This window comes from Pseudochaenichthys georgianus, chromosome 4 (genome assembly GCF_902827115.2).
Source record: "Pseudochaenichthys georgianus chromosome 4, fPseGeo1.2, whole genome shotgun sequence".
NCBI lineage: Eukaryota > Metazoa > Chordata > Actinopteri > Perciformes > Channichthyidae > Pseudochaenichthys > Pseudochaenichthys georgianus.
Window position 1 is genome coordinate 14,510,332 of NC_047506.1, and position 121,896 is coordinate 14,632,227.

At 41.7% G+C, this 121,896-nt stretch overlaps 3 protein-coding genes across 4 annotated transcripts; 2 read left to right on the forward strand and 1 right to left on the reverse strand.

Moving 5' to 3' along the window:
• The first annotated feature begins 58,424 nt into the window (after positions 1-58,424).
• On the forward strand, positions 58,425-61,375 carry LOC117446031 (uncharacterized protein C2orf72 homolog). The gene is made up of 3 exons (XM_034082058.2): positions 58,425-59,243; positions 59,894-59,998; positions 60,594-61,375. The coding sequence occupies exons 1-3, from the start codon at positions 58,490-58,492 to the stop codon at positions 60,683-60,685; spliced, it is 951 nt and encodes a 316-aa protein (XP_033937949.1). The 5' UTR covers positions 58,425-58,489; the 3' UTR covers positions 60,686-61,375.
• Positions 61,376-62,438: 1,063 nt separating this feature from the next.
• Positions 62,439-114,923, forward strand: psmd1 (proteasome 26S subunit, non-ATPase 1). The gene is made up of 25 exons (XM_034080818.2): positions 62,439-62,612; positions 63,395-63,438; positions 63,877-63,950; positions 64,300-64,469; positions 64,645-64,853; positions 65,131-65,274; positions 65,590-65,816; positions 65,965-66,025; positions 66,143-66,271; positions 66,393-66,481; positions 66,592-66,670; positions 66,753-66,926; positions 69,818-69,929; positions 70,148-70,344; positions 71,646-71,741; positions 72,343-72,407; positions 84,799-84,913; positions 88,403-88,519; positions 96,782-96,884; positions 99,968-100,137; positions 104,522-104,614; positions 104,929-105,021; positions 106,798-107,037; positions 113,202-113,367; positions 114,728-114,923. Exons 1-24 carry the CDS (start codon positions 62,597-62,599, stop codon positions 113,346-113,348), a joined length of 2,964 nt encoding a protein of 987 aa, XP_033936709.1. The 5' UTR covers positions 62,439-62,596; the 3' UTR covers positions 113,349-113,367; positions 114,728-114,923.
• Positions 75,822-82,709, reverse strand: htr2b (5-hydroxytryptamine (serotonin) receptor 2B, G protein-coupled). Of its 2 annotated transcripts, none has more exons than XM_034080821.1 (4): positions 82,236-82,709; positions 81,351-81,930; positions 78,061-78,261; positions 75,822-77,328 (listed from the first exon to the last, which is right to left on the reverse strand). In XM_034080821.1, the coding sequence occupies exons 2-4, from the start codon at positions 81,604-81,606 to the stop codon at positions 76,382-76,384; spliced, it is 1,404 nt and encodes a 467-aa protein (XP_033936712.1). In that variant the 5' UTR covers positions 81,607-81,930; positions 82,236-82,709; the 3' UTR covers positions 75,822-76,381. The 2 variants fall into 2 exon arrangements, with proteins under 2 accessions (XP_033936712.1, XP_033936711.1); XM_034080820.1 differs by having other exon boundaries at positions 81,351-81,952.
• Positions 114,924-121,896: the final 6,973 nt, after the last annotated feature.

Consider the following 121,896-nt stretch of genomic DNA (forward strand, 5'->3'; position numbering starts at 1 on the left):
AATGGTGCCGCTTGAATTGACAGAAGTTATGTGCCAAAAGCAATTTGTTCAAAGGAAAGTTTCCTTCATTTCAAATCCACTTTGGTGGATTGTTGTGTTGACAGTTTTTAACCACACAAATATGCAGACAGAATATGTTTGTGGAATTTGTTTACCTTAACATGATGAACTTTATGCGTTATTGCTGTTAGTTTGATTAATTTTTTTTTGACTATATTGAAGAACCTCTTTACCTCTTCACATGGATATCTTAAATCAAGGAGAAGTGAAAGAAATGAACAGAAGAAGAACCCTAAATAAATTAAATGAGGCCAATTTGTGTAGGAAAAACAGCTTTAAAAGTTGGTGCAAAATGTATCCCGCATTATTAAGAGAGTTAACAAATAAGTACAGCTGCGGAAATTGGCTTTTTTGGAAAGGTGTTGGTGAAGTTTTATTTAGGGGCATATTGTAATCTAAAGCCCGATGACTTATATTCATATTTTCTGCAAAAGTAGCTGCACAGAGTAATCTCTACATTTATTTTCTTACAGCTTGGGACGGACCTATCTGCAAAAAGAGGTTTTGGGTTGATGCAGGTGTCAAAAGTATTTGTCGGCCGATTGACTGGAAACAAGTTTTTTTTATGGCAAATACCTTGTTTCTCTCCTCCCATGAGTAACTAAACTGTAATCTCTGCTGGCCTGAGCATTACACTCTGGCTACCCAATAGACAGGGGCAAAACTGCAAGACAAAAATGGCCTTTCCCTGCGGAGACTTCTTGAGGGGCCCTCACAAAGCGTGATTATCTTTTACGAGTTCCTCTCTCATTCCCAGGTCTGGCTGGTTGTTGAGCTCAGTGAAGCCACTGGGCCTCCCTGCTTTATCAGACCTGCGGATAGGGAGGAGGGGGAGAGCGAGAGGTGAAGAGAGGTGAATGAGGTGATGGGAATTTTCCCCCCCTAAATCCTCTTTGTGTTTGTGCAGGCATTAGGTAGAAAGACATAACCTGAAACATATGTCACATGGGTTTTGGTTCAGTTTTCATCTTGTGGATTATGCCCACAGCACAGTTTTCTTCCTGAATTCGATTTTTTCTTTGCCAGTATGCTGAATTCTCTCGAACAGAACTCGACGCTAGCGGCCTCCTCTTCCTTCACTTCTTTGGCAGGGTAAACGTTGATTCATAATCTTGATGGGTACTTCAAATACAAAGCAATTGTTTTGTTGTTATTGTTGTAAATCTATGTGGTAAATAAGTAGTACTGGGATGGTCGTTTCTATGGGTTAACCTTCTAAAGTTAGCTTGGATCAAATACAATAAAGCAACTCTAAGAGGTGTTGAACAATCTTTTGTTATCCTCTAGGACTTTAACTTGTGTGTTTGGTGGCAGGAACGACCATAGGGCATACATGTGGCTCTGCTTGGACCATATCTAATTTCTAAACCTGTGAAAATCAACAGCATGTTTTCTTAAGAAGGCACCAAAATGTTTTATTTTCTTTAACAAAAGTGAAGAATCATCTGATGGGATGGTGGCAAAATGTGTCCCTTTCCTGGGAAGGTTTGCGGAGGCGTTCGGGTAGGCGTTTCTTGAAATCACCAACAAATGGAGTCAAGGCACAGCAGTAGCCTTTGGCTGGGGATGGTTATCACTTACATCGGCTGCCACTGCCTCTAAGACACGCTGACTGAAACACAAGCGCTCCTGGAATCTGTCAAACTGTCGCAACAGGAAAATAATAGGAGAGGGAGATAGAGTAAGGAACCTTGAAAGCACAATGACTAACTTAAAAAATCAGCCCTGCAGATGGTGATTGGTAGCTGGCCTAAGGTACACGTTTTTGGCAGACAGCACCAAGACAATGGCGCTTCTGAAATAAGATAGAGAGCCTGAGCGTTGATGAAATGGTGGCCGTTGGCATTGTCTTTGAAGCGATTCTTTGACTTCCCTATGACAAGTTCCAGTAACACAGAGACTTGGCAGACCAATGTGTGCCACTTTGTGCTATAGAGGGACATGAGAAGCCAAAAAGAACCTTTAAAAAACGAAGCAAGATGTAATGCAGCTTTTTATATGCTCATTCTGGGCCTGTGATAGCTGCAGTGGCATGGATTTGTATCCCAGCTACACTGAAAGGGCTGCTGAATTGGATGGAGCTTTAAAGTGAAGCAAGAAAGCTCTGGAAAATCGGCCCTCAAAGGCACATTTCAACTGGAAAGCGTTTCTTTTAAGCTGTCACTCCTTGGTAGTTGACAATCCTATTATGGCACCAACTCATTGTAATTAAGAGGGAGAAGAGATACATGGGCAAAAACACATTTACCGGACCATCAAAGATACAAAGAACGTGGTTGTTGTTCTGTGTTTGGAGGATAATGTAGTGCTGAGCAGTCAGATCGCCTTATTTGCATTGACATGTGAGTGATGTAAACTGTATCGAGAAGCCAATTTTTCTTTCTCTCTTCGTCCCTCCATCCCGTCACTTGAGGGCACTTCTTTAAACCGACGTAATGGAAAATAGGTTTTATGGCTTTTCTTCTCTCCCATTTTTTAGAGGTCAGAGAATTGGAGGCTTCAAAAGAAAATCCTCAGGAGGTAACGATCCCTCACCTCATCAACTCTTCTGCTAAAGTCTAAATGCGCTTTGCACTGAAATTGTGACCAAAGCCCAATATAAAGCGCATGGGAAAGGATTGTGAGCGGCAAGTCCATATGCTGCTATTTATTTGCCTGATAATAAGAGGATTGTGTCTCTTTCTTCCACACGTCCTTCACAATAGGCAGATTTTAAAGAAGGGAGAGATGATAGAGCGGCATCAGCTATCATTCTAGTAACTGAGAGACGTCTTATAATTTAGGAGCGATGACAAAACTACAAAGCTCCCTGTGTATTGTGGGTAGGAAGTGTGCACATGGTTATTTGGCAAGTGGCTTCATCTCCCTTGGGGCAATGAAGCCTGACCTATGAACTTTCTCTTACTCACACGCTTCTGCATAGCAATAATTGTGACCATAATATTTTGATGAACCGTGATCTTATTATTCAAACCTTTTAACTGAAAAAACAGGTGTTTTGCTCTTTATTTAACACATAAAGCATAGGGCAAGTAAGGTAAATGGTCATATTCTTAGTTTATGTGTCTTATCATCTGATACTCCCCTTTACCTCTCTGATCTCCATTCTCTGCTCCTTCTCTATGGACCTGTCTTGTGTTACAAATGAAGGTGCTGAGAGGGTCAAAATATCAAGGGCCAGACTGATGACATATAAATACATAGATATACTCCTTCAGTGCGTCTCCACACCTCCAGCAGCTGTGTTTTAGGGCCGTCACTCATCCTGCAAGAGCTCATCTATAGACTCTGCAGCTGTTTCACAAATCCCCTCAACATCATGATTGTTCAGTGGAGAATTGTCGGTATTATCTTTATTTCAGGGCTTTGACATATATTTAAATCACTTTTTGTGTTGTTTTTTGGCAATGACAAACATAGGCTTGTTGGATCGGATTCTGCTTTTGAATCCGTGAATGAATGTAAGTGGACAAAAACCTCATTATGTGACTGAATGTATACATTACATCTATGGGGCAGATGCTGCCTTTTCCTTTCTTCATAGAGCAGCCCTGGCTTATAATAATTATCTTTATATACAATTATGGGAATTTTGACAGGACTTTCATGCGTTATCTTCCGAAACAATGCAGGCTTTAGGGGAGTTATTTTAATCAGAAAATATTATTTGCCTAAAAATGTGTAACTTATCAAGAAAAATAAACACACCTAGAGGTGGTTGGTAGGTTTGTATCGCTTTGTTGTAAAAATAGAAGCAACACACTGTGTTTTGTGATTGTATGTTTTTATCATACTGTTGGTGATCTGTCAATGTTTTTGGTGTGATGCTCTGCACAGATCTGACACCTGCCTGATTGATCAGGAACTACACATACACAAAACCCTTGCCAATCCCCAAACATATAGTCTTCTACCTACATCTAACCATTTTCAGTCTTCTATACCTTAACCAACCTTCTGGGCCAATTACAGCTTTTTAGCCCTTAAGTGTCACAAGTGCGTTGCTTGTTTCTCGAGGCCCAGGATCTCAAACCCCTGCACGTGCCACAACGCACTTCAACAACTCAGGTGATATTTCTCACCGGAAGGCTGACTGGCTAAGCTCTCCCTCTGTGCCTGGGAGTTTGTCCTGAGTGATTTACATTGTGTATGAAAGAGGTCGGCTGGCTATGTCTTAATGCAGAGCACCGTGAGGGAGGGAGAAGTGGCCCATAATAAATTGGTGTTAATGAGCTGTTAACTCTGTTGCGGCCCAAAGCACCACAGTAACCCCTGCTGCTCGGCTTCCAACACAACACAAATATATACAATTCCACACCCACACACATCTAGACGCAGCGGAATGCATACGTTTGCTGTGAAAGAAATGTTTCAGCACAAGTCGTCCAAGTGCACACATAGACGTCACGTCACCCACAGACACACTCACTCCTACACATGTTCACTGTCACGGGCGTACATGTACGTGCACACATACTTCCACAAGCACCCGGGTGCACACACACCTCCATCCCAACACATACTCAGTCAATCAGCCTCTCACTCCCAGGCTAACGGACCCCTGGCTCAGAGGCAGTAAATCTTCCTCATGCTGACATGTACTTGTGGATGGCGTACACCCAGCCGAGCTGCTGAGCAGATCAGAGTCGAATAACATTTTCAAATGATTCTCAGTGTTTGCTTTTCCCTAATGGAGCGCCAGGTGGAAGGGGTTTACAACATTTCACATGGGGTCAAGTGTCAGACACCAGCAGAGAAGTGTTTCAACTGTATTTTTAAGTCCTTTTCACAGTCACACTAACATTTATAGCATTCACATTTTCCTACATTGAAACCTCATGTATTCAATTTAAAACTACTAAAATGCGACAGAATGTATACACTACTGTTTGTGAGGTCCTTATGTCACTTTAATGTGTTTCAGGATGTGCTGGATAAAACATTTTTGTTTTTGTTTTATGTAGAGCAATCACTCCCTCATGTTCTTTATGTGCTGATCATTTAAAACTCTCTCCAAAATGTCCCAATCACTAACGTCAAAATGTTGTTGACCTGAAATTCTTCAGCTCAGTGTGAGTCCTCAGCATCGGGGTAACACTTATTGCCACATTGATATTGATAGTATACTGTAAGGTATAGTAAGGTAAGGTAACACTGTGCTTTTTGTTGAAAACTGGTCCCTGCCTGCATAGCACAAAGCTATACTTATCAGTGTTCCACATTTTTATTTATTTCTATAAAAAGGTTGTTCTAATTGTTTTACAGTATGCTGATCTGCATCCAAAGGAATATATGTTTATATATAAGTTTTCCACTGAAATTCTGCCTTCCATAATTATAAATGGTGTGAAAATGGCAGGTTGGGGAAAGGGGCATATTGCTGTGAATGAATTATCTTCCTTAGTCAAATTGTGTTTCAATTGAGTTCTTATAACATTTTCATAAAGATAGCTTATGGTGACATGTCATCTTGTAAATTCTGAATGACTTTAGTCAACTAATAAAGGCAAATATAATAAAACACAAATCCGACAGAGTTTCCCATTCTTCTCTGTTGATGTGATCCCCCATAGTGGTGCATCTACTGCAGGGATGGGCAACTTTGATGGTGGTGGGGGCCACATCATTGATGTACTGGCCACCAGGGGGCCGCAGATTAACTTGGAACACACACACACACACACACAAATTCCATGTGTTGTATGTAATTATTAACAAATATACTAAGTCTGACATCTTCATTGACATTTTACATTCAAAGGGAACATCCCCAAAAAATGGGAACATCCTCTAATAAGCTCACAAAACAAATATCAGTTCACAGACATTTTATTTCATTTTTACAAGTGGCATGTTTGTATTGAACAGGTTATTAAACAACCCTGTTAAACCCCGAGCCTGTTTTTCAGGTTTCAGGCTCGAAAATGACATTCCCAGAACAAATGACTGTAACTTCACTTCTAAAAGGTTTATATGAATAATTTTTGTTATCAAAGCAAGGTTACATCTGTGAGTTGGATGTATAAGTGTCAGAATCAATATAGATGTTTCTGTGTCAGAGTAAATTCAGATGGAACATAGCAAAAAAATGTAAATTCCTGTCTCCGCCTAAAGAAAACCCATTACTTATAGTGAAGACCAACCTTGAATGATGGGTTAGTAGCCTAAAAGCTTTAGGAATCCAAATTATAACATATAATAAGTACCCTGTATCAAGATTGAGGCAAAACAAGTGACATTTGACCTTTTTAGAGAGGTTTATGAAAATAAAGTCCAGGCGGAATAAGCTTTGGGCACATTTGGGCCCATCAGTGCCATTTGACCTTTTTCAGATACCAGACTATAAAAATCATTGTATTACATTGAATAATCACTATAGGTATTCATTCCATTAAAAAAAATAAAATAAAAAAAATGTAAATAAAAAAAAAGATTCTTAAAAAAATATTAAAAATATTTGTGTGAGTGTGTATAAAAAAAATCAGGGTCCCCGTCGGCGGGGACCTTCGGGCTTAACAGGTTGGAAAGCACGGAAAATGTGTGTGTATTGAGATTAACCATTAGATGACATACACATGAAGTCATGAACACTAACCCAGACATTAGTTGTCAACTTGAACCTAAAACACTTGTAGCCAGTCTCTGCATTCCCCTTATTCCACAATAAGGGGAATGTCAACACGCCCGCACTCTGCTGTTCCTCAGCACCACTCCCCCTCCCTCCCGCTGAAATTATGAATGAAAAGCGTAGTAATCATAGATAACACGGCAGGGTCCGTGACAGTTTGTTTTCATCTGATTTCAAATAAACAAAGTCTTGGTTTTAAGAATATTAAACTTGTTTCGCCAAATTCAGATGATAAAAACAACTTTTAAGCTTGTAAAGGCATAATTACAAGAGGCAATTTAACGTCACAGCAGGCATAACACCAGCCGGTGTTTCTTGTGAGGGTTTCCCCGGGAAACAAACACAATCCACACAAATGCGTCACAGATTATTTCGCAGTATTTGAAATTATCTACGCAGCTCGCGACGTAACTAGGAGTCTAGTGGACGGTATCAGTACTACAAGTAACAACAACAACAACAACATTATTTATATTTATTAATTACGTTGTTTATAAATTAATCCGAGGGCCTCAAAAAGAGGAGGTGGGGGCCGCATGCAGCCCGCGGGCCACCATTTGCCCATCCCTGATCTACTGTCTGTTAATAGGACTTTATGAGTGATTTCACCACAATTGCAGTGCACCATTAGTTGCCTTTGTACAAACACAGTCAAGAGAAGGTCCTCCATGTTTTACTCTGTATATTAATCACAGGCAGGATCCCAGCTAGGAGGACAAAGGCGCTCTCTCTGTACCCGCACGATGCTGACTGAGGGCAAATAGACCCATAGCTGATTCTGAGGCAGATAAACCTGCACTACACTTCCTCACTCACACACACACACACACACACACACACACACACACACACACACACACACACACACGCACACACACACACACACACAGTTCTGCCGCCCGATGCTTCTACTATGAGAAACCAACTATGGAAAAAAGAGAGATCTGTGTTTTACTCACTGAGGGTGTGTGTGTGGTTTAATGTGTGTGTGAGATCATTCTGTTGGTCTAAATGTGCATGCCCCCACTTTAAGCCTGTTGGAGGGAAGAGGCCAATTAATGGAGGATGCTGTTAAGTGATTTTAGGGGCATCGCTAGAGATTGAGGGGAAGGAAGAAAGATGGCCGCCCGCAAGGTGCTTTGATAGTCCCTGACAGCGCTGGTGCTTTATAGCTAGCAGCTGGTCCAGGTGTTAGCCTCTGCCTGAGCACACTTACACACACATGCACGTACACACCGCCTGCCTCATTAAGGCTGGCCCTTACAGGAGGGCTCTTTGCGGTTTAGAACTGACTCACGCGCAGTGTGTATTTTCAGCATGTGTGAACACACGTTAAACGAGCTGCTTGCCTGGAAGGGGAGGGGAAGGAGAACTTGGGTTGGTTGTCATGCTTAGGCATTCAAATCGCCATTTGTTGTGACATATAAAATACCCCCAGAAACAACTGGCACGTTTATAGTTTATTTTCCCAACGCTAGCCGGAGTTTTACTGTCTGATGTTTACAGTCATCACGACCACCACATTTGTGTTGTTGTGAAGTGACCTTTTACCATGTTGTTATTTTATCTCTTTTCTTCACAAACCCAGGTGTATCACATTAGCATAAGCATCGACCATGTTTTTACTATGCAGTCTTTTAACGCATGCTGTGGTTCAAGGAAGTGCACACCCTCAAGTCCCTGGATAATTAAAGTGGGAGGAAATTGTTGCCATCTCATACAAAAAAAGGATTTATTCGTTTCCGTTTTGTAATCTCTTAATTCCCTGAACTAGACAACAAAATCCCAGAGAGTCACTATAATGAAACCCTGTTGAAGCAGTTCAATGAAACTCCGATTAGATTTGTACTAGGGGCACCTCATCAGCAAACCAGTTCCCTATGATGGAAAGAAGTGTGTGTGTGTGTGTGTGTGTGTGTGTGTGTGTGTGTGTGTGTGTGTGTGTGTGTGTGTGTGTGTGTGTGTGTGTGTGTGTGTGTGTGTGTGTGTGTGTGTGTGTGTGGTGTGTGTGTGTGTGTGTGTGTGTGTGTGTGTGTGTGTGTGTGTGTGTGTGTGTGTGTGTGTGTGTGTGTGTGCGCGCTCTGGGGGGGGAGACCTCCTCATGCAATAATTGTAATTTGGCAATAAGTAGCTTAACCAACGAGGGGAAGGAACGTGAGCAGGGGGGGTGGAAATAAGGAGCACCATGGGGGAAGGAATACAAGAGATTATCAGTTTGGAGGGTGCTATACTTCGCCTCCCCTCCTCACCCCCTGCAATGGCACTCTCTTTCCCTTAGTGAGGCCAACATTCACTTCAGGTCAGCCATATCTAATGTTACTGGACCTCTCCTGGCACAGGGTTACAGAACAAAGGTGTACCCTCCATTCATGACCGCGATTCTCTCCCCAAGTCTGCTAATGAACATTACAGACCGGTTCACTGAGAAGCTAAAGATGCTCGCTGCTGGTGTTCTCTCCCCCTGCCGTTTCCCAGGAGGATGACCATCCTCAAAGAAAGTGTTTTCTTTTACAGGCCTTTCACTTTTTGGAGTGTCCATCCTCTTAACGCCAATGTAACATGAACAGGAAATGGGATGTCCCGCCTTCACTGTGTGTGTGTGTGTGTGTGTGTGTGTGTGTGTGTGTGTGTGTGTGTGTGTGTGTGTGTGTGTGTGTGTGTGTGTGTGTGTGTGTGTGTGTGTGTGTGTGTGTGTGTGTGTGTGTGTGTGTGTGTGTGTGTGTGTGTGTGTGTGTGTGTGTGTGTGTGTGTGTGTGTGTGTGTGTGTGTGTGTGTGTGTGTGTGTGTGTGTGTGTGTGTGTGTGTGTGTGGTTGTTACTAACCTCATGATGCATTTTTACAGTGGGAACACATAAGCATTTTTGATTACTAGAATATGTTGCAATATCTGATACTTAGTCACTTTATTCACTTACCTTTGACATCGCTCTTTGTATAAGGTGACAGGAAAGAGGATGCTTTCAATTATGTTTTCAGTTTTTCATGCTGTTTTTGTCATTTGCTGATTAAGTCAACTAAAATATGCATTGTAGTTATAGTATTTACAGAGATAGAGCCTGTCACGGAGGTGATCTCTGGGCTCATAGATCTCGGCCTCCGTTACGGGTTGTTTCGTTTTTTGTTGTTGAAAAGTGTTCCCCTTTCCCCATGTCTGTCGTTGATTGTGTGCACCTGGTGCCCTGTGTTGTCTCCTCCCCCCTCACCTGTGTCCTGTTGGGTTAACTGGGTTGGGCATTTAGGCTCTGGGGTTTTGGAGGCAGGGTGTGTGTGAGATCCTGGTGGCTGCAGGCTGTGCCCACGTGAACAGCAGCAGCAGCAGGATTGAGGCTGTGTGTATTGTGTTCATGCGGCAATAAATGCCCACACCGGGTTATATTTGGGACGTGCTGCCTCTGCCTCCTTGCTTGGTCTGGGCCGCTCAATTGTCAGCTTCACAGAGCCCATATTGCATTTCAATTAAAGTTCATTTAGTGTACGCTACAATATATGTGTATATATTAAGACCCTGGGACACATGTATATATTGGAAGAAATCTGCAGCCCATGATTCAGTGCAAGAAGCAGTGTGCCATAGCTGATGAAAATGAATAGTATATGATACAATATAATTGCATTTAATACCATCGTAAAAGGACAAAAACAAGGCAATGAATGACACAATGTGAAATTAAAAACATAAGAGATGTCGGAGCTCTCATTCATTTTAAGAATCATATATTTGCAAGGGTTTGAATGCCTGTAGTGACACAGATTCAGTAATGGTATAAAGAACTGAGTTCACAACGCCCAGAGGCCAGTTGAGTCCAGCTGTCTACCTCTATTTTTAGTTGCATAATTTGCAACAATTACTCCTTTCATTCTTGACTTCTTGTCTTGTGTGAGGACAATAATGACTGAGACACAAACATCTGTGAAATCTGTCAGATGCGTAGGCAGGGAAAAGTCACCCGGCACCTCTGACAGGACAGATGCTGACTTTACAAACCAAACATAAGCTCTCTCTGTCTGCTCAGACAGCCACAAAATGTTTGCTTTGATCTCGGCATGAATGTGTCTATTTGTGTCATTTCTTAACCTTCTGACAGGAAGTCAAAGCAGGGTTATTCATTTGTTGAAGCAGTGAGTTTTTAGGATGTGGGTTTTCTGGAGGATTTAGATTTCAGATGATACAGTTATCCACAGACTGTCTTTGTTTGTCATTAGCCACTTTGATCTCTCATGAATGCTATGTGTATTTACATTCCGATGTGAAACTGTACACTCATCCTCGCCAAGTTGAAAGCAGTTAATTATATCACAATATTATGATATTATGACCAGAAACATATGTTATGGAGAGACAGCAGATGTATAAGACTGTTGTATACGTTTGTAGTAATATATAACTTTATGTGCCCTGATATGTTTAACTTTATGTGCTACTGTACATTTTGGCAGGACATAAGACATTCTGCGGAAGCTTCAACAGACATGTCTCCCTATATGTAACTGCATGTGTAGGCGTGTGTCTCTTGATATGGAATAGGAAGACATGGTTTGGCAAAACCCTCGCAGACATGCAGGAACATAACAAAGTCCCCCGGCGTATCCTCACAAACCACAATGAAGCAGCATTAATGATAAGCACCTGGATTCCCACAAGCTCCCAGTTAGGCCCAATTGGCGGTAACTGATAAATTGGAATGAGGGGGAGTCAGACTGTAGGACCCGTGAATAAACCCTTTTCACATGAGGATGCAAAAGAGAGCCAAACGAGAGAGATGAAGAGATCCTTTATACTGGCAGTGTGTTCACATGAGAGGAGACCACACGCTTTAGAAAGAATGAGATAGAGAGAGAGAGAGGGACAGTGCCTTCAAATATACTCCCACGCGTCTGGGCTTGTGTGGCCGCCACACACACACACATGCACACGCTACACGCCACATGTGTCCGTGTTCATCCCCCTCCTCATAACATCTACCCTTCGCTCTCTCAATCCGGGCCACACTCCCCGCCGACTTTGATGCATTTTTTACTCTATGTTGTACGACAATAATCTTTTTCACCCCTCCTAAAGAGCGGGCCATGGGAAGAAAGGCCCTGCTCTCGACGCTTTGCTTCATCTTTTGCCCCGGCTCTCTAGCGAGACAAAATAGCTTCGCCAGCACCACAGTGCAGTTCAACTGCATCTGAAAGGAGACGGGACCAAATCCCTCTCATACACAACAAAACAACACTGTAGCCTTTTCAGTGTGACTGCCCACAAGGAAAGGGCCTTTTCTGTCTGTGGCGGACACAGTGTCTCTCTATCCATCCGCTCCCCACAGATGTTGACACTGTTTGTTGCGGGTTAAGATGCACTCTAAAGAGCATTGTTCCCCTTGTATCTGTTCTGTTATTGAGTTTTTCCTCTCTTTCTGGGTGAGGGCCGGAGGTAGAGAGGGGAGAAAGCGGTGAAAGACCTCCGGATAGCAGTCAGCGCTCCAGGGGGCCTTTCTGCCCCGAGAGACCCCGGCAATGGGCTTTATTGTGGGTAGCAGCAGGCAGCCACCAAGAGCTGTATGCTGGAAGTATTGTGTTGCTGGAGGGACCGAGTCCCTCTCCAGAACAGGGTCAAAGGTGAGCCCCCCTGCGGGCTGCTCCATACCTGCCCTGCCCCGTCCCCCCCTCCACTCTCACAGGCCCACGGAGACACGGCTATATACAATAGAAACCAGTCAACACACTACTAAGGAGACTCTTAAGATTGAGAGGTAGCAAAGCGGAGAGACTAATTCAGTGCGCTCTCCACTTTTCGATGAATAGCTAATTCGATTAATGGGCCCATGAGAGGGAATAACGAGTAAGGCAGGTCAGAAGCTCCTCTGTGCAGTTTACAAGGCCATGTCTCAGCACTCCAGCATGATAAAAAACGTATCGCCGACACAAAACAAAAACCTTTTGATGGCATCTCAGTTATCAGTCTTGTTGATGCAGGCGTGAGTCACAAGGTGGTGTATGTACCTGTGTGTCTGCAGGTGACTATGTGGCTCTGCCAGTGTGGATACGTAGTTAAGACAACGGGATGGTGAAAGAGCGTGTCAAACATTTGGATCTATGCTGAGCCAGATCCCGCACAAATGGCCTTATCTCAACAACACCCCTGTGCACCTATGGAATGCTAGTTCTCATGCACCGTCAGCTTTTTGAACACAAACATACAGCTCTGCTAAATTGCTATAAAATATGAAATGGACCTTCTCAAAAAGTTATTATGATCTTGATTTTAACAGATTTTATTCAAATGTTCATAGCTAGGTGCACTTCCACTTGTGATGCAGGTCATGCTTTTATTTGGGTACGTTTTCAAATAAAATAAAGTTACGTTACTGCTTATATCAAGTATTATATCAATCTTTTATCTATTTCGTCCTAGGAGTTTTTCATTTGGTTGTATCAGTTTTTAGCACAAATGGCTCCACCCAATTGGGGGAAACAAGAGAGAAAGTGCTCTGTTCTGGACACAGAGAGTCATTTAGCTATGGCACCAATGTGCAGTGTTTATGACAGAGGATCCATGCCAGTAGTCATCAGTGATTGGCGCTGTCAGTGGTGATGTATGAGTGTGAAGTGGCATCTCTGACCTCAGATTAACAGTACATTAACCCTCTCCCTAGGCGAAGCCAGCGTGGCTCTTAAACCCTGAACCCCCCGTCCCCTCACACCACCACAGGGGGTCCACAGTCACCGCTCTCCCCTCCAAACTCTGCAAGATGCCACATTGTGTTCCCTCTGGACTATTGTGTGCAGCACTAAATTATGTGCCTTCTATGTCCCCCAGTTCTCATGCTTACTTCAAGGGAATGCCGATGGCTGCGGGGCTGGAGCTGGAGTGTCCACTTTGAGTGTCGTCCCAGAGGGGAGTGGGCCACGAGCTGCAGGTAGCTTTCATGACTGCCTGGCAGGCCGGCTCCTTCCCCCAGTGTCCTACTGATTTAAATGTGTTGTCCCCCTCTGTGTGTCTTTTTTAGAGTGTCAACCGCGGGGCCCCTGATGGGAGATTTGTTGATATGATAACTCGATTAGGGTTCCAGGATGGATGACAGTTTGGCAAAGAGCCAGACAGCAGCACCCAGGGAGGCACTGACTCGTCTCCTTAACCTCTCGTCAGGAGGCAACAATTAGTGGTAGTAATTGGTGAATTAGCGGTGTTGCTACATGTATTCTTTACTTCCTTCTCGCTCTCTTTGGGATATGGGTGGACTGTTGGCAGAGTAGCTGACGCTTTGTTCCATCGGCACCTTGTGCAGGTAAAAGTTCTATATTCTCCCACTATGTGCCCTTTGAAAACACTGGACAAATGTTTTGTTACTGAAGGGTAGGTTGGCCATGAGGACTCCCTTTTCTTGTTTTCCGTTGACACCCTTCTTTATGTGGCTTGCTGCCTGCAGTTCAGAAAAGTTAATTAAATTAATGCGGCCTTGGACTGCATTTCAAAACCTGGTCTTTTTGTCTGAGAGATTTGCATCATAAAAGTCCGCCGCACAGCTGAAGGTCTTTACGTTTTTATGCTTTTAAAAATGTTAAGATGGCCATAGAAATATACATGCACTCTCAAACAAGGCCGTTACCTCGACAACATGACGTCCCCATTGTAATTTTATGGAAATGAGTCATAACTCCACAATGTTGGTTAATTGTAAAATTCAAGTCTTGGGATTTTTTAGATGTGTATATGTGAAACCTCTACGTTTATTTTCCTGAATGGTAACGCAAGATTACATTTATTTTGAAAGTCTGGTGGGAACATCTATATTTATTTTTTAGTTATGCAGCTCATAGACATGCAAATCTGCCGAATTTTAACATGAAAGTCACTTTGGCCATAATCTTTGTGTGCCATGCATTCAGGTCTACAATCAGCGATAACAAATAATATTAGAGTAAGGATTCTTGATGAAAACTTGAGATAAACTACAATATATACGAAACTATATTGTTTTAAATGTGTCCTGGTTGGTAATTACATTTATTTCATTACTTAATTTTGGAGCAGAAAAGTAAGAACTACATTTTCAGGCAAGAGTACAGACTCAATTAATCGTAACTGAAAACTAGTCAGTCTTTACAGTGATCTACAACATTTGTGAGTATAGTTTTCCTCCTCTGATAAATTCCTTTAGTGTTTTGGTGTTCTCTGCCAGCCCAGAAAGATCCTACAGGCCCATTCCAGCTTAATTACATCGCCTCATCTTCCACTGTAGTCTGTAGAGCTTGTCGACTCTGGTGACCCCTGACCTGTCATGCACTGTGGGTTTAGCCTGACGTATTCAAGGTGTTACCATCTGTGCCCCCACCACTGGGCTCCTCCATCTCTCGTCTCTCTCTGTGGACAAGTCCTCTGTGTCCTCGACCACTGGGCTGGAAAAGTTGCTTACAGTGGACTGTTTGTTTCGCTTTGTAAACGTCTCTGGAGAAAGGATGGAGAGAGAAGTAGCAGGGCTCCTGAAGGACACTTGTGCTGTGTTTCATCTATTTTTCCTCCTTTTTGGTTAACAGTTCTACCCAGTGACCTCTGACTCTGACTGTGTATCAAAACAGAACAATAGATGTGTGCAAACTTTACGGCGTGTGTGTGTGTGTGTGTGTGTGTGTGTGTGTGTGTGTGTGTGTGTGTGTGTGTGTGTGTGTGTGTGTGTGTGTGTGTGTGTGTGTGTGTGTGTGTGTGTGTGTGTGTGTGTGTGTGTGTGTGTGTGTGTGTGTGTGTGTGTGTGTGTGTGTGTGTGTGTGTGTGTGTGTGTGTGTGGCCTAGCATTACTATACTTGTGGGGACCTAAATCTGTTTACACAGTCACGTGTGGGGACTCGCCTCCCTTATAGGGACAAATTGGAGGTCCCCATGAGGGGAATCATTAATTTTAGGGTAAGACTTGGTTAGGTTTAGGATTAGGGTTAGGTTAAGGGTAAGGTTAAGGGTTAGGGTTAGGCATGTGTTGGTTATGGTTAAGGTTAGGATAAGTCTCCAGGAAATGCATGTAAGTCAATGTAATGTCCCCTGAAGTGTGTGTGTGTGTGTGTGTGTGTGTGTGTGTGTGTGTGTGTGTGTGTGTGTGTGTGTGTGTGTGTGTGTGTGTGTGTGTGGTTGTTACTAACCTCATGATGCATTTTTACAGTGGGAACACATAAGCATTTTTGATTACTAGAATATGTTGCAATATCTGATACTTAGTCACTTTATTCACTTACCTTTGACATCGCTCTTTGTATAAGGTGACAGGAAAGAGGATGCTTTCAATTATGTTTTCAGTTTTTCATGCTGTTTTTGTCATTTGCTGATTAAGTCAACTAAAATATGCATTGTAGTTATAGTATTTACAGAGATAGAGCCTGTCACGGAGGTGATCTCTGGGCTCATAGATCTCACTGTGTGTGTGTGTGTGTGTGTGTGTGTGTGTGTGTGTGTGTGTGTGTGTGTGTGTGTGTGTGTGTGTGTGTGTGTGTGTGTGTGTGTGTGTGTGTGTGTGTGTGTGTGTGTGTGTGTGTGTGTGTGTGTGTGTGTGTGTGTGTGTGTGTGTGTGTGCGTGCGTGCGTGTGTGTGTGTGTGTGTGTGTGTGTGTGTGTGTGTGTGTGTGTGTGTGTGTGTGTGTGTGTGTGTGTGTGTCAGTACATGATGAAAAACCTTTAAAATATTAAATAAAACATTGGGGGCAGTTGAAGATCAGAGAAACAAGCTAACTTTTTGTAAAAATGTAAGTTAAATAATTGATGCTGCCTGTGAATAAAGCATTGTTTTAAAACTAAGAAATAAGAAAAATAACCTTGTTGTAAACTTGACAACTATGCATTTTAGAGGTGATGTAATGTGTTTAAAACATTGATCAAAATCTTTCTGTAGAAATGGAAATCATCAACATTTGTAATCAAGACGCTATAGGTTGCAAAACATATTGTCAATGATGAGGTAAAATCGGTCTGCACTATGAATGTTAAACTTGTTTTTTTAATATGTAAAGAGGGCTGAACAGGTGTAATTTATTTACAAAGATGTATCTAGTGAGCTCTACGTCAGCCAGTGTCAGTGGAAGACGAAGTGAAAAGATCTAATTAAAATTAATTAGATTAACTGATGAGATCATGTTTAAGAAGCATGATGGCGTGGCTTGTTGAATAGGAGCGTTTAAAGTAACATGAACTGTAAACTCAAATAAAGTAACAGTGACGTGTATATACAGTAAGTATAGCACTTAAGTAAAAGTAGGCAAACTTAGTAACTTCGTTAAAAGTGTTTCCAGTGTGCGTGCGTGCGTGCGTATTTGGACTGTCTAACGCAGGGCCCTCCTCCATAGTAAGGTGACTGTTCTCATCATTGGCCTAAATGCAACTAGTGATACAAAGATGATCCCTTCATAGGTCGCAGAATTTAGAGCAGCAGAGCCAGCAAAATGTTCAAGTGCAAATCCACCACTGTCATTACTTTTTCAGTCATTTGCATGCCTGAATGTTCCCAAAGCAGTTGTGGCATGCTGACGTGGGACTGACGCTCGAAGTCAACTCTTAAATTGAGAAACATCTCATGGAGGGAATTTCAGTGACCTCTGTGTGGTTTGAATGTGACGATCAGTATACAACATCTTAAGCAGCTAAACCATGTCACAAAGCTTTACAGATGGCGATGTGGTGTCCACACACACCCAGGACGTTCTCTTTGAGTGATGTGTCATGACACCGCAAACAAGATGAGTTGGCCCAGACACTGAGTGTGCATCCAATGTACTCATATTCATCATGTTCATCATTCCCTCCCCCAAAGGAACTTGTTTTATTTTGACATGTAGATGTTGAGGGAATATTGTGTTCCGTTCTGGCATCCACTGAGTCCTTCGGTGCACTTATGATGTATTTCATAACATGCAATACATGATGCGTCTTGGGTGGCAGTAACAGAGACTTGGCAGGGTCTTGCTCTGAGTATCAGAGGTGACATGTAAAACCGGTCACTCTCAGGAGGCAGACACTGACACCTAGTGGGAAAAGATCTGCACACACTTTCATTGCTGGAAAATAACTATTTTACATGATTTATTACACAACCCTGCCATCTAATGGTTGTTTAACTGCTTAAGACCTTATTGAAACTAGGACTAACATTTTTTTAATGGGAACTATTTGATTCAGTGATATTTAAATCCTTGCACATTGATCTACTTTCTGCAACTATTCACAGTAAAACCGTTTTTGTTAATGCTTTATTTAGTCAAGGATATAATCCTGTGTAATCATGTTTGGAATTCATGATGAATCAAACACACACACTTGCAAGGTTTCAAAAACAGTGATTTAAAGTATATGCAAATGACTGGGTTCACAAAAGTATACGGGTCATTTTTTTTATGTGGTGCCTTTGGTGTCCCCAGTACAAAATATGTTGTATTTTGTCTAAATTTGGACAAATACTAATTAAATTCTGGTTTTAATGTGTGTTCAATTGTTAATTTATTATTAATACAATGATATGCACATCTAAGTTTTTTTTTTCATTTTAAAAGCTTTGGTTAAAGGGATATCGAGGAGTTTTTCCATGTCCCCACTGCTGATCATTCAACTTAGATCTAAAATATAGCTATTAAAAACAAATTAATTTATAAATATGTTATTATTATTTTATTTAACTAATCAAATAATGTTTTTATTCAAATTGTAAAAAAATAAGGTTTAATGTTCGTCCCCGCGGGTCGCTGTCCACCCTGTTGAGCTGTGTATCTGTCCCTTTAAGAAAAATACATATTTCTCAGTGACATCACACCTATGAAATTAAATTACACCAGAGGCGGGAAATTCAACTGAGGTAAACTGTGTGGGTTTCTACTGCTCTTACAAGTGATTTTGATGTTTCTGTCAATTTAGTTTGATGTGTTTGAACATAACATGTCCACCCTGTTAGGCCTAAGTATGAAGGATATTAATCGAATTTTATTATTTTAAAAAGTGATTGATCCTCATAAAGTATCTAAGGTCATGCTAGCAAATATGCTAACACAGGCAGGGTAAAGGCTAACTTTTGCTCAAAATGTCATGTAAGTATTGTTTACTTATTACAACATTTGTTAATATTATATTAATATTATATTATTTATTGTTATATTATTATATTACTATTATAACATTATAATAATGTTTTTATAATATAATAAATTATCACCACCATTAGATCTATAGGCACAACACAAACTGCTGCAAAAAATCCTAGGGAAACACTGATGGGTATATTATCTAGTATATTATGTACACTAAGACTATAGGTATAGTACTTAAAGTAATGGCATGCATTTGTATAGGAATGGCACCCCCGATAAGTGCAGCTGAATCACAGCGGTGCTACAGAGCACGCCGTGATGCTGACCCAGAGAGAAGACAACAATACCTTGAAAAAGAGAGAGAGAAATGGAGGAGGGACAGAGAGAAAGGCATAAAGATGGGTATTAATGAGGTCTGTGAGAGGGAGAAAAGGGCAAAAAGGAAGAAATTGAGGAAGGCAAAGAAAGCCGCGAGGGCCAAAGTTTCCAGAGCCAGGGATTCCCTCAGCACTCCCCCTGCAACTCCAGAGAGTCTGTCAGAACCAGAACCAGGGCCTTCAAGGTTAGAGCAAGTTTATAGGAAATGTACTCGGTATATGGAACACAATACACAGTTTTGAACACTTTTTGAGCTGTTTATAAGGACTTATTATGTTTGCTTTCGCTGTGTGTGTGTGTGTGTGTGTGTGTGTGTGTGTGTGTGTGTGTGTGTGTGTGTGTGTGTGTGTGTGTGTGTGTGTGTGTGTGTGTGTGTGTGTGTGTGTGTGTGTGCGTGCGTGCGTGCGTGCGTGCGTGCGTGCGTGCGTGCGTGCGTGCGCGTGTGTGTGCGTGCGCGTGTGTGTGTGTGTGCGTGCGTGTGTGTGTTTAGGCAGTGCCTTCAAGGGGAAAAGAGGGCAAGAAATGGAAGGAGAAGACTCCAACAGGAGCTAGCCCTTTTAAAGGCCAAGCTGGATAGAGAGATAAGAAAGAAAGAAAAGTATAAAAAAAGATTTTTACGGTGTAAAAAAGCTCCTCATCCCCACGTGCATTGGTGAATAGGATGCTACATGATCAGAGGGTTAGAGCCTTATTTTTCAGTCTGCCCTAGTTTTCGGACATAGCTCAAACATACAAAGCCTCAAGAAGAGAAAGGGTGAAGCAAACAATAGCCAAAGTGGCATTTGGTAGGCTATTAAAAAAGTACGGACTGCAGTCATTTGCATTCCGTGCTTTTGGATTCTCCAAGAAGAGGGGGATGTTGGACAGGGATGCAGACCTTACTACTTTTCAGAGGAAGAAGAGTTCAAGGAGTCTTGAAAGTAAAGCCAGTATCCATACCTTCTTTCTTCGTGATGACCTGAGTCGTATGACAACTGGGCGCAAGCAGACCATCACAGTGAAGAAGAAGATGCAGAAGCGACTGCTTTCTGACACACTCAAGAACCTTCACAGGAAATTTGCATCCGAAAACTCAGACATTGTGTCATACTGTCTTTTCTGTGCATGTCGGCCATTTTGGGTCGTAGCCCCTACTGATGCTGATCGGGAAAAAAAAACATGAAAACCTCCAGACACCCTCTACAGCCATGGGATTGTCGTCTCCAAGAATATTGAGTAGATGGTTGACCGCACTGTCTGTGCCACAGAAATGAAAGCTCGCGCCTACGGTGATTGTGTAGAGTGCCGCCTCACCACTCACCCGACCCTGAAATCAGCCACAGAGGAAATTGTACAAGTTGTACAATGGTCTACTGAAAGGACAGGTGAGGAAGAGAGGAAGACCATTACGCTTAAAAAAGAGGTGCAGAGCACTGAATCAGAACTGGTCAGCCATTTTCAAGAGAATCTATTCAAATTCCGTAAGCACCTTTTTAACATCAGGTGGCAATACAGTGCTTACAGACAGCTACGGGAAAGCCTCCAAGCCAACGAGTGCTTAATCCACATCGATTTCAGCGAAAATTACTCTTGCAAATATCACAACGAGATCCAGTCTGTGCATTTTGGAGGATCCCATCAACAGGCAATGCTGCACACTCGTGTACTGTACACCACTGAACAGACACCACTGTCATTCTGTTCAATCTCATCCTCAAGACGACATGACCCACCATCAATCAATCAATCAATGTTTATTTATATAGCCCAATATCACAAATGTTACATTTGTCTCAGTGGTCTTCACAGTGTGTACAGAATATCAGTATGACAATACGACACCCTCTGTCCTTAGACCCTCACATCGTACAAGGAAAAACTTCCGAAGAAAACCCAGTTTAAAGGGAAAAATGAGAGAAACCTCAGGGAGAGCCACAGAGGAGGGATCCCTCTCCCAGGATGGACAGACGTGCAATAGATGCCGTTTGTAAATTGAAAAGATAATACATTTGCAACATAGGTAGTCCAAATGTTTGGAAATGCATGTGTGTATAATAGGAAGATGAATCCACGAGGATATCCATCCAGGACCGATGATCCAGGACCACAGCCACGACTCAAGATCCAGTGCTCGCGATCCAGGACCGCAGGATCATCCATGACTCCGGATCCCAGCGTATATAGACACCAAAAAGAAAGACATTTGGGGAAGCTGGGTTAATCGGAACATGAGAGTATACAGGTATAGACAGAGAGAAGGAAGAAGTAAGATGTCCCCTGACAAACTAAGCCTATATCAGCAAAACTAGGGGCTGAATCTAATCAGCCCTAACTATAAGCTTTATCAAAAAGGAAGGTCTTAAGCGCACTCTTAAAAACGGATAGGGTGTCTGCCGCCCGAACACAAACTGGAAGCTGATTCCACAAATGTGGAGCTTGATAGCTTGAGAGCTTGAAAAGGCTCTGGCTCCCATTGTACTTTTAGAGATTCTAGGAACAACCAACAACCCTGCAAGTAGTTATACAAATGCCACTTTCATCACATTAGTATGCATGGAATGTGACAGGTCGCCCCGCCCCTTTTTGGCATTTTGACCGGAAGTCCCGCCCTGCTTGACCGGAAGTCCCGCCTCTTTTGACCGGAAGTCCCGCCTCTTTTAACCGGAAGTCCCGCCCCGGTCGACCGGATGTCCCGCCCCCACTTCCGGCGGATGTCCCGTCCCGCTTCCGGTTTACAAAATTAAATTAAAATAAAAAAAATGAGAAAAATAAAATGCCGTTGTTTCAATCAATTAGTATGCATAGGATATATGTCCCGCCTCCTAACCACTTCCTGTGCCCCTAATCCTGTATACAGTATTGAATGTAACTTACAAATACTTGCAAATAACATGAAATTAGTCAAAGTAAAGCATCTAAAAAAACATATATTATTTTAAAAAAAGTCAGCCTCTCTGTTTTTGCGAACAGTTTGAGACACGTCAGGACATGAGGGGAGAGACCATATGGAGGCCGAGGGGAGGGGGGGAACACACACACACACTTTCCTCACCCCTCACCCCTCTCCCGTTAGAGGTTGGTTAAATAAAAAGCCAGCGTCTTTTGGTCACTCTTCAATATTTTTCAAGTCGAGAGAAAATGGCCAAGAGACGTCTTGATATGAGTTTAATCAGCGAGACACCGGTGACAACTTACAGCCATCCGTTGGGTGCTCCAGTCAAGAAACGAATGCAGTTTGTATGCCGGGTTCAGACGCCTACAGCCGAAGATATGCTTCAGTCTCCTCTGTCTTGAAGGCATTCTTAAGCACATAAATGTAACATTAGGCTATGCATAAAATAACCAAACGATTATTACATTAACTAATTTGAACAGTAATTCACATCATCATCTCATAACAAAATAAGCTAAGGCAACTATTTGCATTCAGTGACTTGATTTTTTAAATGAAAACCAGGGATATCTTTTGTTTTGCGGTCCATATCTCATTAAAAATATAAAATGTTAGTAACTATTAAAGAAAGAATGGGGACAATTCTGTTTTAATGTAGTTTGACCATTGTAACTGCTGTGCAGACATACTGATAAAATAGGGCTTCTAACTAATTACCTTAAATAAAATCACTAATTAATTAAACCAGTTCAATACGCATTATTCTTATTCTTATCATTCTTTATGAGCGCAGTAACGGTAAGGTATCTAATTACTTATTTATCTAGTATTCCATCACATAATAACAGAGATGGTCAAACTGAAGTAGAGACATGGCAGAAATCCTACAATGAAGCGGGAACAGTGAAGGGGAAGTCTCTTTGAAGAGGGTTTTAATAGTTTAAAGATCTTAATGCCCCCTTGATCATATCTTTTTTTTTTAAAAGACTGTTTCTCTAAAAGGCAAGTTTTGTGATTTTTAAGACTTTTTACAGACACTCGGCAGATTTGTGTGTAATTCTCTCACAAAGGAACAGTAAGTCTCTTACTTTTTTTGATAGCGTTTTCTATGTATGACAACTTTACAACTGGTAGAAAGTTAAGTACTTTTTCTGAGCAGATATTCTTTAAGACTGTGACTCTTAACACACCAACCCCCCGAGAGACAGACATACTCATCCCCTTTTCAACGTATTTTGTTTTTGTCTTTCTCGCCTTTTTTTTTTTCCATTATATTTTTGGAAAAAACTACATAGTGATTGCTAGCAAAAATACAACATGCAACTAATACATTATACAATATTCTATAACACATAGGTGTGAGCAAGCTCTCTGATTGGTCAATAGGCGTGTTTGATTCCACGATCAAACAACGGTCAAATAGAACGTGCCTTTTCACAACAAGTCAGTATCCCTCCGCGTCTGAGAAAAATACCGTTGGGCCGAAAAGCTTTTCGGACTGGAACAAGAAAGCAAATGCCCGAATCGGCAAAGGCTTTCTACCACCATCCAAGGAAGTCGGTGAAGCCAGGGGATGCGGTGTGGTATAGCATGGAGCCCTTGGGGGTAAACAGCCTGGGGTCCATGATGACCCGCATTAGTGAAGAGGCTGGCACTGCTACGCGTTACACAAACCATTGCGTCAGAAGCACCTGCATACAGCGGCTGGCGGAGGCAGGGTTGGAGGCCAGAGAAATCATGTCCGTTAGCGGGCATAAAAATGAGTCATCGCTTCGCAGCTACTGGGCTCCATCTCTGGACAACAGAAAGATGTGGAGCAACGCGCTTTTTGCCGGTCCGGGACACGCCATGAAACGGCCACTGGAGGAAAGCTCTTCCGATAACCTACCCGTGAACACCACGGCACCACCTGCAAAAAAGTCTGGCATGGAGTTCATGGAGAGCTGTTTCAAAAATTGCACTTTTAATGGCAGCATGAACATCCACCTTCATTCTGAAGCCAAAATGTTAAATATGTAAATAAATAGCCTAATTCAAGAATTGTTGTCAATAAATTGTTTTCAATAAATTGGTTAATAATATATTATTTACTATAATTATATCAATAACTGTAAGCGGGGAAGCAGGAGTGTTCGATTGATCGGCTAGCGTTACCAAGGGAACTACTTTATAGGAACTACTTTCTGACGGAGATTAACTCAAGCAGAAAGTGTAGGTTTGGGAGCAAATTAGCCCACATTATGAAATTATTTTACGATATTGTTGATTACAATGATAGTCTGTGTTATAGAATCGCAATCATACACTTGAGGCCGTTCTTGAACGTCATTATTGGTACGACAGTACTGCGGCAGGACCGAGGCGCTTGCGCCGAGGTCCGTACGCCTGTACTGGATGTGTATGATTGCTTAATTATGACTTTTTGCGATATTTTCAACACTGTCCGTTTTACAAACAAGTTATGTTTATGCTTCTTCATCCTCTGAATGCTCCTCCCCCGTCCCTCTTCCTTCAGCCATCACAACAACAATCAAGGTTGATCTGTGAAATGAAACACCTCTTCCCAAAGCGTGACTACCCTATTGAGGGCATGCGTCTAGGGCAGTAGGGTCTAAATCGATTGGCCAGATATACTAACATGCAGAACGTACGGTATGTTTGAAAAAGACTAACCATTTATCCAGTTCAAGCTGTCTTTAAGATGTGACATCGCGCTCTGACTATTTCCGTAAAATCGTGACAAACTATTACTTGTTCTTACATTTGACCTCTTGCTGCTTGGTTGAAAATGATAGATGAAAAAGAACTTTTTTAAAAAGAGTCAAACAGCGAGGGACATTATACTGGTGAAAAAACTCTCAATTCTACACTGACTCCCCCCACTCAACGCAATAAGTCCCACCCCACTCAGCAAATCATCTAAAACGAAGGACCCCACCAAGACGACCGTTGAAAACTAGCCATGGATCTGAGAAAAACCAAGTCTGATGTAGCCTACCCTTATTATCACCAGCATAACGGATATGGGCTTAATGACTGGATGGTACAAAGTAGGGGAGAGGATGTTCCCGAAGAAGAGCTCTCCTCTATATCATATCCATGTAAGGTCTTTAGGACAAAAGAGGACCATGATAATATGACATATGAATAATATCTTTCTTTAAAAGATGGTATTATAGATAACCTTTATAGAAACAGTATATCTCATGCCACTCGCCAAGATCGCAAACGACAATTAGCAGAAAAGAATAGAAAAAGTAAAGAAAAACGAAGAAAAAGCAACATGAAAAGGAGAAGAAAAATTAAAAACAAACGCAGAATGCGAATGAAAAGAAAAGGGACCATAGGACGGAAAACTAAAAAGAAGGAAGGTGAAAAGAAAAAGAAACAAAGTGAAGAAATGTAAACTAGAGGATGGTGTTGTAGAGCCATTACCGGATCATAATAATCTTATAGATCATCTCCCGCTAACCGACTGCTGCTAATGTGTTGAACAAATACCAAAAGCAATGTCAAAAAAACAGAGCATACAATGAAAGCACATGATACACTATAAATGTTTCGTTTACAATACTATTACTATATATGAAAGCAAAAAAAATAAAACACATTTTCATTGTATGCTCTGTTTTTTTTACATTGCTTTTGGTATTTGTTCAACACATTCGCAGCAGTCGGTTAGCGGGAGATGATCTATAAGATTATTATGATCCGGTAATGGCTCTACAACACCATCCTCTAGTTTAAATTTCTTCACTTTGTTTCTTTTTCTTTTCACCTTCCTTCTTTTTGTCTTTTTAGTTTTCCGTCCTATGGTCCCTTTTCTTTTCATTCGCATTCTGCGTTTGTTTTCATTTTTCTTCTCCTTTTCATGTTGCTTTTTCTTTTTCTTCATTTTTCTTTACTTTTTCTATTCTTTTCTGCTAATTGTCGTTTGCGATCTTGGCGAGTGGCATGAGATATACTGTTTCTATAAAGGTTATCTATAATACCATCTTTTAAAGAAAGATATTATTCATATGTCATGTTATCATGGTCCTCTTTTGTCCTAAAGACCTTACATGGATATGATATAGAGGAGAGCTCTTCTTCGGGAACATCCTCTCCCCTACTTTGTACCATCCAGTCATTAAGCCCATATCCGTTATGCTGGTGATAATAAGGCTAGGCTACATCAGACTTGGTTTTTCTCAGATCCATGGCTAGTTTTCAACGGTCGTCTTGGTGGGGTCCTTCGTTTTAGATGATTTGCTGAGTGGGGTGGGACTTATTGCGTTGAGTGGGGGGAGTCAGTGTAGAATTGAGAGTTTTTTCACCAGTATAATGTCCCTCTGTCACAATTCACATGTTATGTCACGCTTGTAGTTTTATCTGTGTTGGTGTTTTTCTTGTCTTTGGGTTTCCTGTCTTATTGTGTTAAGTGTTCACCCCCGTTTCCTGCCTGTCTGCTTTCTGTCTGTTTCCCTCCCTGATTACCCGATTGTGTTCACCTGTTGTCCTCGTGTTTCTCCTCCCCTGCCCGGCTGTTTCTCGTTGTCATGATTACCCCTTCTTGTATTTAGTCTTGTCTCTGTCTGTGTTCAGTGTTGGGTCATTGTTTGTTGGTGACGGAGTTCACCGGAGAGTGTTCTGTTCTGTATTTGTCATTTATCCTTTATCCTTTATCCTTGGAATAAAGGGTTTCTCAAAAGTTATCTGCATTTGGGTCCTGCTTCCTTCACTCATCCGTGACAGAATGACCCAACCAGAAATGGACCCAGCAGATGACCCTTTTGAGGTGGAGCTGCAACAGTTTTCTTTTCCTTTGGAATGTTGCCACGATTGGTGGAAGGAAGCGTCCAGTGTTCGGCTGAAGGAGGCCGCCCTGGTAGAGGCGCACCGGTTGGCGATGGAGAAGCCCGACTTGGTGGAATTCTTACCTGACTGGATGTTGGACTTCCTCTGGAGGTGTGAGTTCCAGCCTGCTGACTACAGACGTCTCGGAGTGTTCCGTCTGGAGTCAACCTCTGCTTCTTCCCCAGTTCCTGCTCCTATTCATGAGTCTTATGCTGGAACTCGTCAGGCTTATGGAGGCCCACGGAGCATTCAGGCGGCTGCTAAGAGGAGTCGTCGCAAGGCCAGACAAGGAGCCCGGGCCCCAGCAGCCATGGTCCCAGTACAGGCCCCAGCAGCCATGGTTCCAGCCTCAGTCCTGGCCCCAGCAGCCACGGTTCCGGCCCCAGCAGCCACGGTTTCGGCCCCAGCAGCCATGGTTCCTGCCCCAGTGCAGGCTCCCGCAGCCATGTTTCCGGCTCCGAGTCCGCCCCACACAGTCATGATTCGGGCTCCAGAGCTGGATCATACAGCCATGTTTCCGGCTCCAGGGCCGGCCCCAGCGGCTATGGTCCCGGCTCCGGGAGCGCCCTATACGGCCGTGTTTCCGGCGTCGAAGCTGGAGCTTATAGACAGGATTCTGGCTTCAGCAGCCATGTTTCTGGCTGCTATTCCGGTCCCTGCAGCCAGGGTTTCGGCCCCAGTTCTGGTCCCAGCTGCCATGGTCCCGACCCCAGCTGCCTTGATTCCAGACCCGGATCTGGTCCCGGCTGCCACGGTCCCATCTCGGGTTTCCTCCTCTGGTTCCTCCTCGAGTCCCCTCTCTAGTTTCCCTCTCGAGTTCCCTTCTCTAGTTACTCTTCTAGTCCCTCCTCTAGTCTCTCCTCTAGTCCCCTCTTTAGTCTCTGTTCGAGTCCCCTCTCTGTTTCCATCTCAAGTTCCCTCTCCAGTTCCCCCTCGAGTCCCCTCTCGAGTTCCCTCCTTTAGTCCCTCCTTTAGGCCCTCCTCTAGTCCCTCCTCGAGTCCCCTCTCTAGTTCCCCTCTCGAGTCCCCTCTCTAGTTCCCCTCTCGAGTTCCCTTCTCTAGTTACTCCTCTAGTCCCTCCTCTAGTTCCCTCTTTAGTCTCTGTTCGAGTCCCCTCTCTGTTTCCATCTCAAGTTCCCTCTCCAGTTCCCCCTCGAGTCCCCTCTCGAGTTCCCTCCTTTAGGCCCTCCTCTAGTCCCTCCTCGAGTCCCCTCTCTAGTTCCCCTCTCGAGTTCCCTTCTCTAGTTACTCCTCTAGTCCCTCCTCTAGTTCCCTCTTTAGTCTCTGTTCGAGTCCCCTCTCTGTTTCCATCTCAAGTTCCCTCTCCAGTTCCCCCTCGAGTCCCCTCTTGAGTTCCCTCCTTTAGGCCCTCCTCTAGTCCCTCCTCGAGTCCCCTCTCTAGTTCCCCTCTCAAGTTCCCTTCTTTAGTTACTCCTCTAGTCCCTCATCTAGTTTCTCCTCTAGTCCCCTCTGTAGTCCCTTCTCGGGTCCCCTCTCTGTTTCCATCTCCAGTTCCCTCTCGAGTTCCCTCCTTTAGTCCCTCCTCTAGTCCCTCCTCGAGTCCCCTCTCTAGTTTCCCTCTCGAGTTCCCTTCTCTAGTTACTCATCTAGTCCCTCCTCTAGTCTCTCCTCTAGTCCCCTCTTTAGTCTCTGTTCGAGTCCCCTCTCTGTTTCCATCTCAAGTTCCCTCTCCAGTTCCCCCTCGAGTCCCCTCTCGAGTTCCCTCCTTTAGTCCCTCCTTTAGGCCCTCTAGTCCCTCCTCGGGTCCCCTCTCTAGTTCCCCTCTCGAGTTCCCTTCCCTAGTTACTCCTCTAGTCCCCTCTGTAGTCCCTTCTCGAGTTCCCTCTCTGTTTCCATCTCGAGTCCCCTCTCCAGTTCCCCCTCGAGTCCCCTCTCCAGTTCCCTCTCGAGTTCCCTCCTCTGGTCCCTCCTCTGGTCCCTCCTCGAGTCCCCTCTTTAGTTCCCCTCTCAAATCCCCTCTCGTGTTCCCTTCTCTAGTCCCCTCTGGAGTCCCCTCTCCAGTCTCCTCTCGAGTCCCCTCTCAAGTCTCCGCTCGAGTTCCCTCTCCATTCCCTATTCAAGCCCCTACGCAAGTGTCGTTGGAGGTCCCGCCGCCTACTCCCCTGCCGGGGGTCCTGCCAACCCGGTGTCCTGTGCCGTTGGAGGTCCCGCAGAATACTCTTCTGCCGGGGGTCCTGCCAACCCTGTGCCCTGTGTCGTTGGAGGTCCCGCCGTCTACTCCCCTGCCGGGGGTCCTGCCAACCCTTTCTCCTGTCCCGTTGGAGGTCCCGCAGAATACTCTTCTGCCGGGGGTCCTGCCAACCCTTTCTCCTGTCCCGTTGGAGGTCCCGCCGTCTACTCCCCTGCCGGGGGTCCTGCCAGCTCTGTGTCCTGTGTCGTTGGAGGTCCCGCCGTCTACTCCCCTGCCGGGGGTCCTGCCAACCCTTTCTCCTGTCCCGTTGGAGGTCCCGCCGTCTACTCCCCTGCCGGGGGTCCTGCCAGCTCTGTGTCCTGTGTCGTTGGAGGTCCCGCCGTCTACTCCCCTGCCGGGGGCCCTGCCAACCCTGTGTCCTGTGTCGTTGGAGGTCCCGCCGTCTACTCCCCTGCCGGGGGCCCTGCCAACCCTGTGTCCTGTGCCGTTGGAGGTCCCGCCGTCTACTCCCCTGCCGGGGGTCCTGCCAACCCTGTGTCCTGTGTCGTTGGAGGTCCCGCCGTCTACTCCCCTGCCGGGGGTCCTGCCAACCCTTTCTCCTGTCCCGTTGGAGGTCCCGCAGAATACTCTTCTGCCGGGGGTCCTGCCAACCCTTTCTCCTGTCCCGTTGGAGGTCCCGCCGTCTACTCCCCTGCCGGGGGTCCTGCCAGCTCTGTGTCCTGTGCCGTTGGAGGTCCCGCCGTCTACTCCCCTGCCGGGGGTCCTGCCAGCTCTGTGTCCTGTGCCGTTGGAGGTCCCGCCGTCTACTCCCCTGCCGGGGGTCCTGCCAGCTCTGTGTCCTGTGCCGTTGGAGGTCCCGCCGTCTACTCCCCTGCCGGGGGTCCTGCCAACCCTGTGTCCTGTGCCGTTGGAGGTCCCGCAGAATACTCCCCTGCCGGGGGTCCTGCCAACCCTGTGTCCTGTGTCGTTGGAGGTCCCGCCGTCTACTCCCCTGCCGGGGGTCCTGCCAACCCTATATCCCGTGCCGTTGGAGGTTCTACCGGGGGCCCTGCCAGTCCCATGTCCATCACCGGTCTCGCCGGGGTTCCTGCCAACTCCTGGTCCTTTTCCGTGGGGGATCCTGCCGAAGCCTGTCCGACCGGCTCCGGTTTCTGTCCGGCCGACACCGGGTCCTGCCCGATCTCCGGAACTGGCCCATCAGCGCTTTCCTGCCCGGCCTCCTGATCCTGTCCGGTCGACACCGGCTCGAGCCCGGCCCCCTGAGAGCCGCGGTCTTCGCCCTCGAGCCCGGCCCCCTGAGAGCCGCGGTCTTCGCCCTCGAGCCCGGCCCCCTGAGAGCCGCGGTCTTCGCCCTCGAGCCCGGCCCCCTGAGAGCCGCGGTCTTCGCCCTCGAGCCCGGCCCCCTGAGAGCCGCGGTCTTCGCCCTCGTGCCCGGCCCCCTGAGAGCTGCGGTCTTCGCCCTCGGGCCCGACCCCCTGACTCTTCCTGCCGTTGCCTTCGCCCTCGGACCCGGGTCCCTGACTATTCCTACCGCTGCCTTCGGTCCTCCATGGTCCCCACCTTGGACTCTGTTTTGACCCCGGGCCGTCCGCCCGAGACCCCTTCCAGGTTCTCTGCCTTGTCCCCGGGCAGTCCGCCCGAATCCCCCTTTTTGGACTGTACCTTGCCCCTCGGGCCGTCCGCCCGTGACCCCTTCCTGGTCCTCCGCTGTGTTCCTGGGCTGTCAGCCCAAGACCCGTCCTCCGGACCCCCTCCGCCCAACCTGCTTGGGGTTTTGGACTTTTTTGTTTTGTCTTTTTTAGGGACGTCTGGAATCCGTCCCTTGAGGGGGGGGTTCTGTCACAATTCACATGTTATGTCACGCTTGTAGTTTTGTCTGTGTTGGTGTTTTTCTTGTCTTTGGGTTTCCTGTCTTATTGTGTTAAGTGTTCACCCCCGTTTCCTGCCTGTCTGCTTTCTGTCTGTTTCCCTCCCTGATTACCCGATTGTGTTCACCTGTTATCCTTGTGTTTCTCCTCCCCTGCCCGGCTGTTTCTCGTTGTCATGATTACCCCTTCTTGTATTTAGTCTTGTCTTTGTCTGTGTTCAGTGTTGGGTCATTGTTTGTTGGTGACGGAGTTCACCGGAGAGTGTTCTGTTCTGTATTTGTCATTTATCCTTTATCCTTTATCCTTGGAATAAAGGGTTTCTCAAAAGTTATCTGCATTTGGGTCCTGCTTCCTTCACTCATCCGTGACACCCTCGCTGTTTGCCTCTTTTTAAAAAAGTTATTTTTCATCTATCATTTTCAACCAAGCAGCAAGAGGTCAAATGTAAGAACAAGTAATAGTTTGTCACGATTTTACGGGAAATAGTCAGAGCGCGATGTCACATCTTAAAGACAGCTTGAACTGGATAAATGGTTAGTCTTTTTCAAACATACCGTACGTTCTGCATGTTAGTATATCTGGCCAATCGATTTAGACCCTACTGCCCTAGACGCATGCCCTCAATAGGGTAGTCTTTGGGAAGAGGTGTTTCATTTCACAGATCCACCTTGATTGTTGTTGTGATGGCTGAAGGAAGAGGGACGGGGGAGGAGCATTCAGAGGATGAAGAAGCATAAACATAACTTGTTTGTAAAACGGACAGCACGTCAGTTTCAAGAAAGATGACACCGTGTTTATGCATCACATGTAAAATATCTTGAAGTCCTACAAAAAAAAAAAAAGGGTACAAGTATATTGTGTTGAAAATATCGCAAAAACTCGTAATATTGTATAATGTATTAGTTGCATGTTGTATTTTTGCTAGCAATCACTATGTAGTTTTTTCCAAAAATATAATGGAAAAAAAATACGTTGAAAAGGGGGTGAGTATGTCTGTCTCTTGGGGGGTTGTTGTGTTAAGAGTCACAGTCTTAAAGAAAATCTGCTCAGAAAAAGTACTTAACTTTCTACCAGTTGTAAAGTTGTCATACATAGAAAACGCTATCAAAAAAAGTAAGAGACTTACTGTTCCTTTGTGAGAGAATTACACACAAATCTGCCGAGTGTCTGTAAAAAGTCTTAAAAATCACAAAACTTGCCTTTTTAGAGAAAGTCTTTTAAAAAAAAAAGATATGATCAAGGGGGCATTAAGATCTTTAAACTATTAAAACCCTCTTCAAAGAGACTTCCCCTTCACTGTTCCCGCTTCATTGTAGGATTTCTGCCATGTCTCTACTTCAGTTTGACCATCTGTTATTATGTGATGGAATACTAGATAAATAAGTAATTAGATACCTTACCGTTACTGCGCTCATAAAGAATGATAAGAATAAGAATAATGCGTATTGAACTGGTTTAATTAATTAGTGATTTTATTTAAGGTAATTAGTTAGAAGCCCTATTTTATCAGTATGTCTGCACAGCAGTTACAATGGTCAAACTACATTAAAACAGAATTGTCCCCATTCTTTCTTTAATAGTTACTAACATTTTATATTTTTAATGAGATATGGACCGCAAAACAAAAGATATCCCTGGTTTTCATTTAAAAAATCAAGTCACTGAATGCAAATAGTTGCCTTAGCTTATTTTGTTATGAGATGATGATGTGAATTACTGTTCAAATTAGTTAATGTAATAATCGTTTGGTTATTTTATGCATAGCCTAATGTTACATTTATGTGCTTAAGAATGCCTTCAAGACAGAGGAGACTGAAGCATATCTTCGGCTGTAGGCGTCTGAACCCGGCATACAAACTGCATTCGTTTCTTGACTGGAGCACCCAACGGATGGCTGTAAGTTGTCACCGGTGTCTCGCTGATTAAACTCATATCAAGACGTCTCTTGGCCATTTTCTCTCGACTTGAAAAATATTGAAGAGTGACCAAAAGACGCTGGCTTTTTATTTAACCAACCTCTAACGGGAGAGGGGTGAGGAATGTGTGTGTTCCCCCCCTCCCCTCGGCCTCCATATGGTCTCTCCCCTCATGTCCTGACGTGTCTCAAACTGTTCGCAAAAACAGAGAGGCTGACTTTTTTTAAAATAATATATGTTTTTTTAGATGCTTTACTTTGACTAATTTCATGTTATTTGCAAGTATTTGTAAGTTACATTCAATACTGTATACAGGATTAGGGGCACAGGAAGTGGTTAGGAGGCGGGACATATATCCTATGCATACTAATTGATTGAAACAACGGCATTTTATTTTTCTCATTTTTTTTATTTTAATTTAATTTTGTAAACCGGAAGCGGGACGGGACATCCGCCGGAAGTGGGGGCGGGACATCCGGTCGAACGGGGCGGGACTTTCGGTTAAAAGAGGTGGGACTTCCGGTCAAAATAGGCGGGACTTCCGGTCAAAAGAGGCGGGACTTCTGGCCAAGCAGGGCGGGACTTCCGGTCAAAAAGGGTGGGACTTCCGGTCAAAATGCCAAAAAGGGGCGGGGTGACCTGTCACATTCCATGCATACTAATGTGATGAAAGTGGCATTTGTATAACTACTCCTGCATTCTTGGAACGCAATGCCCTAGTAGGACAGTAGGGTATAATGAGTTCTTTAAGGTAAGCGATCTGGGCCCACCTGGAGCCTGTCCTGGAAATGGTGAAGACCAAGTGCCCAAAGGTGGAAAGGCTTCACTTCTACAGTGATGGCCCGGCAACCTAGTACAAGTAAAAGGGAAACTTTTACTTTCTCTCCACTGAGCCATTCCGGCTTGGTTTCAAAGAACTGACCTGGAATTTCTTTGAGGCCAGCCATGGCAAAGGAGCTCCAGGTGGCATCGGAGGGACATTGAAGCAGTCAGCGAACCGAATTGTGCGCTTGAGGGAAGATCCGGATGCCATCACTCTTTTTCTTCTTTGTCAGTGAAGAGGAAGTTGAAGCAAAAACAGAGGTAAAGATGCCCCGCACCCCTGCAAAAACATTCACAGTAGTCAAGTATTTTGAGGCTCTCTATACGTTGATAGTTATTGTTATTGGCCAAATATTTTGAATATTATATCGCATACTACTGTATATCCTCTCTTTTCACCTCAGGTCCCTGCTCTGACACCTATTAAGGGCACAATGAGGATGCACCAGGTGATCAGCGTCTTACCTGGGCATATCAAGTACAGGGACATCAGTTGTTTCTGTCAGAGGCAGGATGGTCCACTGGATTGTGCCTGCTTCGACCTGAAAGTAGCTACTCTGAATGGAGTTCCTGTGACCCCCCCAAAGCAGAATGAAGAGACCCCATGTCGACCAGCAGTTGACAGCACACACGTTGGAGGGTGTTGCGTCATTAAGTATGACGATGATGTGTACCCTGGCATCATCATGGACGTGGAGGAGGATAGCATTCAAGTGAAGTGCATGCATAGAAATGGAGTAAACAAATACTTCTGGCCAAGACCACGTGAAGATGTCAGCTGGTATGCAGAGGAACAACTTCTCTGTCTTATACCAGAGCCAAAGGCACTCAACAAGCGCTCAGTCCAACTTGAGAAGCTTACATGGAAGTACCTAGAAAATAACTTTATGTAAACAAAAAATGTACTTGAAGTTATGTACGATGATCAGAGCTCTGATCTTTGTTGGCTGTCTTGGTTAAGGTGTTCAGGCTACCAAACCCAGTGGTGTTCACGAGCCACTGGTGGTGGCAAAAACCAGAGATGTTCACAAGTCTTTTTTTGCAAGTCCAAGTCAAGTCTCAAGTCTTTGTGGGGTGAGACTTGATCAAGTCTCAAGTCTTTGGTCACGAGTCCAAGTCAAGTCTCAAATCTCTAAGAAAATAAAAGTCTCATGTCTCTTCTGGTTGTATTACATTACATTACATTGCATTTAGCTGACGCTTTTATCCAAAGCGACTTACAATAAGTACATTCGACCAGGAAGACACAACCTTGAAGAAAACAGAATCATATAAGAACATCAGGTTTCAAAGAGCCAATCGTAGGCCAGTCCTTTATTAGTATATAAGTGCTTTGTTAATAGTTCTATCGCTCGAGGTGGAGTCGAAAGAGATGAGTTTTCAGTCTGCGCCGGAAGGTGTGTAAGTTTTCTGCGCTCCTGATTTCAATGGGGAGCTCATTCCACCATTTTGGAGCCAGGATAGCAAACCCACGTGTTTTTGCTGATGGGAACTTGGATCCCCCTCGCAGCGAGGGTGCAGCGAGCCGTTTGGCTGATGCAGAGCGTAGAGCACGTGCTGGGGTGTACGGTTGTAATAAGCCTTCTATTGTCTGCTGCTATCCAGTCTGTTAAGAATACTGCACAGCTATATCTAAGAAATTCAAAGCATTTACTGTGTTATTATCACTCCTATATCTATTAGCATACAGTATCAGTACTGATTAGTTGTTTGTTATATGATCACTTTAAACAGGCTATTGCAATGCAATATGAGGAAAAACATCACACTTTAGCTAAATGCAAACAACTTATAAGCAAAACATTTCAGAATCAGAAATCAGTATCACAAATACTTTATTAATCCCCCGCAGGGAAACTGTTAAAAGTACTTAAAAGCGGGTAATGATTAACGTTACCGACCTTCTTTATGGCATGTCAATGGTTGGATGTCAACGCCACTCAACTCAAGTGTGACAAGCAATTCACTAATCTTTTCAAATATTCAGTTACAAAGCTAGTAGCAAGCTAAGTTAACATTACATAGCTGATGCTGAGCTAAACATGTTTGCTAACCGTCCATATGCGTTAATGTGACTGACCTCTCCGGGTGAGTTTTCAAGTGCCTGATGAAATTCGACGTTGTTGCGCCAGCATCCTTGATTTTGATATTGCAGACTTTGCAGTGTGCGCTCCTTTTGTTGGTGCCGCCGGCGTTTTGTTCGAAGTTCTTGTAGTTGAACCTAATTACAAGCGGTACAGCCGCAGGTGTGCCGCCGGTCGCTATTGTGTTACTACGAGGTAGTAACAGAGGCGCGCACGTCTGCGTAATGAGCCCGGCTAAAATAACTGGATGGCCTACCTGCCTGTCAGCCTTCCATCTGGGCACAAACTTATCTTGTGCCCTCATTGGTCATGTGCACGTTCGTGTCAGAGCCATATAATAGAAGAGTTACGACATCTCCGTTCACTCCAATGGACCACTTTTTTACAGCAATGGCGGATCGTGGAGCCTCTCAATCGTTCCCCGGAAGTTAGCGCCAAGGCTGCCAGAGCTGTAGAGATGCAGCATAATAGACCGTTCGTGACGGACTTTTAAAGGTAAGAAGAAGTTTAAAGATTTATATTGCGGATATTATCAGTACATCGGATTCAAATTAACATGTGTATTAAAGGATGTCAGTGGATTATCCCTAAATTAGTAGATTTAGGGAACGTTTACAGATAACAGATTAAGCTAGCATACCGAAGCAAGTTAGCAACACACGTTGAACAGCCTTTTAATAGTAAATTCCGTTCTCTTAATGTCATTTCGTCCAACATGTTGAATTAAAGAAGAGGGGCTTCTAAACGGGATTGTATGCAGGGGTGGAGGGAGTTAAATATTAGATAAATATAACTTTGGTGCGTGTAAGAGTGAGTGTTTTTAGCAGAGCCATATTGTGTCCTTATGTTGATTATTACCTGTCTGTATAATGTTGCAGCTCAGCTGATTTTGGATTGATGGCAAAGGGAGAGGGACTTAAGTGAGAGTGAAAACACAAGGTAAATTTAATACTACTGTTTTATATAAGTAAACACCTTATCTCCCCAAGGCAATTTCCCATCCAATAGGTGTGCTGTGTGTGTATAACCCTTTCTCCTGTCTGTTACTCCCTCTTTCAGCACAAGAACCAGAGGGGGATTCAATGGAGCCTGAATACCTGCACTGAGACCCTCACCCTGCACCCTGAGTCTCAACTCTCAGTGTTTTTCAAGCCTTTCCCTGTTTTTTTGTATTAAACAAAACATTAAGCTTTCCCAATGGTGTGGTTTTCGTTTTGTGAAAAAGTGCAAATGCAGTGTTTGTATATAATTACATAACTTTTTTTTTTGTGCTGTTGGTCGTGAAATTGCTCCTGCTGACTTGAGCCAGACATTTTTTCCTCCGCTCTGTGTCAATGGGGAAGCCGTACATTCGTACTCCTTTCTCGGACCGATTTGAGCATCCCCAGGCAGCACAGCAAACCATGGTGGCGACTAGGAGGCAGCACAGCAAACTAGGACAACACGGAGGAAAAGGCACAGACAGACTTCATGATATGCTATTCAATGTTTATTGAATCCCATGTATTTGCAATGGATGTTCCTAAAACAACACATTTAACATCATCATCATCATCATCATGCTGCTGCTGCTAGTCCTTTGATAGTCACCTGTCGGTCTCCTGTCCTTTCTGAAAGCCATAAAGATGACATTAGTCATTTAGATAACTTGTGTCCTGAATTACCATGGGATTACTGAAACTACCATGAATTTAAGAAAATGGTAGACATTAATCTAATCTGAATTTTAAAGCATTACTTTAGATCCCCTCCCTCTAAATATATCAAAAAACATTAGAAAGTGATGCTCCTGACTACCATACAAGTTTAAGAAGATAATATTGGTTTGAAAGAATTCAAAGCTATAAATAAACAGCAACAGGCTCTTTAAACAAGGCACTGTTAGCCTAACATGTAAACTAGTTGTTCACACTAATCCTAATATTATCACTTAATATTAGCAAATTCTATTTTATTTTTTAAAACATATTGATGTAAATACATACACATATCGATTTGTTGTATAAATATTGCAAATCAAAACCTTTATTCACTAATAATTACCAAAAATCGTAGTTCTATCTCCTGTTATCAATGCATTCACATTGCCCGCCATGAACTTCCGGGGAACGATCCTCGTCGACATGAACCACGTGACGATAACCGTTTTTGGACTTCCGTTGTCGTAACTCTTCTATTATATGGCTCTGGTTCGTGTGTGTTGGAGGAGGCGGGCTCTATAAGGAAGTAGCAGCCTCTAGCAGATTATCTCCGGTTGTGTATTTTCAAATTCTAGCCATCTCGAGCCGGTTTCTCTCAAATGTACCTACCCCACCTTTAATACGCCAAAAATAGAAAACACAATGATTGTTCACGAGTCCCAACACACGAGTCCAAGTCGAGTCTGAAGTCTTTTGGTCACGAGTCCAAGTCAAGTCTGAAGTCTCTGTGTGTGCGACTTAAGTGCGACTCGAGTCCGAGTCGCAGACTCGAGTCCCCATCTCTGAAACAAGCATGATTATAGTTGGCCTCAGCAAAGTGCCTCATAAAGCCTTTGCCTACCTGTTTGAGCCCTCCAAGTTTTGGTGTTGGCCTTTCTTTTTCTGTGATTTTTTTTATTAGAAATTCTGCTGAATAAATGAATTATGAAGCAAATTACTGTCTTCTTCATTCGCTGCCATTTTTCTCAGTCTTCAACATAGGGCAATAGCCTACGTGCCCCACAGCTGGAAAATATTATGACATCACACAGACTTGCTAACAGGTCCTAGGGGTGTACCAAAGACCACAAATCAAATTCTGATATATTTTTTTAATTCTGTTAATATTTGTTGCCACTCTAAAATACACATTCTATAAGAAAACCCTGCGACCACAGACACAGAAGATCTTGGGGATGGAGATAGCCTTATGAAGAAGCAAAGGCAGAGACAGATACACAAAGTTGCAGCTCCAGCTCCAAATAGTGGGTTTATCAAACCAAAACGATTTGATATATTCAAACAATTTTAATAATTTAATATAAAAGATTGTTTTAACCCTCTATGGTACGCACTATGATTATCATTTGGGAAAAAAATGTTTGGAGTGTTTTTTTGTCATATAATAGACCAAATAAACATAATCTAAAGAAATTTTAAATAAATAATTATTTGGGGGTACTTTTTGGGGTGCGTTGCCTTGAGGCAACACTCTACCATAATGGTAAGTTATGAAAAAAGAGTTATTGTTTCAAATTTGAATAAAATGTATTTAAAAACACATGGGAAATACTAAATAGCCTCAACAGGTTAAATTACAATGTTGCCTGCAGGAAACCATTGTGAAACAACCTTTAGGAATAAATACGCGAAGAGCCTATAGGCATCTTTCATCAAACTTTATTGAGCCATTTGACAAAATAGACTCACTGGTTGTGGAAGTTCATGAAGCAGTTATTGTCAGTAGTGAAGCACAGGTACGTGACACACTTTGATCACTGCACTTTCACCCTTACAGCCAGGGTATTTGCACCGGCCCTTTTTCTCCACCCACACAGGCCAATGGTCAGTGTGGTCTTGATGCACATGTGTTGATGGCACTGATGAGGAAGAACCTCTGTTCATTATGAGATGGTCTCCCCCTCTTTTTCAAGACTTTCCTCTCGTTGCAAAGACAACTTGCAACTTCAGCTTTGAATTTCAGCAGGCTGTACATTTCTTTCTTGGGAATGCCGCAGTCCTTGCAGTCCCTGCGGTACAAGAGCCACACATTCACTAGAGTGAAATCCATCATGTGCAACACGATCTTGTGATGCCACTTCCTTGACCTGATCTTTGTTCTGTAGAGAGCAATCAGCGAGTCTAGAAGATCCACTCCTCCCATACTTTTATTGTATGCATGCACGACACTTGGGCAGGTAACCTGCAATGTTTCTTTCTTTTTCTTATCCCATCTTTGCACAGATCGTTGGATTGGCTTTAGCATCAAATGTATCTTAGTTAAATTGTAGAGATCTATGATGAATGGTATGCTTTTGAACAGTTTATACCTAAACACACAATACCCCAATATCATTGTGAATCCATAATGGTACGGTGTTGCCTCAAGGCAACATTTACAATTGACCATTGGCCTAATGGTACGATGTTGCCTCCAGGCAACATTTTCCTTTTAACAAGTTTCCATTACCTAATTAGCCAATTAAGTATATTAAACTATTAGAAAAGAAGGTTTACTCACCTATTATTGTGAATACATTTTATTCCAGACAAGAAATGCGCAGGAAATGATGTTTTTAGACACATTTCTTGGAGAGAAATGAAATGGCTGAGCTGATCCTTGTGGGAAAGGCGGCAAACATATGGGGGTTATTCCCTATCTTTATTCAAGAGCGTGGTATTTAAATTTGAGAGCATACTTTATGTATTTATTTCCCTCAAACCCTGTCCTCGAACTCAAATAGTGCCTGCTTGCACTTAGATTTGCTCTGCTTGTGCTCAAACTGTACGCTTGTATGGAGTCAGATTTGGGTCAATATTCTAGCACGTAAAACAAGCTACTCACGAGCGGAAAATGTGCTTTTACACGTGCATAACCCCTGCGGCTATGCGCTCGCTCGCGAGAGAGACAGCCCTCTTGCTCCCTCGCGGGAGTGTCAGCGCTCGCGGAGTCTGTCTACGCGCGCGTGAAAAGTATCTGACACTTTGGGGCGGAGCCACTAGACTTTGATTGACAGCTGCCAGGAAGCAGAGTTGCCAGGTTTGATAAATGCCTGAACTACCAAGAGCCGAGGAGTGACAGCTGCAAGATCAGTTGGACGAGACTGAATGGTAAAGTTGTCCATAAAAAACTATTATATTCGTAATTTATATTCGTAAAGTGTACAGCTACACAGCTATATATATATTTATATTAGTGCTGTCACAATTATCGCGTTAACGGCGGTAATTAATTTTTTGAATTAATTGCGTTAAAATATTAATTCATACGTGCCACCAGTGGCAGCGCCAGGGTATGGCTGGGGTAGGCTACACCCATACCAAGAAATGGCTTAGCCCCACCATGAAAAATGATGTTAAAGTAAGCAAAATAAAGTCTGCCAACTCGCGCGGAGTAAATTGCACAGACAGCAGTTTGTAAGATTGATTTCAGTAGCCACGGTTTTGAAAACTTTTGTCACGTAGTGATCGTCTTCTCAATAGAACATCTTTGATAATGGCGTGGTGTTGTTGCAGGAAGTCCCGACGGAGAATACTTTTGCTGTAGTACAGGGCAGAGCCATATAATAGTAATAATATGGCTCTGGTACAGGGGTGCACATAACTGGTACGCAGGTTATGTGCGTAATCTGAAATGCGTACCGTCACTTGTGTCACAAAGCGCATTTGCGTACCGACGTACTTGTGAAGCTTTTCCAGAAGGCGGTTAGATCATCGGACGACAGAGTCGGTCTCCGTGTGCACAGACAGGGCTGCTGTTAACGTCGGTCTGTACAACGGAACTGTGCCAAAACTACGCCAACCGGCTGCGGAGGGAGACTCCCCCCTTCACTGGAGAACTGCGCTAAAACAGCTGATCACAACGTTCACACTCTGTGGTCCCGAAGTACTCCACTAGCCCCCCCCCTCTGTCGACTTTCCTGAAGTACTCCCCCGTTGATAGAAATCAACACGTAATGAATTAAGACCCTACGGTTTGATGATTGATAGGTGTGTGGGTTGTCTTTCCTTTTGACATGCAGAAAAATGTTATAATAAACATAGATACTGTATGTTAAATGGATATATCCGCCTTCTTTCATTTATCTTTCCATTCCCACAACAATATACATAAATAAATGGCATATTTTGGACATAGTTCGAATGGTGATTAATCATGATTAATTAATTTTTAAGCTGTGATTAATCTGATTAAAAATTGTAATCGTTTGACAGCCCTAATATATATTATTAATTAATTTGATATAAAAAAAATTACACATTAATTCTAGGAGTGCAATACTTTTACAAACACTATAGTAATAAGATGCATTCATTATGACAACATCATACTATTACTATAGGAGCCCAGATAGCAAAATATGATTGAATCAATGTTGAAATATGGTTAGGCAGAAATATTGAATCCATGTTGAAACCCGGACATTGAAATTAAACAGAAAGCGCAAATTGTTTTAATGTTGAATAAACGTTGGACTTTCAACCATAACTGACATATAATCAATGTTGATTCAACCATCATCTAAATAGGAATCTACATGCACATTTTTGGTTGATTTGACATTGAATCAATGTTAGGAATCAACATTGATTCAACCATCTTCCAAATGGGAATCTACATGTAAATTGTAGTTGATTTTATATTGAATCAGTGTTAGGAATCAACATTGATTCAACCATCATCCAAATGGGAATCTACATATACATTTTAGTTGATTTTATATTGAATCAGTGTTAGGAATCAATATTGATTCAACCATCATCTAAATGTAAAACTTACTTTAAAATATTCAACTTTTCTAAGCATACTGTAACACATTAAAAAAGTGAATGTTTTTCACCAGTGAGTTTTCTGCGTATAGGTCTACATCTTAACAGACCATTAACAAGTGCAACATCAAGACTGTACTGAATGAAGTGGTCCAAACTTGTAAACACACACTACACCATGTATTGTTGGCAGACGGTTGTATTAGCTTGTTCAAAATTACCTTGAATTACCATATTTCCCAAAATGTGTGAAATCAAACTAAAAATGACAGAAAACATGATTTTAATATTCAAATTTATTTTTAGAAAACAGGCAGCAATGGGTCCCTGAGCAAGACTCTTAACCCGTTATTGCTCTCCAAACGCTGTGGAATAAATGCAGAGGACACATCGTATGTGCAAATATACAGTGACACAAGATACCCCCATAAAAAAGAGGGTGTGTAAGAACCATTGGTGCAACTCCAAACAAGAACAGCCTGAAGCTTCAAGTCTTCCATGAAGACTGTAAGAACAACAGTCTATGTTCCATGAAAGAACAGTATTGTCTATGAGGCGGTAACCTTTGTACTGTATGCACAAGGAAAACACAGAGTGTAGTGGGGTACCCTAAGTTAGACTTGCGCTTGTTTAACTTGTGTTCATTTCACTTGTGTTCCTTGGGATGCGTCCCTCGCGCTCTGGAGCATAACGAAGCCACTTCTTCACAGTTTCACTGAAGCCATTGTGGGTCAGCGTGCGGTCGAACTGCCGAGCAGCAGCTGAAAGACAAGATTACAAAATAAGCGTGAGGAAGAGAGAGAGTGTGTATCCCATACAACTTCTGTTATAATAAGAAAATCACTCACTCTGTACAGTAACCCAAGCTACAGTCAGCAGCCAGTTTGCTAAAGGACTGGAAAGAGGAGCAAACGGCTAGCCTGGCTCTATCCAGGTAATAACATTTGCATCCGAGCACCTCTAAAGCTCACCAATTAGGTTGTCTTTTTTTGGTTTATTTCTTATAGCTTCACCATCACCTGATTCCAACATAAACTTTTTTGTTAGATTAAGTTCATGCTTTATTCTTCAACAGGGGATTACAGAGAGACATGAAACAAGGGCAGAAAGGAGACATAAAATGCATTATAGGAGTTGGATTCAAACTCAGTAGTCGGTACTATATGGCTCACAAAGAGCATAATTCTGTTCTGAATCACCATCAGTCACACCTGACTCACTAAACTTAAGCTAATAAGTAGTTTGCAGAAAATAACAAGATTTACAAAATGGCGACATATGTTCACATTGTCAATTTGAAGGAGCAGTGTGCAGGATTTAGTATGTCTAACAATGGTAGGTTCCAACCAATGGATAGCTTGTTCACTCACCCTCCTATCCCAAGTTTGTAGGATAATGTATATTGGCTGCAAAAAACTTGAGGCCCAATCATGTTTCCTCTGTCCATTCTGCGCTGCTGTAGACGTGGCAGTGCAACCTAGAGGACAAACAGATCAGAATCAGTAACGGGTTTATTGCCAGGTAGGTTCACACGTACGAGGAATTTCACTAGGTGTCGTGGTGCATACATACAAATAAAAAAATGTAATTAAAAAAAAAGTACACAGATAGCAAACTATATTAAGAACACTGTAATAAAAATATAGTAAGATAGCAATAAAATAAAGCAGTAATTTACATCGAAATAGAATGCAATAAATTATAGAATATAAAATATGTGCAGTAAGCAATATTTAAATATTGCATTATTTACCATCCTGTGATCTCCATTATGTAATGCATAGAGTCTGCATTGTGGCTGAGGTAAAGTGTCAGTGGGGGGGAGCGGGCCTTGTTGAGGTGGCGAGAGGTTTTGGTCCTGATGGAGAGAGGTTTTGGTCCTGATGGAGCGCGGAGGGGAGGGGGGTGAACAGTTTGTGTCCAGGGTGGGAGGGGTCGGCCACTATCTTCCCGCCTCAGGGTTCTGGAGGCATGCAGGTCGTGGAGGGATGGCAGATTACAGCCGATCACATTCTCTGCAGAGCAGATGACACGCTGCAGCCTGTCCTTATCCTTGGCTGTGCGGCTCTCCGCAGGAGAGCCACTCAAACTGACGTGGAAGTTTCAAATTGGATTGAAAGGCGCGGACAGTGCTCATTGGCAGGTTTTTTCGATGACGTTTATATCAACCAATCAGGAGTGTTGTGGACTCATTCCAATCCTGCTTGTCTTGTCTGCCGTTGTATGGCTGGATTCCATTTCAAGTGCCGTAGCTTTTTACATACATTTTACGTTTTTTATTTGACACTTTTTTTGTTACAGTTAACTATTTTAGTATACTATGAAAACTACTTTATTTACACAAAATCATTTTTGGGTATTTCTGCAATATATTACATTTTTTGTGAAGATGTATACATTTATTTAACATTTTAGAGATGTTTTATAATAAGATTTCTTTTTATTCTACAACAGTACAGAATACAGTTATTTTAGTTTTTTTACATTTTGTTACATTAAATGTAAGGTTTTACTGCAACAAAAAAAAGAAACTTGCCTTCATTTTACATGCAGTAAAATTATGTGTATTTTATGTGTTTTTACATAGAATTCTATGTAATTTAACATTCAAGACAATTAAACAATGGAATTATCCTGTAAAAAAACGATAATTTCTCAACAAACCAATTTACAGAATAAAACCTTTATTTATTTTAAATAAAAGTAATTTACTTTTATGGTATTTACATGTAATATAGAAAAACAAGAAAGGTCTGTAAAATAATACAGTACAATACATTGTTTTTACAGTGTACCACTAGGTTAAAATAGGATATTATGGGACATTTGGACTGCTCCACTCCTTGTAGTCTCTGTCCAAAGGTAACTTTTATATGTTTTTGTCATTACGCACAAACTTAAGAAGATTTACATATAATAATAATTTTAAAAGAAATCACAACCCATTGTCCTCAACATATGGTGCTTAATTTAAAATGTGAGGCATGCACACGCGCACACACATACATGCGCTCACACACACATACACTTTGATTCTGACACACACACCCCAAAAAAAACTCTCTTTCTGAGAGAATGGGAATGTTGTCTGGATAAACTCCAGTCCAATGCAATTTTAAAGAGATAGTCATTTTTAAGTAATTAGTGGTTATTATTAAATATGGCTCTTTTATTGCTACTTTTAACTTTTTAATGGATCCTATGTAAGTAAAGCCTGATAAAAGTGTCAAACTCCCGAAATCCACCAGAATACTCTGTTAAAAATGTCCTGGAGTGACCCCTAGACCCCCCGCTTGGGGGCGTGTTCAGTATGTGCCCCCCCTGGAAAAAAATCTCCTGTTATCGGACGGTGTGAGGTTGGCAGGTATGGCTGAAGAGCTGATTAAGAATCCGTTGTCCGATAGTGTCACAACTCAGGAGAAGACTGGCTCAGGAGAAGACTGGCTCAGGAGGGAGCCAGTCTCGATTGAGGCCCATCAGCTCTGATCTGCGGCCACTTCTCATAAATCTCATCCTGGTCACTGACCTGCCAGTGTGCAACTCGATTTTGACAGGATAACAACTGGTGACTTCTAGAATTGTGTGAGTAACGTTCTGTTTTTAGACTTCTCTGTTTCAGTGTGTGTACTCTGTATAAATGCTCTGTAGTTGATCTGACTGAAATTGTGATTTGCCACACGAGGACGACCGAATACGGCACTAAACGACTGCGGAAACGATAACGGGTCCCAAGGTGGATAGAACGGCATACGCAACGCTCTGGGGGGGTCAAACGGCTCCGTGTGTACGCCCTATACGATCATTTTCTGATAATGATGAGGCAATAGCCCCGCCTCTCCCCACCTCTGCTGCTCACCCCCGCGTCAAAGTAAACTGCACACTGAATTCAGATTATTTATCTTTCTCTCGATGTGGACATAAACGCGAGTGAAGTCTAATCTGACAGGACGGAGACACCTCTCAAACTACCTAAACTAGTTATAAATATGTTTATTTTTATTGTCGGCCGGGTCACTCATTACTGGATCAGCTGCTGCATTAAACAGACACTGACGCTCTCGGAAGAGAGGGAGGAAAAAGAGAGGCTCCATGTATTTTATTATTATATTATATAGATTTGTTATTCATTTGTTTTAAAGCTCAATAAATAACAAAGAAGACCTTTGACCAGCACTTTTATAATTTTGTCCGGAAGATTTAAACTTTAATACACGTTGACTGGTGAAAAACTCTGCCCGGTTCCCTCGGCCCCCACCGCGGAGAATAAACAGAAGGGCAACCATGACAACCATGCTTCTTCGCTGTTTTTGTGGAGGAAGTTACAGCGCCACGTACAGGCTCCTGCATATGTACTGCAGCTTCTCCAGTGGTTGGAGCAAAACGGAGCTGTCTCGTGTGGACAGGCACTATCCGGTGAATATTGCGCGTGGACAGAAGCTTTTTTGCGATTGCGTTAATCCTATGCTTTTAGCCGGGGGGGGGGGGGGGGGGGGGAGTCCCTAGCTCAATGAATGTTAGGGACCCAAAATAGTGTCACTACAAAGTACTACCAATCCAAATGGCCTGAAACGTGCTCCTAATTATTTTTAGGTGGTCAATTTTGGCCTCAACACTTAGTGAATTTTTCGGATTTATGTGGGATATTTCTCCCACCCCCACACACAGACTACAGCCCCCCCCCCCCCCCCTACAGAGTACCCCCCTCCCTCCCCCATCGAGAAAAAAAGAAAAGAAAAGGCAAATAGCATAGATTCAACATTGATTCAATGTTGGCATTTCAATCATTAAATTCGACCACAATTCAACGTTGATTCAATGACATCTTTTCAACATTTAAGGTTGATCCACCATCAATCTTCAACCTTAACCAAAAATCAACATTTTTGACCATAATTCAACGTTGATTTAACATCTTTTGCTATCTGGGAGTGTTCTATAGTGTGTTCAAAAAACAACTACAGAAACACTATATATTATACTATAGTTATACTATTTAAAATAATATAGGAATACTACAAAGATCTAGATACATAGTATTACTATCGAAATATTATAGGGCTACTATAGCTAATAAAATGGCACTACATAAAAAACTATAGTAATACAATAGCTGGTGAAAAATACAAACTTACTAAAGGACACTATACAACTCTTATAGTATACTATAGTAATACTATAATTCAGTTATAGTTCATTTAGTAAGGGAGGTGCATACAGCAGACAGCAGTTTTCGACAGATACAGCCCACTCAAAAATATATTGTTTTATATAAAATGCATTAAGATATATATATATATATATTAGTGCTGTCAAAATTATCGCGTTAACGGCGGTAATTAATTTGATGAATTAATTGCGTTAAAATATTTAACGTATTTAACGCATGTGCAGAATGGCCCGCCCCATACGTGCCACCAGTGGCAGCGCCAGGGTATGGCTGGGGTAGGCTACACCCATACCAAGAAATGGCTTAGCCCCACCATGAGAAATTATGTTAAAGTAAGCAAAATAAAGTCTGCCAACTCGCGCGGAGTAAATTGCACAGACAGCAGTTAGTCAGATTGATTGCAGCCACGGTTTTGAAAACTTTTGTCACGTAGTGATCGTCTTCTCAATAGAACATCTTTGATAACGGCGTGGTGTTGTTGCAGGAAGTCCCGACGGAGAATACTTGTGCTGTAGTACAGCACAGGGGTGCACATAACTGGTACGCAGGTTATGTACTCTGAAATGCGTACCGTCACTTGTGTCACAAAGCGCATTTGCGTACCGACGTACTTGTGAAGCTTTTCCAGAAGGCGGTTAGATCACCGGACGACAGAGTCGGTCTCCGTGTGCACAGACAGGGCTGCTGTTAACGTCGGTCTGTACAACGGACTTGTGCCAAAACTACGCCAACCGGCTGAAGAGGGAGACTCCCCCCTTCACTGGAGAACTGCGCTAAAACAGCTGATCACAACGTTCACACTCTGTGGTCACGAAGTACTCCACTAGCCCCCCCCCCTCTGTCGACTTTCCTGAAGTACTCCCCCGTTGATAGAAATCAACACGTAATGAATTAAGACCCCACGGTTTGATGATTGATAGGTGTGTGGGCTGTCTTTCATTTTGACACACAGAAAAATGTTATAATAAATATAGATACTGTATGTTAAATGGATATATCCGCCTTCTTTCATGTATCTTTCCATTCCCACAACAATATACATAAAGAAATGGCATATTTTGGACATAGTTCGAATGGTGATTAATCATGATTAATTAATTTTTAAGTTGTGATTAATCTGATTAAAATTTGTAATCGTTTGACAGCCCTAATATATATATATATATATATATATATATATATTAGCTGTACACTTTACGAATATAATATTTTTTTATGGACAACTTTACCATTCAATCTCGTCCAATTGATCTTTCAGCTGTCACTCCTCGGCAGCTCAGGCATTTATCAAACCTGGCAACTCCGGGCTTCCTTGTAGCTGTCAATCAAAGTCCAGTGGCTCCGCCCCAAAGTGCCAGAAACGTTTCACGCACGCGTATACAGACTCCGCGAGCGAGTGAGGCTGACACTCCCGGAGCGAGCGCATAATCTGCGCGCAAGGGTCATTTCATGCGCGTGTAAAAGCACATTTTCCGCTCGTGAGTAGCTTGTTTTGCGCGCTAGAATATTGACCCAAATCTGACTCCATAGTTAGGAGTTCAGTGCAGATTATCTGTGGCAATAATCCAACCCAGTCTCACGGCATTTCGTGTTCACCAACACGATTTTTAATCTATTGATTCGTATTCACCAACACGATTTGCCCCTTTTTTTCGTGTTGCACAGCACGATTTTAAAAGCAATAGGCTTGTTTGAGACACATTGCGGCTCACCTCGAAAGTAGACGAGAGTAGCCGATCGCAGCCGGGGGAGGTGTCAAAAAGCTCGCCTGAAGTCGGACAGCTCCGAGTCGGCTTCTTCTTCTTCATCTTCTTCTTCGCATTCTTCTTCTTCTTCTCTCGGTTTTTTGGCGGATTGCAAACAACTTTAAGGTGCATACCGCCACCTCCGGAGTCGCCTTGACTCGGTTTGCATTTATAAAGAATGCACACATGTGTTTAATCGTTAATGTCAGATATGTACTAAGTAAATACATGTGTTCCTGCTCAAGATTAGATTCAACTTTATTGTTATTGCACAGATTACAGGTACTGAGACAACGAAATGCAGTTTAGCTTCTAACCAGGTGCAACAAGCAGTGAAGTGGAAAGTAATGTACACAATCTACAGAATAACATAGAATGAATTGAATGATGAATAAACAGTGGGGTATGAATACACTAGATATCAGCCTGTGAGCAGTATGAACAGTGTGTATGAATATGCTAAGATATATAAAGTATGAAAACGGTAAGCAGTATAGTATAAAATATATAGATATTAATTTCATGATGATAAACATTGTGGAACAATGATGAAAAATGGGAATGGATGTGGCGACGTAAAACTGACACAAAACAACAACAAACTTTTGCCAGCCAATTGGAGAGTTTCATCAGCAGCACGTGGTAAAAACCACCAATGAGCGCTCAGCTCGAGATACCAGCGAGCCGTTTCCCATCAAGCATTTCGCTTCCGCAGCTCGTGGTGAGCAACTGCGCCAACTCGCCTCGCTCTCAAGGCTGCGGGCGTCTTTGTCCCGCGAGATTTCAAAGTCTCATGTGGGCGAGCCTCCAGAGCAAGTCGGACAAAATGACTAACCATCATGCAACGCACTAGCAAGACGTTGATCGCAACTGCGCAGGTCTGCGCAGGTCTTGCTTGTCTCAAACAAGCCTAGTGTATTTCTACTGCCTGCAGCACGTCTTTTTCTCCGGTCGGGTCGTGGAAGACCGGAAGCTGTGTGGTTCATAAAAACATGTTCTTACTCAATATCAAGCCACAATTATTGCTTTTATTTTAAATCGTATAATTTCGGACTTCTGTTGCCGTCTGTGAGGAAAATGAATGGGGCTCAGAGCCTCAGGATACTGAAATCTGTATTTTTAAATATTTGTTCCTTCTAATTTGTTATTCTTTTCAAAATGACACACTGTTATTTACTCACCAATAACACACAATTATCCTTGCTTTTATTTATTGGTTTAATTCCATAATCTCTGGCTTTTTTGGTTTCCGTCAGGAACTGAATTTCAAAATAAAAATAACCGGAAACAGACGTAGGCCTATAAGGGACATTTCGAGCATCATTGCGATTGTCAACATTTCTGAGTTTAGGATGGCCGAAGACACTACACTACCCATAATCCCGAGCTATCGTTTAGGACTACAGTCCCGGTAAGGTTACGCAGAGCGTCAAACAGCTGTGTGAAATGGAACGAAACCACGCCAGTAGGCTTGTTTGAGACACATTGAGGCTCGCCTCGAAAGTAGACGAGAGTAGCCGATCGCAGCCGGGGGAGGTGTCAAAAAGCTCGTCTTAAATCGGACAGCTCGGACTCGGAGTCGGCTTGACTGGCTGGGTTTGCAATGGCGGAAATTGCGTTGGCGTTTTTCGTTGCAGATGAAGTGGATGCAATAGAAATGCTCCTCCCTCTTAATGTTTGCAAAACTGATAGGTGGACAGGCTACAAATGATCAGTCCCTTCAGATCCGCACACATGAAGCTTAATGAGCATGAATTGAACAGACCTGCTGCTATGTTAATTCTTTAGCTGCCACTTTAAGCTTTATGATGTGTACAACATGGATGTAATTTGATTTAATCTTGCCATTTTAAATGATGTATTCAATAAATAAGGTTAAACCAATTCATTACATTACAATAGATTTTATTTTAATGATTTGGTTTAACTTAAAGAGAAACTTTATTGTTATTGCACATATTACAGGTACTGAGACAACGAAATGCAGATTAGCTTCTAACCAGGTGCAACAAGCAGTGAAGTGGAAAGTAATGTACACAATCTACAGAATAACATATAGATTGAATTGAATGATGAATAAACAGTGGGGTATGAATACACTAGATATCAGCCTGTGAGCAGTATGAACAGTGTGTATGAATATGCTAAGATATATAAAGTATGAAAACGGTAAGCAGTATAGTATAAAATATATAGATATTAATTTCATGATGATAAACATTGTGGAACAATGATGAAAAATGGGAATGGATGTGGCGACGTAAAACTGACACAAAACAACAACAAACTTTTGCCAGCCAATTGGAGAGTTTCATCAGCAGCACGTGGTAAAAACCACCAATGAGCGCTCAGCTCGAGATACCAGCGAGCCGTTTCCCATCAAGCATTTCGCTTCCGCAGCCCTTGGAGAGCAACTGCGCCAACTCGCCTCGCCTCGCTCTCAAGGCTGCGGGCGTCTTTGTTCCGCGAGATTTCAAAGTCTCATGTGGGCGAGCCTCCAGAGCAAGTCGGACAAAATGACTAACCATCATGCAACGCACTAGCAAGACGTTGATCGCAATTGCGCAGGTCTGCGCAGGTCTTGCTTGTCTCAAACAAGCCTAGTCTATCCAAAACTGGAATCGAACACCCCCCCAGAACTACACATGCTGGCTATTGTGTTTCGCAAAATGTTCTATGGGACGTCTCTACTGAACGTTTTCGTTTTTCCCACAATTAGAAGTTGCCAGTATTAAACATATTGGTGTTATCAAATGTAAAACATATAATTAATAAATGGGTGAAAATCGCTTGTGTCCATAATGCGCAGCATTAATATATAGCATTAATATATACCCACATGACAGCTCATTGTTACTTTGTAATTCTACTCCACTACAATTCAGAGGTTAACCTGGTATTTTTACTCCACTGCATTTATTTGAGTTACTTTGCAGATTCTGATTAATTATGTGAAATATAAACAACCCTTAAATCAGACTTTAGTTACACCTGAGTAAAATTCAGGTAAGGTGATTGTCAAGTGCCAACAATCAGGAGAGATATTTGATAGTTGGTGCTTGAGAAGACTAAACATGTATCTGCAATTGATATGAATGGAAACAAGTAATAAAGTATATTCATTAGTCGTTATTCTCTACTAATAGTTCATTAAAGACTGTATATTATGGCTATTTTGCACATCCCTTTCAAGATTTTCAAAGGTTTATTGACATATCATACACAACTACGGTGTAGTTATGCAATGAATGAACAACTTGGGTCACAGCCGGTTCCTCAACAGTGCATTACAAGACATCTATCAATATGTGTGTACCTCCACCATTAAACTGTCATATTCTGCACATTTATTATTCTATCTACATACATAAGAGTATAATTCATATGTATAATATCAGTTCAAATAAGTGCTTCAACATAGTTAACATTGCAGGAAAGCAATATATTAGACGTTAAGTACTTTGTTTGTTTGTACCTTAATCTGTTATTTAATGTTTAAATAAAGGTTCATTCGTTTTTCTGTTTTGCACCTCCTCCTATTAATATCTTTGCACATCCTGCACTAAACTGTTTTATTGTAGAGATCACTTATAGTATCTTCTTGATTTTTTATATTCTATATTTCTATATTTATACTTTCCCCCTATGAAAGTATGTACTCTTAATATTTTTTTAATCAAATATAACACATAAAAACAATAATTCAATAACGTGCTTTCACCACTAGGAGGTGTACACAAGGTACACACAGCCATAATAACTTTGTATTATTAGTGTCTATGTACAACATCTGAAGATGTATAGTTTCATGCATGCTTTCACATAATTGTACAGCATATTGCTATACTATTTCAGACTCAGTATTTACATTCTTACATTCAAAGAAAATCAGTAATATCTTTAAAAACTACAGTCCTTTTATATCAGCTGTGCACCGTTATGGTGTAAATATAACCTATCTATGAATTAGATCAAATGTAAAAGTCAGCCGAATTAGTGTTGATACTGCAAGGAGACGTATTGTGTGAAGAGAAATTGAAGATGTTGTTTAATAGTTGATATATTTATGATCCACGTCAAGTATTCAGTTTCGGCGGCATTTCTTCCAGTTTTTCCAAAGGTCTTCTCATCAGGGCTCTCTAAATAAAGAACTACGGCAGATCTGTAATATGTAATGCAGCCGAACCGTGTATTACAATGCCGTTATGTGATGACTTTCAAAGAGAAAAGCAAGAGCACTCGGAATTAAGTATTATTTTATTCTTTTAAAATGTTTTCCGGATTTCATATAATATAAACACCAAATCCCAGCATGCATTGCGGCTAACACATCCAATCAGCGAGCTTAAAACCATAGCTGAGGATCTTGGGTAATCGCTCGAAATGCCCACGTCTGTTTCCGTTTATATTTATTTTGAAATTCAGTTCCTGACGGACGCCAAAAAAGCCCGAGATTATGGAATTAAACCAATAAATAAAAGCAAGGATAATTGTGTGTTATTGGTGAGTAAATAACAGTGTGTTATTTTGAAACACACAAAAATACAGATTTCAGTATCCTGAGGCTCTGAGCCCCATTTATTTTCCTCACAGATGGCAACAAAAGTCTGAAATTATACGATTTAAAATAAAAGCAATAACTGTGGCTTGATATTGAGTAAGAACATGTTTTTATGAACCACACAGCTTCCGGTCTTCCACGACCCGACCGGAGAAAAAGACGTGCTGCAGCCTGCAGGCACGAAACACATTACCAATAGTCGAAATACATTGCTTTTAAAATCGTGCTGTGCAACACGAAAAAAAGGTGCAAATCGTGTTGGTGAACACGAATCAATAGATTAAAAATCGTGTTGGTGAACACGAAATGCCGTGAGACTGGGTTGAATAATCATGATCCACATTTTAAACAGTATGGAACTGACAAAGACTCCATTCCAAGTGAAGAAGGGACATGAGTTCAGATGGCACTCCTTCAGGGTAATTACTTTGTCCTAGGTACTTTTGTTATATTGATCATCATGCCATGGTATGTACAAAACAGCTTTTTAAAACTTTAACTAGACCAAAAGGATAAAAACGTTTTTATTTTATTTCAGTTATTCATCCCATACTCTTTCCACACACAAAGTTAGTATTTGGGATGTTGTGCTGTATTAATCAAAAATGACTTTGCTTAATTCACTAAATGCATTTTTGTATGGAAAGTGCAAACCTAGATTATATAAAAGTCATCATGTTGTTAAAAGGGACACATGTAACCCAGACACACTGCTCAGTGTGAAGTTCTCATTTTTAGGGATTTCCCAGTCTAGAGATGTTATGACACTGTTTTTTGGTTGATAAGCTTGACTCAGTTTACATAGCCCAGGATAAAATCTTTAACATTTTAAGACTCAAGGCAATAAGGCGTATATATTTAAAAGTATATATTTGATCTATAAAATCACTATTATCTTTTATATCAGTGACCAAAATCTGATCTTTTGTTGTTTTTTACTTTGTATTCATATTGTATTTTACTTCCCCAAGTTGTATGAATGTAAAACATTCCTTGTTTTAATAATAGGTTACAACTACAAACAGGGCTGTCCTTAATTTCCATGAGACGTGTTATGCATATTAGGTTTTCAAGATAAATTGTAAAACATTTAGGTATTTTCCCCATGGGACCACAACTCCCTATGTCATCCTTTGTGAGGAGACAAACCCTGGCTGAAATGTAATACTTGTTTTTCCAGTTTAAAAGTGGGGCATTATAAGAAACAGCTCCTCCAGCGCTGCTCACTATGACAAAGAAGATGGTGGATTGTGGGGATCTGATGTTAAAAGGTTGGACCCCAAATGGTTTGGGTAACCTGCCCTAAGACATTTTCTGTCACAAACGAGCTGAGGACCAAAATGCAGAACACGGGAAACCAGGGATAGTCGGTAACCAGCTAGATGTATTGAAGGCAATAGGCTGGTAGGAGACAAAACGGCAGATAGTAGGCAAAGGGCTGGTCGGGGACAGGCGAGGGTTCCAGGAGAAAGCAGGACGGAAGTCGCAGGTACAGAATGGGTCAGGAAGCAGGCGAGGCAGGCTGGTCAGGGACAGGCAGGGTCGAAACCGGGAGAGCAATCTGAAGGGTAATGCGGGAAAGACTGGCATGCTGCAAAGTACGATCTGGCACTGAGGTGAAAGTGAAGTGGGCCTAAATACTAATGGAGCTGATCGGTGTAACAGAGTGAGAGAGAGACAGGGTGTGACTACCAGGTGACTAAGGAATGTTAATGCAGAAAATAGGTGAGTGAGAAAGCAGACTGTGACATTTTCTACTTAAACAAAACATTTAAATTGTAAAAAATCAATTATACAACCATTTTAAATCATTTTTTATAGTGCCGATAGACTATATGCGATATTGTAAAACCAATATATATGTTTTCATCTTGTATATTATGTTAATATATTTGCATTGTTTTTTAATGATGATAACCAATATTGTAATCAAAGATGTTCTTCAATTGCAACTATGACCATAAAGTGGTAAATACAAATCACAGGACTGTTGACGAGTTGCATTTTGAAAAGGGACAGTTATCAATACCCCCTAATAACTGCCAACCACTTAGCTATATGGTCAAACCCAGCTTTGAATCATATGGAACAAATGAACATGTGTTAACTGTAGGAAAGTTGTTCTTAAAACATAAATCACAGAAAATAAATGGAAGCACACAAATGGGAAGAAAATGTGGGAACGTCATTTTTATGGCACTACAATTTCTTGACTGCAGAGACTGGGAAAATATCATATCATCCGAATGTGTGTGTTTATCATATAGGGCATGCAGGCTTTTGTCCTTTAAGAAAACTACTAGCCATAACAAAAAAACGCAGTACCTTCAATGCTATAATTCTTCCTATCTGTGTGAAGCTTTTCAAATCTCTTTTGTTTAATGCATGACAGTTTACAATGAATATCAGTACAAGTATAGGATTAGCGAGACTACAGGCTTTTTAAACTCCAAACAAATATCTCAGATTCTTTGGGGGCATCTGGGCCAAGGAAAACAGCACCCACCAGGTCATCAGCAGATCAATCGCTCCCTCAGCATTTCTTCACTACAGGTTATCTTTCTTTACTGATTCCACCATCACACATATTATTCATTTTAAACTGTAACTATTAAACTCTGAATGTGATCATTAGGCTCAATGTCCTGTCTTTATGGTAATATATCCACAGTCGTTCCAATGCTGACTCCAAATGACACCGACATGACAGAAAACAACAACAGAAGCTCTTCCTCGGCTGACACTGAAGACTCTGCTTTGCCTCTCAAGTTTCTGACTGCCACTCATCTTTCTGCTCTCAGACATCTGATGTCCGACGAGAAAATCACAGGTTGTGAGATTTTACCAAACCTCCTCACTCGACTCATAACAGCATGATGAGATAAGAAAATGTTATGCGTGAACTGAAGATGGATAATGCTATTGAACAATGCTGAGCAACGTCATCAGCATTGTTCATAATTTCAAAAGCAAAAACGTTACACTAGTGTTTATATTTCTTTAGCTAATGTAAAATGTTTAGTCAATTGAGAGGCAGTATCTGTATATGAACTCTATGATGATTAAATATTTGACCAGCTGCACTTGTTAGTGAAACTAAATGATTAGTTCAAAACACTACACTATTGTGAACTGCTGTATTACTTCTGGTGGTGGGGGGACATATCCTGGCAACATTTTCAACCACAAGATGGCAGCAAAATAATATATTTCATGTCTTCTACTGTTCAAAGTCTGATTATTTGTAATGCTACTTTAAGTATTAGTTTTTTCTTCTAAAGTTATTTTTGCCTGTGTGAAAGCCTATAATTAACAGAACCATCTTCATACTGTGTTTACAATGTTACAACATGTAGGAAAAAAAGTTTCGGGTCCATTGAAAAAAAACAATCAGAGAGAATGTTGTTGAACAGGTATACAGACACTTTAAATATAGAAACTGTAGCCAAAAAGGAGAAAGAATTCAGAAGGAAGTTATTCTTAAAGGAAAATAAATTATATGGTGTGATAATGGTTCGAAGTCTTGTTTAAATGTTATAATTATAATACAATTAATTTTGTTTGCAGTTCGTTTAGGTCTCCGTGTCTCTCTCACTGGTCCAAGGGGGCTTCTCGACCCTCAGCTCCTCCTTTCCATGAACAAAGAGGTCAGTAGGTTATCTAACACACATACAGTATAACTCTGTGGAGCCATAGAGATTAAGTGTCTGCTTCAAATGGTTAAAACTCAAATTATGATTTCAGTGAGAGCTGCTACAGATTTCCTTTAAGGTAAAAAAACAAAGTTTTTATTTTACATAAACGACGTGTTAGACACCCAAAGAAGCAGTTATTTTGTCAGTTAGTTGGACTTGCATGATAAAACAAGTGCACAACAAACAAAACGCCAAACTGATCAAAGTTCAGCCAGTCTGAAGGCCAGATACCAAAACCACTGCGTTGTCTTTGATCAGACATTCAGGTTTAACATGTATTAATCAGTAAACAATGAACCAATCCAGACAGAAGTTGAAGTCATTTCATTTTAGAAGTGAATACATTTCCATTCATCAGCTTCACATAGAGTGGCCTTTCGGCTAACAGAACCTTGTAATTAAAGAACAGGCATGTGTGGATTAAAGGATTAGTGTCTGGAGAACTCAACAAACTGCTGATGTGGGAGGTTTGAGGGTGAGAGGCCTTTCTGGTGTTAAGAAGTCAGGCATAGCTGAAAACCATTTTAACAATTGAGTAGAAAAAAGCAGGTTAGACAAGAAACTATTGTGTTAAAGGTGTTGCTTACGACCGCCCTCTCTTTGTTTCTTCTTTTTTTTTTGAGAAGCCAGGAATCTACAACATTGGAGAGAAGGCAGGACTATTTTCAATGAGAATAGTGGGAATAAAGAGAGTGACCTTCGCACCATGATTGCATCACCCACAGTCCACCCCCTCTGTTCCCACAATCACTTGTATTATGTATGACAAATTGATTTACATTTTTTTTATATTTGTTCTTGAATCCCATGTTACTTTTGTTATATCCTCAAGTTAAGTCAAGTGTGTACTGTCATTTGCACATTTAAAAAAAGTTGCTATTACTGTACAATACATTTCTTTCTTTGCCCTCCTCACTGCATGCAGTTGAAAATAAGTAACTAGAAAATAAATACAAGAAAATAAATACATAAAAACAGCTTATATGGTATTGTTTAATTTAAAATAACTGATACGTGTTCTATAACAGTTTACCTTCATTATCTCGAAACAAGCATGTGTGGGTGGCAAACATGGCAGTTGGTCCTGCCCACCAAACTGACCAGCCAATAGGAATCGACGCTGAGTCTCTGTTGACCGTGTGCATGTTTGAGAGGCGGCAGTGACTGGCCTGACGGCTCGCTGTAAATAACACGGATTCGCGCCGACGTAATTCCGCTGGGATGGCAGATTTCCTGGAGGACACGACGCTGCCCGAGGAGGAGAGGGAGTTTAGGAAAACTATAGCTTTGATCGGAGGTAAAGAGAGGATTTATTTGGTCAGTGATGCCGGTAAAAGTAAAGATGTGGACGGGGGTGACTCTGGAATATTTCAGGAGTTTATCAATGACATGTTTCACTACAGCAACGGGGAGTTCACAAACTCTCCTTCAGGCATGCACGGCGATACTGCAAGTATATACCCTGTTTGTGGAAAAACCGAGACTAAAAGCCATGAAATACCACTAAAAGCGAGGCCTACGGATTTGGATTTGGGAGCCTGTCCGGTGGTTGAGGACGTGGAGAAAGGAAATCCGACGCGCAATGGCACCGCTAAGAGAACAGCAACGAGGAGAGCAAACATTTACAGCCGAAAGCGAACTATAGACTCTCCTGTCATCATATTCGTCTTCAGACAGACATTTCTAAGCAAAAGTTCCAACGAATTGTATGTAAAAGAGACACTGAAGGACGTAAAGGCACGTACGAAACGTGCCAGAATCGCCAGACCAGCTCTGATTGGATTAATACGCACCGGAGAGGAGAGCGCCGAAACGCATCAGTGTGCGCAACTCCTGGAGAGTCTGATCCGCTCTGTGTTCCACAAACAGTCTCCAGAGACAATATGGGTCGGCTGTTTTATCCCTAAGACAGAGGCCAAAATCCTCAGCATCAAGAAAAATGCCTGCAAAGTCATATACTCATCCCAAACAGCAGGTGTAATAACATACATTATTTATAGCTTTTAAGCTATCAATCACATTCTTTAAGTGTATAGTATTATGTACATCTGTTTTTGTCGTTTGCCCAGACACGATTTTTGTATAGCTTGGGCACACGTCAGCAGAGATTTGTCAACATGAAGTTTGAACCGTGGTCTGTTTGACCAGGGCATAATGCCACTTTGATGAAGCATACAATTGCCAAAATGAAGAATAACCACAACAGTGTATACTTAACGCCTATTGTACAGATACCACACAAACCTGCCACTCATACAGAACTGAGACATAGTAATATATTTTACAAGTAAATCAGTTAATTAAGAGAATCATAGAAGTAACTAAAATAATATTTTATAGTGATATGGGTAACTTAAAGTTTAACCTATGATAAGATCATTGGAAACTCATGAGCATTACACAGTGGAAGTTCCTGCGGGAAAATCTGGCAAACACTGCAGTGATTTGTGTTAGTGCACTCCACAATGTAGGTCAATCCACAACATTCACAAGACCACACATTTATGCACACATGTTTCTTCCCAGGCATGGCTACAAAGGCCGCGGAACAATGGGAGCATTCATGAAACAATCAGGCCCTTAGATAAGCTGCCAATTTGTTAAACGCTTATTATTGCCTTTCAGATAATACCAGGGATAGAGGGAACCCGCTTCTCTGGCCATTCCAATGTTTGTCCTGGGATCATAGGAGAGGCCAGGCCAACAACTCTTCAAACGGCAGGCAAAGAGGTAGCAGCATTGTCCCAAAGTCCAGTTTTAACCAAACTATACAGACATTTTATTTCCTAAGGATTTTTCAACTCTTTTCTTCATGTATTCTTTAAACCAACTTAGTCCTTTTCAGGGTTTCCAGGAAACTGGAGCCTAACCCAGATGGCACGAAATGGGCAAAAAGCATGGTTACAGGTTGCCACTCTATCACAAGGCCAACTCGTAGGCAATGACATTAGCACGTTCACTTTAATGGGCTTGTTTTTATCTCAGATTTCAGGAAGTGATGATAAACAAGACGGATGTAATAGAAGAAGCAGATCTAACCAGTTAGCCTGCCAGAATAAGTCTAACCACAAAATATCATGTTCTGGATCTTACTCCACTGTCTGTCCATCTTTAAGTTGTAAAGTGCAACTGAAAAAAATAGAAAGGTTGATTTTAGAAATTCAGGAAGCAACAGATAAGGCATGTTAAAATAAAACGGATTGACTCATTGAATGCATCAGCCATTAGATTGATCATACACACAAGAGTTTGTTAACCTGTCCCGCTGCAGCTAAATTGTTTCATTTTAAGTTCACATTAGTAACAATGTTTGCATTGTTTTTAGATCACACCGGAAGTAAAGAGGAGGGTATCCCTCTGAAAACCATTTCCCTGTCGGCTGGACCTCAAGTGGATGGAGGATGTCATGACACGTGACCTGCAGCTGCCAGCATATCACTGCAGACAATCATTCTGTCTTAACTTTCAAGAACCAGTTAGCCTGATCTGGTTAGAGAGCCCTATTACATGTAACACAGTTTCTTCATAGTGTTTAATATTCACATCACATCTAATCAAATGTTGGTAAATAGTCCAATCTGTTGTAATTTAGCAGATGTACACCTGATGCAAAATGGAATTAACTTTCACATAATTTAACAAAACATTTTGAGGCCTAAATAGAGATGTGTCTGTTATTTTAAAACATTTAAACTGCAATATGGCTAAGTTACAGCAACATTACTCTTTTAACATGATGCATAGTCAAGTACAGGGCTTGATTGCCAACTTGTCCCACAACTCTAATGCTCTTAAAAGGCCCATGTTTTTGTGTCATCTGGAATACACATTAACAAAGCACAACAGACATAAATAGGGCCTTTGTTGATGGGTCTTTTTTATTTTATTTAACTGGGACGATCCAGCAGGTTAATCCCGCCACAGTTACAGTTGTGAATCTGTTCTTATTTTTTACATTCATTCATTAGAAATGTGTGCCTTAGATTATTGCTTTTCGCAATAGCATTATCTGCGTCTGGATGTAACTGCTTTTCACTCACTATGTATTTATGTAGGCTACTGGTCTGTACATTCAAATAAGTATGTAAATAAACAGATTTAATTTTGTGTCATTGTGACATTCATTGGCTATTCGTTCAGACTAAAAGGATATTAAGGGTTTCTGTTGGCAACTGAGAATAAACTGTACTGTCCTATATTTAGTAATATTACTGATATCCTGTATGTGATTTTTTTGTAAGCTGAAAATCAATAAACATATTGATATAAAAAAAATATATATATTACTGATATTAAAGCCCCCAACCCTTGATTTCCATTAACTTTATTTTGCAAATGCACAGTTGTCAACTTTATTATTTACAAATAATAATTATCATATATTTGGATTATACACATAAAAAATAGAAATGTCTTGTATACAAGTAGGAATGTCATTTATCATAACTGATAAATCTATCCAAAATATTCTTGACATGGCATGGAAAAAATGTGCTTTCGGACATGTGGAATATAAATATGATATAACATTCCTCAATAGCAAAACATTGGTCAAAAACAAAACATAGCAAGACAATAAATGATAGTTTACATACATTAATTAAAAGTTAAATCGTATATTTTTAAATATATAAATATACTCCATTTATTTTACAGCCGATCCGGAGACATTTCAAATTACATACAGAAAACCATTATAATAAACCAAAACATGTTTTAGTTTTTTATAATACAAGAATACATTGTGTCATATTCTGTGTTTTTATCAGTGTGTGTCAGCTAATGTTAGCAGAGTTTTGACAAGGTATTATTAATTTTTAAACCAAGTTGGTCAGGGTGTCTTATTTTTCTATTAACATGAATAAATGTGATATGTGTTCGTGATGGCAAATGATTATCAGTTATGGAAAACAACTGATTCACGATAGGCCACCTTTAGAAAAGCCTGTCCATAAATGGGATCCTTTAAATAACTATGTTGCATAATAGCTTATTAATGTTTTGGATACTTTTAAAATACTATCATATCTTTAAGTTACTAACATAGAGTACTATAAATCAAACCGGTCTACGAAGACACAATGGATTATAATGTGTATTTTGTTTTTTTTAAATCAGGCGTAAAATAGGACAGCCAATCCTGAGGTCCTCTAGGAAGGGACTTGCGGCTTTAGACAAAAAGAAGGTAGCAGCGCTTGCGTTTGTTCCCACTGATGTGCATTTCAACATACTACAAATCGGTTCTTCTCTTTATCTCCTCTTAAAAATCGCACGGAATTCAACCGTCGATACAGGATCGTGGGGCTGAGGAGGGAATAAAGAGCCAACATGATAACATCCGCAGGTAGGTCGTAGTAGAGTGTTTTTATTTTGCTAGCCGCATCTTGAGCTAGCTGCCATTGATTTAGCTGAGTCACACAGCTAATGTAGCATTTCTCAGTCAGCCGTTGACCGGTAAAGGCAAATATATCCAGCAAAATATATTTTCAGGAGGCAAGAACCCTTAGTAATGTGTCTGTGGTATACATTTGAGTATATTGTAAGTGCTGCACGGCTGTTTTAAATATAGGAAGGCGTACTTGGTTGATGAAACGTCAATGCTAATGACAAGTCATAACTGCACTAGCATGTTGGCTCTTTAGCTTCGAAAACAAGGTGATCAAGTTCATTTGTATACATGTACGGAAATGTTTTGATGTATCTTGGAATCAATCCTCAAATAAACACTTGGTGAAATAATAACACCCTCAATTTATTTTTACATTAAAGTGTAATTGTGCAAAACGGACTCCGATTTCAGCATCGACCCTTTTCTTTTCAGTTGTTCTATTTGTTTTTTGCATTTGACTTTATCAGCTGTTGATATAAAATATCCTAACATAACATTTTAATATGTGTTAGTTACTACCAGTATTTTTGATAATGCCTTTTCAACGCGTACTTGTGTGAACTAGACATCTATGTCTGACGATTATGGGCAACTACTTTGTCTGTCATTTAGGTGTTATATGTTTTATTTAAAGCTTTTTGTTTTACTGCCTACATATATTGTATATATTTCAAAAGTGAAAGAATATGAACTATAAAGTAACAAGCAACCAATTTTGTTTCTCTCTTTTTTTAAAGCTGGAATTATATCACTCCTTGATGAGGAGGAGCCTCAGCTCAAGGTAAGAGCTCTTTTACAGGACATACGATGTAATTTAATTGTATCAACTTCCATACAGGCGTGATGTTATATCATATCAAGTCAACCATCTTCAGGCTATCTTCTGTCTGCTTGACCAACCATGCAAGCCTCACATTTTATATTCATGTTTTTTGTCAGCTTTTTGAAATGCTTCACTTGTTTTTCACATACAAGTGTAGTTGTGCAAAACAGCTTTAGATTTACCTATGACCCAGTTATTTTCCATAGTTGTTTTTGCTACATTAGCTTGCAAAAATACATTTTTTCCCGTCAACCTCATGCTATTCTTCATGGGCCCAAACTATGTAACACTTTGAAACTATGCTCATAAGAATAATATTGCAGTTTCACAAAAGTAAACAACATAGTTATGTTTTGTTTATAATGTATATTCATCATATCTGTCTTTTACTTGCAGGAGTTTGCACTGCAGAAGCTCAATGCCATTGTAAATGACTTCTGGGCAGAGATTTCTGGATCCGTAGATAAAATGTAAGTACTATGCTAGACTATAAGAGCTTGACTGCTTTATGACATACAAAATGTACATTAGACAGCACTTACTTCAAGTATTGACACACTCAATGTAAAGACAAAATATAGCGGTGCAATGTGCCCAATAATCGCATGTCGCATGCAGAATATTCTTCCAGCGTGTATGATTGAATAGCACAGTTTTATAAAGCACATATCTGCAACCTTTCTCATTTCTGCTGCTCACAATTGCTCTGTTGGACGGAACAATTTCATTTAGATGCAAACATCTACATTCAGCAGTTAAGCATCAAGATGTCTTTGAGGTCAACTTTTTCTTCATCACATTTTTGCTCTATGTAAACAGCGAGGTCCTGTATGAAGATGAGACGTTTCGCAGCAGAGCGTTTGCTGCTCTGGTGGCCTCTAAGGTTTTCTACCACCTCGGAGCCTTTGAGGAATCTCTGAACTACGCTCTCGGTGCTGGAGATCTCTTCAATGTGACTGATGATTCAGAATATGTGGAGACCATCATTGGTAAGTGTTTAATCAAAAGTACTTTACCTCATTCAGCTTTTATATCAACCAGTGCTTTCTTAGGCTAAAAGCCATTGAATTACGGATGGAATAACATTTCGATCTGAACTACGTCGATGAGTTCAGTAGAAAATTGGTCCCCTCTTTTCATCCTTTTTTTTGTGTTTGCTACTAGCCAAATGCATCGACCACTACACCAAGCTGCGGGTGGAGAATGCTGAGATGCCAGAGGAGGAGGAGAAGAAAAGCATCGACCCCCGCCTTGAGGGCATTGTCAACAAGATGTTCCTGCGTTGCCTAGACGATCACAAGTACAAGCAGGCCATTGGCATCGCCCTGGAGACCAGACGGCTTGACATGTTTGAAAAGACCATCTTGGAATCGGTCAGTTATTGCTTTTACTGCTAGTTTGAAATATCAGATAGATTTAGTAATAACCAAAAGTCTAGCATACCTTGATAATACCCCAAAATACAGAAATGACAGGATTCACTTTATTCAAATACAGTAAACTTTTTTTTTTTTTTATAAACAGTACAGGACTCATACAATCATAGTTCTCACAAAACATTTTCTAAATGAGTTACTACTGTACAGAATAATGTATTTCTTCTCATGAAACAAGTTATTAATTGTTACTTTTTTCTCTCTTCTCATGCAGACTGATGTGAGTGGTCTCCTCGCCTACAGCCTGAAGGTGTGCATGTCCCTGATGCAGAACAAGAAGTTCCGTAACGAGGTGCTGCGGGTGCTGGTCAAGCTCTACATGAACTTGGAGAAGCCTGATTTCATCAATGTCTGTCAGGTAACGATCAGATCTTAAAAACTTTATGCATCATCTCCCTGAATAATTCCTTAGTGTAACAGATATATGCAGTAAGTTCTTAATTAGACAGATTGTTTCCAATAAGTAATGTTCCGTTATTATTTAGTTTAAGATTTCTGATAAATTGAGTAAAAAAAAAAAAATCCTGATCACAAGCCTTCATTGGAAAGGATACTTTTTAGGATACAGTTTCATTGTGGTTTTAGAATTTGCAATGATCAATATGTTGTCATTCCATAAACTCTCAGAACCTTAAAATCCATCTCTAATCATTTGTTCTCCTCCCCTCTCTAGTGCCTGATATTCCTGGATGATCCTCAGGCTGTGAGTGACATCCTGGAGAAGCTAGTGAAGGAGGACAACCTGCTGATGGCCTATCAGATCTGCTTTGACCTGTATGAGAGCGCCAGCCAGCAGTTCCTCTCCTCCGTCATCCAGAACCTGCGCACAGTTGGAACCCCTATCCCCGCAGTCCCTGGCTCCACAAACACAGGCACTGTGCCCACACCAGACAAAGACAGGTGGGCAGGAGAATAAAACACACACATATACCTAGGCTGAAGCTAGGCCAATTACAGTTCATAATGGGATCTGATAGGCAATTAACTGTAAACTGTAGACTTTTTTGGGCTAAATTAGTCACTAAAAATGTGTTTTTGTTTTTTACAGTGATGCAATGGAGACAGATGACAAGGCAGGCAGCTCACCTGCTGGAAAGCCGGTAGAAACGGTACGGTCGTTTTTAGATCGTTTTGTAATTTTGCTGTATCTGAATTGAGCAACTGTATTCCATGTACAACTTTGATTGAGTTGACAGATCATTATATTGCTTCATTGATTTTTGTAGAAAGATGATCCCAAAGACCAAAACGCCAAGATGATCAAAATCCTTAGCGGGGAGATGGCCATTGAGCTTCACTTGCAGTTCCTCATCCGAAATAACAACACAGATCTAATGATCCTCAAAAACACAAAGGTAATGTAGCTAACAACAAGATAAATGGCTCACAGAAGATAAATGATGATACTATTGTTTACACGATCAGATGAACTTCAGCTTTAGTTGGCTTTAATTCTTGTTTTCTCCGTCACTCTAGGATGCGGTCCGAAATTCGGTGTGCCACACAGCCACAGTAATAGCCAACTCTTTCATGCACACGGGAACCACAAGTGACCAGTTCCTCAGGTAATTTGGCTGGCAGCATATAATTGTATATTTCGTAGATTACACAACGACATGGAAAAACCTATTTACCCTAAGCAACATTTGATTAAATGTTTTGTTTGACCTTGTAGAGAAAACTTGGAATGGCTTGCGAGAGCGACCAACTGGGCCAAGTTCACAGCCACAGCAAGTCTGGGTGTCATCCACAAGGTATGTTATGTCCCTATGATTATAATATAAAGCAATAAAATATTTTTATTTCATTTGAAACATAACCTGCTGTGTTTTTCAGGGTCACGAGAAGGAGGCTCTCCAGTTAATGGCCACCTACTTGCCCAAAGACACTTCCCCTGGCTCAGCCTATCAGGAAGGAGGAGGCTTGTACGCTCTGGGACTCATTCATGCTAACCATGGCGGAGACATCATCGACTACCTGCTCAGTCAGCTCAAGAACGCCAGCAATGATGTGAGTTTTTTGTTTTTGACTTTGTAGGTTCTTTTTTCATTATAAACTAGACTGTCACAGGCTTCTCCAACAGTGCAACATAATAACACAGATAAACAGAAAAATATAGTGCGAGTAAATAGTAATACAAAATGAAAAATAGTTTAAAAAAGTGAAATGGTGCAATAGGAGTCTATATGCAAGCTATTGGAATGATATATTAGATAAATAGATAAATAATTACTAAGTAGCAGATGAATGTTAGGGATGTTGTTTCAACAGTTCAGGGGCCTCATTTATAAAGCCTTGCGTGGGAAGGTTGCTTACGTAGGACAAAGCAAATAAATACGCACCGACACTTTCCGATTAATAAAAGACTGCGTACCAGCACAGGACTTGCGTACGGCACATCCTACGCCGGTTTCCCTTTTTATAAATCTACTCGAAATGCGGTGCAGCTTTTGCGGGCTTCACGTAACGCCCATTTTTGCCTGTAAATAGTCAAAGAAACGCCCATTCATTCATTCATTTTGACTGACTGCATGAAGAAGATCGCAGGAAATGACGACAGAACAGCTAAAAAAGACATCTCACACCGTGTCAGATTTTGGTTATTTTGAGGAGGTCGAGATAAATCATATTGTTTGGTGGATGCAGTTTGAACCAGTGTAGCAGCATGGAGGTCGGATCGTCACCAAAATAAATAAGTGGTCCGAAAAAGGTTAATGACAAAAAAAATACACATAGCCTAACCTTCCTCAGGCAGTGTGTTTGTACCGGGGACAGGAGACCCCCCCCCCCCCCCCCCCCCTTGATGAGAAACTGTAAGAAATTATCGGGGAATCTCTCCGGAGTGGAGTCATGACGACTGGATCTGAATTATTTTTTTGTATTTGGTGGTTTGTGTCCCAGCTGTCGATCAGCAACTATATATCCATAATCCACCAGTTAAAGGAAATGCAACTGTTTTGTGTTATATTAGCTGTACAATTTGCGTCATATGGTGTTCTTAGTTTCCATACCTCCTCCTGTGTTTTACGAGCGACTTATCAAGTAGGCTATTGGCGAACGGCATAAAACATGATTAAACATGATAGTATATAAAACCATGCTTGTATCTATACAACCTATAGAAATGCAAAACGGCGTCAGTTTAAAGTAATTCTATCCTTCTGTTTACCGCATCATTTATGAGAATACATTTCTTAACAAGAGAACATAATCGAGGGGTGATCAATAACATTTCCGTATTTACTTATTTCTCCAAGTTATGTTTTTGTGTGCACTGATGAGTCTCAAACATGCGTTTGTTAAATCATTTTAAGATTGGCTTTAATCGATTTGTGAAAATTAATTATTCATATATGATAAATGAAAGGTAACATTCTATTTATGGTATTATTTCTACATATTTCTCTCATTCTTCCTTCTGCCAACGGTGTCGCAGTTTCTCGTCTCCCGTTTTTTGTGCTTAGTGCGTACGCCAGAGTTCCCGTTAGCCGGTAATTACCGGACAACAACCGGTAAAATATGCTGAAGACCGCCAAATCTAAATATCTCCGGTCAAAGTGTCCGTTCAAAATCATTTCCGTTTAGCGCAATACCACATCAGTTGCACCATTTATGTGACAGACAAAAGAGTATGTGACAGACAAGAATAGTCTATTCTAATGTCTAACACTACATGTGGAGAAAGAGATGTCCTGTATGGGTTGATTGTGCGTTGATCTGTTGGTAATGCCTCTGGGTTCCGGTGGGCATGTAAACAAATGCATAATGCTGCGCTATACTTTGTGGCCTCACCTGGTTGCATAGCGACACTTATTGTTTAGGTGTCTTTTAATAAGCAGGTAGTCATATCATTAGCTAGAACTAGCTAGATCTGATCAATATGGACATAAACGTGAGTGAAGTCTAATCTGACGGGAGAGAGAGATCATCTGCTGCTGACGAGTCGACACGCAGCTCTGCGTGATCACATGCAGCGGTGAGCGGAACAAAACACACACTTCGGGTTAGAATATCACACGTAGCTATTTTAATTACCTCTCAAACTACCGTAACTAGTTATAGATATGTTTAGTTTCACTGTCGGGTCACTCATTACTGATCCGCGAGTTGCATGATCTGACGGGCTGTCAGGCGAGGGAGAGAGCGCTCCGTTTATTATTCCCGTGTTATTGTAAATTACTGTTCACTTTTGAATAATGTAGTTAATCTACTATAATTTGTTTAATATTGAATAATATCAATTTGTTTTAAAGCTCAATAAATAACAAAGAAGACCTTTTGACTGGCACTTTTCTCATTTTGTCCGGAAGATTTAAACTTTAACGGACATGTTGACCGCCGGAAAAATATTCTAATGGGAACTCTGCCGTACGCATGGGTTAGAGTTTGCGTGGAGGACTGCACATTTTCCCGTCAAGTTAGTTTTTTATAAATCGCAAACAGTGCGTAGAAACTGGCGTACGCTATTTTTTGTGCGTACGCACCGTTGAGGCCCCGGGTGTTTAGCAGTCTTATTGCCTGTGGTATGGTTTTCGACCTCTCTGTAAGCCCTCTCATCGCCGTCTGTGATCTGGCCGATGACGGTCGTGTCGTCAGCAAACTTCACGATGGTGTTGGAGCTGTGTATGGCCACGCAGTCGTGAGTGAACAGGGAGTAGAGGAGAGGGCTGAGCACGCAGCCTTGAGGGGCTCCGGTGTTGAGGATCAGGGTGGAGTATGTGATGCTTCCCACCGGCACTGCCTGGGGTCTGCCCGTTAGGAAGTTCAGGATGACAAAATAAAGTATCCTTGAACCTTGATTACTGTTCAAGGAAAGGGAACCAGCTGTTATGAACTAAGTCTAATAATATCGTTGAAGTCACTGTCAGTTGGTAAAATGTTTTTCTTCTTGTTTTTAACAGATTGTTCGTCATGGTGGCGCCCTTGGCCTTGGCTTGGCTGCGCTGGGAACAGCCAGACAGGATGTTTACGACCTCCTCAAGTCCAACCTCTACCAGGATGATGCTGTTACTGGTGTGTGTATACAATTTTCAAGCATTTAATTTGAAATTAAAGAATGCAATTATGTTTTTTAAAAGAATGACGTTTGGCTTAACACATTTCGAATCATACTATGAATGTTAATGTATCTGATGTGTCTTATATTTAAATAGTACTTTGTATAGTAAATTAATATACTTCAATTGATTTAAAAAAACATGCCATGCTGACAATGCCATGCAACCTCTCAGGTGAAGCGGCAGGCTTGGCTCTGGGTCTGGTCATGCTGGGCTCCAAGTCAGCCCAGGCCATCGAGGACATGGTGGGCTACGCTCAGGAAACGCAGCACGAGAAGATCCTGCGTGGCTTGGCAGTGGGAATCGCCATGGTGATGTACGGACGCATGGAGGAGGCTGATACACTCATTGAAAGCCTCTGCAGAGACAAGGTAAGGCTGAGCATGTCACATCACTCTTTTCTGTCAGTTGTTTTATATTCAAACGACAACAAAAGATGCACTACTTTGCATAATAATACTGCACATATGTGACCTGCTCTATCGAAATCAGTCGGAAGTCGCAACGAAAAAAGGCGTATTCGTCGTGTGACTGCATGTGCCGAACCGTGACGGTACGGGACGGATACCGTTACACCCCTAGAACATAACCAATAACCCACCATAGCCAATAACAAATAAATGTAGCTTATATTCATTCATGTCTTATTTGACCTAGTTAACATTTATTTATTTATGCATCTCTCCAACTTTAAACGATATTTTTGTATTACTGTCCTATAGTATACATTGGAATGATTTCAAACCTGTTTTTATTTATCCTTATAATTATAAAGGAGTGCCTTGGAAATATGTGTTTACATAATTTGTGGTCAAAACGTTTGAGACCCACTGAGATAAAATTAACTTATCTAAACACTCACTCCTTTACCTCACTGAGCCTCTCAGTCTGACAGGAGAGCTCTCCTCCACCCTGGTTGTAGAAACATCTACTTCTTATATCCGTTAGCGCTGCTAGCACCAGATTCTAATATAAACAGCGCCGGTACCGGCCCTCTCTCTCTCTCTCCCTCACTCGCTCCCACGCTCGCACTTTGGCTGTGAGCTGCGGGCGCCTGATAAGCCAACATCCCCCACTTTCATCACTTACAGCGCCCATCGTACAGGGCAAATGAAAAGTGTAACCGGGGTGAAAAGGGTGTTACATTTACTTAATTATGAATGTTGTTACATCAAGGCTGAAAATGTGGATGAGCGCCAACGGTCAAACATATTTTTTTCCTCCCAGAGCTACCAGTGCAGCGCCCCCAGATCTGGCGCCCTGTGCCAAAAATCGGCCCTGCCTAGTACATACAGTGGCAAAGTCTCAACATTTAGCAAAAATACACCTTTATTGAACATACAGTAACACAAATACTACAAATCCACATAAAAAAACAATCAAAAATGAAAAAGGGTCGCCACTTATTATTTTAATCAAAATAAAAAAAGTAAAAAAAAAAATCTTTGGGTTAGGGTTAGCGCTGAGCAGCCACTATTTGTATATAGGGGAAACACTGCTCTCTATAAACCTTTAATAAATGATGCAATTTTTAAATGTATGATGTTTTGAGTTCTGTACATTTTCCTGTAACTAAGTGTTGTATGTGTTTGTCAAGTCACAGCTGATGCGCTTCCTCTCTATAAGGGCTAGATCTGGTCTTAAAACGTGCTCTCCTTGCTCTTTCTGATAGGACCCCATTCTGCGGCGCTCTGGTATGTACTCAGTGGGAATGGCCTACTGCGGCTCCGGGAACAACAAGGCCATCCGGCGCCTGCTTCATGTCGCTGTAAGTGTTTTTTTATTTGGCCTCTCCAAAACACATTATTCAAAGAGAGGAGTACGGGTTTGTCATTCTGTCAGTGAAACACTGCCAACAGCCAGGGCTACACATCTTTGCCTGGCATAATTATACAATTAATTTAATAATAAATTATATTTTTATATTGCTTTTCAAGGAGTCAAAGTCCCTTTTGCAATATAGTATAATAATAACTGTGATTTACGCTTGTTAAAAGATCCACGATAAGTTTTTTTATAAGTGAAATATTTTGTCTTTGCTTAAACCATACGCTTCAGTTTTTAACATATCACATCAGTCTACTGTTTACCTGAGTTTACTGTAGGATCCAACATTGCATCACTATGATGATGGATGATAGTGAATGTATGTATATGCTAATCACAGTGCTTTCAGTACAACATGAGTGAGGGCTGTGAACAAAATGTTGTCCTGTAGGTGGCAGCTTAATACAAGCTCATAGAGGGTGTGATAGTGGAGCATATTCCTCACACTACATCAGGGAGTTAAATCATTGAAGTTATTTGCAAGATATGATAACCCATGTTTCCACTTTGGTAATTTGACCTCTTTACTTCTCTTAATGAAGGTGAGTGATGTGAATGATGACGTCAGAAGGGCTGCTGTCGAGTCCATTGGCTTCATCTTGTTCAGGTAAGGACAACAATGCTCTGAACTGTCCGTTTAGTTTGCATAAATCCACTACAAGCTTTTCTCTATTGAGCCTCATGATCTTGGCCAAAATGTAAACGTGCAAAATTGCATCTTTTTATTTTGGATCATTTTGTTGAATGTGAGAAATGAATTTCTCAAGATGTTCAGTAGAAAGTATTGTTTTGGTACAATACTGAAGCTAGTGTTCTGGAATACGTGTGTATATTATAACTATAACCAGCCCTATAGTTAACTTTTCATTAGAGATTTACCTGAAATAGATTTCGTTATACGATGTTCGGGGTAATCTCCTACTTGGTCTGGTGTGTTTATGGCAAATCTGTCACCGAAGTATTTTTACTGGTTCCTGCTTTCCATACAAAGTGTAACTCTTTAACGAACACTTACCTTTGTAGTTTGGTACTGCTGACAAGGGGCTGTTTGCTCAAGCATGAACACCTTCTCTGAGATAGGAGAATTTGGATGCACTGTTGTCTGGTAGGGGTGTAACGGTATCCGTATTCGTCACGGTTCGGCACATGCAGTCACACGGCGAATACGCCTTTTTTTTTACGAGTGGGACAAAAGTAATTCAGGGCAGTATCCACTACACTATATATAATCCAGGGGGCCGTATTGCGCCTAAAAGCTGTTTGCCAGCCGCCCTTAAACAACAAATGAAGAACAAGAAGAAACACAACAACAAAACGAACAAAATACAAGAAGAAGAAAAGTTAGTATGGTGAGTTCAGATAAAACACAGGAGCTAGAACCCACCTGCTTCTTTTAAATCAGCTGTGTGGGAACATTTCGGGTTCCCTGTGGACTACAATAACGATGAGGTGTGCGAGTGGTGGATCGGACGAGGACGGTGTGTCGGCGTTTATTACGTTACCATTGACTGTTAGCAGGCTCAATGTCGAGTCAAGGCAACATAAATAAAGGAGACGGTAGCCGAAGTAGTCAAAAGAAGAATTTAATTAATAATTACCACCATGGTTGGACAAAGGAAATATAAAGTAATGACAGACAAGAACACGTACTGCACAGACAGGATCAGCCCCAGACAAAGGGGAAAGCAGAATCCTTATACATGAGGTAATGACGAGACAAGAGACACCTGGGTTAATTACAAATGGGTACACCTGGAGGAGAAACGATAAGGACTACAAAACCATAACAGGAAACTACAGCTAGACATGACACATCACACTAGGAGCGCCTGATCAGGGCACAAACACATAACAGCGTTGTTCTACAGCGGTGCGGTATGCTAATGGTAACATACGCCAAACATGCTAAATCATATCAGAAGGCATCACCCAGATTTGCCAATCACCAGAGTCCGGCAAAAAGACAACAGCTGTTCAACAGCTGATCCCCGCTGTTTTTAAGAAGCCAATAGACATGAGACCCGAGAGACCAAAAATAAATAACGGAAGCTTTTGGCATATGTTTTTCAACGACTTTGCGCTCTTGAAACACTTTCTTATTATTTATGATGTAATATTTTCAAGACATCCTTTTTAGTTTTACAGCTTGATGAAACCTTTTTATTTGACATCAGCCATTATAGATAATATGGCCATCTGAGTGTACTGTGTATGGTTTGTTTTTAACTGTTCAATACAGTTAATTATTCAAAATGTCAGAGTTCTTTATTTTTAAACTGAAACTTGCACTACTGTTCAAACATAAATAACAACACACCTGGAATTATGCATTTGAGACTTTTTTTTGCTTTTTTGTTGTTGTACCGAACAGTACCGAACCGTGACCTCCAAACCGAGGTACGAACCGAACCGTTACACCCCTATTGTCTGGAATTTAATATGTTGGTTTTCGTGGAATGTGTTTCTGTTTCTGAGAAAGCTGCATATACTTGTCATTCCCACATTTTTGTTCCTGGCTATTTATGGGGGTACATCACCCTTAGACTGACATAAATGTACCCATCAGAGATTAGAGCAGGATGAAAATGGAGCGCCTATCCATTGCACAAATATCAGAGTGTAAAGTCTAAGCCCAAAAAAGGTATGTTGGTTATTTTGCGCGATCAAATGGCAGACATTGTTTAAATCTTCACTGTTTACAAAGCTTGCGAAGCGGAACAATTCAATTGGTCTCCTGTTCCACAACTTCTTAATGGTTAAAGCAATGATAATCTCCCCCCCCCCCCCCCCCCAACATGTACATTAGCACAAAGACTACTTTCAGTACAAAGAGTCTCTGTTTTTGAACAATGAGACGGGGTCGGTCTAGGTAATAATTAAATGGTAAAGCACTCCAAGCTCGCATACCAAGTCTCAAAGTTTGCTCCACATTGATCAAACACTGTTTATATTTTATTTTATTAAGTTTCCGTTCAGCTGTTTATACTACCATGTATTTGGAATTTAGCATTGTCTTGCTTACAAAACTGCTCTTCAAAAGCATGAAGGGACTGTAAAAAAGTGTTTTTGCCAAGCACACTGTCCCACAGTTTTCTTACTTGCTCGTGTTTGCCGATCTTTTGATGCCGTCTCATTCAACATTTGTTTGGCTTTACTGTTGTGCTGTTTCATGAGAAAGATATTTTACTTGGTGCTGAAATAAAGTAGCATAAAAGTGTAGACATAGAAAGGAAAAACATGGATGCTGAGAATTGTTAGTTTTCTTTCAGTTAAAGGTGGGGTAGGTAATTTTGGAGAAACCAGTTGGAGTGCGCTAGAATTTGAAAATACACAGCTGGAAGAAATCTGCGACTTCCTTACAGAGCCCCTCCTCCAACACACACAAACGCGCACATGACCAATGAGGGCACGAGATAAGTTTGTGCACAGATGGAAGGCTGACAGGCAGGTAGGCCATCCAGTTATTTTAGCCGGGCCGGCTAAAATGATTGCTCGTGCTTTTTACAGCATTACGGCTTCTACAGATGACATTTTTTTTATGGATTTTTTGTCAAAGCACTTAAGATATTCATTGCTATCGGGATGTTAAGAGCATTCCATGGAATATAACAAAAAGTGTATCTCGAGCCGGTTTCTCAAACTTACCTACCCCACCTTTAAGCATAATGGACAAATATTGTATTAAACACATTTAGGATTCTATTTAATATGAAATGTTGTTCTTTATTATATACAGTCTTTTATTTGGAAATCTCCTAACATATCAAAACAGCAGGCCGCAATACATATACAAGAGTGCTTGTCAAAGGTCCATCAAATACAAGTAACATTATCTCGACAGTGCAAATGTTGTCAGTTGGAAAATAGATTTGAAAGGTAGACTTGTGTTTTCTCTTAACAAAATATGAGCATGTGGTTTGAGATGGTTTACAGCATATTCAGAAAGCCCAAGTTGAAAGGATCATAAAACTCATATATATATATATATATATATATATATATATATATATTATACTGTATTCATACATAATTCCAGGTTATCTTATCATGCTTTAATTCCTTACATTTTTGTCTGGTGGCTTGCACTTTTAAACCTTTAATATCATTGGTTCTTCACCTGTGGCCTTTTTGAGTTGACCTGTAAGGTTTTACAACATTTTAAAATGCAAACTGTCTTCTGGTACGTTATAAACAGCAATTTTACCTGTCTAAAAGGCTAAATGAGAAGTATTCTAAACATCTATATACACCCTTATTTAACATAGGACTTTGACTTATGCATTTAATGTGTATTTTAAATGATGAATGCCTTATTTGTTTAAAGTATATTACTGATGGAAGCAGGTGTACATCAGCAGACAGGTTTAATCTCTTTTTTTATTCTACAGCAATACCCTTTTGTTAAATGATTTGTCAATGAATTTGAGAGTAACCGCAGATTCAAAATCATACATTTTGAGTATTTGTTGTAGGTAGCCTAGCTAAGTTATGTCGACTTAGCCTTCAAAGAGATACAATGTGGGCAACATAAATCTCACTGATTTAAAGTGCACATTTTGTGTTCAAATCCTCTGTCTATCTCTATACACAGCTAACCTTTTCCTCCTGCTTACTACCTTCATTTTCAGTCAGAAGCATTGTGTCTAATACAATACCATTGACTGACTGCATAGGGGCTTGCCTGCACCTCAGTGGGCTTTGGTAGCCAACGGCTCCAATGCCATTTTTCATGAAAAGTTTCGAGTTTTCTGCCATGGAAGATCGGAAAGAAATCCGTGTAAGGGTCCGATCTGCATTTGATGCCCTTGGCTGCCTTCCTGGACTATTAGTAGCAGGGTTTTCGTAATTACAGGTCATATACCGCGTGAATGCTTCCCTGAACGTTTTGTTGAATAGGGTGTAGACCAACGGGTTTATGCCTGATGACACATAACCCACCCAAACAAAGATCTCCATGAGATGCGCAATGACATGAACGTCACAGCTGGTGCATAATACCGAGGTGATGTTAGTGATGAAGAAAGGGCACCACATGACCACAAACAGGAGGAAGACGATGCCTAGCACTTTGGAGGCGCGCTGCTCATTGCTCAGAGTCTGCATTGACTTCTTGCCCATTGTTGACATTCTACGAAAAGATATTTCATCTGCTGTTGGAGAGTTTGACGTGCCTGCAAATGTTCGTTCTTGTATCCTGGGAAGTCTGCTGTCCAGCATGTTGGGTTGCTCAACTTGCGTTGGCGTTAGAGCTTGTTCTCTTTGAAAAACTGTGGAGATTGCCAGGTAGCTAAAGCGCTGAGACACCCTTGACTTGAGCAGATACACCTTTTTGCGTAACACCTGGACAGTTAGTAGGTAGATGACCATCATGATAGTCAGAGGGATGAAGAATGCCACCAAGGAGCCAAACATGATAAATTCCCGAAAGGTGTCCGTTTTCAAAAGACATGTGTGGTTACTGTTGAAGGTGATGTTGTTGGGAAGATGGTTGTTCCTAAGCCCCTTTATCGGAATTGGGATTGCGATACCTGGAAAATGACAATAACAGTACATATTGGTAAAACATTGTAAATTGTATATTCCTTTTGTAATATCGCTTTTTTTAATTTGTATGTTTCATGTCAACAACAGAAGAACCGTTTCGATTTCATTTTCACACAGACATTCCTGTGTTTAATTTTAATTTCACGTGTATGATAGTATTATTAAATAGTATCGACAAAAGGTTCATGTTTAGTTAACGGTTACTGTCATGAAGAAAAGGCACATTATGATTTGAGGCTTTCCTTTTTGTTTTTAAAAGCAAGTAAACTAATCATCCGTCACTTGCCATGATGTTTCTTAAAACTGCTAACAGCAGGAGAGTTGTTACTCTGCATATATACTGAGACTCCGTATAAGTGCTGCTGCCTTCATTCCATCGGAACTTCTGGCTTCGGTCATGAAATGAAGCTCAAATGAAATCAAACCCTTCAGCAAAACCTGCTTCTTTGAGTATTTTGTTTACTGGGCATCAAGCATTGATCAGTAATGTCTCAGTGAATTTGGCCACATTTTGTTCTCCCTAACCCTCCTTTCCATTACAAACGCAGGGTGTGGTTTGTATAGTATTGCATCCGGCAAATAATTCTGCGTCCACAAACCAGGTCTGCCATATATTTTATGTGACGAAATAGACTTCTGAAGAAATAACTTGTCTAAAGTAACAACCACTGCAGCGTTGTAAAAGTTGAGGAAATCTGATTTTAATATATGCTTACCAATGGATATGAGCCACACCAGTGCAATTTTCACCATCGCTTTGGCTCTGGATTTGTATTGGCTGTGTTGGATTGGCTTCTTGATGGCAATGTAGCGATCCAGTGAAATGGCGCATAGGTGCATGATGGATGCAGTAGAAAACAGCACATCGAGGAACAGCCAAATGGGGCAGAGGGGCTCCGGAAGAGGCCAGCCGGAGTCTAAAGAAAAAAGACACGTGAATTAGTTCAGTTGGACAGTAAGCTGTTATCTTTTTTTTTTTAAATAATTTGCTATTCACCTATCTGTGTTTGTTAGAATTGGTAAATCCCTATAATCTTATCATGATCAAACTGATTTTATTTTCCCCAAAGATGATTTCGTCTTACAGGAGGCCATTTGGCCATTTACAGGAGGTTTGCAACAAAGGCTAGGATTACAAGTAGCACCCACACAAAATATTGCTGTTTATTTATCCTTACGAGGAATGAGTTTACTGGAAAAAGGAGGGTTCACTTACTGTTTATAAAGCTAAAAGCTCATTATGAAGACGTGCTGGCGACTACGCTCAACAGTAGTGTTTATTTTCAGTTCCAGGCATAAAAATTGGCAAGAAACTATTCTGGCTTTTGTCCTGTAGACCATTAACATTACTAAAAATGTAATATTCCTTTTACATAATTGTGTTTTGTTGTGCCACCCTCCCCTGGCTGCCTACACCAGTTGTCACACTTGGAATTATTGAGTCATAGTTTTGATTAGGTTTCATCTGGAAAGCAAATGCATTGACACATACTCCACTAGTTCTCAAAGTAGATCCTCTGTATGTGTTCTGTGAAGTGTTTTGTCCAATGCCAAATTCAATAAACACTGTAGCTTGCAAGCTCCAAGTATCTGTACAAGGGAACATATTCTATTGCGTTTAATTGAATTATAAACTTAAGAAAGCAAATGTTCGTGATCCTACTGCAGCTGGCCAGCACTAGTTATTTGGGTTTACTTTGAAGTCATTCTGAACATACAGTAAGGTAAGAAAATCAGCAAAGCAGTGTGTTTTTTTTTTTTTTTTTTTCAAAAGGTTGGCTTTTGAAAATGTTCAAACACCATTTATATTGAAATAGTTTCAGGGAGGATTATGGGTGTTCAGCATTTTCTGGTTGCACAAGGCTGTGTTCAGTACCTTGCATAGGAACTCATTCTGTTGTTTGTCACATTTGTGAGATTGCAAATATCAACTGCATCATTATTTAATTATATTAGTATCAAGTATACATCTTTTTGATAATTATATGTATGTTGTGTAATATATCAATCAATCAATGTTTATTCATATAGCCCAATATCATGAATGTTACATTTGTCTCAGTGGACTTCACAGTTTGTACAGAATATCAGTATGACAATACGACACCCTCTGTCCTTAGACCCTCACATCGTACAAGGAAAAACTTCCGGAGAAAACCCACAGTTTAAAGGGAAACATGGGAGAAACCTCAGGGAGAGCAACAGAAGAGTATGTGCTATAATAATATAGCACATACAATTAGCTGTTTCTTAACCTACCCAGTTATGCGTTGTAAAACATTGTTTGCTGTGGTTTGTCTTGATCTTTTTGGAGTATTCCTTTTACTATTCCTATCGTCAATAGTGTGGCTTGTGTTTATTAACCAAAACTCCCTGCCATAAAACTTATGAAATGAAAAAAAAATACATCTGACCTGCAGCTCTTTTAAAGAAAAGAAAAGAAAATGGAGAGGCAGAGAAAATGATTGTTTGATATAGCTATTAGAGGTAAAAACCTTGAATCAGTCGGCAGTGTAGTGTGTTGAGGGATGATGCCCTGCAGATGCAACACTTTGGAAAGCAAAACTAAATCATCCCTTAAAAAAAAAAAAGAATCTTTAACTTTTGTCACAGTGCTATATTTTACATTTACAGCAAATTTTAAATATGCCGATTTCTTACTGTTTTTCTTTTTTAAGGCGTTCCCTGTATGCTTTGACTTCATCTGCCAAGCAGATGTGGAAAATTCATGACTCGGCAGTAATCTTAAATGCATTCCTATTGTTGCCTTGCTTTTTCAGGTTTACTTGTAAGATGTTCATCATCTTGGATTTGAAAACATCAGATTTTCACAAAGTCAGAGAAAGTAAAAGCTGCAAAAGATTGAGTCACACTGGACTGCAGTAAGGTTGCTTGTCCCAGCGTCTGGTTCAGAAGACATTTAGCCGACTTCATTGACATTCAGCGATGGAGCAGCAAACAAACACAAGTCCCACTGACATGCCTTGCATCATTGTGCTGCCCCCCATTTCAATGACCAATCTATTTTCATTACAGTTAATTTAGTTTAAAGGTCATTCATTTGAAACTCAGTTTGCTATCAGCATGCCATACTGTTGGCTCATTTAAAGATTGTCTTCCTAGGGACTGCCTTAAATCCTCAATTACAAGTTAGTGAACACACTCACTTTCAAAATGCTGTTGTTGATTAACACAGTGTAACAGTATAGATGCAATAGTAAATTAATTGCATGGTCTTTACTCATGTAGCCTCTGCATTAGGAAAAGATGAAAGCAGCACCTGTGACCACTTTGAATTGAGCAGGCCTTTCAGCGCTACACATCCAGTTCTCATGCAAAACAGGAGATGTGAGACAGGCAAAGCCACACATAGACCAGCGTCACACAATGAGAGACATAATTATGTTTGGGCTTATTATGCTTCTGTTGAATTAATGGAGAATACTAGCTAAAACATAGCTTTGTATGATAAACGTTTTAATTGGTAGCATGAAGCTTCATTACGACCACACTGTCACTGGAAATGCATAAAACTGTTTTTGTACTGTTGCTAATGTGCAACTGCTCCCACAGCACTGCAAGAGGAAGTAGCATGTTTACTGTCCACTATCTGTGGTTATATTTCCTTCTCATTAATTTGTTGAGTGATAGTCAAGATCGTATCTAGTGTTGCTCACAAACTACTTTTATCCTCTTTGCTATGAGAGAAGTATGCTGGCCTGTTTTCCCTTGTATATTAGAAAGGCAAAGAAAGTAATTCCAAAAACCTTTAATGTTCCACTCAACAAAAACATTACTTTCTTGAACGTGTTTTAGTAATGGTTTGCGGGAGTTTAATTTTGTTTTATCGTAATGTCATTTATCATTTAGTTCAATATTTCTTTAGATTGTTAACTTTGATTGGTGCATAAGCAAAGACATGTTTTCTCCCAGTAGGGTAACGTTTTATTGTTTTTGTCTAGCAGAGGTTTCACAGATAAAACACAGGCCCCTATGCTAAACTTACTGTAGAGAACGGTGACGAGGGCAATGGGCATCACTAGGAGTCCCACCAACAGATCAGCCACGGCAAGCGACATCAGAAAGTAGTTTGTGGCGTTCTGAAGTTTTCTCTCGAGTGACACAGCGAGAATGACCAGGATGTTTCCTCCAATAGTGGGGATGATGACCATGACAATAAGCAGGGCGGCCCATTTCAGCTGAAGCTCAGGTGCTTCCCCTGAGCTGTTGGCCTCGGGCGGAGCAGGGACTTCTTGAGACATGGTGCTGCAGAGATTACAGCAGGCTTTAGCTTGGGTCTGGGTTCTGATCTTCCTGGTGTTGGACACTCGGTCAGCATGGTCACTGCGTCCTACAGGCAAGGACAGTTCAGGGTCGCTGCACAGGATGCTTCATCCCCATGTGCACTGTACAACAAAAGGAGTAGCTCAAAATCAGCAGAGGATCCACCACTTCGAGGGGGACAAAAAACAGGTCCACAGCACGAGCTCCAAAGCTCGTAGTAATCCCAACCTTATTGGTATTTTCACAATGAGATATCAGCAGGGGTCCTCACTTTCCCAGGCCGTTGGTACTCTTTTAATCCTCTGCGGCCAAAAACAAACATGTCTGTATAAGGAAAGGAATCATTGGTAACAAGCCTTCCAAATGTATTTTGGGAGTCTAGTTAACTTTAGCTATAAATGTAATATATTACATTTTTAATGGTCTTATATATAAAAAAATTGTATCTAAACATACACGTGGTTATTTTTTTATACAACTTGTGCATTAATCAGGGATATAGAATTTTAATAATCTGAGTCAAATGGATAACACAGAATCAAACAGTATTAAATACAAAAACTGACACTGTTAATAAGCATTATCATGATTCTGTAAGTTGTCTTACCTGCTCCTGTAAGTAGCATCTGTTGTAAATGTAAGTTCCTCGTTGACTTTTCAACTCCATACGTATTTTTCCAAGCCGCTACGTTTTCATCTTTTATAAACACTTTAGCAGTATTTCTTGCTGGGAGAATAGTGCAGCTTAACCAATGCATTTCAGTCTTAGCACACCTCTTAGTTTAACATATTGTTTAAACTCCTGAAACATCCTTATATTTTCCGCCCTCCGCAAATAAGAACGTGACAAAAAATGCCCTCCTTCAGCGGTTAATCCTAAATCTGTCTCTGTCTGAAGCAGTCCGTGATGTGGAATTTGTTTTCCTTCCACATGTTGGAGGATCCCCCAGTCTTGCCTCGCATCACCTACAGCGATCACAGGTTTAAAACTTTCAGATGTTGAGGCTCCTCCACCTCTCTCCCATTCGCTGCCTCTTGTTAACAGCCTGTGATCAGCCGTGCTCTCCCCCGTCTTGTCTGCTCTCTCTCTTCCCCTCCCTCCCCTCCGTCTTGCCCGTGAGTCGCACTTTGTACAAAACAGATGAATGTCTTTGTACTGGCAGTATGCCAGTGGTTCTGGGAGGTAATTTCCCTCAACACAGCCGTCCCACTGTTTATATTTGTCACTTTCTGTTCACTCGTCCATCCGAAGCATTGTTGGGTTGTGTGGACGGGGTTTATGGGGAGAAGCTCTCTGTGTGGTGAGGTACTTGAAAATTACACTTGTACCCCATTGCTGTTTTTAGTTTGTCTTCTGAGCTCAAATGGTCGTGTTGGGAATGTAATTTGAAACCGCTATCCAATTTTCTTATACATGACTTCTTCTGAAATGTATTCCACATTTAGTTTTTTTCCTTTGATCTTTCCGCATAAACGTTGTGTTTTCAATCAGTGTACACACTTTGCTTTTTAAAGCAGATGCAAAAAATAGAAATAAAAGCTCCTTGGCATTTACAGAAACCAGATGATGATTCTTAACAATACAATGTGTGAACGCCAGTAACATCTGTGTAACCTGTGTCTTCCAGTAAAGGGCAGCCCGTAGACCAAATGTTCCTAGTGATAATTCACTTGTAGCGCCCCATAAGAAAGGTGGTTTCATAAATGCAGTTATTATGAGTTACCCTGTTCTCTTTTTGCTCCTTTTTAAATGGGTTGCTTGTTAATGGGTTGGCTTTAAGACTTTAGATGTGTGATTGCTGGTGAAAATCTGAGTTCCCCCAGCCAATCTTTACTGTTTCTTTCCCATTTGCTAAAAAAAATCTCTATATTTTTGTTTATAATGCAAAGAACAGCTGAAGGTGTGCTGCTAGCAGTATGCTGACTTCTGCTCTAGCATATCAAATGCATGCCAAACAGGCACATTCTTTTAAATGATATCCAATCTTGCTGACTGAGATTGTAACATCGATTGTCAGATCTACACATTTTGCAGACTTTCAAACTGCTGTAGCAATCGGCAGTTATTATTCTTGGGAAACTCCGTATTAGTGTTGGGTTGTATTATGTTTTCTGGGAGTTATGCTAATTAATACAAAAATAATTAAAACCACAATTCCCCTGATGCTACTTACAATTTCTCTTGTTTCCCTTTTGCTAGACAGTTGATTTCCTTTTGATTTTAATTATAGTGTTGACTATATCCATCCAGCCTCTTGGCTTGTTTATTGCAACATTGTCCAGATTCTTTCACAATGTATTTGGGTTAGGGTTTAGAAAAGAGAGGAAGCAAGCTAATGAGATCTGCCCCCTTACTATGTGGGTGCATTAGTAACTGCAACAATCACATTTCATGTGGCAAAATCAATCGTGTGTGTGTCTCAGAGGGAGTTATTAAGTTGCAGCTGTATCAGCTTCTGTCACTCACCGTAGTAGCTGTAAGGCATGCACATATAATCATACAGTCCATTAACCGGTCAAGTAAAAGCCTCGTGAATTTTTGTAACCTAGTAAATATTTCACATATTGCTTCTATGACCAAAGTCTTAAAGCACAAATATGGTAAAAGGGTCGGAGTACAAAAGTACACTGTGGATTGCAGAAGGGTTCAATGTCTTCATGTTTCCAAAGAATAAATAATAGGTTTTGTTAGATTTAATTGTCCTTATCAGGCTGAATGGAATAGCAAGCCATCACAAGATTAACATATCATCTTTTTTTTATTATCTTTTCTCATCTGAGGTTTTTAGGCCCAGCGCACATTATGAAGATATTTAAATTAGGCTTGACATTCAGGCGTCATTGCTTCACTGCCTTTTTTAAGAATAAACAAATGCAGGATATTGATTCTCTTTTTCCATCCAAGTTCTTCCATTTTGCCTGGGATTAAAGGTAATTGGGTTATCTTTTATCTAGACAATCTTTAAAAAGGCTTTAGATTAAATAATTTGTTAAGTTTTAGTTCTGTTGATTTTAGACTTTCATCCTATAATGGATTGATGAAAACACCCTAAATTGAAAATGTGTTTCTGAGGGTTCAGCCAAGTATGAATTAAAGGGAGTGGAAGGATGTTTTTAGGAGTAAGTTCAAGTGCCTTATTGTTTACCTGCTCTTTAATGTCTCTCTTCAGGACCCCTGAGCAGTGTCCCAGTGTGGTGTCACTTCTGTCAGAGAGCTACAACCCTCATGTGCGCTGTGGGGCGGCCATGGCCCTGGGCATCTGCTGTGCTGGGACCGGCAACAAGGTGAGAGGCTTTGACCCAAGGTTTTATTTTCTTTAATGGTGTTGAACTGCAGATACAGTGTAATAAAATAAAGGGGCTACCTGGAGCACTAGATGCTGTCTTATCTGATTATGGGCTTTTAAAATGAAACACCCGACAATTTGGGATTTAACACAAAAAAAACAAGTGGGCAAATCTTTAATATTGGTTGTCTTGAAAAAGGAGTCTGGAGATTGGTCTGTTCTTTGCTCTGGTCAATGCATCCCCTGTGGCTATTTGAGAATGTACCATGTCTATACTCAGCTCCCATCCAACATACTCAACATAATGGTAAACCGGCTCGCTTTGGGTTTCTTCAATTGTTCCCCATTAACTGTGGGGTTTCTTCTTGTCTGATGTTAGGGTCCAAGGACAAAGAGTGTCGTACTCATATTCTGTACGAACTGTAAAGTCCACTGAGACAAATGTAAATGTTTGATATTGGGCTATATAAATAAACTTTGTTGTTTTTGATTTTGTACCTACTGTAGAAGTTGCAGGTTACAACTGCCTCATTTAAACCTAATTTGCTTTAAGACAATTGTAAATCATACAGTGTGATCGAAGGCTAAAGTCCTGCAACTATGAGAGAAGCTATCTTACTGGTAAACTATTGACATTTGCAAAGTTCAGCAATGAGGAGCTGATTAATTGTGGAAAGTTCTGGTGGTAAATTTGCTGATGGAACGGTCCAAATTGGCTCAGAGTCACCAGGCTTCACGATGCCACGGCGTCTGGGTCAATGGAGTCCGAAAGGAGAGTTAAGAAGACAGGAATTGGGGTGCTGCCAATTCCTGTGGGCTGATCAGACTCAGGTGCCATAGCCGAACCAGAGTCATGGATCACTGCATCCTGATCCCTGAAGCACCAATGTTAATGTTTTTGCTGAGAAAAGAGCCACTGCTTGGTTTTTCCAGAAAAGCCCTCGAGCACATTTGGTCCTTAATGAAAATAATGATGTTGTGGCAAGAGAAGTGGGTCACCTATCCGCCATCATCATACACCTTGGGCTTTGGCTATTTTCTTACTATAAATGTGAAAGAAAAAACGGCACAGGAAAACAGTTTTGACTTTGTTTGTTTATGCTGATTTCATGCCATAATGAAAATCTTAAATACCGTTCAGCTTCTTTAGGGAATTGGATGTTAGCATTGTTCCCTAAAATCCATCCATCATTTCAGAATACTGTCATATGATCTACTTTTTATAAATATGTATGAATATGGTATTTATGTCGTGGTAAAGTGTGTACTGCACTGTTCCAATTATTTATACAAGCTTCTAGCCAATTTTTAACAGTAGTGAATTGAATGTGATTTAAAGTTCACCTCGGACGAGGCCAAGCCTGAAAAAAACAGTCCTACATTCAAAATGGATTAAGAAGATCTAAAGCAGGGGTCTCCAACACGTCGATCGCGAGCTACCGGTAGCTCGCGGGCAGCTTTTCAGTAGCTCGCCGCTCGATTATCGATTATAGCGTAGGTTGCTTCTTGATTTTTCGGCTGCCGCTGGACAATAACGTTTTTTTATTTTAGAATTGTTTCGGTCACACGAATATCAAATTGGTCGGTGACGCAGAGATCAAGGAACAGACGTGACAGCGGCACAGCGACACCACACATGGAGCAGTCTGCTTTATCCAGCAACACCAGTCCAAAACCAACAGCGACACGGCCCGCTCTGAATCAGGCCGTGTCGCTGCGGCTCAGAGACACACAGGGAGGGATTTGTGTTTTTGAAAAACACTCGTTATCAGGTTTTTGGTGGATTTAATCAAGTCTTGGATTGCAGAGTATGAATGTCCTCTTGCTATTTTCAGTTGATAAATACTAAAGTTTGTGAAGGCAAGGGGAAGGCTTCCGCGATCACCGTCTCCTCCGTTCCTCCAAGCCCCGCCCCCTCCCTGAAAATAATGAGTGACAGGCTGACAGTGACCCGATAGAAACTTTATTATTCACTTAATCACTGATTGAGATATGATGAAGCTAACTTAGTCTCATACATTCATGGGATTCATGTAACAGTAAGACAGAGAATGTGAGTGTGCACCCACATGCACTATTTTAGTTTTTATACTCCTGTTGTCTGCTGTGTTCAGACTCAAGTCATGTGTGTGATGCCACATTCAGGACATTCAGTGTCCTTTTTTTAACATAAGACCGTAGCTAGAAGCTGCAGCTCGACTGCAGAAGCATTATTTTTTTGTTTTTGAGGATGGAACAACTTCATACACAGATATATGGAGGCTAGACCTACAGTTGATTTATTATGGTTTAAAATGTCATGTCAAGATGAAGAAGAAGATGAAAAAGATGGCTGAACTGTTCAGTGTCAATCCTGTGGAGATGGAGCTTTTTCTGACATGAATGAAATCTAAATACAGAACAAGGCCGACTGATGAACATGAAAATGACTCTATTAGAGTTAACCTAAGTGGCTACACTTCAGCATACACCTATGGTGGACTCTATGCAGCGCCAGTCCTCTCACTGACTGTAACAAAGAGTGAATGCACTTATTTGACCATAAGTGCCATAAGATGCTTGTCAGGTGGTGATTAAGGACATGTATGTGAATTCTCAGTGAAGTACTCACTTTGTGGGCCATAATAATATGTGAGACATTTTCGTTTTCTTGGACCTTGATGTGAAGTTAAGATTTGTGATAAGCTTGAGGTATTGCAATTGCACACGTGTACAAAAGTATAGCTTAATTAAACTGATGAGCGCTATGTGAATAAATGTAAGCGATGTGATGCAAGTAGCTCTGGGCCACTTTCATTTTTTCAAAGTAGCTCTCAGATGAAGAAAGGTTGGAGACCCCTGATCTAAAGCAACCACATTATGTGTCGTCCTGCTCTGCTGATTGAGACTGACAGTAAATACCCTCAATTAAACCCCTCGACAGCCTATCAGGAACAGGATGTGGTCGACTGGTGTTGGCTTTACACTCTGAGTTATCGTCCCGGTACACGTCTGTCTCGGCCAGCTGAGCCGAGCGCATGGATGAAACACGGTTTATTTTACCTCCACTGTCATCATCCTCGTTTGTTTCTCTTTCCTCTGCGGAGCTGACGCCTCTTTCTGAGGCTGGTGGTGTGGGTTACAGCCATTACTGCTCAGCTGAGAACAGAAATAAAAGGAGCAAAGGGGTGGACCTCCCTTATTTCTTCATAGGCAGGGCTTGTCGATAATGTTACTTCGTTCCCCTGGGAAACCTGATGTAGATGAAACTAATCTCATTAATGTGTGGTCTGGATGTCTGTGCTGATAATTCCTTTTCCTGTATTTAACCAAACGAAAGTGTTCCTTTTTAGCACACACACACAGAGAGAGAGAGAGAGAGACCACATTGGGTAGAAATGGTTGATCATATTAAAATGATGTGCTTAAAGAAAAAGTTGCCCTTTGATTGAGAAACTACAATTTAAACAACATTACCAGCTTTTCTGTTCTGCTTTTATCTCCACAGGAGGCCATCAATCTGCTTGAGCCCATGACCAACGATCCGGTGAATTATGTGAGGCAGGGCGCACTCATTGCCTCTGCGCTCATCATGGTCCAGCAGACCGAAGTGACCTGTCCCAAGGTAAGATATTCATGTTTGCTTGTTTATTTTACACTTATTGAAACACCTTACTTATCAATGAAATGGCTTTATAGCCTTCAATCAAACGACATGGATCAAGTCTTTTGTCGAGAGATCTCTTTCATAGGTCTATCTGACATTAAGCAGGGCAGGGAAAGACCAGTGCAATTGCTTACTCAAGAGTGAGGACACGGAAAGGAAAAAAGGGGAGCTGCTTGACCAAAAGCAGAAGGCATTCAACGATTAAGACCAAGGGAAAGAAATCTGTGTCATGTAAGACTTGAGAGTGACTAGTCCAGGCATAACTGCACGCTCTCACCCTCGGAGCACCTCATACTTTGTCATGGACAGTTAAGATTTGCCAGACACATTTTCAAAGACTCCTCATCTGCACTGCAACAGTCCTTAAAGCTCAAGGCAGTGAGCAGGATTGTGAAAGAGGCAGTGGAATGTCAGGAGGTATAATATCCACGGCTGTTTATTTCAAAGCCCAAATGCACAAAAAAAATGCATCAATTCAGCCTTTTAAAGCAGTATTTAAAAGTGTTAGGGGATTCTAGGTTAACCTAGTCTTATTTGTATATTTGTGTTGCCAAGAGTTTCCAAGGAGAAAACTAAAATAGAAATATTGCTTGTTGGAAGCAATACAGCCATCATTTGTGTAATACTGCATGTAGAACAGGGGTGCCCACACTTTTTTGGCTGGTGAGCTACTTTTGAAATGACCAGCTCACCGAGGTCTACCAACCAAAAATAAAATCCCAAATTGCAAGGGTTGCTGAATAACACATTTTATTTATACATGGGATAACTATAATAGGGCTGCAACAAACGACTAATTTGATAATCTATTAATCTATCGATTAATGAAACGATTAATCGACTATTCGGACTATTACTGTATGACGGTCACAATTTCTCAAATGCTCTTATTTAGCGATCAACTTTTAAATTTAGCTTGAGGTTGTTTTAGGCATGTGGAAACTAACAATGAAGACAATAAAGATGAATACTTGATTCAAAAATACATATATTATTAAATTAACTTAACAAATTGTTTACAAAACTAACATTGCTTTTTATTTAAATTAAATAAATAATATTTCACATCAAAAGAAATAACAGTGTTTTAACAAATCGTATTAAATAATCTGATGACAGAACTGTACAGAACAGAATAGCTGAAACTTTAACAAAATAAAGAGTAACTCAGTTACCTCTAATCATTAACCCATGTTTGTATAATTGAATTAACTCTGTGTGTTGCTGCTAGCATACATAACACCTGACGTGGAAACGTTACTCGTAGATGGGGCTACAGAGCTACTAGAAAGACAGTCGAACCCGGTGCATTCCTCCGTCTGAATGTGGTGCACTTTTGATAAATGTTTAGACACATTGCTCGTGTTACCGCCCTTACATGCTAAACACTTATTGCACTTTTGGTAACGAGCATTGTCCACCTCAAGACGGGTAACATTTAACCACACCTTGGAGCGCTTCTCTCCGCCATCCCCGCCGTGTGTTGCTGCATGTGGCAGCCGCGTGTGTAAACTGCCCCGCCCCCTCGCACACAGACGGGGGAGAGAGAGAGAGATCTCGTCTCGATTGGAAAGATAAAAAATACACCGACCATTTGTTTTGTCTTTTTGCATGTTAGAAACGAGTTGGCGACACTGACGCCCCGTCCACACACAATCTTTCAAAGCTTCGCCCATTCACTTGAATGGGGTGACGTAGAAGATTTTGAATCTTCGCCGGACTGCATTGTGGGGAGCGGAGCATGGTTTTGGAAGCATCGTGAGCATCAAAAGTTGAGCAATGTTCAACTTTTGATGCTCCCGATGCTTTCGAAACTGGCATCAGCCAATCAAATCCCGTTTATGCAAATCCCGCCAGTACAAGCGCTAGCCAATCAAACCGCGTGCAAGCTGGGAGAGCCAGACCGCAATTCATTTCCTCATATTCCAAACGAGAAATTACGGTAGCAAATCACCCGGTTCTTTACGACCAGAACTATTTACCGGGATACAAACCGGAGGAACCAGGCATGGAGGGAGGTGGCAGAGACAGTGGGTGAAACTGGTAGGTTTTTGCCTGTTTGGGGAGTTTATATCCAGTTTACTTCGTTTTAACATTGCTATTGTCGGGGGCGGGAGATTCATGTGATTGGTTGTTGGTCGCGTTGCTTGCAAAAAATCGCCAAGCTTCAGACACGCCCAGCATCAAGATTTCATGCCTGTGTGTGGACCGGCCGTAAGACTGCGAGATAATGTTTGTGTAGCAATAATACATGACCTTTCTCAACTCGCTACTCGGAGGGAAGTCGCTGTCATATGCCTTGTGAACACTCCGATAATGCCTCTCCACGTTACCTTTCTTTGGCAGAGCGACGCTTGCTTTAGAAATAAGACAAATAACCTTTGAATGTGACATCACAAAACAATATTCTTCCTCCCATTCTGGCTGGAAGTGGTATGTCTTTAGCTTTTTGCTCGGTCCCGCACTCATTTTGTTGTTTGTCTCTTTAACTTAATTTGAGTTTTCCCGGCACTTGACTGATTTTGTATCGCTTTGCATTCTGGGTTAACAGACTGGAAAGCGATGGGTCGCTTTTTCTGTCAATCAAGTAAACTCCTGAATTAAGTGGCAGGCAGGCCAAGGGAGGAGGGATCAAAACTTGTTTTGTCTATTTTAACGGAGCTGGATATTTTTTTTTTATTAATGACTCACGATCTACCAGCATTGCCCCCGCGGTCGACGTACTGGGCACCTCTGATGTAGAACATGTGCATGACAAGTAATCCACTTTAACATGGAGTAGCAATATATTTTAGAGCAGCATCCATTTGTGGACTTGGCGATCAGTCAATCAACAGAAATAATTGGCAACACTTTTGATAATAAATACAGGGCTCAACTCTAACTTTTAAAAGTGGTTGCCAGGGTGGCAACAAGGCATCAGCTTTTGGTTGCCAAAACTGAAAATACGGTTGCCATTTTTAGTCACCTTATATTTTAAATAATTAAGATACTATACAGTTATACATCAACTTAATAATGAACATGTGACGCAAAAGAATGTTCAAATGCTTTACAATAAGTAATTAACACAATTATTTGAAACTTAAGTAGTAGTAAACTTGTCCACCCTCAATTGCTGGTATGCTAAATACCAGTAGTGCAGCTGTTGTCATGTTCTTCACAGATCCCTCACAAATGAATTGAGCAAGTCACTAGTTTCTTGAACCAGAGTGGTCGGTGTACAAAGCCTCTATTGCCGAAGCCGCGGCGGGAGCTGTGGTGTCAAGGTCCTAGGTGCCTCAAGGGGCGGTAACCCTCGAACCTCCTGGTGGACACCGGTGGTCAGGGAAGCCGTCCGACTGAAGGAGGCCTTCAGGGATTTGTTATCCCGGGGGACTCCCGAGGCAGTTGCAAGGTACCGACAGGCCCGAAGGTCAGCAGCCACATCCGTGGCCGAGGCAAAGCAGCGGGTGTGGGAGAAGTTCGGAGAAGACATGGAGAAGGACTTTCGGGCGGCACCAAAGTTGTTCTGGAAAACTGTCCGACACCTCAGGAGGGGGAAGCAGGGAACCATCCAAGCTGTGTACAGTAAGGATGGGATGTTGTTGACCTGATGGAGTGTTAGGGCGTTGGAAGGAACACTTTGAGGAACTCCTGAACCCGACAACTCCGCCCTCTATGTTAGAGGCAGAGCTGGAGTATGACGGGGGATCAACACCAATCTCCCGGGGGGAGGTCACTGAGGTCGTCAAACAACTCCACAGTGGCAAAGCCCCGGGGGTGGATGAGATACGCCCGGAAATGCTGAAGGCTCTGGGTATTGAGGGACTGTCATGGTTGACACGTCTCATCAACGTTGCGTGGAAGTCGGAAACAGTACCGAAGGAGTGCCAGACCGGGGTGGTGGTTCCCCTTTTCAAAAAGCGGGATCAGAAGGTGTGTGCCAATTACAGAGGCATCACACTACTCAGCCTCCCCGGGAAAGTTTACTCTAAGGTACTCGAAAGAAGGGTCAGGCCAATTGTCGAACCTCAGATTGAGGAGGAACAATGCGGATTCCGCCCTGGTCGTGGAACGACGGATCAGCTTTTTACTCTCGAAAGGATCCTGGAGGGGGCCTGGGAGTACGCTTATCCGGTCTACATGTGTTTTGTAGACTTGGAGAAGGCGTATGACCGAGTTCCCAGGGAGCTACTGTGGGAGGTGCTGCGGGAGTATGGGGTGAGGGGGTCTCTACTCAGGGCCATCCAATCTCTGTACTCCCAAAGCGAGAGCTGTGTCCGGGTCCTCGGCAGTAAGTCGGACCCTTTTCCGGTGAGGGTTGGCCTCCGCCAGGGCTGCGCTTTGTCACCAATCCTGTTTGTAATATACATGGGTCGGATTTCGAGGCGTAGTCGTGGGGGAGGGGGTCTGCAGTTCGGTGGACTAAGAATTGCACCACTGCTTTTTGCAGATGATGTGGTTCTCATGGCTTCATCGGTCTGCGACCTTCAGCACTCACTGGATCGGTTCGCAACCGAGTGTGAAGCGGCTGGGATGAGGATCAGTACCTCCAAATCTGAGGCCATGGTTCTCAGCAGGAAACCGATGGACTGTCCACTCAAGTAGGGAATGAGTCCTTACCCCAATTGAAGGAGTTAAAGTATCTCGGGGTCTTGTTCTCGAGTGAGGGAACAATGGAGCGTGAGATGGGCCGGAGAATCGGAGCAGCGGGAGCGGTACTGCAGTCGCTTTACCGCACCGTTGTGACGAAAAGGGAGCGGAGCCAGAAGGCAAAGCTCTCTGTCTACCGGGCCATTTTCGTTCCTACCCTCACCTATGGTCATGAAGGATGGGTCATGACCGAAAGAACGAGATCGCGGATACAAGCGGCCGAGATGGGGTTTCTCCGCATTGTGGCTGGTGTCTCCCTTAGGAATAAGGTGAGAAGTTCGGTCATCAGGGAGGGACTCCTTCGCGTCAAAAGGAGCCAGTTGAGGTGGTTCGGGCACCTAGTTAGGATGCCACCTGGGCGCCTCCCTAGGGAGGTGTTCCAGGCACGTCCAGCTGGGAAGAGACCAAGGGGTAGACCTAGGACCAGGTGGAGGGATTATATCTCTTCGCTGGCCTGGGAGTGCCTTGGGATCCCCCAGTCAGAGCTGGTTGATGTCGCCAGGGAAAAAGAAAGTTTGGGGCTCTCTGCTGGAACTGCTACCCCCGCGACCCGACCACGGATAAGCGGGAGAAGATGGATGGACTAGTTTCTTGGTCATCCGTTGTCTCCCTTTCAAATGTGGGTTTTCTTGACCTTTGTGCTGACCCCCACCCCATCCATTTGCCCTTCAGCATTGAAGTCTTGGATTGGCCAGACTAATACATTTCTAATGTTAAATAAATGAAGACCATTCACAGTTAAGAATTGGATATTAATTATTAATGCTGTAAATTACCTTTTAATATGTCTAATTATATTTAAAATGTGTTATCTTTTTTTATAGAAGTGATTATATTTTTATGCCAATATTTTCCTATGGTAAAGTTCGTTTTGCACTTTTATTTTGGTTGGCTGAACTTTTTACCCCACAGTCAAACAACTTAATTTGCTTCGCCATTTTTTATAAAAACAAACACACAGCACACCGCCCACGCAAGTAACGTGCATGCATCGCTTTCTTGCTCCGTAATCACACCAATGGACGTGCAACTTAAGTATCAGGTTCCGACTGGTCACAACAATAATCAAATATCACTCTTAATTAATGCTGTCAAAATTATCGCGTTAACGGCGGTAATTAATTTTTTGAATTAATTGCATTAAAATATTTACCGCATGTGCAGAATGGCCCGCCCCATACATCCCACCAGTGGCAGCGCCAGGGTATGGCTGGGGTAGGCTACACCCATACCAAGAAATGGCTTAGCCCCACCATGAAAAATGATGTTAAAGTAAGCAAAATAAAGTCCGCAAAATAAAGTCTGCCAACTCGCCTCGAGAATTGCACAGACAGCAGTTAGTAAGATTGATTTCAGTAGCCACTTGTCTGGAAATACCGAAGACCAGAAACGGTTTTGAAAACTTTTGTCACTTAGATCGTCTTCTCAATAGAACATCTTTGATAATGTCTTCTGGCCAATCAGAATCAAGATAACGGCGTGGTGTTGTTGCAGGAAGTCCCGACGGAGAATACTTTTGCTGTAGTACAGGGGTGCACATAACTGGTACGCAGGTTATGTGCATAATCTGAAATGCGTACCGTCACTTGTGTCACAAAGCGCATTTACGTACCGACGTACTTGTGAAGCTTTTCCAGAAGACGGTTAGATCACCGGACGACAGAGTCGGTCTCCGTGTGCACAGACAGGGCTGCTGTTAACCTCGGTCTGTACAACGGACTTGTGCCAAAACCTATGGCAACACAAAATAAAACATGGGGGCGGAGGAGATGAGGAGGTGTCGGCGTTCTGGCGATTTACTCGGAAGGCTTCAGCAGAAGCTGCTGGGACTCCTTCTGCTGAAGCCTTCCCCAACTCCGGGGACTTCCGGCCGGGGTCTTCGGGCGGCAGTATACGCCGTGAAGTGGTTTGGTTGCCAGTAGGGGTGCAACGGTTCACAGAAGTCACGGTTCGGTTCGTACCTCGGTTTGGGGGTCACGGTTCGGTACGGTTCGGTACAACAAGAAAAAGCAAAAAAAAGTCCCAAATGCATAATTCCAGGTTTGTTGATATTTATTTTTGAACAGTAGTGCAAGTTTCAGTTTCAAAATAAGGAACTCTGACATTTTGAATAATTAACTGTATTAAACAGTTAAAAACAAACCATAAACAGTACCACACACACTCAGATGGCCATATTATCTATAATGGCTGAACAAAAAGGTTTCATCAAGCTGTAAAACTAAAAATAATTTCTTACATCATAAATAATAAGAAAGTGTTTCAAGAGCGCAAAGTCGTTGAAAAACATATGCCAAAAGCTTCCGTTATTTATTTTGGTTTCACGGCTTTCATGCCTATTGGCTTCTTAAAAACAGCGGGGATCAGCTGTTGAACTGCTGTTGTCTTTTGCCGGGCTCCGGTGATTGGAAAATCTGGGTGATCCCTTCTGATATGATTTAGCATGTTTGGCGTGTGTTGCCATTAGCATACCGCACCGCTATCGAACAACGCCGACACACCGTCCTCGTCGGATCCACCACTCGCACACTTCATCGTTATTGTAGTCCACAGGGAACCCGAAATGTTCCCACACAGCTGATTTAAAAGAAGCAGGTGGGTTCTAGCTCCTGTGTGTTATCTGAAATCGCCATACTAACTTTTCTTCTTCTTGTATTTAGTTTGTTTTGTTGTTGTGTTTCTTCTTGTTCTTCATGTGTTGTTTAAGGGCGGCTGGCAAACAGCTTTTAGGCACAATACCGCCCCCTGGATTATAAATAGTGTAGTGGATGCTGCCCTGAAGGACAGACTTTTTTCCCACTCGTAAAAAAAAGGGTGGTGTGGGGTGTGTGTTGATTTAGTTTGACAGGATTTCTGTTTTTCAAGTCATCCAACAGTAAAGTAAAAGTGTGTGTGTGTGTGTGTGTGTGTGTGTGTGTGTGTGTGTGTGTGTGTGTGTGTGTGTGTGTGTGTGTGTGTGTGTGTGTGTGTGTGTGTGTGTGTGTGTGTGTGTGTGTGTGTGTGTGTGTGTGTGTGTGTGTGTGTGTGTGTGTGTGTGTGTGTGTGTGTGTGGTCTTTCATTTTGACACATAGATACTGTATGTTAAATGGATATATCTGCCTTCTTTCACTTATCTTTCCATTCCCACAACAATATACATAAAGAAATGGCATATTTAGGACATCGTTCGAATGGTGATTAATCATGATTAATTAATTTTTAAGCTGTGATTAATCTGATTAAAAATGTTAATCGTTTGACAGCCCTACTCTTAATACAACAAATAATTAACTTTTATCTATTTTGGGGTGCACATTTTGCTGTTTGCTGTCCTTATTTCTTCATGATAAAAACTGGTTGCGACTGAAGGCAACCAAAGGCCAAGAAGTGGTTGACATTTTTTCTGAATGGTTGCCAATGGCAACCTGGCAACTGTTACTGTCGAGCCCTAAAATGTGATTTTATCACGCATAAATAGACGAAACAATAACTGAACCTGGTGTTTATCCAAAGCATCAGACACAAATTCAGTGTTTGGGTTTGCCATTGGTGTCATAACATCAAGTGTTTCACATTAACACATTTTCATCCCCTCTCTATTCTAGGTGAACCAGTTCAGGCAGCTTTATTCGAAAGTGATCAACGACAAGCATGATGACGTTATGGCCAAGTTCGGAGCCATCCTGGCCCAGGGAATCCTCGATGCAGGTTAGTGTCCAAACAGGAGAGCACAAGACATATTCACCTGTTTACAGAGACTAGTATTTACACATGAGGTCTGGTAACTGGAAGGACACCATCTTGATTTCATCAGAGCTCAATCGGTTTTTCTATGGCTGTCACTTGAAACTGAGATCAATCCGGTCTGTGGTCCCACCTGCCTCCGTGTCCTCACCCCTCAGGGGGATACCAAAACACCCGTGTGTGTGTGTGTGTGTGTGTGTGTGTGTGTGTGTGTGTGTGTGTGTGTGTGTGTGTGTGTGTGTGTGTGTGTGTGTGTGTGTGTGTGTGTGTGTGTGTGTGTGTGTGTGTGTTGTGTGTGTGTGTGTGTGTGTGTGTGTGTGTGTGTGTGTGTGTGTGTGTGTGTGTGTGTGTGTGTGTGTGTGTGTGTGTGTGTGTGTGTGTGTGTGTGTGTGTGTGTGTGTGTGTGTGTGTGTGTGTGTGTGTGTGTGGTAATCATGCTCAATCGAACTCGGAGTAACCATCCCTGGTTGGCCACCCGTGCACCGTGTCTCTGGAACAGCTCATGCTAAGGTGCATTAGCGTCTGGCACCCCCCCCTCAGCTCCGGTCTGCTCTCAGCCATATGGCCCTTTGGTCTCTTGGTGATTACTGTTTGTCTGATGGTGTTTGTGTCTGTGCAAGTGTTTGTGGACACAAGCATGCAGCATGTGTTTATGTGCGTGGGGTTCTAGAGAGCTGAACCTCATCACATGGAGTGCTACACACTCGCGTACATGTATCTATACACAAACCCTCAATGCAGCCAGGAGCAGAAATCCATTTTCTCGCACCAACATAAAACCCTGTGTGCCGAGCCAGAGAGAAACCAGCTCTGTTTACACACTGCTGTCCAAATACACCATCAGGTGTTGCAACTTACACAAAGTCAAGTCTATCTGAAGTATTTGCATGTGTACTTGAAAGGAGAAGTGCAGCGCATGTGTTTTTGAGATGTTGTGACTCATGAATGTTTTTCCTCGATCATTAAATTGCCTCTTGATTAACTCAGCCCCACTTGCGGCGATATCTGATGGTTAATTTTGTTCCGAGCAGATTAGCCATCTTGATGACAGACAGGACCCTAAATCATATATCAAATCAGGCACATTAACCGTAATGAACTCGGCAAACATGCCAAGATGACCCTGCGTGAGACCATCCAGACAAAACCCTGACCACCGGTTTCATTTTTCATGCTGCAGACATTCTCCCCCCGCTCCCCATGCCAAACTCCTCCAGCTCTCTGTGCTTAACGCATGTTTTCAGTAGGATTCAGCGTGTATCTTGCAGTTTAAACACATTCATGCAGCCACTCCTGTTTGACTGTCAGACATGCTCAAGCTTGTGTGGTGTGAATGTTTTCAGTATTCTGGTTCTCCTTGGGGGGGGGGGCGTTTTTGAGGTGCACGGGTAATTGTATTTAATTTGACGAGCGGATGCGATTAGAGCTCAGTTTCATGATCACTGGTGCCCATTACCCAGGAAATGTCAGTCTCTTTGGCTCATTCTCTCACCTCTACATGCTCATTCCACATTTACAGACTTTCCCTGACTAATTGATGGTCCATGGAATTCGTTTTATTTTGTGGTTTCTCCAAACGTTACATTATGCCCCTTGTTTCATCTTTTCAAAGTGACACAGCCAGCAGGTTGAATGTTGGTGTTGTAATTAAACACCTTTTTAGAGGAATCACTTCTATCCCGGGCCTCCCTCACCAACTCCTTGGAATGAAAATTGGCCCACCAAACTAAGAGTTGGCAAAAACAGCGGGTTGGAGAGGGCCCTTAGTCAAGTGCTCTCAACCTCTTCTCAACTTTCTAAGAGACTCTTAAGCACCCAGTTGTGGTGCAGCATGCAGACCTTGTGACTCATTCTGGCCGACGTTCAGTCCGTCGGCTCAGGATTGTCTGAACACTGGTTCAGATGTCAAGATAAGGCCCTGGTTTTAAATCTCCCAAGTGGCCTCAGAAAAGAGTGGGCGCGCAACAAAGTCAGCAGATGATTTAGCTGGCATTGTCTGTATGGATAAAACGCTGCTCCCTTGTAACCTTCCATTTTTTTTAAAGGAACGTTTTTCTTTTCATCTCTACACTAATGACGGATTCATCCTCGCTGTCTCCTGCCAAGTCTTCCTCCCACTCCCTCTGTCTTCCTTTTTCAATCCCTCCCTATAGTTTGTCCCAGAAAGGCCAAAGGGAGGTTTGTGACTTTTTGGTACGGTTCCAAGTAGCACCCCTGACCCTGTGATTCACCTTTTTTGTTCACTCTGCGGACACGTTTGACACTTCCAGGGTGCAAACTCCCTCGCACAGAAAACTGAGAATAAGCTAATCTAACATTATGGAAACGCAGATGGGAAACAGGTCTGCTATTTCTGGGACATCTGACACACCTTGGAGCTCACATCTCATGATAATGACCTGACTCAAACTGTTGAATACAGGAAGCTGTACACAATGCATTCCCTGGAGTAGTTGGCTCACCAGTTTGTCCCTGTAATATAAATCAACGTATCGGACAGATTTAACCGAACGACGGCCTTCTCAGGGTGGTGACCATCCTGCTCTGTGCCCTCATTAACCTCCCACTACTTCCTCTTATAGTACTTGTGCCAACTGTATTTTAATATATTAATGCAGTGGTGATAAAGTGATGTGCACAAATTCCCTTTTTCCGAAGCAAGTGGTGTGTGTTGCCTTTTAATGGCTTTTGTGTTAAGTTGACATGTGTTGTTTCACAATCAGTAACCAGTATGAAAAGTATTTTAACAATAAAATAGATTTATTTTGTTATTGTTTACAGAGCAGTTGGCCCCTAACTTTGGAAATGTTTTGCTTTTTGATTTTGCACAAGTTTCTTTACACTGAAAGTGTATTACATGTTTAGTACCATTGGAAATGATCAATGGATTCTTAAAGCAGTGTTTCTTGCATAGCTCTCAATATGACTAAACTGAAGTCTAAAATGACCTTTTTTTAAACTGGTCTATCATCTGTTGAATTTACAACATCATGTAGGTTTGTACCATAACACTGACACCCTCTCCCCCTCCTCTGCCCTCTGTCCAGGTGGACGTAACATGACCATCTCTCTGCAGTCCAGGACGGGTCACACTCACATGCCAACAGTGGTCGGCCTGCTGGTCTTCACCCAGTTCTGGTTCTGGTTCCCCCTCTCCCACTTCCTGTCATTGGCCTTCACACCAACTGCTATTATCGGCCTCAACAAGGACCTTAAGGTACTGAGCTGGCTATACCTGCTGTGATTGGTCTGTCAGAAGAAATGTGTGTGTGTGTGTAGCAGAGTTCCCGTTACCCGGTAATTACCGGACTATGACCGGTAAAATATGCTGAAGACCGGCAAATCTAAATCTCTCCGGTCAAAGTGTCCGGTCAAAATAATTTCCCTTTAGCGCAATACCGCATCAGTTGCGCAACTTGCGCCACTTATGTGACAGACAAGAATAGTCAATTCTAATGTCTAACACTTAATGTGGAGAAAGAGATGTCCTGTACAGTATGGGTTGATTGTGTGTTGATCTGTTGGTAATGCCTCGGGTTCCGGTGGGCATGTAAACAATTGCATAATGCTGCGCTATACTTTGTGGCCTCACTCGGTTGCATAGCGACGCTTAATGTTTAGGTGTCTTTTTAAAGGAGAGGTGTCATGGCCATTTCCACTGAACATAATTCCATTGTTGAGGTATACTAAAATAGAAAAATACTGTGCAATTTTCCAAACTCACATTGGTTTCGCATACAGCATCTCTTTAAAGTATGTGTATTCACTCTCTCCACTAAATGGCTCGTTGCAGCTCTTGCCCCCCCCTCCCTGTGAGCACAGTGTGCTCTGATTGGTCGGGACCAGTCGGGACGTTGTGAATCGCGCTGAGCTCCGTGGAGGTGTGATTTCCTTGTTTAGCGATACACAGCTAAACACAGCCAAACTCAACCTGAAAACACACAAAGTCACAGCCGAAGTAAAAACAATAAGTGTGGCTTGATATTGCGTAAGAAAAAGGTTGATAAATGCTGTGAGAATGGGTCTGCAGAGAGAATTTCGCCGCGATCCCAACTGTCTGTTATCAGCCTGCAGCCAGGGAGGAGAGATCAGCAGAGCTGCCTGCACTGAGTGTGTGTGTGTGTGAGGAAGTCGTGGATTGGTCAATTTGGACCAATCAGCGGGGGCTTAACGTAACAGCTCCGCGGACGTAACGTAACGGCTCCACGGATTGGCCCGTTTGGTTCCGGGTTACCGCATGACCGTATCGCGTCATAGTTCTGGGCGTGGCTTCTACGACACAGCACCCAGGAAGTAAAAAATGGACAATGACGTTTCACCAACGAGGCGTTTTGGGGAGGTATTTTCTGTTTTAGAGTTTTACTTGCTACAGGGTGTACTTTGAGGGTTTTGACTCTGCACACCGCTTACATGCATAAAAACCTTCATAACACACAAGGGGACGGGTAATAACCGGAAAAGCATGACATGTCTCCTTTAATAAGCAGGTAGTCATATCATTAGCTAGAACCAGCTAGATCTGATCAATATGGACATAAACGCGAGTAAAGTCTAATCTGACGGAAGAGAGAGATCAGCTGCTGCTGACAAGTCGACTTGCAGCTCTGCATGATCACATGCAGCGGTGAGCGAAGCAAAACACACACTTCAGGTTAGAATATCACACGTAGCTATTTTAATTACCTCTCAAACTACCTAAACTAGTTATAGATATGTTTAGTTTTACTGTCGGGTCACTCACTCAAGAAATAAGGACAGCAAACAACAAAATGTGCACCCCAAAAGAGATAAATGTTAATTATTTGTTGCATTAAGAGTGATATTTAATTATTGTTGTGACCAGACGGAACCTGATGCTTAAGTTGCACGTGCATTGGTGTGATTACGGAGCCAGAAAAGCGATGCACGTTTACTCGCGTGCGCGGTGCGCCTTGTGTTTGTTTTACAAAAAATGCCGAAGCAAATTAAGTTGTTTGACTGTGGGGTAAAAAGTTCGACCAACACGTCAACTTCTCAAACGAATGTTCAAAGTGATTCAACTGATAAAGCGTAAGGTAAACCCGAACGAAAAGCAAAGAGGAATGTTGTCCTTTCACTTCCGGTTAAAGTTCCTTCAAAATAAGAGCCCCGATCTTATTACTACTAAAATAAAAGTGCAAAACGAAACTTTACCATAGGAAAATATTGGCACACAAATATAATCACTTCTATAAAAAGTTAACACATTTTAAATATAGTTAGATGTATTAAAGGTAATTTACAGCATTAATAATTAATATCTAATTCTTACCTGTGAATGGTTTTCATTTATTTAACATTAGAAATGTATTAGTCTGGCCAATCCAAGACTTCAATGCTGAAGGGCCAATGGATCTATGGTGGGGGTCAGCACAAGGTCTGGAAAAACCAAATTTGAAAGGGATACAACGGATGACCAAGAAACTAGTGACTTTCTCAATTCATTTTTGGGGGATCTGTGAAGAACAACAGCTGCACTACTGGCATTTAGTATACCAGCAATTGAGGGTGGACAAGTTTACTACCACTTAAGTTTCAATTAATTGTGTTAATTACTTATTGTAAAGCATTTGAACATTATTTTGTGTCACATGTTCATTATTAAGTTGATGTATGACTGTATAGTATCTTAATTATTTAAAATATAAGGTGACTAAAAATGGCAACCGTATTTTCAGTTTTGGCAACCAAAAGCTGATGCCTGGTTGCCAGCCTGGCAACCACTTTTAAAAGTTAGCATTGAGCCCTGGACAGGCTGTCAGGAGAGAGAGAGCGCTCCGTTTATTATTTCCGTGTTATTGTAAGTTACTGTTCACTTTTGAATAATGTAGTCTACTATAATTAGTTTGTTTAATATCGAATCATATCAATTTGTTTTAAAGCTCAATAAATAACAAAGAAGACCTTTGACCGGCACTTTTCAAATTTTGTCCGGAAGATTTAAACTTTAACGGACATTTTGACCGGCGAAAAAATATTCTAACGGGAACTCTGGTGTGTAGACAACTGCAGAATGTGACCTTGTTCTAATGCAAATTAAAAGACAATAGATTCAAGGTGCCTTTTATTGTCACCCTGAATCACTGGGTTGCACAAACGCAATTGAGTCCATTAACGATAGACATGAAAAACGGTAGTGTGTTCATGTAGTGAACTTTTAAAATGTGCAAACGGGGAACAAAGGAAGCAGCAAAAAACTGTGGTTTATACTAGAGGCAAATTAAATGGCTGGCTTCAACATTTAACAGCAAACGATCCTGCATATACATTTTCAATATAGCAGGGATTAGTTAAATATTGTTGGTTTATATTGCACACATATTTTGTGTTGAAATATAACTGACCTGGGGGGAAAGTATGGCTGCTGAATGTGCACTGCATTTGGTTTGAAATATTTAGTTTCTTGCCTTGGTAACGACTGTCACCAGCAGTCTTTCCATAACAAGACTCTCCTGACTGTGGACTTTTCTCACACACAGATGCCACGGGATTACTGTGACATGTTGGGGTGTTTAACAGACATTAGATGGGCATTATCGCTTTAATCATATGCAGATCAACAGCACCTGGCACCACACACACACACACACACACACACACACACCTTGTGTATACACGGGAGCATAACGTTGGTGTAAAGCCCCAAATAACCCACCAGGGATGGAGTGCAGAGGGGAAAGGGGGGGCAGTGTTTAACAGACTTGGTGCTGCACCCTGCCAAAGCTCGTCAGCACCTGTTTAACTACACAGCACGAGTCTTCACAGACCATTGGACAAATTACTTCCTCTTCTTTAAGAAACAAACCTTAAGGTTGGCTTCAAAGAGCGCACAGGAGAAGCCACTTACCAGCCTCACAGTTTCAATGTATGCCTCCATACTGCAGTCTGAAATATGTGACTGCCCCCCCCCCCCGCCGCTACCTATAGTCTAACAGAGCAGCACAACATGCCAAGTCATTTAGTTTCAAAACACTGTTGTAGTTTGAAGGCTAACTCTAAACAGAAGGCACCTGGTGCTGCTCTGGCCGGAGATCTTCTTTGATGTTTGTCCAGGTAAAGATGACGGAGCACTTTTTAATGTGTACTTAAGGATCAAGTCTGCAGCTAATAAGTGATGGTGAAGGGAGTTTAAAACTGCTTGGTAACTATTTTTTTATTTCTAAAATCAAACCGGGTGCCTGTTAGAAACCATATTGGTGATGAGGTTGTGATGTAATTGGAATAAATGTTGGCTCAGAGAGGGGGCTGTACTCAAGCTCTCCTCTGAAAACAGCATTTATTAAAGTTGTTTTTAGGTTCAAGAGACTTCAGAACTGACCTCCTAACTGGCTGACTTCATTATTATTGTCTCTGTTCATCCGTCATTACCTCTTTTAAAGGATAGGTTAGCAAGAAAGCCTCAAATTAATAAACGTATAGCGTAGCATTTGAAATTTGACGTGGAAATATGTGGTGACGTCTGAAGTTGCTTTGTTTGACTTTCTGGAGGATGTTACAGGTTTGTTTCCTTGAAAGTGGATCCGACGGGTAGATAATGGCGTAAAGTCACTAAACATCTTCTCTCTTTCTGTCTTCCTGTTCAGATGCCCAAGGTGCAGTATCGCTCTAACTGTAAGCCCTCCACCTTCGCCTACCCCCCAGCTCTAGAGGTTCCCAAGGAGAAGGAGAAGGAGAAGGTGAGAACATGGCAACTTAACACATCCGCTTGTTTTGATTTTCTTTTACTGTTATTATCAGTTAAAGAAGGCAGACGTAGTTTCATATTCATTTGTAAATACGTTTTTAACCCACGCTGTCAGATATATACTTGTTCTGCCTGGCATATTGATTATTTCAGCATCTCCAGCATATGTTTCTTGGTTGCTAGTTTCCCTCTGCTTTTATTTTGTGGTCGACTTGTTCTGTACACTGTAAGTCGTGTTAGTAGATGGTCTGATTGAGGATGGTTTTGTCTTACATTGTCTGTATTCTCTCCCTCTCTGCACGGCAGGTCTCCACGGCTGTTCTCTCCATCACCGCCAAAGCCAAGAAGAAGGAGAAGGAGAAGGAGAAGAAGGAGAAGGAGGAGGAGAAGATGGAGGTGGTGAGTGGAAAGGCACAGCTGTCCAAAACAACCTTTCTCCCCTCATTTCCAATCATCTTATCTTATTTGTTTTTCGACCCTTCATTTGAAAAGGAGTCTAAATTCACAACAACACATCTCCTTTGCCAAGCGATTTATTTTATTGGGTTTATTTATTCAGAAAGATTTGTTTGGAGTAGTGAGTTTAATGTACTGGAACAGAGATCTACCCTGAATTATCCCATTTTGTAGGTGGTCTGTCTGCATAAACTAAAGCAAATGTACTATTTAGTTTAAACACATTCAGGGTATTTAGACTATTTAGAACCTTGCCGTTTATCTGAAGTAAAGTTTTCAATTATGTTTTACAGTGTTTGACCCCAAGACTGCTTTGAACGCAGGGAGTACCCTATAACAGATTGTGTTTAGAGCAAGATTTTGTGAGACAATTCTTGGTGGACTTCAGTCCTTCAGGGGTGGTCTTGGGTCATGCTCCCCTTTTTTTTTTTAAAGTATCCCACAAGGCAATGCAGCTTCAGCATGTGTCCTGGTTGTGTTGTTTTTAGTAATGACGCATCACTCACCTGCTGATAAGCAGATACAATCATAAATAAGCGGATATTAAATGGGGAATCGGATCCATGCTGTCAGTTAAACAGTCTCTTGTGCTTGTGACAACAAACACGCTACCTTTTTATTTCTTTTCCCAACTCAGTGAGTCGGTGTAACTCTCACTGGGTTTCTCTGGGCGTCAGCAGCACGTTTGATCCGCTCGGCCACGCTACGTCTCAGCTCTGCTGCTGAGAGACGAGCTTGGAAATGTCTGGCCCGCTCACATCTCAGAATTTTGATTTCATTTGGCTTGACTCTTTGAGAAGGCGGTAGAAGGAGGAGGTATCGACTCTCACTGGGGTCAGACGGTTCATTTTCTGGACCGTTTTATAGAGCGGACTTAAGTTTGGGAGATTTATTGATGCTTAGCTCATCTATTTTCATGTTAAGAGCTTCACTGTGGTATCTTTTTATTTCTACTCTAAATATATCAACACTCAAATATGTTGGGTAGAATGATTGAGATAGAAATGGCAAGAAAAAGTAAACCTAGTAACGATAAATACAGATGATGGTGATATTAAAAGGCTATTTGAAACAGTGATTTCATCAGTAAAGTATTTAAGTGCGTCTGTAAATCACACCTGAAACCGGGCTAGAGCAGAGAAGACAGCCGAAGTGTTTCAGAACATCTGCAGGAGATGACGTACTTTTGTTGCTAACTCCAATGGCACCTTCTGTCCTTCCATGTATTTGTAATGAATCCTCCCGTGTATCGGCCTGATACATTACATTACATGTCACTTGTCAGACGCTTTTATCCAAAGCGACTTACATACTCAATACTGTGGGCAATCCCCACAGGAGCAATTTGGGGTGAAGTGTCTCAGGGACACAACGACATGCTGACTGCAGCGATCCGAACACCTACGGACAACCCACTGCGCCACGCGCCTCCCACACGCCTCCCAACAAATCACTGGCCATGGTGCCAGAGTAGTAACAAAGAAACATCTAAGTCCTCCAAACTGTCTTGTAATGTCATAATTCAACTAGAAATACTGATTCTGATTGTGGTGGGTTTTCAACCTTTAATTTAGCAGTTTCTGAATTAAATGTATGTTTTAAATAAATTCAGCAATGACACAACTGTACAGATTGTTTTTAAGAACATCCTTAAGTTACAGGACATTATGAAAGTTAATCACAGTAGGCCTAATGGAGAACATGCTTCTTCTGTCACAGGAGGTCCAGGAGGCGGAGAAGGAGAAGGAGAAAGAGAAGGAAAAGGAAAAGGAGAAGGAAAAAGAGAAGGAGAAAGAAAAGGAGAAGAAGGACGAAGAAAAGGAGAAAGAAAAGGAGAAAGAGAAGAAGAAAGAGGCAGAGCCTAACTTCCAGTTCCTGGAGAACCCGGCCAGAGTGATGCCGGCTCAGCTCAAAGTGCTCATCATGCCCGAGACCTGCCGCTACCAGCCCTTCAAACCGGTAACTATCTGTCCGTCTGTCTGTCTGAATGTGGGTCTGAAAGTGCGTCTGTCTCCATGTAAATCTATTCAAGAGGTCATAGTAGAAAGTCTTGCCAATAGCTCTTTAACCGGGTCTTAAAAAGTCTTACATTTGATAATCAGAATGTAAGGCCTTAAAAAGGTCTTAAATATGACTTAAGGAAGGTCTTAAATATGATTTTAGAAGGTCTTAAAAATGATCGGATTTGAAAGTTACTTCTGTGTTGCGATTAGTGTTGCACGGTGTACCGATACTTGAAAGGTACCGCGATACCCTGCCGTTAAAAACGTTTCGATTCCTCCGTTTCATTAGTATCGGTACTTTAAGAATGACGGGGAAAATTACTCCGGTGAGAAAGCGCCATTTTAATAAGAGCCGTGTGTGTTCAGCGCTCTGCTTCCACTCCCTGCACTGCAGCCGTGCCTGCAGTCCCTCCCCTCTCAAGCACGCTCTAAGTGCCTCACCTCTCTCGTGCACGTGCTAGCTGCCAGAGCATGTGAGAAAAGGAGAAGCATGGCGGCAAGTGGGAGTGCAACTGCCGCTGCGCCTCAGCTTGTTGACAAAAAAGACGCCAGAAGCGAAATTTGGAAGTATTTGAGCTATATCTCTGACGGTGAGGGCAAGCCTACGGACACCACAAGGCCTGTCTGTGAGACATGTTTTAGATCCCTGCAAACCAAGGGAGCCAACACATCAAACTTCGCTAAGCACCTCGCCGACCGGCATCCAGACAGGTTAGCGAATGTGATAGATAACATAATTACATCATGCTCAGCCCATGCCCTCAAATCTAAGTCAAACCAGTGTAATTTATTTTGTGACAAATTAACGTTTTCGTAGTTTGCCGAGGCAATTAATGGCAATGATAACTGTCTAATATGGCTATCTTTTTAGCTAACTTACCAATGTGGTTATGGTTCTGGTGTGAAATAAAGCACAATAATTACATTTAAGACTGTTTCCCTTTTTTAAAGAAAAGTATCGAAAAAGAATCGGAATCGCAATTCTTGGTATCGAAACCAAAATGTTGGTATCGTGACAACACTAGTTGCGATCGCGTCTAAATGTGTTTTGGGGGAATTGTTCGGGCTGAAAAGTAACCAGTCCGGTAATCGCCTTTCAGTTCCCCCCAACAATTTGTATTGAATTAAATCAACATGGAACCAGTAATCACTAACTTTGTTTTCCCCGGCCCCTTATCGGAAAACACCCAGCTAGTAACCTAGCAACCAACCAAGCTTCAGCTAGCAGCGGTCAGAAACACATGTCTCTTCAAATCTACTTACAAATAACTGTGGGGAAGTGTAAGTTTAACCGTATTTGGTTGGAAAACATCGAATTTAGTGCTTGGTTGAAACCAGTGGAGGGGAACGTGTTTGAAGCCCGCTGCACCTTTTTCAAACAAAATTAGCGTTTGTTTTGCTAATGCAGCGTTAGCTAGTACAGCGTTAGCTAGTGCAGCAGCTCCCGCAACAACATAGGGGGACCTCCGGGCAACGTTTGGGTCTACGTCAACCCTAAAAGCGGAAGTGCTGTGGACGCTAAATACCGTAGCTAAACGCCAATCATACAACAGCATGAAGGCAGCAGAGCTCTGACTATAGCTCTTGTCACACACACACACATACACACACACACTTTTTTGTCTAACACGCTAACACAGTTCTGTGTACTGTTATGTTCAGTCATCGTTCTTATGTTGAACATGAATACATTTACTTTGTAAGTAATTTATGGGACTTATTTTTTCTTTCATAGCAATTTTCCTTTCTTGCCGTGAAATAGGTCTTAAATTCTATTCAAAGTGGTCTTAAAAAGTCTTACATTTGAGTTGGTGAAACCTGCAGGAACTCTGTTTAAAGGCGAACATAACGCACAACAAAACCCACCTGAGTGTACCTTCTTAAACATCAACAGGACATTTCAGGCTATGTTTTTTTTAAGTTCTTCTCCATTAAAGAGCAAAAGCCTCTTCTACCAATCACCATGTGACAATGACATATGGATCCTTGCTGGAGAAATCCCCACATAAACTGTAGGGAGATGAACAAATGAAATGCAACAGTCCACTACCAATGCTTGAGAATGGCTCCTGCAATAGTCCTTCACCAATAAGGTGTTAAATGAACTTTTATCTGCAGCAATACGAATCTACGGACATCAATTCAATAATATTCAACATGATTTTAATGAAAATGTAATGTAACATCGTAAAAGTATCCCAGAGGGGAATTTTCCTTTTTTTAAATGGAAATAAAATCAGGATCCAGCCTGTCAGTTGATTTTGGCCTCGGACACACTTCTCCAGGTCCACCCCCCCCCCCCCCCCCCCCCCGTCTCTTCACTTTTATAAACCGGAGGGCTGCGGTCCTGCTGTAAATGCTGACAGTTTTCCGCAGTAAATGGCAGGATGGCGTGCGGTCGCCCAATAAGCTCTCACCCCGTCCTGTAAAGAGGAAGCACTGTTTGGTTTTCGTCCCTCACAAACTCAAAATTGTAGGTCTTGCATTTAATGCCAAAATGGTGTCTTAGCTCGTCTAAAGTTTTGTAATGCTGCTGTCCTTTTTAAGGGTTTGTTTTTACATTCACAGAGGAGTTTAGGAAGTGAAGAGGTTTTACAGATTCATCTTAAAATCTGGTAATGTTTATTAAAACCTTATTTTGTGAATCAACTTGCGTGGTAACAAGTTCCCTGTCTTTGATTGTTCATCGGAGCTGAATGATTCCACAAATTGATTAAATAAACTCCACTTTTGAGTTTCAAAACCAAAACAACATGGTCCACATCCTGTTTCTCCCCTCGTTGTACCAGTTTGTTTCAAATAAATATTGTAGAACTGCGTCATAGCTTTTCTTGACCTCAATTTCAAATGCATTCACAGGGTCTTTATAAAGGCAAGATTACGTACTGCTTTTGGGCCCCAAACCCTCAGTCTTACCCTGTGGTGTTTGTCACATGTGCTTGGTACAACTGCACCACTCAAAGCACAATATATGTTTGTATGATGGGGACCCAGAGTATTTTAATTTTACTTATGCTAACTACTACTACTATATAATTTTTTGGAGTGGTGGTGCATCTTCCTAAAGAGCTTAATTAAGTTCTACTCTTTACTAACTAAACACACACAATGCACAGAAATGGGGACACATGGTTAATGAATGTGTTTCGTTTTACTCTGGGGCCTCGAGAAGGTTTATCTGGTCCTGATCATTAAATACCATTTGGTCGTTTCAACAGAGTAAGATACTCAGGCCCCGGCCACACGAGGACGAAAACGGCTAAACGCATAGGATTAACGCAATCGCAAAAAGCTTCCGTCCACACGCAATATTCACCGGATAGTGTCTGTCCACACGAGACCGCTCCGTTTAGCTCCAACCGCTGGACAAGCTGCAGTACATATGCAGGAGCCTGTTCGTGGCGCTGTAACTTCCTCCACAAAAGCAGCGAAGAAGCATGGTTGTCATGGTTGCCCTTCTGTTTATTCTCCGCGGTGGGGGCCGAGGGTGTCACTACCCGATCTGCAGTGCGTATGTGCGAGATGGTCCGCCATATTGGACAACGCCGGACGGCAACCCAAGTAGGACAACATTGACACAGTGGATTTTGGCAAAGCTCAAAAGGAAAACTCGAGAGAGATGAGTTATTATTATTACAACGTGACTTCACTATTATTTAACAACTCTTTTTATTGGGTTCTTTTATTTGGGGTTAAGTACATTGTCAGAATAAGTGAGAAATTAATTTAACTTCTGTTAGACAGCTATTTTGCACACATTCACAGTAAATATGTATTCAGTATGATAGCTGAATACATAATAATAATCTGCCCCCCCCCCACCCCCCGCGGGAGAGGGAAAAAAAGCTTGCCATAAGCTTAAGGAAACCTCCTCCGACCACGAAACGTATTGGCAGCATGTCCTTCACTATCATATTGGTGATTAGTGCAGTTATTTCACCTGCACGCATGTCATCACAACGACGTGGCCTTGAAGTGAAGTTGGTAATGGCCAGCTGTGCTGCGTCTTTCTCTGTAACCTCTTTGGCGTGCTTCGCACTCAAATGCCAACGCATTGTTGAGGTTGAGCTGTGATAGACCAACGTCTTTTCGCAGAGCTTGCATTTAACTTCCTTTGGACTTGTAAGTTCGAAGTAGTTCCACGAGGAGGAACTCTTTTTACCTTCCGCTTTGTTCATCTTTAGTCGCACGTGTGAGGGAGAGAGGGGGTGGGGGCGGGGTCGGTGTGTAGCGTGCTGCAGCAGCAGTCTGCTCTGCACGCAGGCTTCCTCCAAGTTTACAGTAAAACAAACTGGTGGTGTGACCAATGGCCATTTACAATTATTACAGGGTGTCCGCGGGGTCTTAAAAAGTATTAAAAGTTGATAAATCACTTTAGCGAAAATTAAGGCTATTAAAAAGTATTAAAAAGTATTAAACGGCATTTCCCAAGGTATTAAGAAGGTCCACAGCAACGACACCATGACACCCTTTACTTTACTGAAACAACATGTCGGGAAACCCCCTCAAGGCGGCCCCATGCATAGCGTGCCATAACATGCTGCTTCTTATTTGAAGTTGCGTTGCCTTGCTCCGCTCTGGGGGGGGTTTTATCTGCTGGTGGACTACCGGAGAGACATACAGCAGGAGAACACGCCGTCCACCGCGGAGAATAAACAGAAGGGCGACCATGCTCCGGGGTCTTCTTCGCTGCTTTTGGTGTATTTTGTGGCGGCAGCAGCGCCACTTACAGGCCTGGCATATGTACTACAGCGTGTCCAGCATTTCCAGCGGTCTAGTGTGAACGGACACGTTAATGAATCGAATGCGTGTGAACGGAAGACTTTTTTGCGTATGCGTTTTCCTGTCTGCGTCCTCGTAGGGCCGGGGTCTAAGCCAAACTATATCCGGTCACAGAGATCTGCTATTTTAAAGTAAGGTCAACACATATCGACCCTAAATATAGTCTATATTAAGAACGAGAAAAGTCTTAACATATTTATCGTTTTTTGTAAACATATGACAAATGTGTGAGGGTGATGACGTCAGAGCATCGTCCTCTGTGCCGGGCTTAGCCCCGGACAGCCCAGCCCAATTTAACCCCTGGGTATTTGTGAGGGAGCTCCTATATGGCATTACCCCGCTGAAGCTCATGAAGTTTCATATATTTCATAGTTCAAAGTTTTGTCAATTGTTTTGTTTATTGGTCAAATACTGGTTTCTACTGGTTTCTGAGGAGTTTTACTGGAATGAAAGAGCACGGAGTACAGAAGCAACAAAGCAGCATACTGCATTAACCCTGACCTTCACAGAGAGGGTGAAGTTCATGTGGAGAGGAGGCTTCAGTAGTCTGTCTGCACTCTGTTTAGTTGTGCTATCTTACAATCAATATAGTACATGTGAGGTCAAGTGTGTCGCCAATGTAACCGGTTAGAACTCGAAGTTGCGATGAGGTCTTAAAATGTATGGAAAGGGTCTTAAAAAAGGTCTTAAAAGGTATTACATTTGACTTCAGGATTCCTGCATACACCCTGTATTAATATATTACTATTATTAGCATTAGTCTATATTTTGGTTGAAACTAAGCCAGAAAAAAAACAAAAACATAAATAATAATGAAAAAATATATAAATAAAATCGATTTTTAAAAATAATATTCGATGATGGAGACTGTAACAAATAATCGAATAATCACTGGCATCCCTAGTACACACGGAGCCGTTGGACCCCCCAGAGCGTTGCGTATGCCGTTCTATCCACCTTGGGACCCGTTATCGTTTCCGCAGTCGTTTAGTGCCGTATTCGGTCGTCCTCGTGTGGCCGAACGGTCTATATGACACTAAACAGTAACGCAAATGGCCGTTTTCGTCCTCGTGTGGCCGGGGCCTCAGAGGAATTTCTAAAGGTTTTGACACGTTTTCTCTCTAATAATTTAGTGTGCAGCTTCATTGAAGTTCATGTTCTGGTTATAACTGATTTTAATTTCTTTCTAGCTTTTACATAAACATCCCTTCCAGCAGTGAAGAGTGATGTATAAACAGATACAGTGCACTTTACATTTTCTAATGTCCATCAGCCAATGATGGCTCTGAACCCTTTCGCTGGATGCTATTGGCTGACTTTCCTCCTGTCTGTCACCAGCTCAACACAGGCGGGATCATCATCATGAAGGACACCAGTGAGGAAGAGGAGGAGCTGGTGGAGCCCGTCTCCGCTCACGGCCCCAAAATCGAGGAGGAGGAGCAGGAACCAGAGCCCCCCGAGCCCTTCGAGTACATCGACGAGTAGGAGTGCTCTCACGGCAACGGTATGCATTCCTAAACTCTTGTTATTCATTCATAACTTCAGCAAAGTGAAGTGTCTGCTGATATTCAACAGTTTCTCCGTCGCTCTGTCCAACCCCCGTTCAAGGTATGGTAGGTAATTCACTTCGGAAACACTTTTTGTTATATTCCATGGAATGCTCTTAACATCCCGATAGCAATGAATATATGAAATGCTTTGACAATAAATACATTAAAGATCTCAGGTTTCTAAGTAATGTTGTGTAATAAAACACAATGCAGGTGTGAGCTGTTGTTCCTGAGCATAGCATAGTTTCACACGTCACTGGTGGAGGAATGTAAACCCGTCTCCAAACAGCCGCTCAGAGGGCAGGGCGTCTCTGATCTGATGCTTAATGACTCCTGGAGGCTGATGGTGTTTGTGTTGGACGTGTTGCTGCCTGCACCCCATGTACGAGCTCACTGTTGATGAGACCAATGAGGTGTCAATGACCAAATTAGGGCCTCCTTGCATACTCTGTCACTTCTTAATGAGGTTCAAGTGCTGTGTGACACAGTAAACACTGCGGCATCACGGTCAGCTGACTGTGTGTTTGCCAGAGAAAGCAGCGGTGAATGTGACCAAGTTGTATTATTAGGTCGCAAGTTTGATGAATGTATTGCTATGTATTTATATACATGGGATGAGTCACAGTACATTTGAGCAAATATTATTTGAATGACTGATTTCTGGCCCGTAAGCCCCCACGTGTGTGTGTGTGTGTGTGTGTGTGTGTGTGTGTGTGTGTGTGTGTGTGTGTGTGTGTGTGTGTGTGTGTGTGTGTGTGTGTGTGTGTGTGTGTGTGTGTGTGTGTGTGTGTGTGTGTGTGTGTGTGTGTGTGTGTGTGTGTGTGTGTGTGTGTGTGTGTGTGTGTGTGTGTGTGTGTGTGTGTGTGTGTGTGTGTGTGTGTGTGTGTGTGTGTGTGTGTGTGTGTGTGTGTGTGTGTGTGTGTGTGTGTGGCACCTGCACATCTCAAACAACTGATATGTAGAGTGTGTTGAACTTGGGACAAGAAAGAAAGGGAAAGAGTTTTCACAAGATATCACGTAGGAAAAGATGCACATGCGCTTTTGTGAGCCATTGTTTCCACTTGAGCTTTTTCTGCTATGATAAACTCGGTTGTCTGATGTTTTGTGGCAATTACTCTCAGTTGCATCATTCATTTAGTTATGCTTTTATCTGGTATGACTGTTTAGGATGTAAAAAAAAGGTGACGTTAATATCACGAATGTCAGCATACAGCCATGATGTCACTGCTTCTGACATGTAATCCTAATTGTGTATTTGGTTTTGTATTTACTAGTTTGTGAATCACCTCTCACGGCATGTGTTCCTCTCCTCAGGCATCGGGAGAAGTGGGGTGTCAGCATGTTGGTCCAGCATCTCCCTCTGTGCATCCAGCTCTTCATCCCCGCTTCACTTCCTCTTTTACACGTTTCTTTCCTGTTCTGCCGCCTCATTATCCAGACAGGGAATGTTTTACACCCTCAAATTGTATAATTTTCTGTCCGTACAATAAAAAAATGATATATATTGGAAGCTGGTGAGTGTCTGTTTATTTCACCAGGCGTGCCATGAGGGAATTTCTCTAATCCCATACATTTAGACTGGTTTACATTCTCAGCACTCAGCAGCCGCCCAGCCGTCTGTCTGTCTCTCACAGCGAGCGAGTCCACGGTCAAACACTAAACAACTGTGGGTGGCAACGGGGGAGGGAACACTTCTGGGTGTCTAGAAGGTCAAGTCAGAAAAAATATTACAAACGACAAACCTTTTGGGCAGATCAGGACGGAAACGTTATCTGTTTTTTGTTATTTTATTTGCTAAAGATTGGTTCAGTTAAAATTGAGACTTTCTTTCTACTGAAACTAACATTGTTGATGTATTCCAATACTATACAAATGCATACTATGCCATATCTATGACACTTTTGGGACATTTTATTAAAATACTACATAATAAACAATTATTTTATGAAGGCTTTTCATTGTTCACGATGTACTATTACGTTTTCCATTCTTTATTAAGAAACTTTTTTTGTTTAGTTTGGCGTTCCAGACACGGATTTGTTTTAATGGCATCTTAAATGTTACATTTCATTATTACTGTATGGCATTTTTATGAGAGATTATACACAGATTTTTTTTGAAGTTTTATTATTAATGAAATACCTTTTTAGGATATCTGTACAAAATGTATTAATATATATTTATGGCATGACATATTTATGCGGATGATTAAAATGAATGGACTGAATTTATATAGCGCTTTTTCTTAACCACAATACATGTCCCACGACGAGGAGAGATACACATGTACACACACTCGTACATTCATGTAATCGGGAACAATGTTGGGTTCAGTATCTTGCTCAGACAACTGCAAATGCTGGGGGTTCGTGCCAACGGCCCTCCGATTGGTTGAAGCCACTCTACCTCCTGAGCCTCAGCTTAATGGAAACTTAAGCAACATTCTTTTATGAATGTTATACATCTTAAAATCCATCCTAAGGTACATTTTCAATCCTAAAATTCACCTTGTAATCTCAGCAGCTGCTGCTGCAATGTACTTCTTGTGGTTTTTGGCCTTTAACCCAAAATCAACTTTATCATCTCCGAGTGTCAATTTTTCCAAGTCTAAGTGTGATTATATTTGGTAAATGAAGCGTCACCTGGAAATGTGGTTTGGAAAGCATTCATGAAATGATAACACAGGCAGGCAGTTGTTTTCAGCATGAAATGTGATGTTGGATTTTTAATGCGTAAAACTGGTGGAAAAAATGTCTGTGCTGTGAAGTAACTTAGTAAGTGATCGTCCACTCCCATCAGTGAACAGCGTATGTTCATGTTGGCCAGACACTTAGTCTAATCAACTCCTCCCTTCACATTCCCACATTCTTGGTCATGGAGAACTGTTTAACAACATTAAACCAAATCTTTCCTCATCCTGGTCATCTATGGTTGCAACACAGAACACACTCCACTGACGTCCGTTTCCACTTTGACCTTGACGACCAAATCCATAATTCTTATCACTCAGCGTGTGATCCTGTGAGGAAGAAGCATCTGCTGAATGCATTCCTCCACGTGTGATTTTACACATCCTAAATATAGAGATGAGCTGAGCGATGAACTTTCTATTAGAACCCCATTCCTGGAGACACCGTAACACAGAGTAGTCTCCACAGGAGGGAATGTGGAGATTTACTGCAACATACCCCCACCTTTCCTCCTCATCTCTATGTTTCCATGCTATTTTCCAGCTAAGATGAAAAGAGGTCTGCTGCAGCCTTCACTTCCCGCACGTCCATGGGTGGGATGTCGATGTTTGCTGAAGCTCTGTGTGTGTGTGTGTGTGTGTGTGTGTGTGTGTGTGTGTGTGTGTGTGTGTGTGTGTGTGTGTGTGTGTGTGTGTGTGTGTGTGTGTGTGTGTGTGTGTGTGTGTGTGTGTGTGTGTGGAAAATATGCCGACCACGTCTCATCCTTCAGACTTTCAAACCATACACACTTTTCTGTGATGGAGTGGACTTCCCTCATACCTTTGTTTCCATTCCTTGTAAACTCACACGTGATACCGATCAGTTATACACCAAGGAACCCTGCAACGCTCTCTGATGTTTTGTTAAATCAAAGCATGTGGTAGGCCTATGGCCCTATGGGACTCCCACATTTAACATACTTGGTGCCGCAGGCAAACTAGTTCAGAGCCTTGTTTTAGACATGCTAGCCTCAGTCTGTATTTATAATAATAATAATACATTGGATTTGTATAGCGCTCTTCCTAATGCTCAAATACACTTGACATAAAATCAGAAATGAAACAGTAAAAAGAAAACATAAACAGTAGTCCTAATCTAATTGCGAGTAAAGTACATTATGCTGACACATTTATGGCAAAATGAGTCGGTTCACCACCATAGCTGAAACTGATATAATTATTGGAATCAAACCTTTACACTTTTTTGCTTACAAATCCCTTTCCTTAACCTCTGAAATTGGACTTGTGCTTTTTAGGAAGTGTGAAAGAAGTAGCCCCAAGTTTCCTTAAAAGTACAACTGGAAACACCATAGAAGGCAACAAGAAGCCGATGTTTGCATCCAGTTCTCACAGGCCAAGCTGTGGACAGGAGACGAAGACAGGCAGCCAATCAGCAGCGACTAATGTCTGTCAGTACACGCGCAAACTCAACATCAGAAAGGAAGAGGAGAAGGGTGATGGTTGGTGTGAGCAAAGCATGGAGTCACCGTCTGTGGTTGTAGCGGTCAATGAAAGAATGGAGGGTTCAGCAGCGCTGTTAAAGCAAACAAGCGCCCCCATCAGAGAGCTCATTGGTCAGCTGGGGGTGAGTGTGGCCTGCGGATGGGGTCGAGGCCTCGGGGGTTTTGGCTGCACTGGAGGCGAGTGATGCGCCGCTGGTCCATGACAGGGCAGACTGTTCTGTCCCGTCTGGATGGAGGGTCACGCTGAACAAACTGGGGGGGGGGGGGGGTGGATTTTGTCCTCCAGCTCGTTTTATTTCTGAAAGTTTCATGATAAAGACCTCCTATGAGGAATGGGCAGACTGGGAAGCAGAGCGTTGATATAAAAATGTCAATTTTCTTGACTTACTCCTTTTTAGGAATTCCTATGGAGGTTTACTTTTTGTGAACTTTCACACTGCCTAAAAAGCTGGAAATCACCAGTTTCTGTTCCTGCGCCAAACACTGAACTAAAATAGTCCATTCATGGACTACTTTAAACCACACTTTTTAAGAGAAAAAAAGCTTTTTTCAGCCTTTACTCACAACATTTTGAATTGTGTGTCTGAATTTGATTTTATTTGTGTTACAAATAATAATAGAAAAAGATTGACAGATAAAAACATATTATATAATAATTGTTAGTTGCAGCAGTAACACATAATACAATTTTTTTATGGAATTTGTGCCACAGTTTTAGATAAAACTGTATACTTAATACAGCTGGCAAAAAGTGTAGAAGTATTGATCATGTCTATTTGCAGCAGGTAGCTTTAGCCTTGTAGAGTTCATTAAAACAACAACAGCCTCAGGAGGTCACTGTCCTTTTACCACATGCACTGCCTGTTTACTCAGACCCTGCCCTGGTGACTACAGTTTACTGTGTTTACGTTCACTCGGCCCATCTGCACCCAGATCGTGAGACTGGTGTCCAAACAGTCTGAAGGGTTATATAATGCTGGCTGTAGCAGCAGCTGGTAGGACTGGTGGAGGTCGGAGCGCTGCAGCGTCTCCTTGAACAACTCTGCACAGATTCAGTACCTTCAAGCAGCCTCTGAGCTCCACAGCTGATGAGTGAAACAAACTAGTAAAAGATGACCGCAGTGAAGTTAGTTTTAGATTAGATGTTTGACAGACTCAAGTGCCAGTGGAAATAAATTACTGTTTGAATGACCAATGTTAATTCACTACCTCTGTGCTAACCTGATCATATTAGTGAACAAATATAACACATTTGTCACATGTGGCTCACTATCTTTGACTGGATGTAACAATGATTTCACATAACTATAAGAAAATGTCAAGAGCTTCCATGTCAAGTGACTCCAGATCAATGCACACTATTTCACTACACTGGACCTCTTTGAATAGGATTTGAGTCCATCTATTTCTATGAATATTTCTATGAAAGGTCTATGAAAAGTTTTTTGTAGAATTTACATAAAAATATTAATAAAAATACAATATATAAATAGAAAGTTAGCTGGGGGGTATTCAAAGTAACTGGTTAAGACATTATTTTCTCAAACTTACTTCAAAGCGCTCACATCAAAATAAATCACATTTAAATATGTATAGATTTATATTGCCTCCAATAAAGCACGTTGTATCAATACATTGCTAGTTTTTATCTTTCAATTGTTTACAGTAGGGCAATTCTACAATATAAGCAGACTTCTTTAAGTGTGTCATCACATCAGACTTTGAAGGAGAATAGTGTTGGTCATTTTACATCATGTTCCCAGCTGGTCTGTCCAGTACTTGCTTGGTAACAAAGGTCACTTCCCCGACCTTTAGGTTTCCCTGTCCAAACTGGCTGCTGGCTCAGAGAGAGAGGAGGTTTCCATCCTCTGAGCAGCTGGACCCCAGACCTCCTGCGCTGGGGAGACCTGAAGGAAAGACTGACGGCTCAGCGTGGAGCACGGCTCTCTGGAGAGCATCACTCAGAGAGAGAGTCTCCACAAAATGGAAGAATAAAAACAATTCTGGGAAGGCAGGCTGGACAGAAACTAAACAAGTGGTGGAGACCTGCAGCCTGGTGAAGGAGGAGCACGGTGCGATGCATTACTGCATGCTGTCCAACACCTCAGCTGCCTCCACCTTTCCCCTGCTTGTCAGTGTGAGTGTGGTGAGGGATATTGTGGTGTGAAAGGTTGCTCATAACACTGCACCTATTCATGCACTTGGTCCATTCATCATCTGCTTTGAATGCAAGCAGAACTGTTTGGATACACAGAGCGAGGCTGCTCCAAAATGTGAAATGGGAACCTTTCTGTTCAGTGTTAACACGGCCGGGGTAAATATTAGCACGGTGCTGTGTAGCATTAATACCTAAACAGAGAGGTGTTTCTGCTAGTGTGGAACCTTTTTAGAGGTGATGAAGAGATGAAGCCCAAAAGGATGAAGTTCTGACTGTGTCCTGCCACGTCTTTGAAATGACAGAAAAAGGCTCTCAATTTCGCGGCCGTAGCTTATCAAAAGACAACAATATAATACAAATACTAACTTTAGTATTTAATGTAGAACACTGCACCATGAGATGAGTTATGTCATAACTAATGGATTAATGTGGGAAACATTTTTACTAGTGCAGTTGCTTGATGAGCTAATTTGGAACGTTTTTTTAGGTTACTTTCCACCACTGTCCTTATTTATTTGAGGGTGAGTATTGATGTTATTGTAACTTGTTTGACTTACATCTGTATCAAACAACAACAAAACAAAAAAAGAAAGGTAAATGAAGGTTCTACCTTGGTAGGAAGGGAACAGAGATAATGTCACAATGTATCCGTCTCTTAAATGATTTCACACCTATACATTTTACTATAGTGTATCAAAACATCTTCAGTTAGTCAAGTAAACTGAGACTTTACTTGCAGTAAAGTTTTCTTATACTATTTTGTATATTAAGGTGGATCAAATCAAAGGTTGTGTGCTAATTGTTGGTAGCAATATTTAGACTTGGTATTATTTGCATAAGTAAGTTAATTTATCTCAGCCGAATGCCATTTCTCTTTTTATTAGTTTAAAGTAAAGGAGACTTCAGTCACCACTGGACTTGTTAACGTGAGTCTGTTCTGCAGTTTGCTCCCTGGCAGCCGAGCATCATTAATGGAGCTTGGCCCTCTCGGGGTTTGTTCACATGGTGTTTTTATGGAGGGAAACGTCTCCAGCGGCGGCCCTTCGCTTCTCCACAGGCCAGCAGACCACAGACTTCCTGGAAAAGGCCCGGGCCGATTCACACAGAAAAGCTCAGGAGCCAGGCACAGTGGCTCCAGATGGGCATCAGGTGACCTTTAACTCCTTAACAAATGTAATCTGGTATTTATCGATGGTTTAAGTGTCTCTTTGAGACTCTAGGGTGCTATCCTGTTTAACTATTTTCTGACATACTAAAATTATGTTTTTCTTTATTTGTATTTCTTACACTTAGACTGTGCATGTTTCTACACGTGTTGATCTTCCTGACCAATATCAATATCAGATTTAAAATTCCAACATATGTGAGGCTATACTTCATATGTCAACTTTCCAATATAACTCCAAGAATGAAATGTATGTCATTGAGATGTGTGTGCATTAAAACTTGTTTCTCCTTAATAGAGGTGAATACATGTATTTCAAAATGGCCACGGTGGGAATAGAGTATTGCTCAGGACATTCAAGTCATTTGAAATAGTGGGCACTACTGGCCACAGAAGTAAACAGGCTGTAATTATTAAAGGAGGACTGGGACTGGCTAATAAATCCACGAATGTGTTAAAAAGATTGGCACGTGAATAAATTCATGACCCCACCGTCAGTGTGTACTCATGAATGGAGCCTCTTTATATGAAAATAATATTATTCACATTTGAGTTTAGACATAAAGTCTCCAGAGCTGGGAAGTAACTTACTCAAGTACTGTACTTAAGTACAATTTTGAGGTACTTCCCATGTTATGCTACTTTGTACTTCTACTCCACTCAAAAGGAAATAATGTAATTTTACTCCACTACATTTATACAACATGTTTAACAAAATGCATCTCTAAATGTTAAACTAGGGAACGCACTATTAAAGTCACGGGAGAGTCAAATGATTCAAATATGTTATAAAAAAGTCAACCAGAACTTTGTTTGTAAAACAGTAAAATACTACCTGATGCAACAATATTTTCTGGAAATGTCACATATATAAATATAATATATACACACAAAGGCAACTTTTCTGCACAATGACTAATTTGACTATTTATACTTTCAGTACATTTTGCTGATAGTACTTTTTGTGCT

Excerpts from the sequence above, each read along its gene's own strand:
- htr2b (XM_034080821.1), bottom strand. The coding sequence starts at position 81,606 with ATGTCTCAAGAAGTCCCTGCTCCGCCCGAGGCCAACAGCTCAGGGGAA. Across the intron at positions 78,262-81,350 it reads CCTCGTCACCGTTCTCTACA|ACTCCGGCTGGCCTCTTCCG; the intron begins GTAAGTTTAGCA and ends TTTTTTCTTTAG. Across the intron at positions 77,329-78,060 it reads GGTGTGGCTCATATCCATTG|GTATCGCAATCCCAATTCCG; the intron begins GTAAGCATATAT and ends GTCATTTTCCAG.
- psmd1 (XM_034080818.2), top strand. Across the intron at positions 65,275-65,589 it reads ATTTCATCAATGTCTGTCAG|TGCCTGATATTCCTGGATGA; the intron begins GTAACGATCAGA and ends TCCCCTCTCTAG. Across the intron at positions 66,927-69,817 it reads TCAAGAACGCCAGCAATGAT|ATTGTTCGTCATGGTGGCGC; the intron begins GTGAGTTTTTTG and ends TGTTTTTAACAG.
- LOC117446031 (XM_034082058.2), top strand. The coding sequence starts at position 58,490 with ATGGCAGATTTCCTGGAGGACACGACGCTGCCCGAGGAGGAGAGGGAG. Across the intron at positions 59,244-59,893 it reads ATACTCATCCCAAACAGCAG|ATAATACCAGGGATAGAGGG; the intron begins GTGTAATAACAT and ends ATTGCCTTTCAG. Across the intron at positions 59,999-60,593 it reads TTCAAACGGCAGGCAAAGAG|ATCACACCGGAAGTAAAGAG; the intron begins GTAGCAGCATTG and ends CATTGTTTTTAG.